The 144179-nt window shown below is 40.3% G+C and overlaps 2 protein-coding genes across 3 annotated transcripts; one reads left to right on the top strand and one right to left on the bottom strand.

Annotated features, from left to right (window-relative positions):
• The first annotated feature begins 22009 nt into the window (after window positions 1–22009).
• On the top strand, window positions 22010–22450 carry LOC149246299 (uncharacterized). The gene has a single exon (XM_089440489.1). It carries the CDS (start codon window positions 22010–22012, stop codon window positions 22448–22450), a length of 441 nt encoding a protein of 146 aa, XP_089296615.1.
• Window positions 22451–71894: 49444 nt separating this feature from the next.
• Window positions 71895–135575, bottom strand: LOC149246298 (uncharacterized). Of its 2 annotated transcripts, none has more exons than XM_089457858.1 (4): window positions 133974–135567; window positions 72986–73088; window positions 72529–72737; window positions 71895–72437 (listed from the first exon to the last, which is right to left on the bottom strand). In XM_089457858.1, the coding sequence occupies exons 1-4, from the start codon at window positions 135074–135076 to the stop codon at window positions 72176–72178; spliced, it is 1677 nt and encodes a 558-aa protein (XP_089313984.1). In that variant the 5' UTR covers window positions 135077–135567; the 3' UTR covers window positions 71895–72175. The 2 variants fall into 2 exon arrangements, with proteins under 2 accessions (XP_089313984.1, XP_089313985.1); XM_089457859.1 differs by having other exon boundaries at window positions 72209–72451; window positions 133974–135575.
• Window positions 135576–144179: the final 8604 nt, after the last annotated feature.

Below are 144179 nucleotides of genomic sequence, written 5' to 3'. Positions count from 1 at the left end.
GCTCAGTTCATCTCCTGATGACTGTTCACATTCCTAATTTAACTATTTACATAAATCGTGAGGATTAGGTGTCAAAAAATTCCATCTGGCACTTCGTTAATAAGCACTATACATCCTGCTCCTTCTCCTCCACCTCACCCTACAGTTGAACAACAGGCTGGCCCTTATGTTAGTGGTCTTGGTTACCTTCAACAACCTAACTCTCCTAATGTTGGGTACCCTCCACAAGGGGGGAAGTTGCCTCCATCATCCCCTCCTCCTTTAGCATGGGGGAAACCTATTGTTGTTATAACTCAAACTAGTGCTCATCCTTATCTAAATCCTCCATATCCTGGAATGGCTGCTAATGTTTGGCAACCTACTTTTCCCGTACAACCTGGTTCGATTGTGGATCCATTTTTTAATTCTCAACCTGTGTCATCCACATCTCAAATTCCTACTTATCAATATGTACCTCTACAAGCTCAAATTCATGTAAGCCAACCTTTATAGGTTGTAACTGTGACTCAATCTATTCTGTTGGTATCTAGTACCCCTCGGGTTCCACTTACACAACCTTTACAAGGTACCTTACAGTATCAACCACTTGGACAAGGTATTCCTCAAATTCCAATATGACAGATTGTTTATAGTATGGCATAGGCTCCACCGAAACCACCTTATGTTGGGACGATGCAAAATCCCAAGGGGCAACAATATCAACCTTATCAAGGTATTCCTCAAGTTCCCTATCAAGGCCAGCAAGTCCTAGCCTCACCAGCATTTGCAAGGTTATCCTAGAGCTGGACAACAAGGTTATGTGCATGATGTTTATCATAATTCTCCTTATTCTGGTGCCTAGGTTCCTCTTTATCATAAGGCTCCCTATAAAGGAAAACAGATACATGTTTCTCAAGTTATTCCCTCTTATCTAGGTTATCCACAACCAGATTTTAACAGGCAGTTTTTATTTGTGGCAACTCTCGAATGCCTGATTTCACTTGGTTCACCAATGACCATATTTCTCATTTGCCTTGGTGGCTGATTATTCCTACAAAAATACCTTCTGATATCCCAAAATTCAACGGGAATCCTAGAGAAAACCCATCGACGCATGTCATGACTTATCATTTGTGGTGTTCATCGAACTCCCTTAATGATGATTCAATTCGATTACGTATTTTCCAGCGCACTATTACCGCTACGACAGTTAAATGGTATATTGAATTACCGAAAACTATGTTTAACAATTTTAGTGCCTTGGCTATCACCTTCCTCACACATTTCTAGTTTCCCATCAAATACGAAACTGGAACGAAAATTCTGACCAATTTCAAATAATCTGATTCCACTCACATCTTTGATCATATTCATGAGTGGAGACGTCATCATCGATTGGTTAAGACATATGTTCCAGATCAATTGTTAGTGGAATGGTTTACTAAGACTCTGTTGGCCCCTATAACAAAAGATGTAGCCTGTTATCTCAAAATCAGACCCTAGAAGGCTGCTGAACAGGAAGACCTTAAGTAACTATTTCAAACCTACTTTAGGCTGAGGCTTATCCTCCCCAACCTGAGAGGGCTCTCTCAAACGATTAATGATTTTTGATTATGATTAAGATGGCTAACTCTTGTGAAACAAAGATAGAAAAATGAGAGTGGCGGAAACACAATTAGAAAGTATCCATTGGGCTTATGGAGTTAGATATGCTTTAGTATTAACAGTGAGGTTAGCTCTGCATAGAAGTCAAGGCATTCAAAATCCAACATATGTAGAACACACCAAACACATAGAAGGCCAGTACAGTTTACGAATATATGAAGGAAATTAGAGCACTGTTAGTGATTTCTAAGTAATCACATATTCATAGCACTGTAGATAATAGGAAAATACAACACAAGACATTCATCAAATTGAATTCTTTATGATTCTTGAGAGGCAAAGCCAATGCTGTATCACTAAAAACAGAGTCTTTTACATAAAGCCAAATATCAGAGCTTTTCTCAATAAATTTCCAACCCTTTGTACATTAGATCTTCTCCTATATATAGAGCTCTTTACATAACTGAGATTCCTCCCTCTAGGATGAAGAAAATTTGAATTCTACCTGACCTGACACCTATTGACACTTAAAACTAACTATTTAATGTAATTGACTGTTAACTGGCAGTTTTAGAGACCTAAAAAAATTAGGAGTGTAACTCCTCATTATGATTAAAACGGCCTTATCTAAGAATTAAACACTCCTTTTGACACCTATAACTACATGAATTTGAATTTTATGGCGCTCATAACCCTCCAGCTGGCCCTTGATGACTCATCCTTTTACTGTTCCTAGAAACCAGGAGACTGTTCCTTGCTCTGTTCTGGCTGAAAAATAGCTCTTGGAACAGAGCTCATATATTCCCATAAAAAATTTATTTGGAAAAACTGAAGGAGGCTTTTGTGAAACAATCCATTCTAAACAAAAAAATCTCTTGGTTTTTTTAAATAACTTTCCTACAGCCCAGAATGTGTCTTTGAAAAACAGGTGTAAAACAGGAGAAATATGCTTGTGAAAAACTGCACCTACAGCAGTTTCGTAGCGCAAGTTTGGTCCTTCATTTCTCCCAGATCATAATGGATTTGAAGAAAGTGGAAGAGGTTTTTGTACTTAAATATCTTAGGAATGAAAACCTCTTTCACTTTTCAGAGACGAGTTTTTAACTGCTCAAAAACTCTTCTAGAAGTTGACTGGTAAAAATAAGAAGACGGTTTGACTGATAAGTTGACTGATAAAGTTTGGAGTCCATAAATGTCTTTCCTCTACTTTTTTTTCCCTTGATGTATACTCACACTTTGTAAATGATCCTTTTCATAAACTCATTTTCAAAGAAAAAATTCACCTTTGTCTTTCAAAATTGGTCAACCGAGCCATAATATGCAGTTACAGCAGTTTCGTAGTGCGCTACGAAACTGCTATGTAATTACAAAAACCATAGTTTAAGGCAAAAACTTTGACTTTCTTGATCTTTCCTTTTCTTGAAATGACTTTTCAACTGTCATGAATTTGTTCAAAACTGAATAGATAGGCACCATTCTTCAATGTAAGCTTTAAAAGGTAATCTATCAAGATTTATGACTTAGCCTTACTTGCTGCATGATTTCTTTTAGCTAAGGATGTCCTTCATGTTGTTCTTCAACTGAACCTTGTCACACATTTTGCCTAGGCTGCAAAACAGATAGAAAGGCAAATCCAAAGGCACTGACTTGTTTAAGTTTGAATCAACGAACTCTAGCTTTAAGAATTCCTTGCAAGGAGTCATATCAAACTTGAAGTTTTTTTTTAAACCACCTCCTCTGTCCCCTTGGAATTTCAGTGACTGCAATTATAACCTCTGGAGAGATTGGTAATTCGAGAACTCCAACCTTCGAATTAAATCCTGTGAAATTGAAAACAAATTCTTTGGTGACTTGCATGTGACCTCATTGAAGTTTTTCACAGAATCTCCAATAGCCAACCTGTTTGAAAGCTTGTTCAATATTAGACACCTGCCTGACCTATGATCCTTCTTTTCTGTAGACATCTTAATGGAATTCCTGCAAGGTGAAAATTGAAAGAGCTTGCACCATCTTAATCTCGATCATTGCCTCGCTTGAAATGAAAAGGGAAGCTACTTCACTTGGACTTCAAAGAATTATGATTAAATGCCTGTCAATTTGCTTCTCATACATGAACCCATACATAATCATAACTGAAAATACTTGGCTCCTTTTTTGAAATTTGAAACTTGAGTGTACCAAGACACCTAACGAACCTAATTATGAGAATGAGCAGTGGAATGTGATAGGCAAGGTGTATGGACTGACAATTGATGATGTAAGATTAATGGATTCTGATAGATTTGACAGTTGAATGACATTTGACACGGATATGCACAAATCTCTGATTTCGTAGCGCAGCCAGTGAAAATTCTGGGTTTTGCGCTACGAAAACTCCTAGACTGGGTTTTGCGCTACGAAAACTCCTAGACAGCTTTGTAGCGCATGTAATTTTTGAAACAGCCTTAACACATGACACTTTGAATAAATGTGGGACCAATGGTGGGTAAAACAAGGTTGTTGACCATATTTAACAAAGGGAACATGACTCTATCCTATGTTTTAGACTCCTTAAATAAAACAATAGAAATGACTTGACCAACACTGACTTATAACTTTGAAACCATACAAGTTGTCTCAAAATTTTTCAGTGATAACAGTTTGAAGGAAGTTAGAGCATTATCAATGAATTCTAAGTAACATGTGTTCATACCACAGCAAGTGAGCAAAAGAAGAAATCCATGAGGAAATAAAACACATAAAACCTTCTCTGAATCCTGAGTAGTAAAGCCAAACTTTTGCATTAACATAAAACATACAGTGTTCTTCAATAACATAATATGCATTGTTTCTCTTGAAATTTCCAACATTGAGTACATTTCTCTCTCTCCTATATATAGATTTCATGTAGATTCCTTCCTCCAGCATGAGGGGAATTTGAATTCCTCCTTATTTGACACCTATTGACACTTAAACTAACTATTTAATACAAAAGATAGCTAACTAGGAGTCCTAGAGACCTAATACAACTAGGAGTGTAACTCCTTATTATGATTACAACAACCTTATCTAAAAATTTAAAGCATTATTTGACACCTATAACTCCATGAAGTCGAATTTGATGGTGCTCATAACCTTCCAGCTGGCCCTTGATGACTCATCCTTTTGTTGTTCCTAGAAACTAGGAGACTGTCCCTTGCTCTGTTCTCGCTGAAAAATAGGTCTTGGGAAAGAGCTCATAACTTCTCATAAAAAATGTATTTGGAAAACTGGAAGGAGGCTTTTGTGAACCAATCCGTGCTGAATAAAAACCTCTCTTGGTTTTTTTAAACACCTTTCCTACCGCCGAGAATGTGTCTTTGAAAAATAGGTGTAAAACAGAGAAATATGCTTGTGAAAAATTGCACCTACAGCAGTTTCGTAGCGCAAGTTTGGTCCTTCATTTCTCCCAGATCATAATTTATTTGAAGAAAGTGGAAGAGGCTTTTGTACTTAAATATCTTAGTAATGAAAACCTCTTTCACTTTTCAGAGACGAGTTTTTAACTACTCAGAAACTCTTCTAGAAGTTGACTGGTAAAAACAAGAAGATAGTTTGACTGATAAAGTTTGGAGTTCATAAACGTCTTTCCTCTGCTTGTTTTTCCCTTGTTGTATACTCACACTTTGTAAATTATCCTTTTCATAAACTCCTTTTCAAAAAAAAATTCACCTTTGTCTTTCAAAATTGTTGAACCGAGCCATAATATGCAGCTACAGTAGTTTCGTAGCGCGCTACGAAACTGCTGTGTAATTACAAAAACCACAGTTTAAGGCCAAAACTTTGACTTTCTTGATCTTTCCTTTTCTTGAAATGACTTTTCAACTGTCATGAATTTGTTCAAAACTGAATAGATAGGCACCATTCTTCAATGTAATCTTTAAAAGGTAATCTATCAAGATTTAGGACTTAGCCTTACTTGCTGCATGATTTCTTTTAGCTAAGGATGTCCTTCATGTTGTTCTTCAACTGAACCTTGTCACACATTTTGCCTAGGCTACAAAACAGATAGAAAGGAAAATCCAAAGGCACTGACTTGTTTAAGTTTGAATCAACGAACTCTAGCTTTAAGAATTCCTTGCAAGGAGTCTTATCAAACATGAAGTTTTTTTTTAAACCACCTCCTTTGTCCCCTTGGAATTTCAGCGACTACAAATATAACCTCTGGAGAGATTGGTAATTCGAGCACTCCAACCTTCGAATTAAATCCTGTGAAATTGAAAACAAATTCTTTGGTGACTTGCATGTGACCTCCTTGAAGTTTTTCACAGAATCTCCAATAGCCAACCTGTTTGAAAGCTTGTTCAATATTAGACACCTGCCTGACCTATGATCCTTATTTTCTGTAGACATCTTCATGGAATTCCTGCAAGATGAAAATTGAAAGAGCTTGCACCATCTTAATCTCGATCATTGCCTCGCTTGAAATGAAAAGGGAAGCTACTTCACTTGGACTTCAAAGAATTCTGATTAAATGCCTGTCAATTTGCTTCTCATACATGAACCCATACATAATCATAACTGAAAATACTTGGCTCCTTTTTTGAAATTTGAAACTTGAGCGTACCAAGACACCTAACGAACCTAATGATGAGAATGAGCAGTGGAATGTGATAGGCAAGGTGTATGGACTGACAATTGATGATGTAAGATTAACGGATTCTGATAGATTTGACAGTTGGATGACATTTGACACGGATCTGCACGAATCCCTGATTTCGTAGCGCAGCCAGTGCAATTTCTGGGTTTTGAGCTACGAAAACTCCTAGACTGGGTTTTGCGCTATGAAAACTCCTAGACAGTTTTGTAGCGCATGTAATTTTTGAAACAGCCTTAACACATGACACTTTGAATAAATGTGGGACCAATGGTGGGTAAAACAAGGTTGTTGACCATATTTAACAAAGGGAACAAGACTCTATCCTATGTTTTAGACTCCTTAAATAAAACAATAGAAATGACTTGACCAACACTGACTTACAACTTTGAAACCATACAAGTTGTCTCAAATTTTTTTGAAATATTTTCAGTGATAACATTTTGAAGGAAGTTAGAGCATTATCAATGAATTCTAAGTAACATTTGTTCATACCACTGCAAGCGAGCAAAATAAGAAATTCATGAGTAAATAAAACACATAAAACCCTCTCTGAATCCTGAGTAGTAAAGCCAAATTTCTGCATTAACATAAAACATACAGTGTTCTCCAATAACATAATATGCACTATTTCTCTTGAAATTTCCAACCTTGAGTACATTGCTCTCTCTCCTATATATAGAGTTCATGTAGATTCCTTCCTCCAGCATGAGGGGAATTCGAATTCCTCCTAATTTGACACCTATTGACACTTAAAATAACTATTTAATACAAAAGACAGCTAACTAGGAGTCCTAGAAACCTAATACAACTAGGAGTGTAACTCCTTATTATGATTACAAAAACCTTATCTAAAAATTTAAAGCATTATTTGACACCTATAACTCCATGAAGTCGAATTTGATGGTGCTCATAACCTTCTAGCTGGCCCTTGATGACTCATCCTTTTGTTGTTCCTAGAAACTAGGAGACTGTCCCTTGCTCTGTTCTAGCTGAAAAATAGGTCTTGGGACAGAACTCATAACTTCTCATAAAAAATGTATTTGGAAAAACTGAAGGAGCCTTTTGTGAACCAATCCGCACTGAACAAAAACCTCTCTTGGTTTTTTTAAAAACCTTTCCTACCACCCAGAATGTGTCTTTGAAAAACAGGTGTAAAACAGAGAAATATGCTTGTGAAAAACTGCACCTACAACAGTTTCGTAGCGCAAGTTTGGTCCTTCATTTCTCCGGGATCATAATGGATTTGAAGAAAGTGGAAGAGGCTTTTGTACTTATCTTAGGAATGAAAACCTCTTTCACTTTTCAGAGACTAGTTTTTAACTGCTCAGAAACTCTTCTAGAAGTTGACCGGTAAAAACAAGAAGACAGTTTGACTAATAAGTTGACTGATAAAGTTTGGAGTTCATAAATGTCTTTCCTCTACTTTTTTTGCCCTTACTGTATACTCACACTTTGTAAATTATCCTTTTCATAAACTCCTTTTCAAAAAAAAAATTCACCTTTGTCTTTCAAAATTGGTCAACCAAGCCATAATATGCAGCTACAGCAGTTTCGTAGCGCGCTACGAAACTGCTGTGTAATTACAAAAACCACAGTTTAAGGCCAAAAATTTGACTTTCTTGATTTTTCCTTTTCTTGAAATTACTTTTCAACTGTCATGAATTTGTTCAAAACTGAATAGATAGGCACCATTCTTCAATGTAAGCTTTAAAAGGTAATCTATCAAGATTTAGGACTTAGCCTTACTTGCTGCATGATTTCTTTTAGCTAAGGATGTCCTTCATGTTGTTCTTCAACTGAACCTTGTCACACATTTTTCCTAGGCTACGAAACAGATAGAAAGGCAAATCCAAAGGCACTTACTTGTTTAAGTTTGAATCAACGAACTCTAGCTTTAAGAATTCCTTGCAAGGAGTCATATCAAACTTGTAGTTTTTTTTTAAACCACCTCCTCTGTCCCCTTGGAATTTCAGTGACTGCAATTATAACCTCTGGAGAGATTGGTAATTCGAGCACTCCAACCTTCGAATTAAATCCTGTGAAATTGAAAACAAATTCTTTGGTGACTTGCATGTGACCTCCTTGAAGTTTTTCACTGAATCTCCAATAGCCAACCTGTTTGAAAGCTTGTTCAATATTAGACACCTGCCTGACCTATGATCCTTCTTTTTTGTAGACACCTTCATGGAATTCCTGCAAGATGAAAATTGAAAGAGTGTGCACCATCTTAATCTCGATCATTGCCTCGCTTGAAATGAAAAGGGAAGCTACTTCACTTGGACTTCAAAGAATTCTGATTAAATGCCTGTCAATTTGCTTCTCATACATGAACCCATACATAATCATAACTGAAAATACTTGGCTCCTTTTTTGAAATTTGAAACTTGAGCGTACCAAGACACCTAACGAACCTAATGATGAGAATGAGCAGTGGAATGTGATAGGAAAGGTGTATGGACTAATAATTGATGATGTAAGATTAACAGATTCTGATAGATTTGACAGTTGGATGACATTTGACACGGATCTGCACGAATCCCTGATTTCGTAGCGCAGCCAGTGAAAATTCTGGGTTTTGCGCTACAAAAACTCCTAGACTGGGTTTTGCGCTACGAAAACTCGTAGACAGTTTTGTAGCACATGTAATTTTTGAAACATCCTTAACACATGACACTTTGAATAAATGTGGGACCAATGGTGGGTAAAACAAGGTTGTTGACCATATTTAACAAAGGGAACAAGACTCTATCCTATGTTTTAAACTCCTTAAATAAAACAATAGAAATGACTTGACCAACACTGACTTACAACTTTGAAACCATACAAGTTGTGTCAAAATTTTTTGAAAATTTTTCAATGATAACAGTGGCTCCACTTGGGATAGTGTGCTCCTGTAGTACACTAAGAACTCGCAGGTCCAGTTCTTTATCCTCTTATGATAAATGGAAATTTTTTTGAAAATCATTCCCTTTAAGCTTCTTGGGCCTTCACCTCGGGCTTAAGCTTGATGATCACTGTAGGAGAAATAAATCTATATCTACTGAAAAATGCTTAGTCAACCTTGAGCTTATTTGCATTTTCCTACCTACCTACTAGCTGCAATTTCCACTTTAGGTCAAGCAACATGATATTTCCAATAAATCGAATCAATTATCTTTTTTGATATTGGAGGCTCTTGACTGCATTCAACCTCAAAATAACCATGGTAGTGAGATGACCAAATCAACTCATAATCTACCTGATCTTCATAATGCAAATGAAAATGAAAAACTGGTGTGCAAAGCTTGGCCATGTATTCATTTATAGGGTCAAAGAGGACATGGTTATTTTGATGATCATCATAACATTCTACATCTTCAGACAATTGATTCTCAGCCACACACGATTTCTTTGATATGTTATCCCACTGCTTTTCTGAATGATTCCCACAAACAATGTAATTTTCCTCCTTATTATGATCATTCATTGATGTAAGCTGCTGCAAGGAATCACAAAATTGAACAACCTTTTCCTCTGCCTGAGGGTTATAAAAAGTTTCTTCCAGTGTTTCTTCTTGGTGTTTGCAATCAATTTCATACTCTTTATGATCAAAAGACTGGCAAGTTTGCTGCATTTCTCCATCAATCTTAGAGGATGTAAGATGATTTTCATAGGTATACTCTTGCTGATCTTCATGTTGCATTTCGTGGGATGTTATTCTTTCTTCTTGGTGTTGAAATGTATTGTTATGAAGAGCCTCTAAAATTTCTTCATCCATAAATTCCTCATCGTCATAACAATCCTCCAAATATTGAATAAGACTCAAAGAATGTTTACAACAATTTTTGACCAGCAGTAAGGAAGGATGACATTCTTTATACATCTCATAGAATTCATCATGAAAGTTAGCAAGCGAATATATTGAACCATTTTCCAAGCTTTTATACCAAGACCATACTTTTCCTTCTAAAGTGGTCATAAACATCCTCATGAGATAATCTTCAGGGAACTAAACCTTAATACTGCGTACATGCATATGAAACCTAACCAAATGAAGAGCAGAATTGTCTTTCTTTTCATCTTTGAATATTGGAAGATCATCTAACCAATCAACCTTTGACATAGGATTTGGAAAACCAGGGATATGAGACCGATTCATAGGGGCATACCTGGCATTCATTCTCGCAATGGAACTCATTTTGAAACTTCATCAAGCTACTGATCTTCTAGTAGTGGAGTCACCTTCCAATTTGTTATTTGATGTGTGGAGTCACCAAGGTAGTTTTGCAGCCTCAAAAAGATGTCTGAGCTCTTGCTACCTTCAGAAGTTCAGCTTCTTGATTTCGGGAATGAATAGTCATCAGGCTCCCGGCAGACGCACCAAAAAGTTATCTCAAAATCAAACCCCGACAGGCTGCTGATCAGGTAGACCTTTTGTAACTATTTCAAACCAACTTTTGGTTGAGGCTTAGCCTCCCCAAGCTGAGAGGGCTCTCTCACAAGATTAAAGATTTGGATAATGAATAAGATGGCTAACTCTATGGATTGAAATCAAATGAAAATGTATAAATGGTTGAAATTCCAATCAACAAGCATCTATTGGGCTATGGAGTCAGAGTGTGTTTTAGTACAACAACATATCAGCTTACATAGAAGTCAGGGCATAAAGAGTTTTAATCTACTAGCAAAACAGAGACATGATATAGGAAACGCAGTCTATGAACACATGAAGGAAGTAGAGAATTATCAATGAATTCTAAATAACATGTGTTCATATCACTGCAAGTGAGAAAAAGAAGAAATCCATGAGGAAATAAAACACATAAAACCCTCTCTGAATCCTGAGTAGTAAAGCCAAACTTCTGCATTAACATGAAACATACAGTGTTCTCCAATAACATAATATGCATTGTTTCTCTTGAAATTTCCAACCTTGAGTACATTGATTTCTCTCTTATATATAGATTTCATGTAGATTCCTTCCTCCAGCATGAGGGGAATTCGAATTCTTCCTAATTTGACACCTATTGACACTTAAACTAACTATTTAATACAAAAGACAGCTAACTAGGAGTCCTAGAAACCTAATACAACTAGGAGTGTAACTCCTTATAATGATTACAACAACCTTATCTAAACATTTAAAGCATTCTTTGACACCTATAAATCCATGAATTCGAATTTGATGGTGCTCATAACCTTCCAGCTGGCCCTTGATGACTAATCCTTTTGTTGTTCCTAGAAACTAGGAGATTGTCCCTTGCTCTGTTCTAGCTGAAAAATAGGTCTTGGAACAGAGCTCATATCTTCCCATAAAAAATGTATTTGGAAAAACTAAAGGAGGCTTTTGTGAAAAAATCCATTGTAAACAAAAACCTCTCTTGTTTTTTTTAAACACCTTTCCTACCGCCCAGAATGTGTCTTTGAAAAACAGGTGTAAAACAGAGAAATATGCTTGTGAAAAACTGCACCTACAACAAGTTTGTAGCGCAAGTTTGGTCCTTCATTTCTCCCAGATCATAATGGATTTGAATAAAGTGGAAGAGGTTTTTGTACTTAAATATCTTAGGAATGAAAACCTCTTTCACTTTTCAAAGACGAGTTTTTAACTGCTCAGAAACTCTTCTAGAAGTTGACTGGTAAAAACAAGAAGACAGTTTGACTGATAAGTTGACTGATAAAGTTTGGATTTCATAAATGTCTTTCCTCTACTTGTTTTGCCCTTGTTGTATACTCACACTTTGTAAATGATCCTTTTCATAAACTCCTTTTCAAAAAAAAAATCACCTTTGTCTTTCAAAATTGGTCAACCGAACCATAATATGCAGCTACAACAGTTTCGTAGCACGGTGTAATTACAAAAACCAGAGTTTAAGGCCAAAACTTTGACTTTCTTGATCTTTCCTTTTCTTGAAATGACTTTTCAACTGTCATGAATTTGTTCAAAACTGAATAGATAGGCACCATTCTTCAATGTAAGCTTTAAAAGGTAATCTATCAAGATTTAGGACTTAGCCTTACTTGCTGCATGATTTCTTTTAGCTAAGGATGTCCTTCATGTTGTTCTTCAACTGAACCTTGTCACACATTTTTCCTAGGCTACGAAACAGATAGAAAGGCAAATCCAAAGGCACTGACTTGTTTAAGTTTGAATCAACAAACTCTAGCTTTAAGAATTCCTTGCAAGGAGTCATATCAAACTTGAAGCTTTTTTTTAAACCACCTCCTCTGTCCCCTTGGAATTTCAGTGACTGCAAATATAACCTCTGGAGAGATTGGTAATTCGAGCACTCCAACCTCCGAATTAAATCCTGTGAAATTGAAAACAAATTCTTTGGTGACTTGCATGTGACCTCCTTGAAGTTTTTCACAGAATCTCCAATATCCAACCTGTTTGAAAGCTTGTTCAATATTAGACACCTGCCTGACCTATGATCCTTCTTTTCTGTAGACATCTTCACAGAATTCCTGCAAGATGAAAATTGAAAGAGCTTGCACTATCTTAATCTCGATCATTGCCTCCCTTGAAATGAAAAGGGAAGCTACTTCACTTGGACTTCAAAGAATTCTGATTAAATGCCTGTCAATTTGCTTCTCATACATGAACCCATACATAATCATAACTGAAAATACTTGGCTCCTTTTTTGAAATTTGAAACTTGAGCGTACCAAGACACCTAACGAACCTAATGATGAGAATGAGCAGTGGAATGTGATAGGCAAGGTGTATGCACTGACAATTGATGATGTAAGATTAACAAATTCTGATAGATTTGACAGTTGGATGACATTTGACACGGATATGCACAAATCCCTAATTTCGTAGCGCAACCAGTGAAAATTCTGGGTTTTGCGCTACGAAAATTCCTACACTGGGTTTTGCGCTACAAAAACTCCTAGACAGTTTTGTAGCGCATGTAATTTTTGAAACAGCCTTAACATATGACACTTTGAATAAATGTGGGACCAATAGTGGGTAAAACAATGTTTTTGACCATATTTAACAAAGGGAACAAGACTCTATCCTATGTTTTAGACTCCTTAAATAAAACAATAGAAATGACTTTACCAACACTGACTTACAACTTTGAAACCATACAAGTCGTCTCAAAAAATTTTGAAATTTTTTCAGTGATAACATAGCCAAGGGTGGATTTGTAACAGAAGAGAAAGTAATTTCTCGTGCCTAGTACTTGGATCTCATTAATACTCAATCTGGCACGCTTTATGATAATATACCAAACGATCTATGACCTTCAAACATTGTTCCTCAAGCTCCTGGTAAAGAATCGCATGTTGCTGATGGCGTGATTGGTTCTGTCAGTTCGCAGTCGATGAGTAAACCATCCGGTACTACTCTTACCACAACTACCCAAATCCCTCCATCTAATCCTCCTATGTCTTCTACTTTTGAGATTAATGTTGTTCATTCTGATAAAGATAAATATCAACAGCAACCAAGAAGTAAGAAGAAAGGTAAAGGAAATAAGAAGAAAGATTCTCCTCCACAGGATAAACAAAACAATTAATCTTCTGTCGAGAAAAATAAACCTCATTACCCATATATCATTTGTAATGAGGAACACTTCACTCATGACTGTCCCCACCGGGTGGAAGTGAACCAAATTCTGAAATCCTCTACTTCACCCGTTGTATTGACAGATCCGTTTCTGAATCAGGAGACTCATTTGGTTGCTCAAGACCCTACTTTTTCTAACTCAGTTTTGATGCATTCTTCCACTAAATCAAAAATTGATATTATGGTGGCTACCTATAATAAAGAATATGGTAATGTGAATCCCTTGAACAATCAAGCTACTGATCAACCTACTAGTTTGGTTGCATCTCCATCGGATCCTTCTCCTCTTAAAATTCCTACAGAATTGACTATTAAACATCCAAAGGATGTTATCCATAAATATGCTTTCAACCCTCACACAAACACTCTCAGAATCACAACGTAGTTGAGGACTTGGCTCAGTATCCATCAACTATGTCTACTCTCGAGGTGTTGCAGAAATATCCTTCCCAGAAAAAGGATTTTCTTTCTGTGATTGGATGCATCAATTCTTCGAATTCCAACCTAGTTGTTTTCAATCATGAGAACTATACACCTAGAATTCCAACTCAATTAGCATTTGTGATCCAGGTTGTCATCTGCAGTAAGAACCTTCACCATTCTATTGTAGATGAGGGAGCCTCAACCTACATCATGTCCTTGTCTTGCTGGAAGGCCATTGGTTCTCCTGAATTGAGTTAGTCGCCCACCACCTTGAAAGATTTTAATGGAAGAACGTATAAACCTTGTGGAATTTTGAATTCCTTACAAGTAGAATTAGGAGGTAAATTTGTATACATAAAAGTCGAAGTTATCGACGGACCACTCAATTATAATATTCTATTGGGTCACACATGGGTTTACGCCATGGTTGTTATCCTTTCGACTTATTTACGGGTGATCGTCTTTCCTCATAAAGGTGACATAGTATCCATCGATCAACTCACGTTTTTTGCCTCTAATTCTCCAGTTACTGGAAGTGTCCCTCTCGTAGGGGAAACTCTACACCCATACCAACATGTCGGGGTTGGATTTCTTAAGGATTCCTCTCTCATGGGAACCTTTTCGCTTCCTCCTTCACTTCCTAACAACTCCTCTTTGGTTGCCTATATCAATATGATATCCTCTTCTACTATTCCAACTGATCCTTGGATAGTACCAGATGAAACTAACATTGATAGTTTTGGCAACCGTATGCCTCTTAGCCCCATCGAGCTTGATTATGAAGCCATTCATTTAGCTTGTGCGGCTCATTCTGATCTAGTCTCTTCGATCAATTGGGTCGATCACTCATTAGATTATGGCACATCTTCTGATCCTTTCTCTCACAAATTCCCTAGATGGAGGTCATGATGCTAGATGATGCACCATGGGACAATCATCACCATCACTTTTTCTTGTCAAATTCCACCAAGGATAATCCTAATGACCTTTATCAACCCAATATCGTTGAGCTCTCTACGAATTTTGTTTCCATTCATGAAGTCGATTCAGAGAAAAACCTATCGAATATTGAAGAGACTATCCCTCTCGATATCTCAATTAAACCTGACATTGTCGAGAATCTACATATCGGTGCGTCTTTCTCTCTAGATGAGATTAAGACTTACAAAGCTCTATTTCAAGAGTTTCGAGATGTCTTTTCCTAGTCTTATGAAGAAATGTCAGGGATCGATCCAAACATTGTGGTTCACAAAATAAAAACGTATCCCGATGCTAAACCAATCCAGTAATGCCTTCGTCTGGTCCATCCCAAGAAGGTTTCCACGATTAAATCTGAGGTTGAAAAACTTCTACACGTTGGTTTCATCTATCCAGTTCCTTTGATTGATTGGGTGTCAAATATTGTTCCTTTCATGAAGAAACAAGGAACAATTCGTGTATGTGTCGATTATCGAGACATAAATCATGCTTGTCCAAAGGATAATTATCCCACCCCATTCATCAACCATATTGTTGATGATTGTGTTGGTTGTGAGATCTATTCATTCATGGATGGATTTTCTGGCTATAATTATATCAACAATATCCTAGCGGATCAACCTAAGACTGCATTTATTTTTCCCTGGAGCACGTTTGCATATTGGAAAGTCCCTTTTGGGTTGAAGAATGTGTTAGAGTCGGTCTAGTAGCCCTCAACCAGAGATCAAAGCTCTTTGAATTTCATGATTAGGTGTCTCATCAGTGTGATCATGTTGCATTCCGTTAGGCATGCCATAACCCTAGTGGAGGAAGTTTGTGTCTTTTATTCCCCTCTTGTTTGGCACTGCTGGTTCAGGTTTGCTTAAGTAAATAAAATCTTCAAAGGGTCATTCATCTTGTTTTAACTTTTGAAGTCTTAGGTCTAGGGTTGGGTCAATTTTTGTCTTGAGAGGTCATAAAAGACCAGCAGGCCAGAGGGATCTCCTTCATTAAACATCATTTCAATAATTTTCACTATTGTACAGCTAAATTTTCACCTTGTTTTCAAAACTCTGTTTTTGAAAAACAAAGGTCTTTTTGTAAAAATTGTCAAAATTTCAAATTCTCCAAAGGGCGAAGCGCAGCCTTGGTCTCCTTTGCCAAAGCATCTTAGAAGCTATCCCTGCAAAAATTTTCAGAAGAAATCTTCATTTCAACCAATTTTTGTTAAAGAAAGGAAACCAAAAGTCAGAGCCAATTAATTCAAAAAAAAGTGTCAACACTCAAAAATTATAAAGTGGGTTTTGGGCAAATAAAAATCTAAAGGAAGCCTATAAAAGCACATCACTCTTCATTAGCAACTCATTTGCCTCTCACAAGCTAAGTGAATCCTTGCAAAGGCGATTTCAAGAGTCATTGAGCAAATTGGGCAGTTTCAGAGGCGCGCTACGCATCAGGGAGGGCGCGCTACGCGTCAGGGGCGCGCTACGCATCAGGGAGGGCGCGCTACGCATCAGGCTGCCTTTCTCAGAGCAAAATTGCTCGTGCGCTACGCGTCAGGGGCGCGCTACGCGTTGGGTGAGGCGCGCTACGCGTTGGGTTTTTCGCCCAACAAACTGTCAGCAAGCTACCAAATCCACTTTTCTCTCAAGCAAATTGCAGGTAGGCCTCTCCTCCATGGCTAGATTTGGTTTTGCAAGATGAATGACAAATTAATATGTTTAAATGCCATGAAAATGAGAAGTCAAAACCCTACATTGCTATGGAAGATTTAAAGTCTTAATGGTGCTAGGGTTTCAATTTTTTTTTGCTGTCCAAGGTTGCCCATTTGTGATCCCTCTTTTCCCTTATTTCCACCAACATTCTCCTTCAAATTTTCCCATAAAATTTCATAATTTTCCTCTCTAAAATCCCTAAAACTTACTAAATTCCCAAACCCCATTTCCACCTTAAAGTCCCATGCTTCCTTCCCTAAATTCCTTATTTTTGTTTATTGTCCCTAATTCCCTCATGTTCCCCTATCCCTAACAATTCCCTTGTATTTATGTCCCCTTGGTGACAGCATTTGAAAAGTCAAACAACAGTTAATTGGGTGCAAAGTCAGCATTACATTTCAGCCATCTTGCCTTCAAAGCCATGTCAGAAACCGAATCAGATTATCAGCAGAGTTATGACAGTGATTCAACACCGGAGGTAGAAGTGCCAAGGAGACATCACAAGGGTGGTAAGGGTGGTCGGCATGTCAGGGAGGAGCCCACTTTTCTGGCTCATTTGCAGGCTTGTCCACTTGCAATGACATGTTTTCAGTATCAATCATGCTTCGGATATTGTGAGAGGATCTCACAAATTCAACACCACAGAGAACTAGTCCGCTTGTTTGTCCTACATTTGCACAATGGTCATGTGAACCTTGCAGGAGTGGATTTCACCCTATCACCTGAAATTGTTGCTCAAGCCACCGGGATACCAAATGTTGGGGAGGAGTGGAACAAGCGACAGTAGCTAGACAGATTTCATTATCAACCATATATCAAACCCGGGTGCATGAGACACCTAACTGTTGTTTTTCCTTTCAGATTCCTAAGGGATGAGTATGCACCCTTGATGAGGCTCATTATGCGCTATTTCACTTGTGAGGGCAGATTTTCACGTTTATATTCGTACCATATCCGTTTGTTGATGCATTTCACCTGGGTACGAATGATGAACATTCCATTTTTCATGTGCCGAAATATAGAGAAGATGGTGCCCGTAGTGCAAAGGAAGAACCCCGCACAGCAACACAAAAGTATATATCATTATGCACTGATCGAGATCATAGTGATGCATCAGTTGGCACAGCAGGGTATTGCTTGGGAGGATTTCATTTCTCGCGACTTCTTCATGGTGCCACAACCACCTCCTGAGATTGTCCATGATGAGGGAGGGCCTTCACAGCAGTTTCACATTCCAGAGCCCGAGCATGTCAGCACTCCAGCATGTGTTACATATCAGAGAGGCCACAGGGCCTTATTTGCATCTGCACGGCGAGTATTATCTCCACACCAGGTGGAAGGGGTCTCACCTTCTTCATCAGCACAACGAGTGTTATCTCCACATCAGGTGGAAGGGGCCTCGCTTTCGACAGCAGCACAGGTACAGGAGAGGGGCAAGCAGCCCATGATTGATGAGGGGCCATCAGGTGATCCGGACATAGATATTATTGACCTTGATATCAGCTCTCCTAGCTTAGAGCTAAAGGAGATCATTCAGCAACAAAAGGTTGAAAATCTCTTTTTGCAGCATAAGTTGGAAATGGCAAATTGGACAATCAAATACTTAGAGCAGCGCAATAAGCAGTTAGAGGATAAACACACTCTTGATGAGTTGCGGAGGATCCGAGAAGACCGGAACTTGGCTCGCAAGAGACCAGGTGATTTGACACCTATTGAGCAAGGGTCTATGCTCATTCAGGTGAACACTCATTTAGAGAAGTTGATAGCCAAGGCAAACAGGGACAAAGATATGCTCCGCCACATGAAAAATCATTATTGGGCCCGCATGCATGTGTGCAAAGCGAAAATGAAGGTACTCAAAGCACGCTTGGCCAAGGCACTAAAACGGAGGAAAAGGCCCGATCCACTTCAGATTTTGGCTGAAGCTTCCTTGAAGGAGCATGGTGCTCAATGATACACCCTTAGCTCAAAATTCAGAAAATTTGGAGCAATTTTGGTCAATTTTGAATTTTTTTTGCTAAAAACAGGTTTTTGCCCTCAACGCGTAGCGCGCCGCGCGCTACCCTGAAGTTGGGGAGGTCCATTTCACAAAAACTCAGCATTTTTGGATTTTTCATGACAAATTACACTTGCTCAGCCACTGCCAAGACATTTCATTGAGGTTTGGGCCCTCAAAAGGTCAAAAAACAAGCAAAAAATGACCTTCTGCCACTTTTTGGACAAACAGGAAGCAATCTTTGGAGATTGCATTTTTGGAGGGGCAAATGGCCACCAAATTGAGAAATTCCACTTGGGCTGGAGAGTAGACATCCAGACCTTTCCAACAAGCCCACTTGTGCCTCATTTGGATGCCGGGAAGTGCCCAAAAAGTAGGCTCAAAGGCGCGCTACGCGTTGAGAAATGGCGCGCTACGCATTAGGACATTTTCTCTATTTTTCATCTTCAGCTCAGGAAAACGCAGCATTTGACCAGTTTTGACTTTTGGTGGGATTTTTCACCCCCCTTGATGTAATTAATGTAATTTTTATGTTGACATGACACTTATTTACCTATTCTAGAATATTCATTCATAAAATGGCAAAAATTTAATGAATGAATTGGTTTCCTAGCTTATAGAGGCAAGTTGTTTTGATTGCCTAGATTGTAGTGCTCAGTTTAGAATTGGTTGAAACAGCTCCTAGGATGATGAGCTCGACCCCTAGAGGCAAGGAAATGTGTTAGCTTGCCTATATTATGTACTTTCTTAGTCATTTTCATGGTTGGACTCTTGAGGGATAAGCTTAGACTGTATTACTCTTTGTATCTCTGCAATTTTGGCAAAGGAAAGACCAAGGTTTTGCAGCACTATTTGGGATTCCTGTGGTGATTTGTGTTGATGGTGTGTTTCTCTCATGTACTTGTAACTTTGTTATGTGTATCATTTTCCTACTCTTCTCTTCTGCAAATTAAGTAAATGAAGTGTTAAGGTAGAATTCATGGTTTCTATGCTCTGCCTTTAAGTTTGCTTAATATCTATGTTTTCATCTGTTTAAGGAGAACTCTCGATGGTTTCTTGCTCTCCTTAGCTCCTCACTGGTCATATCTATCCATTCACTTATTTCAAAGGCATCAAGACAATCTCCTACCTTGCCCCAAAAAGTCCTCTGCAAAAACTGTGTCTCATCCCCGCACCCAAAATTGCCGTGCTCAGTTTTCCAACAAAACCTTAAAAATTTAAAATCAAACTTTCCCTATCAGTTTACTAGCCTAAAATCAGTGTTCTTTATTGGTCATCTCAGCCCTTTGAAAACATTTTGCCGAGATAGACCCGGAGAGAGCCCTCTCCTATCCCCGTAGGGCTAGCTACGAGGCTAAGTGGTTTGATGTTGCCTTGGATTTTGTCTTTTTCAGCCTGAGGCCAAATTCAAGCGCTAACAGAATGATGGGGCTATGTTTCAGAGGGCGATGAATTACGCTTTCCATGATATCAAACACATCATGCAACCTTATTTGGATGATCTCCCTGCTCACTCAAAACATCGGGTTGATCACCCGATGCATCTTAGAGCCATTTTCTTACGATGTAGGCATTACAATATTCGACTAAACCCTCACAAATGTGTGTTTTGCGTTAGCTCTAGATGACTTATTAGTTTTGTGGTTTCCAAACACAAAATTCGTAATCAATCCTTTGAAAACTCAAGCGATCTGCGTCTTATTCCCTCCTTTAGCTCCAACGACTCCAAGGGAAGGCTAAATTTCTATAGAGGTTTGTCCCTAACTACACTAAGTTGACCAAAGGATTCACTTGACTGTTAAAGAAAGGGGTTCCCTTCCACTGGGACAATGTTGCTCAAACGATGTTTGATTCTTTGAAAGATGTACTGATTCGGGCATCTCTATTATATCCCCCAGATTACCAGCGCAATTATTTCTTGTATCTCGTCATTGTACTTACTACCATTGCAATGGTATTGGTCCAAGCAGACAGTGTAGGGACTGAACATCCCATTTACTACTTGACTCAGAATCTCAATGATACAAAAGTCAAGTAAACTCACGTTGAAAAGTTAGCTTTAGTGGTTGTTGAAGCTTTCCAAAGATTCTACCATTATATATTGCTTCAGAAAACTACGGTCATTTCAAATTGTAACCCTATGACAGACATTGTTTCACGTCAATTGCTAGGGGGAAAATACTCCAAATGGATCATCATCCTGCAGGAGTTTGACCTAGAATTCATCAAATCCAAGACAAAGAAATCCTTAGTTTTCGATGTACTGATATGCGACCTTCCTACTGGTGGTTCTAAATCCACGTTTGAAAATTCAATCCCAAATGAGTCGTTGTTTCTGATTTTTTCATCTGAACCTTGGTATGGAGACATCCTTGTATATCTCTAGACCCAGAATTTTCGGTCTAATACCTCTTGCTCCAAGTAGCGACGTATTCGATATCAAGCCAAAGATTATATAATCATTGGCGACACCCTCTATCGTCATGGTATTGATACGGTTTTCCGAAGGTGCCTCACCCATGAGGAGGCTGAGAAATTCCTTAATGAATTCCACTCGGGGGCATGTGGCGGTCATTTATCTGGTTATGCTACCGCACAGAAGATCCTACGTGTTGGTTACTTTTGGCCTACCATTTTTCGCGATTGTATTCTCGTTGTCCAAAAGTGTCATTCATGCCAAATTTTTTATCGTAAGACCCATGCTCCACCCACACCTATGCATCATGTTGTCGTTGTAGGTCCTTTTGCGAAATGGGGTATTGATTTCATGACATGTAACCCTCACTCGGTAGGGGGCATGGCTATATCATTATAGTGGTTGATTACTTTACCAAATGGGTTGAGGCAATGCCTACATTTAACAATACCAGTGAAACAACTACATATTTCTTTTTCAACCATGTCATTGCACAGTTTGGTGTTCCACAAGCCATAGTTATGGATCACGGAAAGCATTTCCAGAATCATATGATGACTGAACTGACTGCCAAGCTGGGACTTTCCCATGAAAGTTCCACTCCCTACTATCCATAGGCAAATGGACAAGTTGAGGTTATCAATAAGGTTCTTAAAAAATTCTTCAACGTATGATAGGGGTCCATAAATCGGACTAGAATTTGCTTCTTCTTTTTTCCTTGTGGACATATCGAACCTTCGTTATGACTGCTACCGAATTTACACTGTTTCAGTTGGTTTATGGTCTGGAAGTTATCCTTCCAATAGAATGTGAGATTCTATCATTGAAATTGGCTATAGAACTTCTTCCTGCCACTTTTGCAAAAGAGGAACGTCTTTTACATCTAACATGCTTAGATGAGACACGATGTGATGTCACTTTAGCTAATGAAGCTCATAAAAGATGTATCAAGGTGCAGTATGACAAGAGTGTCAAGCCTCGTGTCTTCTCAGAAGGATACCTTGTTCTGCTTTATGATCAAGAGTCTGATAAATTAGGATCAAGAAATTTTGAGCCAATGTGGCTAGGTCCATATGTCCTCAAACGTGTTCTTGCAAAAGGGCTGTATGAGCTAGTAGATTTTGATGGAGTTCCTCTGGCGCAACCTAGAAATGGATTGTACCTTAAAAACTACTATGCTTGATTTTGCGTAGTACACTGTGTACATGTTGTATATAGGTGTGTTGAGTGTGTTTGCAATGTGTCCCTTCATAATTTCCTTCAGTTTCTGTTAATCTCATTTACATTTGGTTTGCAGATGTCAACATCCTTGGAACCATTTGTTGGTTATGTTGATGGTGCTAATCGTAGTACTCAGAACCTATCTTCTACAGCATGGGCCATATTCGCTCTAGATGGCAAGTTAGTGAGTCTACAAGGTATTTGTCTCGGTCGCTCTACCAATAACATCGTTGAGTATATTGTGGTGATCGAACTAGTATCTGATGCTATTTCACATGGTATCTGTTGGATACCTATACTAATAGGTTTCATATTTCATGATTGGCCAAGGAAAGTCCAAATATGCTCTGCTTTGGTATTACAAAGATCCCATATTTCCTGGAGAACAAGAGGTGTGTAATCTGTTTCAAATATTGAAGACCTTTATTTAAATTTTGTGGATGATTCAACAGTTTAAGCTGGATCATGCCATGTTTCAATTTTGAGTTATAGAATAGAGAAAGAAGTCTGTCCAAACTGTTTAATCTTGGCAGACAAGTAGTTTAGGTAGAGAAGCAAAGGTTCCCAACAGCTTAATCTGGGACCTTGGAAGAGATAAGGGTAGAAGTAGATAGAAAAGAATAAAGAAAAAGCCAAAGAAAAGAAAAGGCAAGTGAGGGTTTGCAAGCCTAAATGCACCCTCCAATGGAGAAACAAAAAAAAAATGCTAGGAAAATAGCTGGGTAAGCAGTTGTGGTTGCAGAAAAGTTATTTTCACCATTACACATATGTCAAGAGGTGTTTTGCCAAGGCAAAAATCTGTCAATGGACAAAGTGGTTAAATCCATCAAATTACAGCAAGGAGCATAACTAACCTCCCTCTTCCCCTCTATTCCATTACTAACACTCCCTTTCTTTAGCTGAGATTTATGAAGAGAGATCATGGTTTTATGATGGTTCTTGTTCTTTTAGAAGCCACATTCCTTGTCTAAGATCTTTTCATTTTGATCTACTCTCAAAACTAAATCAATTTCAGATAAACTCAGTAAAATCCCCTTCATTTGCTCCCTGCATTCATATTAACCTCTAATTTTACTACATAGCTCCCTTATCTTACCCCTTCCCCTAATAATACTAACACTATGGTGTATAAAGCCCTAAATCTTATAAATACTCCCTCCCCTTGGCATTATAGCCATACGTTCTTCAGAAGGGACCAAAATGACCTCTGGTCACTTTGGTGAACCTGTCCCACCCCACTCCCCCTTGCTACAAACCAACTCGCTCCTCAAACTACCCTTTGCATTGAATAAACCCTTATAAAACCTCTTATGCCTTTAAATCCTTTGCGAAAGTTACCAAAGTCAAAAACCCGCCTCTGGCGCATTTCCAAAGGTTAGCGCATTATTTGTTAAATGGAAAACATTCAAAAAACCAATGAAAAACCCATAAACCCAAAGTTTCCGCCGCGCATATAACCTAAGCAAGTTGCCGCTCCGCCCACCGTCGGATCAAGTCTCTGAGATCCGACGATCCACAGCGATATCGGAGCTGCCCCTGTAGCCGTCCTTTACCGCCCGAGAAGGTGACGTTGCGTCACGTCAGGGCCTCTCCACGCGTCAGACGTTAAGGACTCTCGGAGCCGGGTCTGACAGTTCTGAGACCGTACCTAAACCGCCCCGAGAGACCGTAGCGGCTAGCCCTAACCGTAACCGCTACGGTCCTAACCGCCAACTGTTTTCCGCCAACGCATCGCCACGTCACGTTCGCTTGTACTCGCCCCTGCTATTCGTCCACCTGGCCGCTGACATGGCTGCCACCTCATCGCCCCCTTGGACCAATAGTCTACCGCCACGTCACCCGATGACGTCAGCTGACGTCACCTCACCTTGACCCGCCAATGACGTCATGCTGACGTCATCACTAAAAAGCGCCAAAATGGTAAAAAAGTCCATATTAACCCAAAAAAGCCGTGTTTTTCTCACTTTTCACTCCTGTCGCCACTGTTCTCTCTGCATGACCGTTTACGTTCAAATTTCCGCCAACCTGCTGAGTTAACCCGGGCGACCTCCTCAGCAGCAACCGTGCACGCCTGCGCAACCTCTGTTCGTCAATTAACAGGTATTTACCGTTGTTCTGCCCTCCATACGACTGTTATTGAAATTTAAGTTGCTCAGAAGGCTAAGGACACCTTACAAACTATATTTGCACCGCCCATTTCCCTCTGCACGTCCACAATTGTAACTGTGAAGTCTAAAAACACCAGCCAAGCCATAATACCTGTAATTTCACTCAAAAACAGCGTTCACTGCGTATTCCCGGCAAATTCCTTGTTGACCTCAAATCACCCGCTGAAAGAGGGCATAGTGACACCCACAGTAGCCTTGACTCCTAGTATAAGCAGTATTTCAATTGCTGCTGTATAAACTCCTCCTCTGATACTTAAATTTCAAGACTATTCTTACAAAAAGCACTTCTGTTCTGTGCTGGTGCTTTTACAAGCCACTTTATTACAATTGTTGAACTTCAAAGAATCATGGAGACTCCTATTGCTCTAAATATCAAGCCCCTCAATGCTCCTCACCAGGAATTAGCATGGAAAGCTCTGGGAGACATGGATTACCAAATGCTGGACTGGTTCCCTATGGGAACCAAATACAATATCCAGATGATGAATGAGTTAAAAGCCCAGCACCTGAGTGGGGCAGATATCTTGGGAATTTGGGACTCAAATTTGCCCATCTACAACCTTCCCCAAGTAAATCCTATGCCAGAACTGATCTACAGCTGCCAGGAATGCTATGACCCAAACCAAAGAGCTGTCATCAGCCCCACAGGCTCAATCCTGTTCCAGATTACCCCAGAGAGTATAAATGGAATGCTGCACTTCCAAACTGCCAAGCAATTGACCCCCATCTTTATGCAGAATTTGATAAACAAAGGGACCAAGCTGTCAAATGACCAAATCATTAAAATCAATCAGTTGTTTGTAAGACCAGGCTCTGAAACAGTCAGAACCCCTCCTATTGGGTATCACTACTTGAATGATTTGGGCAGGATGTTAGTGGATTTAATCAGTTATGTCCTAGGATTCAGGGGGATGGAGGACGTGGATGATAGCCTAATGGCAATGCTGTCTATATTCTCTCCTGGTAAGCCCCCAGCTGTACATTATGACTATGCAACCTACATTGCAGATAAAATCCATGAGCAGTTTATGAACTTGAAGAGGGAAAGACTATTCAGGTATACTTCATATATATACCATCTATTCTTGTTCTATCAGCCAGCCACCTTCTCTTTTCCTTTGAAGCAACTCAATGCCCAGGGAAATCCAAGATCAGTTGTGTTCTGGACTTCTGTTTTTCATCATACCTCTGTATCACCTTACACATACACTGAGTTTATTGACTTATTCATTTATCCAGTCATGACAGTATTGCATGGTACTCCTCCTCCTAGACTAACTGATGACATGAGAAGAATTCTCCATTTGAATAAGTCCTACAGCATTGGTAATTGGTACTTCTACCAAAACCACACAGTCATCAGGATATATGGCTGTGAGTTGACCCCTTTTAGGTTGCCAAGGTATGTCCCCATGAGGCTTTTTGCCTTGGAATATTTCAGACAGTTTGGGAACTCAGACTACCTGCATTTTCAGAGCAAGAACAAGAAGTCACAGCTAAAGGTGAGGAGCCAGCTGGGTCCTTTCCTATATAACAGAAAAGAGGAAGGGTGGAAGGAGGCAGACAGTATCCTGGAGGGCCTCAGACTGCAAACCAGCTTTGAATGGATACCCTATGACCCCAATCATTCTATCTCCCTCAGGAGGATTAGATACAAATTGGGTAGCTATGCACACAAGAGACAACCCGAGATTGAACAGTATGCCAATGCATCAAATTGGGAAGAGGGTACCCTAGAGGAGGAAATTACTAATGAAGAGTTACTTGAGAGAGAGGCTAGAAATATGCAAAAGGAAGCTGACTTGGAAACTTGTGGACAGGTGCCCCTCTCCTACAAAAAGCAACTTGGAGCAGCTGCTGCATCATCAACAGCACAGCAGCAAACTGCCGAGAAAGCACCACAGACAGCAAGCAAGGATAAAGGGAAGCAGGTGGAACAGCCACCTCCATTGACAGAAGAACAAGTGGATACATTGCTACAGCAGCAAGAAGAGATGGAGCAGCAGGAACTCGGGCAGCAACAGGAAGAGGAACAATTTAGTGAACAGCAGCCCTTGCAGCAAGAAAAAGTGATTAATGCTCCAAGCTCCACTGAGCAACAGGCTCAGACAATAGTGCCTCCTAGGGCAGAAACTACTGTTGATACCTCAGTCCTCCAAACCCCACAAAAGGAGGACTTAACCAGGAAAAGGGATAGAGAGACTCCCCTGACTTCATCCATCAATCGGGGAGAGAAAAGACAAAGACTAAATGACTCTCAAGAGGATGACATAGCAGTGAGGCAAGCAATGGGCATGGGCCCACCCAGTGGAGAAGTTTCAGCCAGTTCATTTCAGCATGAACATGATAGAGCCGTGGGAGGAGAGGTCAGCTCCTCCAGCCAGCATAGAGAAGGACAGTCAAGCATCAAACAGCAATTTATTGACATTAAGAGGAGGAGTGATCCTATTAAAGTACAACTGTACAATCATTTGCTGAACCTGGCTCCTACCAATCAGCAAAGACTCATGTCTGCCTTTGATGTAAGTGAAGGCAAGATGATCATGAGTCACTTCATGCCCACAACGCTGCATCCTCAATCTACCTCGGATTACCTAAGAATCAACATGGAGGTTCTGGCCAAAGACATACACCCTATGGATAAGATTGAATTACATAAACAAACTGGTGAAATGGTGTATGCCTCCTTGGCAGATGAAACGTTGGAGAACTACAAATTGAAGAGCAGCCTTGATAACACAGCATCTCAGCTGGAATTGGAGAGAGCATCATCACAAGCCAAGGACAACAGGATCAAGTCCTTGGAAGAGGTAATTATAGAAATAGGACATGATCCTAAAGATGTTAAGGGTATCCAAGAACTCTTGAAGCTAAGGGATGCAGACTTGGCGGCCTTAAGAAAGAAAATCAAGCTTCCAGCTACCATCCATCCTCAAACAGATGAAGTTGCCCAACAAAGGCAGGAAAAGGATGCTACAGACCTACTGATATCCCTGTACAAGGAGCTGGTTCGGACTCAAGACAAGCTAGGACAATCAGAAGCTGCAAAGGCAGCATTACAGACAGCTATGAAACAAAAAGAAGAGGGCCAACCCTCCCAGCCTCCTCCTGTGATAATCAACCTTGAGGAAGTCCAGCCAACGACTACTCCTCCTCCTCAACAGACAGGGCCTACAGCACCATCTACAGCAACAACTACACCAACAACAGAGCCAACTCCTACTCTGGATATGCAGAAGCTGCAAGCTGAGATCCAAGTTCTTGAATCCCAAATGAAAGAGCTTGATGAAGTCAAAAGATCTTTGACCAAGGTGAATGAAAAATTTGACAAAAGCAAGCAGAATGAGGCAGCAAAGGAAAGAGAGGTGAAAGCTCTAAAAAAGAGAATAGCTGAACTAGAAAAAGAGCTTGCACTAGAAAAAGTAACAGCAGAAATGAAAGCAGTCCTCTGGGGCAACATTGGTCGATCCATCACCAATCAGTGGCAGTATATTGAGACTATGGATGAGCAAATAGCACTCATCACGAAGGCAAACAGGGAGGTACAGAGAGCAAGAGCAAGCCTTGGCCACATGCCAGATGCTGCCAGCAGAATGATCAATATTTTGAATAACAAAACCAGCTCTCAACTAGCCACCATGGGAATTACTAACAGGACTGAAACAATTTCAGTAGTTAAAAGAGTCTTGACACTAAGAAGCCTAATCGGAACGCTGGAGAGAAGAACACAGGATATGCAGACCGAGATCAACAAATTCCTGGACAGATTTGTGGCATTACAAAACAGAGGCCTCCCCAGCATATTAAGCAGTGTAGGAAGGCTGCTTACTCTGGAAAATTACATCAAAAGGGTTGATGCGCAGGCTGCAGCACAAATAGCAAAACAACCCAGTACCTCAGCTGAAACAGGGCCAGCAACAGGGCAGAATTTGTATGATAGGGTGGATAACCTGTTCTTTATTATGAATGAAATTGATCACCTGTTTGATACCCCACCAAATTTCTTTAAGTATACAGAGGCAGATGAAACTTTGGGGGCAATCATAAGACACCAATTGCCCACACAGGAAGAGTGGAGGAATCTGACACAGGTAATCTTATCAGGCCCGAACCCGTAGGGTTGGTTTTTTCTCCAGTTTATGGGCAGTCATGCACAGGCAGAATTTTGATAGATAAAATCTACAAGAAAGAGACAGATGCTGAGCCAACTCGGCAGAGCTATTTACTCACCACAGCAGCAGTCACAATCACAGGTGACAAACCCAGAATACAGCGTACAAGCCATAAAGTCGGGTTCCCCAGCATTTAATCAAAGTATCTCAACCGACTCAGCAGATCCCAAAGGCCAAAATATCTTCTGACAGAACATTAAGACGCCTTTATCTTGTATTCAATGCGGTAATAAATTTCTGATAATAATATCTCAAAAGTTGGTGAGAATATTAAAGTCTGAGATAACTTAGAACTCAGATATTTTGTAAACAATCGCAAGTATATATTCACCCCTCGCAGAAGCTGAAGGGGTTGTTGTTATTTTCCTTTTAGAAGTCTCACTTGCTGTAAGATTCTGAGAGAAGTAATACAAAGGGAGAATGGAATTTCCAAAAGCTTGGTGTATGTGATGCGTTGTGATGAATGGTGAATGTTGCAGGATTCCAGAGTGTTTCATAAAACAATAAGTTTTCTTAAATCTCTGTATTACATGTTTTCGAGTCTTTTGTTCTCTTTTGTTGTTTAAATGTTTTACACTTAATAGCAAAGTAGAAGAATAGTTACAGGATTTAATCACTGATTACCCTGAACTCAATCTGAGCTATTATCCATGTTTTCTTCAGATACAGTGAATGAAGTGTAATTCTTAATTGCTGCACTTTAAAACTATATCTTTTACAGTGATAGACATCCCCAGGGATTCAAGTTTTGCTCCTGAGGCATCTATCTGTTTCTCATACCTAGTTTGGTGGAAATACTCGAATACTTTAGTGAAAATTCTTAATTGCTTTCACTGGTTTTTTCACCTGTTTGTGTTATAAATCAAAATTTGTTCTATGAAGTATCCAAATGGCCCTGCAAACTTCACCAGTTCACCTCAAGGTTTCTAGACACCTACAGCCATAGACTCCATTGCCCAATGATACTTGACTCTCTGAATACTACATCACTAAGACCTAAAAGAAACTCTTCAACCAAAGCATAAACAAAACCTGTGCATAATAGCTAGCCTAAAACCCTATCATAAACAGTTACAAATCATAAAGAGAGAGCCCTCTCTGATCACAGTTTGGCTAGAAACAGTGATCCAAAGATTGGTTAGTGGTTACCCCGGCCGTATTCCCTTGGGAGTCATAGGGAACAACCTGGGTGTTAACATAATTGGCGACTCCACTGGGGAATCCTAAAATTTTTCAATTACTATCTATCTCCCAAAGCTGCCATCAAGCCTGAAATTAGCCAAGAGGCCTTAGAACTGTTTCTCTAACACAGGGACAGCTTGAAGGAAGAGCTAGTTAGGGAATCTTAATCCTAGCTTTGGAAAATATATAGCCATTCCAAAATTTTCATCCAGTCCTTGAATATATAAACCTTGTATACAAGTTCTAAAGGAATAATTAGAAGCTGGCTCCCAAAAGAAACCCAAGGCACACTAGGGCAAACCCTGACCCTAATCAACCCATCATTGTTGATAACCCAAATATCATTCCAAAGAACATAAGGAGACAGCAAAAGCAGGAGAAGCCTGCTGATTCAGATATAAGTTCACACCAACCTATCCTCATTCCAACTCCTTGCAAAGTCCTTTTCCGTTCCACACCTAGTTCCCCTAGTTCATCATCAACACCTCAAAGCCCTCCTCTCCCATCTTCACCATCTGCACATACTCTTTTAACCAGCCCCCCGCTTGTTACCCATCCTATTAACCCTGTTACACCTGTAATCCCAGCTGTCCCATTTGTTCCTATTAACCCCATAAACCCCATAAACATGGCTAACAGATATGCACCTCTGCAGATACCAGCCAATGCTCCAGCTCTACCCCAAGACTACCAAACCAAAATCTCATTTTTTGACTCCCATGGCCCTTTGACAGCTGTCCAGCATGCTAAGAAGATGCAAGACCACTTTGAGACCTATGAAATAGATGATGACAGTGTCAGGATGAGAATTTTTGTTCAAAGCTTAACTGGGGATGTCAGAACTTGGTTTAGATCCCTGAATGCAAATTCCATTGCAACCCCTGAGGTCCTGTACCAAGAGTTTACCAACAGATGGGAGAAAAAGAAAGATCCACTCCACATACTCGGTGAATATAACACTATTAAAAGAGGTCCCCAAGAAACAGTTTTGGAATATTGTGCTAGGTTTAACAATGTATATAATGCTATCCCCCAGAACTTAAGGCCCCCTCCTGATTTGGCCCTGTATAACTTCCCTGACGGTTTTGACTCTGATATGGCCTATCAGCTGAAAGAAAGAGATCCTCCAACCCTTGCAGAAGCTCAAAGAGTTGCAGTCACTGTAGAGGCTAACCTAATTGCCAAGAGAAACAGGGCAAAGCTAGAAAAGAAGGCTGGCTTCAGAGAAGAGCCCTCGGGTTTTGATCAAAAGCTGGATGCAATACTAAACAGCATGAAGAGATTGGGTGAAAGAGTGGAATCAGTTGAAAGAAAATCATCATGGGAGACATCACAAAGCAACCCTCCTAGAAACCCAAATTTTAGGAGAAATCAGAACCCAAACATAGGAAAAACAAGTGCTGACCAAGACATTAGACCCCCTTTTCAAGAAAACTATGCAGAAACCTCCACAGCCAATCAGCTCAATGAAGATCCCGAAATTAACTTAATGGGTCTGGATGGTAAAAGCCATGTTTTCTTAACACAAGAAGACCATGAGGAGGATGAAAGCAAAACATTCCAAACTAAATCAGGAGAATCCTTTGACTTTAAACAAGGATATGATACTGCTGTCTATGAAGTCCATAAACAATACAAACTAAGGAGTAGGACTGTAAATGTAAATCAGCCTGAAAAGGCAAAGGAGAAACAACAGTCCAAAGAAACCATGGTCACAGAACCTAATCACAACACAAACGTGCCTACAAAAGAAGTAGTGGTTGAGGAGGTTACTGAACTACTGTCCCCACTACAACAACCCACGGCAACCTCGTCCTCCCACCCAAATCCGAACATTACCCCTCAAGACATGAGTATGAGGGGCAGGTTTCGAAATCAAGATGAAATCCAACAAGAAGATTTAGGGAACAAAGAAAAGACTGCTATCCGTGACTCTAAAACCCAAGTTGACAAACCTTTTGACCTAGGTACAGAGATTGGCAAGTTAAAGATAGCAATCCCCCTCTCAGAGCTAGCCAAGCATGACATATACAAGCAGCAGATAAAGAACTCCCTTCAACTCACTAATAGCAAAGATGATGTAAATGTGCTAGATGACACTCCAGAATTACTGTTTGGCCCAGAGGTAGATGGAAAAACAGTAGTCACAGGGGTTTTACCTTTTTATATCAGCTTGCATGTTCATGATAAAATACTGCACAATGCAATGTTTGACTCAGGTGCCTCTCACAACCTTATGCCAAAAGCAGTCATGGAAAGACTGAACTTGGATATAACAAGACCATACAAAGACCTGTTTTCTTTTGATTCCAGCCAAGTCAAATGTTTAGGCCTAATAAAAGATTTGTGTGTGTCTCTGGTTCAATATCCCAACAAGACTATTCTAATGGATGTTGTAGTTGCTGATATCCCACCCAAATATGGGATGCTGTTATCAAGATCATGGGGAGCCAAGCTCCAAGGATCCCTGCAATTAGACATGTCATATGCAACTATTTCTGTCTTTGGGCAACCAAAAAGACTTTATAGGGAAACACTCATGAAGTATATGGTCAGCAGTGAAGAAAAGCCCCAAAATTTTCCAATATATGCTGTCCATTCGGACATAGACTCCTTCATCCTTTTCAATGATAGCGCAGACCTTTCAAACAATGAGATTAGGACCGAAACACTCATACAAGAACAAAACATTGATCAGACAAGTAGCACCTGCCAAACATCAATCAGCCCAACAATACACATTAACCCTCCTCTAGTTGTTAAAGATTGTCAAACAAGTGATAAAGCTGTCCTAGAAAACAAATGGGGGAAGAAACCCCAACTCCTGCTCACATTGCCATCTCATGAACAGAACTTTAAATCTTCTGTCCAGCAAGATATCCTGTGGGTCCTAGAATTTGATGGGTCAGTCAACAAGTTAGGGGCAGGAGCTGGAGTGTGGATATATAACAAAGAGAAAGGCTATGCAGAAGGCAGGGCTTACAGATTGAATTTTAGGTGCACTAACAACATGGCAGAATATGAAGCTCTCTTGCTGGGCCTAAAGCTAGCAAAATCACTACAAGCTCCTAAACTCTCCATTATGGGAGACTCTGATCTAGTAATTCAACAAGTGAAAGGACATTTTGTCACCAATGACAAAAGATTGAGGTCCTACAGATCTGCTGTAATTGAAATATTAGAAACCTTCTCTGAGTTTGTTATCACAAAAATTTCAAGGGGCCACAATCTCCATGCACACAGCTTGGCAACGTTTGCCAGCACCTTCAAATTCCCATTAGAACCCAATAATTGTTTCACAGCCGAGGTCAAATACAGACCCTCTATTCCGAATAATGTCAAAGAATGGCAAGTATTTGAGGATGACATGCAAATAAACAATTTCTTGACCTTGCAACAAGAGTTCATAGGACTAAATATTGATCTTGAGGAAGCAAGTCCATCACAAATACAGTTTCAACAGTCTGCTCACCCAATGTCACCTAGAACAGCAAAACAATTACTGAGTCCAACCATTTTCGACAATGAAAACATTCAGCAAATTCACCAAATTGACTGTGAAGAGGTGAGCAACGCTGAAGATGAAATCATACAACTCAAAGACAATTTCCTTCCAGCAGGCCTTACCCCACTAGAGGACATTTTTGACTCAAATGATGTCCCCAGGAAACCAAAGATGCAGCCATTAGATGCAGCAATTGAAGAATGCAACATTGGTACCACTGACAAGCCTAAAATAATAAAACTATCTGCTGCTTTGCCCCCTGATCAAAAACCCAAGTATATTGACCTCTTTAAAGAGTTTCAAGATGTTTTTGCTTGGGGTTATGAGGATCTAAAGTCCTATGATACCTCTGTTATCCAGCACACCATTCCCCTCAAGCCTAATCAAAAACCATTCAAACAGAAATTGAGAAGAATCAATCCTGTGCTCCTTCCTTCCATTGAAAAAGAATTACAGAAAATGTTCAAAGCTGGTATCATAGCACCAATCAGATTCTCTGAATGGATTTCAAATTTGGTCCCTACAAGAAAGAAAACTGGTGAGATTAGACTTTGTGTAGACTTAAGGAATTTGAATCAAGTATCACTCAAAGATAACTACCCTCTACCCAAAATGGATCATATTCTTCAAAGAGTAGTAGGGGCTTCAAGGATATCATTGCTTGATGGATTCTCAGGCTTTAACCAAATCCTAGTACACCCTGATGATCAAGACAAAACTGCATTTACAACCCCATGGGGAACTTTCAAGTATGTGAAAATGCCCTTTGGATTGAAAAATGCAGGGGCAACATTTCAAAGAGCAATGGATATTGCTTTCGCTAAGGAAATTCATGATTTCCTTGTCATTTATTTGGATGACCTCACACCTTTTTCAAAATCTGACCACGAACACTTGAAACATTTGAGACAGATTTTCATAACATGCAGGAAATATGGCATTTCCTTAAACCCCAAGAAGTCATTATTTGGCTTGGAAGAAGGGAAACTCTTAGGACACATTATTTCAAAAGATGGCATAAGAATTGATCCAGATAGGATACAAGCTATCCTACAAATGCCTCATCCAAGGAATGTCAAGGAATTGCAAGGATTCTTAGGGAAAATCAACTTTTTAAGAAGGTTTATCCCGAATTTAGCAGAATTAATCAGATTACTAAACAATATGCTAAAGAAAGATTCAAAGGTCAAATGGACTGTTGAAGCAAAACAAGCCTTTGAAAGCATAAAATTGGCCTTGACTCAAACCCCAGTGTTAACTAATCCACAGTTTGACAGAGACTTTATCATTTTCTCCTTTGCCTCCCAACATACTATTGCTGCTGTTTTATTACAGAAAGATGACCACGGGAGTGAGAAACCTATTGCCTTTTTCAGCAGAGCTCTTAGAGATGCCCCCCTAAAGTACCAAATTATGGAGAAACAAGCCTATGCTTTGATCAAAGCTATTAAAGACTTTAGGATTTACATCCTTTACTCTCATGTTGTGGCTTATGTACCAAGTCCTATTGTCAAAGACATTCTCACCCAAGAAAACTTAGAGGGCAGAAGAGGAAAATGGATTGCCAATATACTAGAATTTGACATTGAAATAAAACCTACAAAGCTGATAAAAGGGCAAGGTTTAGCCAAATTAATGACAGAAGCAAATTTCCAAGCCTTAGATATCAATCAACTGGACAGTGAAACAGAGCTGGCGACTCCAAAGATCAATGTAGCCTTTGAACAATCTCCTTGGTACTCTGATATCTGTTATGTGTTACAAAACCTGTGTGCTCCCCCAGGACTGTCCAGAACTAAGTGTAGGTTCCTAAAAATGAAAACATCTAGATTTTGTGTGATGGATGGAAATTTACTTTGGAAAAACCATGAAGGTATCTTGCTGCACTGTCTAATAGAGAATGAAACTAACAAAATCATGCAAGATTTCCATGCTGGAGATTGCGGTGGACATTTGTACTGGAAGTCCACTGTGGACAAGATATTGAGGGCTGGGTACTACTGGCCCATTATGTTCTCTGAGGTTAAGAAATTTACAGCCTCATGCCACAAATGCCAACTGTTTGAAGGCAAAAGACAGTTGCTGCCACTTCCTTTGAAGCCCATTGCAACAGAGAGACCTTTTCAACAATGGGGCTTGGATTTCATTGGGGAAATTCATCCCTCATCTTCAGGGCAACACAGATGGATTCTGACAGCAACAGATTACTTCACCAAGTGGATTGAAGCCGCCCCATGCAGACAAGCAAATGATTCAGTAATCATTCAGTTTTTGGAAAACAATATACTGGCTAGATTTGGCTGTCCAGACAAGATAATAACAGACAATGCTGCTGCTTTCAGATCCAAGAAAATGGTGAACTTCTGCCATAAATTTCACATTACTTTGGGCCATTCTACAGCTTACTATCCTCAAGGAAATGGCCTTGCTGAATCATCAAACAAAAGTTTGATAAATATCATAAAGAAAGTGCTGGAAGAGAACAAAAAGAACTGGCATAAGAAACTAGTAAATGCTTTATGGGCAGACAGACTAACAACTAAAAGATCAATTGGGACCAGCCCATATGAGTTAGTCTATGGATTAGAGGCCAGATTTCCGTCATCACTAGGAGTGCCGGTTATGAAACTTCTGCAAGAAAGCCAAGCAGAGCCAAATGACATGCAAAGAAGGATTAACCAGATAATTTGTTTACAACAGACCAGAGAACAAGTTTTCAGCAGAGTACAGATACTACAAGAGAAACTGAAAAAGGCCTTTGATAGAAGAACCAAAGCAGAAGATTTCAATATAGGGGACAAAGTTTTAAAGTGGGATGCAAGAAGAGAAGAGAAAGGGAAACATGGAAAGTTTGACTCTTTATGGAAAGGACCATTTGCTGTCCAAGCAGTGCAAGGTAATAACACCTACTTCCTCAAAAGTTTGACTGAAACTGACTTGGATGAAGGTCCTGTCAATGGCAGGATGCTGAAGCACTACTTTGACTGTTCACTATGAGTGGAATCCAAGGATTCATTGTATATATGCAGATGTACATATTGTTTTCTGTTTTAGATTGTAAAAAGCAGTTTTTCCCAAGTGATTCACCAAGCAGTAAGAGCCAAATAGAATCAGAGGTTCTCCAAGAAAAAAGCACACAATTTTGACACATTTATGCAGCAGATTTCAAAGATTAAGATGGGCAGTCAAGGAACAAGGCAATCTGACCTGCTGTTCTTGGTCTTTCAAAAGAAAAACCATCCCCATGTGGAGCCACTGTTGGATACCTATACTAATAGGTTTCATATTTCATGATTGGCCAAGGAAAGTCCAAATATGCTCTGCTTTGGTATTACAAAGATCCCATATTTCCTAGAGAACAAGAGGTGTGTAATCTGTTTCAAATATTGAAGACCTTTATTTAAATTTTGTGGATGATTCAACAGTTTAAGCTGGATCATGCCATGTTTCAATTTTGAGTTATAGAATAGAGAAAGAAGTCTGTCCAAACTGTTTAATCTTGGCAGACAAGTAGTTTAGGTAGAGAAGCAAAGGTTCCCAACAGCTTAATCTGGGACCTTGGAAGAGATAAGGGTAGAAGTAGATAGAAAAGAATAAAGAAAAAGCCAAAGAAAAGAAAAGGCAAGTGAGGGTTTGCAAGCCTAAATGCACCCTCCAATGGAGAAACAAAAAAAAAATGCTAGGAAAATAGCTGGGTAAGCAGTTGTGGTTGCAGAAAAGGTATTTTCACCATTACACATATGTCAAGAGGTGTTTTGCCAAGGCAAAAATCTGTCAATGGACAAAGTGGTTAAATCCATCAAATTACAGCAAGGAGCATAACTAACCTCCCTCTTCCCCTCTATTCCATTACTAACACTCCCTTTCTTTAGCTGAGATTTATGAAGAGAGATCATGGTTTTATGATGGTTCTTGTTCTTTTAGAAGCCACATTCCTTGTCTAAGATCTTTTCATTTTGATCTACTCTCAAAACTAAATCAATTTCAGATAAACTCAGTAAAATCCCCTTCATTTGCTCCCTGCATTCATATTAACCTCTAATTTTACTACATAGCTCCCTTATCTTACCCCTTCCCCTAATAATACTAACACTATGGTGTATAAAGCCCTAAATCTTATAAATACTCCCTCCCCTTGGCATTATAGCCATACGTTCTTCAGAAGGGACCAAAATGACCTCTGGTCACTTTGGTGAACCTGTCCCACCCCACTCCCCCTTGCTACAAACCAACTCGCTCCTCAAACTACCCTTTGCATTGAATAAACCCTTATAAAACCTCTTATGCCTTTAAATCCTTTGCGAAAGTTACCAAAGTCAAAAACCCGCCTCTGGCGCATTTCCAAAGGTTAGCGCATTATTTGTTAAATGGAAAACATTCAAAAAACCAATGAAAAACCCATAAACCCAAAGTTTCCGCCGCGCATATAACCTAAGCAAGTTGCCGCTCCGCCCACCGTCGGATCAAGTCTCTGAGATCCGACGATCCACAGCGATATCGGAGCTGCCCCTGTAGCCGTCCTTTACCGCCCGAGAAGGTGACGTTGCGTCACGTCAGGGCCTCTCCACGCGTCAGACGTTAAGGACTCTCGGAGCCGGGTCTGACAGTTCTGAGACCGTACCTAAACCGCCCCGAGAGACCGTAGCGGCTAGCCCTAACCGTAACCGCTACGGTCCTAACCGCCAACTGTTTTCCGCCAACGCATCGCCACGTCACGTTCGCTTGTACTCGCCCCTGCTATTCGTCCACCTGGCCGCTGACATGGCTGCCACCTCATCGCCCCCTTGGACCAATAGTCTACCGCCACGTCACCCGATGACGTCAGCTGACGTCACCTCACCTTGACCCGCCAATGACGTCATGCTGACGTCATCACTAAAAAGCGCCAAAATGGTAAAAAAGTCCATATTAACCCAAAAAAGCCGTGTTTTTCTCACTTTTCACTCCTGTCGCCACTGTTCTCTCTGCATGACCGTTTACGTTCAAATTTCCGCCAACCTGCTGAGTTAACCCGGGCGACCTCCTCAGCAGCAACCGTGCACGCCTGCGCAACCTCTGTTCGTCAATTAACAGGTATTTACCGTTGTTCTGCCCTCCATACGACTGTTATTGAAATTTAAGTTGCTCAGAAGGCTAAGGACACCTTACAAACTATATTTGCACCGCCCATTTCCCTCTGCACGTCCACAATTGTAACTGTGAAGTCTAAAAACACCAGCCAAGCCATAATACCTGTAATTTCACTCAAAAACAGCGTTCACTGCGTATTCCCGGCAAATTCCTTGTTGACCTCAAATCACCCGCTGAAAGAGGGCATAGTGACACCCACAGTAGCCTTGACTCCTAGTATAAGCAGTATTTCAATTGCTGCTGTATAAACTCCTCCTCTGATACTTAAATTTCAAGACTATTCTTACAAAAAGCACTTCTGTTCTGTGCTGGTGCTTTTACAAGCCACTTTATTACAATTGTTGAACTTCAAAGAATCATGGAGACTCCTATTGCTCTAAATATCAAGCCCCTCAATGCTCCTCACCAGGAATTAGCATGGAAAGCTCTGGGAGACATGGATTACCAAATGCTGGACTGGTTCCCTATGGGAACCAAATACAATATCCAGATGATGAATGAGTTAAAAGCCCAGCACCTGAGTGGGGCAGATATCTTGGGAATTTGGGACTCAAATTTGCCCATCTACAACCTTCCCCAAGTAAATCCTATGCCAGAACTGATCTACAGCTGCCAGGAATGCTATGACCCAAACCAAAGAGCTGTCATCAGCCCCACAGGCTCAATCCTGTTCCAGATTACCCCAGAGAGTATAAATGGAATGCTGCACTTCCAAACTGCCAAGCAATTGACCCCCATCTTTATGCAGAATTTGATAAACAAAGGGACCAAGCTGTCAAATGACCAAATCATTAAAATCAATCAGTTGTTTGTAAGACCAGGCTCTGAAACAGTCAGAACCCCTCCTATTGGGTATCACTACTTGAATGATTTGGGCAGGATGTTAGTGGATTTAATCAGTTATGTCCTAGGATTCAGGGGGATGGAGGACGTGGATGATAGCCTAATGGCAATGCTGTCTATATTCTCTCCTGGTAAGCCCCCAGCTGTACATTATGACTATGCAACCTACATTGCAGATAAAATCCATGAGCAGTTTATGAACTTGAAGAGGGAAAGACTATTCAGGTATACTTCATATATATACCATCTATTCTTGTTCTATCAGCCAGCCACCTTCTCTTTTCCTTTGAAGCAACTCAATGCCCAGGGAAATCCAAGATCAGTTGTGTTCTGGACTTCTGTTTTTCATCATACCTCTGTATCACCTTACACATACACTGAGTTTATTGACTTATTCATTTATCCAGTCATGACAGTATTGCATGGTACTCCTCCTCCTAGACTAACTGATGACATGAGAAGAATTCTCCATTTGAATAAGTCCTACAGCATTGGTAATTGGTACTTCTACCAAAACCACACAGTCATCAGGATATATGGCTGTGAGTTGACCCCTTTTAGGTTGCCAAGGTATGTCCCCATGAGGCTTTTTGCCTTGGAATATTTCAGACAGTTTGGGAACTCAGACTACCTGCATTTTCAGAGCAAGAACAAGAAGTCACAGCTAAAGGTGAGGAGCCAGCTGGGTCCTTTCCTATATAACAGAAAAGAGGAAGGGTGGAAGGAGGCAGACAGTATCCTGGAGGGCCTCAGACTGCAAACCAGCTTTGAATGGATACCCTATGACCCCAATCATTCTATCTCCCTCAGGAGGATTAGATACAAATTGGGTAGCTATGCACACAAGAGACAACCCGAGATTGAACAGTATGCCAATGCATCAAATTGGGAAGAGGGTACCCTAGAGGAGGAAATTACTAATGAAGAGTTACTTGAGAGAGAGGCTAGAAATATGCAAAAGGAAGCTGACTTGGAAACTTGTGGACAGGTGCCCCTCTCCTACAAAAAGCAACTTGGAGCAGCTGCTGCATCATCAACAGCACAGCAGCAAACTGCCGAGAAAGCACCACAGACAGCAAGCAAGGATAAAGGGAAGCAGGTGGAACAGCCACCTCCATTGACAGAAGAACAAGTGGATACATTGCTACAGCAGCAAGAAGAGATGGAGCAGCAGGAACTCGGGCAGCAACAGGAAGAGGAACAATTTAGTGAACAGCAGCCCTTGCAGCAAGAAAAAGTGATTAATGCTCCAAGCTCCACTGAGCAACAGGCTCAGACAATAGTGCCTCCTAGGGCAGAAACTACTGTTGATACCTCAGTCCTCCAAACCCCACAAAAGGAGGACTTAACCAGGAAAAGGGATAGAGAGACTCCCCTGACTTCATCCATCAATCGGGGAGAGAAAAGACAAAGACTAAATGACTCTCAAGAGGATGACATAGCAGTGAGGCAAGCAATGGGCATGGGCCCACCCAGTGGAGAAGTTTCAGCCAGTTCATTTCAGCATGAACATGATAGAGCCGTGGGAGGAGAGGTCAGCTCCTCCAGCCAGCATAGAGAAGGACAGTCAAGCATCAAACAGCAATTTATTGACATTAAGAGGAGGAGTGATCCTATTAAAGTACAGCTGTACAATCATTTGCTGAACCTGGCTCCTACCAATCAGCAAAGACTCATGTCTGCCTTTGATGTAAGTGAAGGCAAGATGATCATGAGTCACTTCATGCCCACAACGCTGCATCCTCAATCTACCTCGGATTACCTAAGAATCAACATGGAGGTTCTGGCCAAAGACATACACCCTATGGATAAGATTGAATTACATAAACAAACTGGTGAAATGGTGTATGCCTCCTTGGCAGATGAAACGTTGGAGAACTACAAATTGAAGAGCAGCCTTGATAACACAGCATCTCAGCTGGAATTGGAGAGAGCATCATCACAAGCCAAGGACAACAGGATCAAGTCCTTGGAAGAGGTAATTATAGAAATAGGACATGATCCTAAAGATGTTAAGGGTATCCAAGAACTCTTGAAGCTAAGGGATGCAGACTTGGCGGCCTTAAGAAAGAAAATCAAGCTTCCAGCTACCATCCATCCTCAAACAGATGAAGTTGCCCAGCAAAGGCAGGAAAAGGATGCTACAGACCTACTGATATCCCTGTACAAGGAGCTGGTTCGGACTTAAGACAAGCTAGGACAATCAGAAGCTGCAAAGGCAGCATTACAGACAGCTATGAAACAAAAAGAAGAGGGCCAACCCTCCCAGCCTCCTCCTGTGATAATCAACCTTGAGGAAGTCCAGCCAACGACTACTCCTCCTCCTCAACAGACAGGGCCTACAGCACCATCTACAGCAACAACTACACCAACAACAGAGCCAACTCCTACTCTGGATATGCAGAAGCTGCAAGCTGAGATCCAAGTTCTTGAATCCCAAATGAAAGAGCTTGATGAAGTCAAAAGATCTTTGACCAAGGTGAATGAAAAATTTGACAAAAGCAAGCAGAATGAGGCAGCAAAGGAAAGAGAGGTGAAAGCTCTAAAAAAGAGAATAGCTGAACTAGAAAAAGAGCTTGCACTAGAAAAAGTAACAGCAGAAATGAAAGCAGTCCTCTGGGGCAACATTGGTCGATCCATCACCAATCAGTGGCAGTATATTGAGACTATGGATGAGCAAATAGCACTCATCACGAAGGCAAACAGGGAGGTACAGAGAGCAAGAGCAAGCCTTGGCCACATGCCAGATGCTGCCAGCAGAATGATCAATATTTTGAATAACAAAACCAGCTCTCAACTAGCCACCATGGGAATTACTAACAGGACTGAAACAATTTCAGTAGTTAAAAGAGTCTTGACACTAAGAAGCCTAATCGGAACGCTGGAGAGAAGAACACAGGATATGCAGACCGAGATCAACAAATTCCTGGACAGATTTGTGGCATTACAAAACAGAGGCCTCCCCAGCATATTAAGCAGTGTAGGAAGGCTGCTTACTCTGGAAAATTACATCAAAAGGGTTGATGCACAGGCTGCAGCACAAATAGCAAAACAACCCAGTACCTCAGCTGAAACAGGGCCAGCAACAGGGCAGAATTTGTATGATAGGGTGGATAACCTGTTCTTTATTATGAATGAAATTGATCACCTGTTTGATACCCCACCAAATTTCTTTAAGTATACAGAGGCAGATGAAACTTTGGGGGCAATCATAAGACACCAATTGCCCACACAGGAAGAGTGGAGGAATCTGACACAGGTAATCTTATCAGGCCCGAACCCGTAGGGTTGGTTTTTTCTCCAGTTTATGGGCAGTCATGCACAGGCAGAATTTTGATAGATAAAATCTACAAGAAAGAGACAGATGCTGAGCCAACTCGGCAGAGCTATTTACTCACCACAGCAGCAGTCACAATCACAGGTGACAAACCCAGAATACAGCGTACAAGCCATAAAGTCGGGTTCCCCAGCATTTAATCAAAGTATCTCAACCGACTCAGCAGATCCCAAAGGCCAAAATATCTTCTGACAGAACATTAAGACGCCTTTATCTTGTATTCAATGCGGTAATAAATTTCTGATAATAATATCTCAAAAGTTGGTGAGAATATTAAAGTCTGAGATAACTTAGAACTCAGATATTTTGTAAACAATCGCAAGTATATATTCACCCCTCGCAGAAGCTGAAGGGGTTGTTGTTATTTTCCTTTTAGAAGTCTCACTTGCTGTAAGATTCTGAGAGAAGTAATACAAAGGGAGAATGGAATTTCCAAAAGCTTGGTGTATGTGATGCGTTGTGATGAATGGTGAATGTTGCAGGATTCCAGAGTGTTTCATAAAACAATAAGTTTTCTTAAATCTCTGTATTACATGTTTTCGAGTCTTTTGTTCTCTTTTGTTGTTTAAATGTTTTACACTTAATAGCAAAGTAGAAGAATAGTTACAGGATTTAATCACTGATTACCCTGAACTCAATCTGAGCTATTATCCATGTTTTCTTCAGATACAGTGAATGAAGTGTAATTCTTAATTGCTGCACTTTAAAACTATATCTTTTACAGTGATAGACATCCCCAGGGATTCAAGTTTTGCTCCTGAGGCATCTATCTGTTTCTCATACCTAGTTTGGTGGAAATACTCGAATACTTTAGTGAAAATTCTTAATTGCTTTCACTGGTTTTTTCACCTGTTTGTGTTATAAATCAAAATTTGTTCTATGAAGTATCCAAATGGCCCTGCAAACTTCACCAGTTCACCTCAAGGTTTCTAGACACCTACAGCCATAGACTCCATTGCCCAATGATACTTGACTCTCTGAATACTACATCACTAAGACCTAAAAGAAACTCTTCAACCAAAGCATAAACAAAACCTGTGCATAATAGCTAGCCTAAAACCCTATCATAAACAGTTACAAATCATAAAGAGAGAGCCCTCTCTGATCACAGTTTGGCTAGAAACAGTGATCCAAAGATTGGTTAGTGGTTACCCCGGCCGTATTCCCTTGGGAGTCATAGGGAACAACCTGGGTGTTAACAGTATCCATCGTATGGTCATCAGATTGGACTCACAATTTTTAGTACTACATTTGAATAATGTCTACTCAGTTAGAAGTTCAACTATGTTTCACTTGTTCTCAAGGGTCACCTTCTAGAAAGACACTTTGATTACATCCAATATCAATATATTTCTAGAAATCTAAACGCATTGAAAGATAAATTGGCTAATCATGTTTTAGATAGACATTTCTGACACATGTAAATAATTTCAATACACATCATATCAGTTGAAAGTAATAGTAGAAACGTAGGAAGCACTGAAGATAGTTAGATATAAATGTTTGGTTTTACAAAATTTGTTCCCGAGACACACATGGCCACATGACCTATCATATCCAAAAATATACATGCAAATATGGCAGTATGCCTCATAGTAGACTAATCATAGTTCTCATGATAACATGCCATTGCACGAGATATTTTGTGCAGTCACTAACCGATATGCCATGGCACTCCAATAGTATGTCGTTGTAATCACATAGGAAGTTGGTTGATCGTGGTCTCATCTATGCCATGTGTCAACCCCTCCATATGACGCTCTACCTCTGCGAGGGTCTTTGCTATGTTAAGATCTTGTAGTACTTCTCGTCCTACTGCAACAAGCTATACTGGTGCTAGTGCTGGTTGTGGGTCTGCTGCTCATTGGAGATATGAGACACCCACAGGTCGAATGGGTCCAATATCTACATGTACAAATCAATAATTTAGTCTCAGAAACATCAAAAACAAACAACAAAAAATTGTAAAACTTCAAAATCAAAAATTGGTCAAAATATCTTACCTATAGCACCCCATTGTTCTCCCTCAAGAAGCGCGAGCTCTGGGTCTCTGCGGAAATCCACCCCTGTGTATGGATAATCATCCACCATGATAAACTGCATGCGTGGCCATCTGAAGAAAACCGGTGTGAAGTTCATGGACGATGGACCTGCATGGCGGGACATGAGATCTATCCACCTCCTCATCTGTGGAACTCTAGTATCAATGAGCTCGAGTGAGATATGTTGAGGTCGTAGAAATGGAATCCTCTCTAAAGGAAACAAGACCAAGGTTTATCCATAGCCAAAGTTCTTTAGTATCCCATCTTTTGCTTTAGTCAATTGTTCTTTCATGTTGTCCAAGACTGCCTCGCTCCAGTTGAAGACGGTTGGCTCTATACATTCTAGAGCATACTACATGTATGACCTATTGGCCACATGTAGTGTAGAGCTACTTGCCAATCTGGTGATAATGAATGGGATCGTTCGTAGAGGCAACTGGACCACATATTTTATGTTTATTTTCCCATCTTTGTTCGGTTGGGCTTGAGGTCTGCAATGAGTGGCAACATAATCCTTGATTTTTTCTCCTCCCCTTCTCGTGCCAGCGAAAGAGACAGGGGCACCTCAGATAGACCAGTCAAGAAATATATGTCTTATACCTTTATGTCGAGAAGATGTGCTCCTAGCCTGAATGTTTTCGCTTGAATATCCCATGCACGTACAAGATATTCAAGTAATTTCATATGTTGTCTCATCCCAGGAAGCTAGAGAATTTTAGCAATCCACAATTTCTTAGTGTCTGGATGGTAGTAGGATCATTTGATGCATTAATATCTTGTTCTTCATGTTCTCTTTCCCACCATATCAGAGACATTTTGTAGCAATGAAGTTTTGAAACAAAACAAAGGGACTCATTGGGATCAATTTCATGCAAAAAACTTGACAAATTTTGAGAGAAACTAGTGGGCCAAATTTGGGTTTTTCACCCAACGCACCCCCATAAGGGAGGACAGTGCATTGTAGCGCCTCCTCTAGTGTTAAATCTCCATGATCAACGCACCTTTTGACCTTCTAGAGGTGCGTTGAACCAAGGGTGCAATATTTGTGTCCTAGGGCCTCAAAAAACCCAAAAAATGTGCATGAAACTGCAAAATGTTACCATGACAAGAAATAGAAAGGTCTTAGCTCATACCTGGAAGTGAAGATGCCTAAAATGATCCTCCGGATTGACCACAATCAATTGCAGAAGATCAAGGGTAAAAAGCACTCAGAGCTCCAATGTCAAATGGTAAATGTGAAATGGTAAAAATGAATTGTCATTTTAGATATTTATGGTCATTTCTCCATTATTTTATTCATATTTAATGTTTTGACCTTGTTACAGTTCAATTTTATCATGAAACAGGTATTTTTAATCCATTTGATGGTGTTTTGAGCAGGTTGACAGTTGTTTAATGGATTTTGTCGTGTTTTGAATGGAATAAGATCATTTTGACCAAGAGTAAACTTTTATCACTTTTTCGAGCTCTATAGAATTATGAAAAAGGAACCCCTTTCAGACTCCCAAAATAAGAAAATATTGACGAGCACTTGTCTTTTCAAACTCGTTAGAGTAAATGAAAAGACCTCTACTCAGTATAAGTTTAACCCTTTTCCAAACTGAGATGGACTACTTATGAAAAAGGAATACCTTAGTTGAACATGGCTAAGAGGTTCTCTTAAGTATTGTTTTATGCCTTTTTGGACTCAAGAGACTATCTACAAAAATGAACATTTGGAGTTTTATTTTTCGTATCTTTTTCAAACTCTCTAAACATGAAAAATATGTCGATTTTTCACCTTCGTTGCACTAGTTAAAACATCAAACAATGATAGACTCGTCGAAAATGACAAGACTGAACCACTCATTCTCTAGGTTCGTTAAATATTCTCAAAGAGATTCATCCTAAGGATGAACTTACAAATCAAGCATATGTTATCCTCCTCAAGCTTGTAAAAAATAAAGAGGTACTGACCAATAATGGTTTGGGAAATTAGGAAAACGAGATACTCCATTTGTTAATGGAAGCGAGTCGCTCTTGAACACGACACTCTTCCACTTCATCTCCATGGCCGTTGGGTTGGGAAATCTACATGTTTTTTGGTTTATCATACCTTTTCAAAGCCTCCATTTTGGTTTTGGATCAATGTTTCCGAATTCATTTCAGTGTCATCATTGTGTTCAAGAGAAGTCATTCAGTCAATATCTTCCACAATACTCTTAATCCTTCACACATGTATGCCTTTCCTAATCCAGTTCTGTATCAGCATCATTTTGATCATTCTGTCTCAAATCATCATACCCATTTCGTGTCGTTGATGGGGGATACATCAAGGCCCTCCTGCGATGGGTCGCTTCATGTCAACATCAACTCATTATCCAAGAAGTTGACTTAGAAACACTACTTTGGTACCTTGGTGCTTGCATACATCAATGGAAAGTTTCCTCGCTCTCGGCGACAGGTTTACATCATTGGCCTTCGACCAAAATATTTTGTGTGGTGTTTGACATCAACTCATTCATTCACACCATACGGATTGTACTAGAGTACCTTGAGAGCCATTAACATCATCGGTGGTTTCTCTCGCATCTGTTAACGACTTACATCATTGGCCGGTAATCAGATGGTGTCTACCATTTTTTACTTCAGCTCATTAATTCACATGGTTAGACTCACACATTGGTTGGTTGTGTGAACGAAATAGAAGACCCCGGATCTAGTTTCATCCATTCAGGCCGTGATTTCAAGATTAATACAAGATCACAATATATGATGGCTATGATCATACAGACAATCATCCAGTCATGGGTCCACCATCATTCATCTATGGACATGTCTTTTGGTCATTGTACATGTAATGTTAGTTTATGTGTTGAGCATGGGTATGCCTCCCTCAGAAAATATATCATGATGTAAATGTATTGTAACAGATGATGATCTCACCGATTTTTCTTGATCCTAACTTGTTACAAGATAAAACAATGCAGTCATCAGTTTCAATTTCTGACTTTGCACTTTAGGGGGCAATTTGTTATAGGTTGTTTTGTCACATCTGGTCAATAGGCCTTAAAACGGGACCAATTCACATCCTTTCACATATTTTCATGATCCCTACACAAAGCCCTAAGCACAACTCTCCTAAATCCCTGAGTTTCTGCTCTTGACTATTGAGTTTCCAAGCTTTTTGGGCCCAGCGCACCCTAACCCTTTAGGAACCAACGTTGATTGCTAGGTTGACCCTCTCTAGACCTGAAATGATCACTAGTAGGTTGCTCAGCCTTGGGGGTGCGTTGATTCTAGAAATTCGGGAAAAAAAAATAAAAAGAATCCTAAAGTTTCCTCTTCCAGAAGCTTCATGGGGTTGTTTCAACCATTTAACTTAGATAAGAGTCCTGAATCCTATCCTATCCTACCTTGAAGTTTTCACCTCTTATCCCTTGAGTTCATCTTTCCATCTCAAGTGCATCTCAAGCCTAGATTGGTGAATGGATAAGAATTCATGAACTACCTCCCTCATCTATATATTCACTGAGCCATTAATGGGCAAGGGGTTGGCTTTTGGAGATTGATTCTACCCTCATGTTGTTGCTTTGAGAATCATTATTTCATGCATTAGGGTGACATAGAGGCATACTTTGGGCAAGGAAAGGACAAGTCAACTTGGGGAGCTCTTCTACAAGATCAACTCCTATTTTTTGTTGTAATTCTCTTCTCTCCATTTACAAAGAGTAGGTTGTTTTCCTATATATGATGTTATGATTTCATGTATCTCAATACCATGTTGATCTATTGAATGAAGTGATTGGATTATGCTACATATATATCGTAGACCTCTAGCTTGTCTTGTTTGATTGTGCAAGTTCTAATTATAGCAATCGGAGCTAGGATTGGAGCATACAGGCCGAGGAAGGAGCGAAGCTTGCGACACATTCCAGGGAGGCCTCATCCCATCATTCAATTACTTTAAGGAAGAAATTGTGCAGATTGCTTTCTATTTTTCTAGGTCAGTCCACCAGGTCTAGGGAAGACACATTTTCCTGCAGTCGTAGATTTTGCATAACAAGTCTCTTATCCATAGGAGAAGAAAAATATATAGCAGCAGCAACTTGTTGTAGCCAGGGCCTCTAGATGAAACAAACATTGTGGGATCTTTAGGTAAAGTTTGATGAGCCCATTCTCATGTTCTTTGACAACACCCCATTCTCATGTTCTCCGACAACATCAACACCATTAGCATCTCCAAGAATCTTGTTATGCATTCAAAAACAAAACGCATTCCTATCAAGTATCACTTTTTTCGAGAGCAGGTTGCAGAGAGGAACATCAAAGTGGAATATATTGGGACAAGAGAAAAAATAAATGACATCTTCACCAAACCATTACCGCATGCGATGTTTGAGTATCTTCAACAAAAAATTGGGATTCTTCCAAGTTCACATTGAACTTCTCTTTAATTAGCCAAGCAAACAGGGGGAGCACAGGTAGGTTATAGGTCCACAACAACAGGCAGATTGTCAGGGGGGAGTCACCCTTTGCCATTAATGTCAAAGGGGGGAGTCACCCTTTGCCATTAATGTTAAAGGGGGGAGAAAAAGTAGGTTAAGAAGATCAAAGGCATGGAGTCAGAGGGAGCAATGATTGTAGGGGGAGTATGTGTATTTATCAATGCCAAAGGGGGAGATTGTTGATATATGGTTGTCATGGATGTCAACCTTGTTAGTTTGTGGTAGCATCGGAAGTTCTCTAGCCTTGAAAATTGGTGGAGAGACTAATGCACATGAGTTCTAAAGAACCCACAAACCGTTTCGTGAAATTCTACCCGGATTGTATTTTACTAAAATAATTAATATTTTTAATGGGTTCCTAAGTCTAAACTTAGGGAAATTAAAATATTAATGGGTATTAATCAAAATATGGGTGAAAATGATCTAGAAGGCGGATCAAGTCATGTTTTAATATTAGCAGGGGATTAGAAACTTAATCTCGGTTGTTGAAGTCTCAACAGGAAAAGTATAAGAAGGAGGCTTGGGGTTCATTTAGAAACACACAGAGAGACTGAGGAAATCGATTTTCTGATGTGAGAAATTCTCAGGAGGGAAATCGATTTGGGAGATCTTACAGCTGAGGGGCAGGGATAGTTTGGGAAAACTGATAGAGAGGCATAGAGAAGCTTGTGGAGGCAGAGCAGTATCCAGGAGAGCAGACGTTGGGCCAGTCTGGGCCCACGCAGCCTTGACGCAGAGCTAGAAGGGCCAGTGCAGAGGAGAAAGCTTCCTTCCACACAGAGAGACGAAACTACCAGGAACTGTCGGAACAATCATGAAATTTGATGCAATGGGCAGAAGAGTTGGTGCAGAGCTGATGCAGAGCCTTAGAGAGCTCCACGCAGTTACTGCGAAGGGCCAGCGCAGTTGTAGCCGGGTCCAGCCAGTTTTGTTGCCAGATTAGCTGGAATCTGTCGAGTGAAGTGAGGTAAAACTCACTCAGGTTTTTTCTGCCATTGTATTTCTTTGTCACTGTGTTGTTGGAATGGAAACCAACATTTGTATTCAGAACTACTGCTTAATAATAGACAACCCCCAAATTTGTTGCACTGGTTTTCCCGCATTGGGTTTTTCCGGTGACGTTTAGTCCAAAAATAAGTGTGTCCTTTGTGTGATTGTCTCATTTATTTTTCAGTACTTGATCTGTATATTGGTGTAGGTTGCGATGTATTTGCAATAGTATTTTCTGAATACTTCTTAAAATAACTTGTTAAATGAAGAACACAAGTAGGTAATGAAAATCAATTTACTACAGTAGGATTTCTGATTTGTTAGATTCAGAAATTTTCACAAGGTATCTTGTTCTTTGCTTAGTTTCCTTGTTTCATGAAAATCAAATTTATGTAGTGTAGGCTATAAAAGTAATTTGCTTTAGTATTCAGAAGAATAACTTAATGAGTAATTAAAATCAAGTAGGTGAAGTAGATTCAGATATGTTGCAGTAGGGTTCCTTGAGAATTAGAAATTTTCAGATGGTATCAGAGCATTGATTTTGAAATAAAAAGAGTAGATCCAGCACTGATCAAAGAGGGAAATAGCTACACTTGGCAGCAATTCGAATCCCCTTGAAGGGATTGCGTTATCCTTTCCAAGAAGCAGATATTTTGAGGAAATCTCTTTCTGAGAGAGTCAACAAAGAGGTACGATTTCTGAATCATGAGCTTGCAGAGGCAGAGGGAGTGACGCAGAGCCTCAACGCAGTTTCTATCGGGGTAGAAATATGTCAGAAAAGATAGAAGACACATAGAAGGGGAATTTTCTCCTCTGATAACTTTTTACCAAAAAGTTTGAATTTCTCACTTGTTGGGCAGTTCAACAGTGCTAAGCAATTACCAGAGGAGTCAGTTCGACAGTTGGGTGAGATGGAATTGCATGGGCTCAGAGATCAAGACAAGTTGGAAGGGGCTTCCAACTATGTCATATGGAAGACCAGAATCTTAGTTGTTCTGGAAGAATACGATCTTGAAGCCTACGTCAAAAGTGTTGTAGTTGTTCCTGCTGACAATGATCAAAGGAAGAAGTACAAGGCCGAGCAGGGGAAGGCGAAGAGGCTCATTCTCGATGGAGTTCAAGATCATGTGGACTCACACTTGCACTGCTAGGATACAACCCAAGAGATCTAGGAATCTTTGTCTTCACTATATGAAGGCTCTTCCGAACAGTGGAAGATGTACCTAGAACAGAAGTTGCAGCAGACTTTGATGCAGAAGTGAGAATGGGTTAACTCCTATCTTCAACGTCTTCAAGATACCAGAGACCAGCTTACTGCAGTGGGGTTCACTCCTTAGTCAACTGCAATGGTGAGGATAGCCTTGAATGGAGTCTCAGATGAATGGCAAATCTTCGTCCAAAGCATATTGGGCAGGGAAAGACTACCTTCATGGGAGGAGATGTGGGCAGCTCTTCAACAGGAGAAATTAAGGAGGGACCTAGTTAAGGTCAACCTCAATGGAAATGGTGAGAGTGGCACGAAGACCGAGGAGGAGGAGGAGAACGCAACTCTAGCATCAAAGGGATAGCAGAAGCATAAGTGGAAGAAGGACATTTTGAAGGTGAAATGTTTCAGATGTGGCGAGATAGGCCACTTTGTATCCCAATGTCCTTTGAAGCAAAAGGATAAGGATGAGAAACATGATCCTAAGTCTGCTCCAACAAATATTGACAAACATGGGTTTTCCATGAGTACCCACGCATCTCCAGGAGGGAGATGGAGCAATATTGAGTTGTAGTCAAGAGGACTACATGTCGGCAGGATCCTTGAGGAGTCCACATCTTGGATCAATTCCTTGCTACGGGAGCCCAAGATTCAGCAGTAGCGAGATGGACTTAGTGTCACATGATGCAGTGGATTGTTTGGAGGACAAATGCAGTAGCTGGAGACCAGATACTAATCAGCGCAGAGCAAGGTTGGAAGTAGTGCAGAAGTCAGCAGCAACACAGAAGATTCAAAGGGTTAGAGACTAGTAGTAGTCATATTCCAACATTCATGGTATTATGTTGACCACAGTTAAATTCAGTTAATTTTGGATGTTTTTCAGTTGCTTCTCTCAGCAACTGAGTTGCAGTACGAATGCAGTGTTAGCAGTGGCAATGCTAGCAACATAGCAGATGCAACATTTTAAAAGGAGTTGTAATACAAATGCAATAGTGGCAGTGGCAGTGTCATGGGCAACAGTACATTAGCAACAACAACATAGTGTTGGTGGTGGCAGCAGTGCAGAAAGGAGGTGCTTCAGAGACAGAGCATCATGCAGGTGGACATTGTTGCTAGAGCACTTTCCTTGCTAAGAGGGAGTGTTAGTTTTTGGTAGGATCGGAAGTGCTCAAACCTTGAAAATTGGTGGAGAGGCTAAGGCACATGAGTTCTAAAGAACCAAGAAACTGTTTGGTGAAATTCCACCCAGATTGTATTTTATTAAAATAATTAATATTTTTAATGGGGTTCCTAAGTCTAAACTTGGGGAAATTAAAATATTAATGGGCATTAATTAAAATATGTGTGAGAATGATCTAGAAGGCAGATCAAGTCATGTTTTAATCTTAGCCGTTGATTAGAGACTTAATTTCGGTCGTTGAAGTCTCAACAGGAAAAGTATAAGAAGGAGGCTTGGGGTTCATTTAGAAACACACAGAGAGATTGAGGAAATCGATTTTCTGAGGTGAGAAGTTCTAAGGAGGGAAATTGATTGGGGAGGTCTTGCAGTTGAGGAGCAATGATAGTTTGAGAATACTGACAGAGAGGCGAAGAGAAGCTTGTGGAGGCAGCACAGTAGCCAGGAGAGCGGACGTTGGGCCAATCTAGGCCCACGCAGCCTTGATGCATAGCTAGAAGGGCCAACGCAAAGGGAGAAAGTTGCCTTCCATGCAGAGAGTTGGAACTGCTGGAACTATCGGGAAAGCTGATGCAGTGGGCAAAAGAGCTGACGCAGAGCCTCAGAGAGATCCACGCAGTTACTGCGAAGGGGCAGCGCAGTTGTAGCCAAGGCCAGCCAGTTTTGTTGTCGGATCGACTAGAATCTGCCGAGTGAAGTGAGGTAAAACTCACTCAGTTTTTCCTCCATTGTATTTCTCTATCACTGGTTTGCCGGGAGGGCACCCAAAATTTGTATTCATAACTACTGCTTAATAATAGAAAACCCTAAAACTTGTTGCACTAGTTTTACCGCATTGGGTTTTTTCGAGGACATCTAGTTCAAAAATAAGTGTGCCCTCTGTGTGATTGTCTCATTTATTTTTCAGTAATTGATACCGATATTGGTGTAGGCTCCAGTATATTTTCATTAATATTTTCTGAATACTTCTGAAAATAACTTGTTAAATGATCCAGGTGGCTCCAGAGACACACACAGGACAAAGGGCTTATGAAAGCTCGAAAATCAAAGTGATCAGAATGATTTCGAACCAGGACCAGAGAGTAGATCTTGTCATCCTAATCGCGGTGGTGCAAACGGTTCGTCAATCCGAGCTCGTATGAGGGAGAATGAGGCAATCAAAGTTGGGTTGTGGGTCAGGTCTAAGTGTCCTACAATTTGACCGACCCTGGGGCATGAAACTTAGCTCCCGAAAGCAAGTGAAACTGTGGCCTCTTTAATTTTTCTAATAACCCTTATTTAGACAAAAAAAAAAACAAAAAACAAAACAAAAACAAAACAAAAAAACCCTATTATTAAAAATCCAAAAAAAATAATAATTATGAGGTGGCGGGCCACCACCCCTGCCACCCCCCAACCAAAATACCAAATTATATTTAGCCGATGGGCCGTGACCCCCGTCGGCCCCCAAACCCAACCGCAATTATAACAAAAAAATGTTTAATTAAATAGTTCGGTGGCCATGACCTCGCCGGACTCCCAATCCTCAACTGCCCAACGTTAAAATATACATATATATATGGGGTGGGCACGGGCCACCTTCGGTGGACCTGGCCCACCCCCCCCAACCTTAAACATGTGAAATGTATGGAGTGCGAGGCCGGCAGGGATTGAACCCACCCGGCCCACGTGGGTCGGCCCCCAACGGGCAGCCTCATGTAATGTGTCACCACCAAAACAGTACCAACATACCAACCACAAATAAATGTGCCCTCCATGCACACAACCAATTAATAAAACGAACCTCATATAATGCGCCATAAAACATTAATGCACACCCCAAACTTAACAAATAAAAAAAATTACGCAGATTTTGGGGAGGCAGGATTTGATCCCCCGACCTCCCCATAACCAATTTCCTTATTTACCAACCTACCAAACGACTTATCTTGGTTAATCTGCCCAAAATATATATATATATAATTTTATTTCCCCAGTGCGTTAGGGGCAGATGGAGGAACCAGGAGCAAGCACGGAAAACGAGGCAGAGTTAATTTTTTAATTAATTTTTATCTAGGTGGAACCATGATTGAGCAAAATTCCTAGGAAGAGGAAATTTTTCCAGTGTCCAAATTGGACAGATTTTATGTCGATCTTACACCTCTCGCCGACACGAATTGGATGGCGTAGTCAGTTTCTTGATCTGAGCAGCCGATTTGCAGAGGAATGGGATGAGGGAATCTTTGAGGAATCTAGGGGGAATCTAAAAGATTCTTTGAGCCCCAAATTCTCACTTTCTCATAATTCAGAAATCTGACAGTCGATTTTGCACTATTCGATGCCACAAATCTGATGCTAGGTTTGGATTTTCAATTTTCTCATTTCATTTTTCGACCACTTTTCTAAGTGGAGTGCAAGTGTCAGCATTCATGTGCGAGCAGCGATTTCCCTGAGATTCAACGCCGTGAAATCGATGGTATGAACAACTTCAGCAACTTGGCACCCTTTTCTTCAGATGGCCCCTAGATGTGAGGTATATGCAGTGTGTTCATGTACTTCTTTTGCTATGCATTGTGTTGCACAGATCCTTGTCTGATGTTTGATGTGGGATCTTGTTTCTTACTTGTTTTCATGATTCCTGGTTGATGTGATGCAGAATCATTTGTGGGATGTACTTGTTGTCGTGACTCATCATATTTTATTTGAGATCCCTTTGTTGTATGTTGATGGGATACTCATGTTGTTGCCATGTATGTTTGGATTGAGATCCCTTTTATGCCATGTTGGTGGGATGATCATCATGTATGAGTTTTGTGTCATACTGATAGGATTCTTTTGACTGAGAGTTCTTGTAGTGGAACATCTCTTGGAGCCACTCCTGCGTGAGGGCATTTTCTTTGTATGATAGTGACATCACCTCTTATGTACATCATCACTATTGATAGCACTTAATGTAGCGGCCTACACCATCTTGACACCGGGGCCCGGAGATGTAGTCCCTCCTAGACGAACTCCGTTATTAACAGCTTATGTTTTCATGTGTTGATGAATGTCATGTTCCTCTTCTTTGCAACATGCAGATGTATTCATTTATGTTCTCTTAAAAATGAAACTTAACACATCACGAAAGTAAAAGGTCTTGGAAGGGTCCTTTGTCACACCCGGACCTGGATCAAGTGGTATCGAAGCAGTCTTTGCGTTGATGTGAATTGCAGCATGAACAATGGAACGTGCAGCAACAGATGATGAAAAACGATGTACGAGACCATGCTCAACATTTCCAAAAGGGTACAGATAATGTATGAAACTCAACAGAAAGAGACAGAGGAAAAGGATCAATTGCAGCTTCAGTTGCAAGCCACAGAAGAGGCCATGGCAGAACTGAAGCAAAACAAACATAATATTCAAACAGAAAACGCTGCAATGAAGATGCGTCTACATGAAAAGAAAGAGAAAAAACAAAGTTTGCTACGATAGCTGCAAGCAAAGGACGAGGCCTTGGAAAAGCTGCAGCGTGACCCATGTGAGGTAAAATGTAGTTCTCTGAATTCATTTATGTGTCATGATGATGATTTCGCTGTTTTTGAAAATCATACCACAGGGATTGGCTCCAAACTGTTGAAGAGAATGGGGTATGAAGGAAAAAGCTTGGGCATTAATGGCCAAGGTATTTTCAACCCCATCAAAGTAGAAGAATTACCCCGTCATGCAGGACTTGGGTATGTCAAGAAAGAAGTTGGGGAATGTGCCAAAACAGCTAGCGAACCACCAACAACAAGTGATGAGAAGCCCTCATCAGTTCTTTCTAAATCGACAAAGGAGGTAAAAGACGTTGATTTACTTTCAGTTTCGTTGGCACATAGCATGATTTCTGTTGGAGATGTGGAAATCCCAATTACAGGGACAAACATGAGGTTCCTTTCTAGGACGAGGCGCGAGGAGGAAAAAGAACTTGGTGTTAATAATGATCCGAATTGGATCCATGAAAATTTCGAAGTTCTATCACTGTATCAAATCATGACAGACTTCAAAAACTTGTGAACAATGAGCTAGCAGGAAGACCTATGGACAGTGGCAGTTTGTAGCCAGCAAGGAACAACGAGGACCTCGGTCAAGCACGCTGACCGAGGCCCATGGAGACCGCGCAGGACGCAAACTAGTAGTTAGGAAGTCTGGATAAAAAAACGGAGATCGTTTCAGATGCGCGATTAGTGCTAAGGGCAAAACCCCTCAAAATGGAAAGGCCCCGATTGCTCGGTCACAAGGGAATCCATAAAACCATGGGAAAAGCGCTAAAGCGAAAGGCGGGTCCTGTGGTCCAAAACCAGTGGAATATTGGAGGCGTTTTGGGCGGTAAGTGGAATTGTCAGAAGACCCAGTGATGCCATATAGCGAACGACGCATGTCTGGCGGATGAGAGAGAAAATCGCCTCTCATCGCAGGCTAACGTCTGAGAAATTCAACCATGCGATAAGAGCGAACACTGTAGGATCTGGGGGCTCCAGATCTAACGGCGAAGATTGCACCTGATGGAAAACCAGATTTGACGGGAGAAATAAGCTTCGTCACATAAAGTTTGAAGTCTAATTGCACTGCTGAGTTGGCGGATGAATCATTACACAGAGTAACTGAAATACCGAACTGTCTGAGGAAGATCTAGCACAGTGCGTGAAAGGACAAGTGGCCACTTCCCTGTGAGACATTACACAGTGGCGATGACGCAGAGGCAGGGAATTCCAAGCGAACAACAGCAGGCGATCCGAAGAGGCAGAAGAGGAAGCGAACAGTCAAGGACGTATGGGCTTTAAGCCATGAACGAACAGAGAAAAAAAGTGTGCATGGTAAGAAGAAGGAGACAGTGAGACAGAAGCGGAGAGCCGAGCTTACCTACAGAGCTAAGGCGGCATCGAGCAGACAGAAGGCTTGAGAGGTTCAAGCAATCCCTGTGAGGATATCTGTCGGGAACTGAGTACCAAATTGGACTCGTCCCATTAAGACCAGTTGAGGTCGAGACTTGGTAAGGGGGAGTCTGTGCACTCTAGTGGCTTGGGGAATCCAAGAACCACCCTACTAAGCACCCTCTGTTTCAGGAGACTCAAATTGAGCTCCTTATTATAAAAACTCTGCTTAAAGACACAATAAAAGAAGGCCACCACTGAAAGCTAGACCGGAGATGTACTCCTTATTAATTTGTTGTGTTCTTGTATTTGCTTACTGTGTTTCTCTTACTATTTTCTAGTGTCTGTGTATTTTGCAATCTTATCGATCCGTTGCCTAAGATAACATAGACAGACACCAGCACATGAGTCTGTAATACCTTCATTAATTAATTAATTAATTGAGATCACTCACGAGTGATTTTCAGATCAAGAGGTATTAGAGATCTAGGTTGTTAAGGTTAGACAAGCTTGTGTTGGATTTAGCTGTTGAATGCTAACTAGATCAAAGCTCAAATTAGGAGAAGGAGAGTTGGTCGAAACTAATGCTGAAATTGGGAGAGTCTATCCTCGAAAGACAATGTCAGAGGAAGGTTCTGTGGGGCCAGACCCTCAATTCATAGATAGTTTCGTAGCCATAAGGTCCATGGTAGAGGAAATGTATAAGGACTTAAGAAAACATAAAGACGAAGATTCATCAGGCTCCAAACAAGACAAAGAAGAAGATGAGTCTCTCCTCCATGACCACTCAAAAGGCAAAGGGAAAGAAGAATGATTTCTCACACCTCCTAATAGCCCTGAACATAATAGGAAGGCATCTTTGATAAAACTAGATGTTAAATTTGATTTGCCTATATATGATGGAGAGTTGAATGCAGAAAAGTTGGACAATTGGATTAGACAAATTGATGTTTATTGCAGAGTGTGGAGTATTGATTCAGATAAGAGCAAGATTCAGCGGGCAAGCCTACGCCTTGGAGGCACTGCCTTGGTTTGGTGGGAAGGCAGGACCCAAGCTGACACGAAGAGACATGGTAATACCATTTATGTCTGGAGTGAATTTGTTTCTGCAATCAAAAAGCAGTTCTATCCATTGGCGTACATGCAGCAAGCCATGATGAGCAGGCAAACTCTTCGACAGTTGAAAGGGAAAAGTGTACAAGGTTACACCCAAGAATTTAGGAAGAGAGCATTGATTCTAGGAATCTCATTAGACTTACCTGAGACTCTGTTGAAGTACATTGGTGGTCTACAGAGCTACATGGGGCAGACTATCCTCATGTTTAATCCCACTAGTATAGATGAGGTATCTGTTTAAGCTACTCATCTAGAAGCTAGAGGAAAGAATGGAAGTCCAGAAGTTGGGGGATCATCCCAACCCACTGCAAGAAAGAATAAGGAGAAAAGAAAATAGAAATGGAAAGCAAGGAAGGCTAACACTGCACAGAAGAGCAAGTCTTCATGCACTCACTGTAAGAAGGATGGGCATGATGATGAGCATTGTTGGATTCTGCATCTGGAGCTGAGACCTAAGAAGTTCGAGGGCAAGAAAAAGAAGACTGTTGCAGCTATTCAGAAAGATTTAGGGTCCGACTCAGGAGATGAAACAACTATTGCAGCCACAGGTATAAAAGGTAAGAATTCTGAAGCATCTACTAGTAATTTTGCACAATCTACTATTGATGAAGAAAATGAGAGAAAAAGACATGAGCTTTTCCATATTCGAGTTATTTCCAAACATCAAAATATTGATACTTTGTTTGATAGTGACTCACAAGTAAATTTAATTTCTGAAGCAATTGTAAAGCAGTTGGGATTAGTGACTACACCTCACAAGAAACCATACCCATTAGGATGGTTAAATGATAAAACACAACTACAAGTGACTAGACAATGCAAACTCAAGTTTTTTTTGGGTCAGCATTTGTAAATGAGATTGAATTAGACATAATTCCTTTGGATAAATGTGGAATTGTTTTAGGAAGCCCTTACTTGTCTGATAGAAAAGCTATTTTCTATAGAGCTGAGAACAAGTATCTACTGGTTAAAGATGGAATCGAATACTTTGTAAGAGCTCACAAGCTCCAAAATAATTATGCTCTCATAAACTCAGGGCAGATGAAATGAATGATAAATTCATGCAAACAATTCTCACTGATGGTTGTAAAGGAAAAGAAACCTGATAAAACCAATGTATTTGAGCGATGTAATGCTAAACAGCAAGCTGATTTAGGAAAGGTTGTTTCAAAGTATGATATATTGTTTCAAGAACCTAAAGCTCTGCCACCCAAAAAGGAAATAGTGCATGATATTATTTTGCAGCAAGATTCTCCATTGCCTAACATTGAAATGTACAAGTTATCCGCTTTAGAGAATGCTGAAATCAAGAAGCAGGTGCAGGAGTTGCTCAAGAAAGGGTTCATCAGACCTAGCACATCACCATGTGGGTCACCAATCGTTTTGGTGAGAAAGAAAGATGGCTCATGGAAAATGTGCATTGATTATCGAGCACTGAATAAGATAACAATAAAAAATTATTATCTCCTTCCTCGCATAGATGATCTTTTAGATCAATTGAAAGAAGCTTTTTATTTTTCCAAGTTAGACTTGCATAGTGGATACCACCAGGTCAGAGTTGCAGAACAAAATGCATGGAAGACTGCTTTCAAGACAAAGCAGGGATTGTATGAGTGGCTGGTTATGCCTTTTGGCTTAACTAATACTCATGCTACTTTCATGAAACTAATGAATGATGTACTCAGACCTTTTCTTGATGATTTTGTTATTGTGTATCTGGATGACATTCTGATATTTAGCAAAACATGGGAATAACATTTAAATCATGTTAAGCAGACACGAGATGTTTTGAAAAGAGAAAAACTTTATGTTAAACTCTCAAAATGTGAATTTGGCAAAACATCTCTGAATTATTTTGAACACATAGTAGGGGGTGGTGAATTCAAGATAGATCCCTCTAAGGTGGTAGTCATTGTAAACTGGCCTAAACCCAAATCTGCTACAGAAGTTAGGAGCTTCTTAGGAGCAGCGCAATATTGGAGAAAGCTCATTTCTAACTTTTCCTTAATTGCAGATCCCTTACATGCTTTAACAGGATTGAACAAGGTGTTTTAGTGGGGAGGCAAACAGCAGAAAGCCTTCGACACCTTGAAAGAAAAGATTAATACAACACCTGTACTAGCACTGCCTGATCTTCAAAGACCATTTGAGATCCAAACGGATGCCAGTGACTATGCCATGGGAGCAATGTTGACACAGCACGGTAAACCCATATGTTATCATTCTGAGACATTTAATTCTGCAGTAGTTAAATATCCTACATATGATAAAGAATTGTATGCATTATTACAGAGTATGAAAAAGTGGAAACATTACTTAATGGGCAAAGAAACAGTAATACATACTGATCATCAACCACTTCAATATCTACACTCCCAAACTAAGTTGCAACAATCAAGACACTATAGGTGGATGGGTTTTCTACAACAGTTTCATTTAGTCATAAGATATAAAAAGGGCATACACAATAAAATCGCAGATATGTTATCTAGACCCATTATAAATGCATCTACTATACTTAAGCATAATTCTGTGTTACATGAGAGCTACGTTGAATAATATGCTCAAGATATAGATTTTAAAGATGTATATGCAACTTTAAGTCAAGGCAAACAAATAGAAGAATTGGATTATCATGTAAAGGACCGACTCCCATATCATTGTGGGAAGCTATGTATTCCACAAACTGAAAGAGTAAAGATAATTTGAGAAGCACACACTTCTCTAATATCAGGTCACTTTGGGGTAAGTAAAACAGTTGCACAGCTGCAAAGATTTTGTTATTGGCCAAAAATAAATGAGACAGTTTCTAGATATGTAAGAGGGTGTACTATGTGTGCTAAAAGCAAGCCCAACAATAGAAAACTAGGCTTGTACACTCCATTACCAGTTCTTTCTCACCCTTGGGAAAGTGTTTCCATGGATTTTGTTGGAGGATTGCCTAAATTTATGAAAGGTCATGATTATTTGTATGTTGTTGTGGATAGGTTCAGCAAAATATGTATTTTGATACCTTGTAATAAACAGATTACAACTGAACAAACTGCAAAAATGTTCTTTCAACATGTATGGGTTTATTTTGGATTATCCACTTCCATTGTATCTGATCGAGACACCCGATTTGTGGGAAAGTTTTGGTCAAGTCTGTGGGAACTGATGGACACCAAACTGAAGAAAAGCACAGCTTTTCATCCACAAACCGATGGCCAGACCAAAGTAGTCAACAGGACAGTGATCCAATTGCTCAGAGGATATTGCAGCAAGCATCCTAAGCTTTGGGATGAACATTTGTGTTATGTGCAGCATGCTTACAACATAGCAAAACATTCTTCTACACAGAGATCTCCTTTTGAGCCCTGTTTTGGTTTCACACCAAGGTCTCCTTTGGATTTTGTCTTTGGTAAAGACACCACAGTTGAGGGACACAATGATGTGGACAGGGAAACTAGGTTCATTGAACAAATCCAAGAGATCCACCAGGCAATACTGGAACAGCTGGAAAAAAGCCAAGCCAAATACAAGGCAAGGCATGACAAGCATCGGATGGAGCATAGTTTCCAAGTTGGTGACCAAGTCTAGCTGTATATCAGCAAGGACAGGATGCAAGGTGAAGGTAAAAAGCTAAAGCCTATCAGGTATGGACCTTTCAAGATACTTGAGAAAATTGGTGAGAATGCTTTTCACCTTGATCTACCAGCTTACATGCACATCTACTCAGTCGTAAATGCAAATTGCTTGAAACTATTTGAACCTTCACTAATTGAGGATCCCGAAGAGCAGAGTCAATTGCCTTCTATTGATGACCTGTTACCTGAATATCTTAATGAATTGTAGGAAGAAACAGTTCTGGACAGGAAGGTGAGGACGACGCGCAGGGGAGATGTTGAGTACCTCAGAATTGGGCTCAAGGATTCAAAGCCGAGTAGTGCAAAGTGGATAGAGATTGGACAAGTGACACAATTGTACCCTCACTTAGTCGATGCTTGAAAACCAACTTTTGGTGGTCCAAAAGCTTTTTCAATGGGAAGGCCATGATCCGAATTGGATCCATGAAAATTTCAAAGTTCTATGACTGTATCAAATCATGACAGACTTCAAAAACTTGTGAACAATGAGCTATCAGGAAGACCTTTGGACAGTGGCAGTTTGTAGCCAACAAGGAACGACGAAGACCTCGATCAAAGCGCGTTGACTGAGGCCCATGGAGACCGCGCAGGACACAAACTAGCAGTTAGGAAGTCTGGATCAGAAAACGGAGGTCGTTTATAATCGCACATCACTGGGCAAAACCCATCGAAATGGAAAGGCCCCGAGCGCTCGGTCACAAGGGAAGCCAGAAAACCGTGGGAAAAGCGCTAAAGCGAAAGGTGGGTCCCGCGCTCCAAAACTGGCGGAATATCGAAGGCGTTTTGGGTGGTAAGCGAAATTGTTAGGAGACCCAGCGATGCCATACAGCGAATGACACGTGTCTGGCGGATGAAAGAGAAAACCGCCTCTCATCGGGGGCTAACGTCCAAGCAAGTCAACCGTGCAATAAGAGCGAACACCGTAGGATCTAGGGGCTCCAGATCTAACAGCAGAGATTGTGCCTAATGGAAAACTGGATTTGACGAGAGAAATAAGCTTCGGCACATAAAGTTTGAAGTCCAATTGGACCGCTAAGTTCGCCGATGAATCATTACACAGAGTAACTGAAATATCGAACCATTTGAGGAAGAGTTGGCGCAGTTCATGAAAGGACAAGTGGACACTTCCTTGTGAGACGTTACACAGTGGCGATGACGCAGAGGCAGGGAATTCCAAGCAAACAGTAGCAGGCGATCCGAAGAGGCGGAAGAGGAAGCGAACAGTCAAGGACGTATTGGCTTTAAGCCATGAACGAACAGAGAACAAAAGCGAGCACGGTAAGAAGAAGGAGACAGTGAGACAGAAGCAGACGCAGAGAGCCGAGCTGACTTGCAAAGCTAAGGCAGCATCGAGCAGACAGAAGGCTTGAGAGGTTCAAGCAATCCCTGTGAGGATATCTGTCGGGAACTGAGTACCAAATTGGACTCGTCCCATCAAGACCAGTTGAGGTCGAGACTTGGTAAGGGGGAGTTTGTGCACTCTAGTGGCTTGGGGAATCCAAGAACCACCCTACTAAGCACCATCTGTTTCAGGAGACTCAGATTGAGCTCCTTATTGTAAAAACTCTGCTTAAAGACACAATAAAAGAAGGCCACCATTGAACGCTGGATCGGAGACGTAGCGCAGGAGGATTGGGTGAACTCCTTATTAATTTGTTGTGTTCTTGTATTTGTTACTGTGTTTCTCTTACTGTTTTCCACTGTCTGTGTATTTTGCAATCTTATCAATCCGTTGCCTAAGATAACATAGACACACACCAGCACATGAGTCTGTAATACCTTCATTCATTAATTAATTAACTAAGATCACTCACGAGTGATTTTCAGATCAAATAACCAAGGCATAACTCCACCATTGGAGGTTGTGCAGAGACCTCAATTTGCAAGCTTGAAATACACCGAGGGAGAATGCTCGAAGGTGTCAGATTCTTCCGATACATCGTCGAAATCGTCAAGGAAAGAGAATGATGGGAAAACATCTCCATCATCCCATGGCAGTTTCCATTATAGGGAAAGAGCTGAGGCAAGCTCTCATCACCATACTTACACCAGAGGCAGCAAGGAAAGGTATAACTAGTTTCGATATTCGAATGTTCATTTTGATTGTAATCATGTTTTTAATGATGAGCATAAAACATGGCATCGAAAAACATGTACCTTTTGTGGATTACATAACCATACATTTTCTAAGTGTTGGAAAAGAATGGCAGCACAAAAAAGGAGGAGGCATGAACGACCCTCTCAACAGCAGGTAAAGAAACATGTTAAGAAGATCTAGAGGAAGAAAATGTATTGCAGTCAATGCAACAGAAGTGGCCATCAAAGAACCACTTGTTGGAGGCTCCATCCAGAGCAACACCTTAAAGACAAAGCGTTGGTGCATGAACTAGATGAAACGATTGTTCAACAAGTAAAACCACCACTAGGAGGCGACCCATTCACAGCGATAAGTGAAAAATGGTTTCTAGATATGTTAGCTTGTCATGGTCGTGCTTTTGTAAATCCTTTGTTGCATTTTAAAATGTAAAAGTGATGATGTGTTTTCCATCACTTGTTCAGCAACAATGATGTCTGGTCTTATTTTGTGATGCATGATAAAATGTGAAAGTGATTTCGTGTCAAAGAAACGATAGTGTTTGGCCTTATCTTGTAAATCATGTGTTGCAGTGATGATGTGTTTTCCATCACTTGTCGAAGCAACAATGATATGTTTGCCTTGTTGTCGTAGCTGGGGTAATGTGTCCATCTTGATGTAAACATGACCACCGAGTATGTGTTATAAACTTGTGGCAAGCATGGGATGCTTGGGTCATTAATTGGTCATGAAAGTCAAGCATGTAATTTGCAAAACAATGTCCTACAGGTTGCAGAGGTTGCAGGTGTCAGATCATCGCTTAAGGCTCTGAAGAACAAAGATGAAGGAGATGGAAGCGAGATCTTTCAAGATGCTTGTGATGCAGACAAGGTACAGAGAACTTGCAGATCATTTTTCATGCTTTTGGAGGACCAAAATCTCCTCAGTGGGGAGGATTGATCTAGGTGGCTCCAGAGACACACATGGAACAAAGAGAGCTTATGAAAGCTCAAAAATCAAAGTGATCAAAATGATTTCGAACCAGGACCAGAGCGTAGATCTCGTCGTCTTGATCACGGTGGTGCGAATAGTTCGTCAATCCGAGCTCGTATGAAGGAGAATGAGCCAATCAAAGTTAGGTTGTGGGCCAAGTTCAAGTGTCCTACAATTTTATTGACCCTGGGGCATGAAACTTAGCTCCCAAAAGCGGGCAAAATTGTGGCCTCTTTAATTTGTCTAATAACCCTTATGTTAGACAAATTTAAAAAAAAAATACCCTACTATTCAAAATCCAAAAAAAATAATAATTATGAGGTGGCGGGCCACCACCCCCGCCACCCACCCAACCAAAATACCAAATTATATTTGGATGGCCCATCAGCGCCCAAACCCAACTGCAATTATAACAAAAAAATGTTTTATTAAATAATCCAGCATCCATGACCCCTTCGGACTCCCAATCTTCAATCGCCCAACGTTAAAATATACATATATATATGGGGTGGGCATGGCCACCACGGGCCACCTCCGATGGACGCGGCCCACACCCCCCCAACCTTAACCAAGTGCAGTGTATGGAGTGCGAGACTGGCGGAGATCGAACTCGCCTGGCCCACGTGGGCTAGCCCCCACCGGGCGACCTCATGTAATGCGCCACCACCAAAACGGTACGAACATACTAGCCACAAATAAATGCACCCTTTGTGCATACAACCAATTAATAAAATGAACCTCATATAACGCGCCATCAAACATTAATGCACACCCCAAAATTAACCAATAAAAAGTTTACACAGATTTTGTGGAGGCGGGATTTGATCCCCCGACCTCCCCATAACCAATTTCCTTATTTACCAACCTGCGAAACAACTTATCTTGGTTAATCCGCCTGAAAATATATATAAACTTTCATTTCACCAGTGCAATGGGCATAGATGGAGGAACCAAGAGCAGGCATGGAAAACAAGGCAGAGTTAATTTTTTAATTAATTTTTATGCAAGTGGAACCATGACTGAGCAAAATTTCCAGGAAGGTGCAATTTTTGCAGTGTCCAAATTGAACAAATTTTATGTCAATCTTACACCTCTCGGCAACACGAACCGGATGGTGCAGTCAGTTTCCTGATCTGAGCAGCCAATTTGCAGAGGACCCGGAGGAGGGGATATTTGAGGAATCTAGGGGGAATCTAAAAGATTCCTTGAGCCCCAGATTCTCACTTTCTCAAAATTCAGAAATTTGACAATCGATTTTGAATTATTCGACGCCACAAATCTGATGCTAAGTTAATATTTTCGATTTGCTCATTTCATTTTTCGGCCACTTTTCTAAGTGGAGTGCAAGTGTCAGCATTCATGTGCGAGCATCGATTTCCATGAGATTCAACGTTGTGAGATCGATGGTATGAACAGCTTCAGCAGCTTGGCACCCTTTTCTTCAGATGGCCCCTGGATGTGAGGTATATGCAGTGTGTTCATGTACTTCTTTTGTTATGCATTGTGCTGCACAGATTCATGTTTGATGTTTGATGTGGGATCTTGTTTCTTACTTGTTTTCATGATTCCCGCTTGATGTAATGCGGAATCATTTGTGGGATGTACTCGTTGTCATGACTCGTCATGTTTTATATGAGATCCCTTTGTTGTATGTTGATGAGATATTTATGTTGTCGCCATGTATGTTTGCATTGAAATCCCTTTTATGCCATGTTGGTGAGATGATCATCATGCATGAGTTTTGTGTCATACTAATAGGAGTCTTTTGACTGAGAGTTCCTATAGCAGAACATTTCTTGGAGCCACTCCTGCGTGAAGGCATTTTCCTTGTATGATAGCGACATCACCTATTATGTACATCATCACTATTGACAACACTTAATGTAGCGGCCTACACCATCTTGACACCGGGGCCCGGAGACATAGTCCCTCATGGATGAACTCCGTCATCAACGGCTTATGTTTTCATGTGTTGATGAATGTCATGTTCCTCTTCTTTACAGCATGCAGATGTATTCATTTATGTTCTCTTAAAAATGCAACTTAACACATCACGAAAGTAAAAGGTCTTAGAAGGGTCCTTTGTTACACCCAAACCTGGATCATTAAATGAAGAACACAAGTAGGTAATGCAAATCAGTTTATTGCAGTAGGATTTCTGATTTGTTAGATTCATTAATTTTCACATGGTATCTTGTTCTTTGCTCATTTTCCTTGTTTCATGCAAATCAAATTTAAGTAGTGTAGGCTGCAGAAGTAATTTGCTTCAATATTCAAAAGAATAACTTGATGAGTAATTAAAATCAACTAGATGAAGTAGATTCAAATTTTTTGTAGTAGGGGTTCCTTGAGGTTTAGGAATTTTCACAAACACAAGCAACACCTGGAGATTCCATGTCTTGTGTCGACCAAAATAACATGACAATTCATGAAGTTTCGTGTCCAGATCGTCCTTGTTAGATTCTCCTCATTTAGTTGTTTCTAGTGGTATGTGGCACGCCTCCAGAGGCCTCACGGTTTTGAGATATCCTCGCTTGAAGTTGATGCCCCCAATGTGTGGGGAAAACCCCAAAAGATTAATATTGTGGCATCTTATTATTTGGTTAGCATCACGAAGTCAAAAAGAAGGCTTACTATAATATTCTGACCTAGGGAGTCATGAGGTTTTGACTCAAATTTTTTAAAATTAAAGCCTCCCTCCAAAAAGGATAGTAGCCTCATCCTTGGCTCTCAAAATTAAACTACATTTAACTTCAAATGAGGATTAGCTTCCTAATATCCCTCCAAAATTTGAAATTCAAATTGAGACACGCTCCAAATTAGAATTTTGTTGCCTTCTTGTAGCCCCTCCATAATTTATAAATAAGCACTCCATCTATCCTCATAGATATGCACTTAAAATGACAAATTATTAGTGAATGAGCTTTGAATTTCTACTCAGCCCTTGTGGAGAAATAAACAGATCAGGTGTAAGGGATTTTGGGTCTTATTTTATTTTTGGTTTTGGGGTTCTTTTGGGAAATCTATTGCAAGGTTCTACGCTAAGTACTTCTCAAAGTTTTGACCCTCATTTAGGGCATAATTTTGTGCTCCTCATCAATAAAAATTGTTGAGTTTATGGCATAGACTTTGGTATCGTTGGATAAAATCTTATTGCAAGCTTTGTCCTAATACAACGAAGATCTCTGAGGCATGAACCTTGTTTAGATCAAGGCTTAAAATCCCTATTCCTGCGGCCATCGAGGGTGTAGCATTAAGCAGCTTGAAATCAAGGTCTCTGAAGTTGAAGAGTTCGATCTAATGGAGTAATTGTTATCTCTCTGAGCCAAGACGCATTGAAGTTTTTTTGAGATGGTGATCTCCGCATCTTTTGAATCTTATTGAAACAAGATAAGATCTAATTGACCTGCGGACCTGTTGTATTAAAATAATTTGAATATCAAAATGCAATTATGAAATGTGGTGACCTAAGCATAAAGGTGAAGTGTGATGTTTTGAGCATAAAAGTTTGCAGACCTGTGTGTACAGTGCCAATTTCTCACAATAACCATATCGGCATAAGTCTCATGACTATAGTAACAGGGTTATTCTAGTGCAAAGAATTTCCAGTGATAAGGCTACTCCAGGACATGACATTGTTTTGAATATTTATATATACATATACCCTTGGTTCAGTACCTGCCAAAAGAAAAGCCGACCTGAGCAAATTCTCTATAAAATGTTGGCTTCATCATCATTGTTGCAACAGTTAGAAAGGGTGATTTGTAGCAACATCAAGGTACGTTTTGCAACTTGTAATTCTTGTAACCACAGTGGATTAGTCTTGGTTGAAGATCTCATTTATGAACCCTAAAGATTGGAGCCATGTATGAGTAACATTTTTGTAGCAGCCCATAGTCACTGTATTGTATTATTCCAAAGAAAACAGTAAGAATTTTGGGTCTTCTTGTAATCCACAAGTCAGAAGTAGATTGAAGTTTGGGCTTGTACAAACCCTTATGATTGTTGGCTCAGTTTGGAAGTGAGGATTCACTGTCAGCAAGTTGAAGTTGTTGATCTTTGTTATCATAGCTTTGTAGCAAGGATTCTCTATCATTTTCGCATATCATTGCACAATAATAAGGGATTCCTTCAATCACATCACTGCAGAGTTTACAGTGTCCAACATCTTCAATTCATGTAGGACATCCAACAATAGAGCCTTCATCATTATAGCTAAGATATGTCCTTCATCATATTTGCAAGAATAGAGCAATAAAGGTCTGAGTTTTGTCACCTTCATCATCTTACAGCTATTCTCATAATTGCTCCACATAAAGGTACACTTTGTTCATTTGCAACAGTTTGGCAGAAAGGGTAACTTGGTCTATGTAGAAGGTTGATTGTAAGGGTTGTCAGTGTTAATCATTGTAAGTGGGCCATTATACCTGGTACAGGAGTCCACATAAAATTGCAAAAGTTGATTTATTGTAAGTGGACCATTGTCCTTAGTACGAGAGTCCACACTAGTTTATTAAATTCATCATTTCAAGGCAGTTGGGTGGTGCTAAGCAAGTGGTTGGAGTCACCTCCAGGTTGTGCCCTGAAAACACTTCAAGGTGGTAGGGTGGTGCTAGGGTGAGTTGGAGCTTGCTAGGGTGTTGGAGAATCTTTCTAGTTAACTGTTGATAAAACCAAGGCGTTGGAGCGTCTTTCCAGTGGGAGCTGGAAAATTGAACGATTTTCGAGAATACTAGGGAATTCGGGCTTCCCTTTTAGTTGGCGATGCAACATTTTTAATGTACTAAAAAAATTTATTAGAAAAGCGTTCGATGGTTTTGTCTCGGAAGGGATTTTCCACCTAAAAAATATTGTGTCCAATGTCTATTGCTCCTTTATGCTTTTAAATTGATGCTAAAGATTAATTAATGCTCTGAAAAAAAAAAATTATACGTTACTAATTGCTATGAAACATTGATTCACCTTCAAGGGGTAAACCTTCTTTAAAGTATAGAACTTCAAGAAACAATTGCACCTCAACCAATGCATAATAGATTCGAAGTTAAAATAAATTTACACTTATTTATAAAAAAAAAAAAAAAAAAAAAAATCATAAATGCTTTTTTCACTATTTGAATTCATGTTGGAGACAAAATTTCTGGAAAAAACTATGTAGAAATTGCAGTGTCCTACAATGTCTTTTAAATATAATTGAGATTCTTACTCTAGGCTTTCATTATTGACACGATTTTCGTGAGTTGAGACATTTATTAGAAGCTTTGGATACATAATTCCTAATGGGGGATCTGTAGAGGATCCGAAAATTTTACCAAAAGCATGATTCAATTTAATTCCCTGTCGTGAAGTGGGCTTAATGATCGTGATGTATATGAATAAGAAATTTGGAATGCCTTATGTATCTACAACTCCCATACTCCTATGGGAGTTGTGGATATGTCCAAGTGCATCGGACATATAAAGAAATTGTTTGATACCTCAGAAGCTCCTATTTTATCAAAGGGTTGATTATGAATCATGTATCAATGGACAAACTCGAATTGTTTCCCAAAATTTTACAGGGAAAGAAACAATCGTTTTTGGTGATGCAACTCATGCTACCTCAATCACTAAAATACTTGCTAGAGAGATGGGAATTTGTGTGAGTTATATAGGTACTTATTGTAAACATTATATAGAATGGTTCAAAGAACAAATTAAAGATTTGTGTGATGAGATAATCATCACAGATGATCATGCTGAAGTAGGAGGTACTATCACTCACGTGGAACCCTCTAAACCCTTTGCAATATTTGGTACTCAAATGGAACATCATATTGGTAAATGTCTTGAGATTCCCTGTGGAGTTATTTCCACCAGCAGATGTCCAAAAAAATTCCTTGGGATATTGACCCTTCCTAGTTTATGAAGGTACTAATCAAAGAGTTGATCCAATTTATAACTCATTCACTATGAGTACTGGGAGGATCATCTTCTAGAGATTTTTTGTGGTCATGATATGAAGAAAATAATGACTAAACCATTATCCATGGATATGAGTTCAATTTGGGATTCTGAAAGTCGACAAAAGTTGAATAAAATCCCCCGTTTTGTTAGGGACGAAGTAGAGAGAAATACAGACAAATTTGCACAACAAAAAGGGCATTTTGAACGTTACTTTTGAGGTAATGCACTCAACTAAAGAAACATTGAGTACAACAGCTGATCAATATCAATTAATTGATTACATTGTATTCTATACAAAAAGAGTGGCTCAAATTCAATACCTATTCCTATCATATCGATTGAGTTAAGGACTTCATATGATCAAGATTCCAGATCAGAGAAATTGTGTCTCCAACATAAATGCTTTTATTATAATCTTTTAATAATTAATAAGCTTTTTAATTTCACAAATAGTTTATGAGAACCTGTCCACTGGACCTAATTTTTGCCTCGACTCTGCACTTTTCCTTGTAATTTTTTTCAAAGAATATAACATGCACATTATGATAGTCCCAATATTCTGTAATCTATTATAATATGGTTTGGAGTAAAATTAAACCAAATGCCCACTTGATCAACTGAGTAAACGCCCCAGAATAGTAGCATACAGCAATTGAGCGAATTCCATTATAATCAAAACGAAAGCTTTAGCGCTAGATGCTACCTTCAAAAAAATTATGTGAAGAGGAGCCCTTCAAAAGAATATAGCATAACATCCTGCGTTTATCCGAGGACAAAAGATATGCCGGCGTGAGGTTGTAATGGTCTTGGAGAGGACCACTTTAATGGGAGAGGATGTGGTTGCACTCTTCAAGAAAACTGTGCAATTGCTTAGAATAAATGTCAGGAAAACTTCGGAAGTGATCTACATGTGGTGATGACTTCAGGTTACAGGCTTTGACCTTCTTCCCTGCCTTCTTTTGCTCCTCTATGAAGGACTCAACTGACTCTGCCGGAATTATCCTATCTGCAGTGCTGTATATGTATAACTGTGGACAAGGAGGCTGATTCTTGTAGAGTACGGAAGTAACTTCAGACAACCTCCTGCACGTGCAAAACTTCAACATTGATATGATCATACAAACATAAAATTCTCGCATTAAAAAACGTGAATAAATCCAATAAAAAAACTTACTGATTTACACGAGGTAACTTAAACACAATGGAGAATAATTTCTCTAGTACTGCTATAAGAGCTGCTTCAGCATTTAGGGGCTGAATCTGTTCCGTTGGCTTTTCATTTGTATAATTCTTCTCTGAATTTTCTTGACCACCTTCATATGTAGGGTGTGTTAGGCGACTTCTTTTGTTTAATAATGCAGTTGAGAATCCTAATGCCCAAACCTAAATATCATTCCAAGTACTCATAAGTTCTCTGAACAGCAAAAAAACAGAACAAACAGTTCATGCTAAATTTGATCTCATGCCTTACAGTTAACGGTATTTTGATATATTTCATAAAAATCTATAACTTAACTGATCACTAAATTCTTAATTCATCATTTCTAGTGTTCCCTTGTAACAGTTTTTAGTGATCATTCAGAATTATAAATGAATTCACTTTGCAAATAGCATTGTCATATGCTGGCAACCTTAGGATTTGGTTTTGGCTCCGGAGCTGAATCAACAATACAACCTTTGATCTTGTTATATAAATCACCCATCTTTATAAAGTTCTCCAGCATAACACCATACCTGTCTTTCCAACAACAGCACCAAATTAGCTAGAGATTATCATGGAACTTTAGGGTTGCAAGGACAGAAAATTCTTACTCTTGTAACAAAATAGACCAGTGCATTAAGATATTAGCTATAATTGAACTTGGTCGTGCAGACAACTTACTAAACTTTTCCCTCATACAATAGATTGAAATGCATGCTAGACAAGAGGAACCCACCAATGCTAGACAACATTCCAAAATTGTTAATTTTAGATAACAATGGTATGTTCTATGCTTAAGAGCAATTTTACTTCAACTTTCTTATTAGCCCAATATCAATATCCAATTGAATAATCACATCAACATGATAGTAAAATGCAGATAGAACATAAACAATAATAGTAGAAGACAAGAGGACACAAGATATGGCACCAGCCAGGGATAAACCCCAATGTGGGGAAACCTTTGATCAATTCTTCTTATCATTCTTCAAAAGTTCAACAGAGAGAGAGAGAGTATACAATATACAATTTTCACTTGCTCAATCAAAGTGAAATCTGACCAGTCAAACAGCAGTAACAGAAAGCCCTAACCAGAAAGTCAACACTGTTCAACAGGGCAGATTTTGACCTCCAAAACAGTTTGGTCAAACTCGGTCAACTCGGCCTCCAACAGCTAGTCAAATCAGCCCAAAAACAGTCCGAAAAAGTCCAGCTAAATCTGGTCAACAAAAATCAATGCAGCAGCAAGCCCTTCTCCAGTCAACGCTAGTCAAACAGTGGTCAAACAGCCTCAGTTTTTGTGCCATAACTGCAGCCTACCCAAGCAGAGATCCTCCACACAAAACCGCAGTCAAAACAGGTCAACGCAAGTCAAAACAGCCTCCTGCAATTTCGGTCAACACTGGAACAGAAAACCCTTCTCTTCTTCGCATGTGTGGAGAGCTGCCTCTGAATTTCATACCCAATCAACGAAGGAGAGAGAAGAATGAGTGTGAGTTGAGATGCCAAAATGAGGAGCAGGCTCCTTGTATTTATATGCAATGTTGAGGATGAATAGACATCACTGTTGGGCTTCTGAGCCTACATTAGTTTTTTGGCCGACCTTGACAATTTGCCATAATCAAAATAAATTCATAATTCCATTTGTACATGTCAGAATGGGATGATCTTTAGATCAATCCTACACCTATCGGAGAGAGGAATCCAATAAAAATATCAACTGCATCATGTGAACTGTTTAAGGTGAAGTTTGGCCATAGTTGCCAAATTTAACAAAAGTAAAATTATTTATTCTCATGATCCAAAATGGATCACTATACGATTTGTCATTTGATACTTTCTACGGAGGAAAATCACAGCCATGGCCTTGTTAGGCCCATTTTGGGGGCTGATCTTGATTTGGGGTCTTGAAACTTCTAGACCTTGTTTCTGGCATAAATAGTCATTTTTGGGATCAAAACTTTGATAATGAAGTTGCCAAAGCCTTGACATTGTTCTACTCATCGATCACTTTCTAACTTTCCAAAGCACACCTCAATCAGAGTCCATATAAGGGAGCCATGCCTTTGGTAATTTCACCTATGCTTTGATCACCGTAGTACCTACTACCAAGCAAATGCCTCAATGCTCAGTACTCAAACATGCAGACCTAGTCATGTGTGGACTTTCTAGAGAATCCAACACCCTGACCCTAATCAAGTGTTGGGGCATATAAAAATCCTAACCCTAACCCCAGAAAACTATCAAAGCATGTTAAAAATTGAACCACAAGGAAAGACAGATTTTTGAGATCCACTTTTCTCTCCAAGAAAAAATAATAAAATAATCATCCTCCACAAGGAAAACAATATAAGGGTCTCGTCCTAACTAACACTAGAGAAGGTTTCAAGTTTCAACAATAATAAACTAATGAGTTAGTTACATACAATCTCCCAAAATAGCCAATGAGCTAACAACCTCCTCAACTAATTTCTCGAAAAGAGCCCAAACTGGTTATCAATCCATTGTTTAAGCAGCATTAGAAGTATCTCAGGGCCAGACGTCTTTCTTCAATATGACCTTTGTCTTTGATAACAAACTTCCCCACAAAATGGAATGCTACCTTGGAGGTGACCTTTAGACCTTGTCCATTGTATTTTCATAATGTTGTACGTTCACCAATGAATGGTTGTTATGTTGGCTGTCATGCTTCTTCATGATGATTAAAACCTCAAAATCTGGTATGTTAGCTTTGAAAGTTGGATGTTCTCCTTGAAAGGCACCTTACATTAAACTTCATCAATGTTGGGCATCCTTCTAAAGTTAACAGATCCCTCAAGTAATGGAACACCTCACTTGATTCATGGCTCATTTGACCATATCTATAACCAACTTCCGTAAGTGTTGGCTCTTTTGGAATACATGCTTGAAACCTCCTAACGCGTTGGGCATTCTTCAAGGTGGATAACCTCCTTAACGTGATGGGTACACTTCAAGGTGGATAACCAACTCCTTAAAAAGTGGATTTTGAATATATATATATATATATATATATATATGCCCCAAGATGTGGATCTCATAGATCAATATGAAAGGGATTGGAAATGGTGGTTAGTGGTTATAACTGGTTCCTCAATCCATAGTGCTTCCTGTATCTTTGTTTCAAACTGAGCTCTCCAAGTCGAAAACTTTCCCTTCATTTGCTCCCAAAAATAATCATTAATTGATGCATCTGCAATGCAAATAAGGCAACAGTGATGGTTGTAGATTCATCCACAAAGCTGATTACATGTGAAGCGTGCTACCACCCTGAAACACAGAACAAGTCAAAGCATGTTGTGTGAAATGTGGTGGTTTTCCCTCCAAATGACATTTTATGTCAAATTAGTCAGCTTATTCAGATCTCCTCGAGCTCTATTACTGATTGCTACTATCACAGTTCGCTTGTTTAATAGCTTATTTATAATTCCAAAAAGGGCCACCACTGTGGATACATCAACTACCTGAATCTCATCACATCAGAGAATAGTTTCTCATACGTCCAATATTAAGAAGTTATCTGCTACAATAGAGAAAATATTTTCCAGAGGTAGCTCTCTTGTGGAGCAAGCCATTCCATCATAATTCCTTCAACTGGAAGATTTGCAATCAAACCAAAGAGTCTTGCCTGTGATGATTTTTTATCAATTTGGCATTTCCAGAATCTATGCATCCAATGATGCACATCAAGCATGGCTTCTTGTGCTAACAATTTTCCAACCCTCTAACATTATAGGACCTAAGTGTGTGCTACAGGGGTTGGGCACCTTTTCACTGGAAACACTACAACTGGATTTGTAGCTACAACAACACCTGAATCAATCCTTATTCCTCCAATACTGGAAATAATCTCCTTGCATATGGTTGAATGTAATAGTTTGCTATATTTCTAACTGAAAATTATTATAAATATAGATACAAGGACTATTACTGGAACAGCCTTATTCCTCCAATACTGGAAATAATCTCCTTGCATATGGTTGAATGTAATAGTTTGCTATATTTCTAACTGAAAATTATTATAGATACAAGGACTATTACTGGAACAGCCTTATTCCTCCAATGCTGGAAATAATCTCCTTGCATATGGTTGAATGTAATAGTTTGCTATATTTCTAACTGAAAATTATTATAGATACAAGGACTAATACTGGAACAGTTTCTCAGAAGGTAAGTTAAGCAGTGTTGCACTTATCGTGATATTATCGGAATTATCACGATAATATTGCCAAAACCAACCTTGGCGATAATATCGGCCGTAATTATCGCGATAATTTCGAAATTATCACCCTCTCTGTCAATTTCAACTTATTAACAATTTTTTTCTTTTGACCCTACTTTTTTAAAAGTGAGTGAGGGGATTGAGCTGTGAGGATACTCTGACTATTTCCATCAAGCAAACAAGAGGAAATCTATAGTTTTCATTTCCCGTCATTCATCTCATGAGATACATAACCTAGTAGTTAATGGTAATATTAAATTCTTAACGTATCCTTTTACTTAAATTTTTAACATTAACATTAACTGACTTGGGATGTTTGAGAGTGGTTCTGACACCTAATTGGATTTCTCATGGAGAAAGTAGAATTTTAGACCCCACTCAATATCCAGCAGACTTGACAGTTTTTAGGATTTCAGGATTGGCGGGATTGCAACGTTTCTACTACATTTTGTGATGTATGAGGATATGGAAGTAACATTTAATCAAGATCACCAAGCCCTATATGTACCTCGATGTTGGTGGCATTGACTGTTGAGCTCCTCCATGACCTCTTCACTCAATTATTCATGACCCTAGTAAAAATGTACACTTCACTCAAGCAAAATCATTGATTAGAATGTTAAGTTTTTTCTATCTTATTTTAATGCTCAGAGGGAGATCTTGATAAGGAGGATCCCAATATAGGCAATAATTTCGACGTTGTGTAGCTATTTGTTGTAGCATGATTCTCTTTAGATTTCAAAGGTCATTTAGAGCATCTCTATTGATCTTTTTTGATTCAGAGATGGCCTGCACTCAATGATATTTTAGTTATATGCACGCTTGCTATATACATGACAAATTTTGTATATTTCTGTATAATAATTTGGATTCATATGGATGCACATGAATTATATGTTCTTTTCAAAATTTGAACACTTTATGTATTTTTTCATCGACCAATCTTTTGGTCCAGTTGAAGATGTTGTGACCATTTTCCATCAAGCAAACAAGGAGAAATCCATTGTTTTCATTGCCATGATTCATCTCGTGAGATACATTTATTTTTGTTTTGATATGATTTTGTATCACTCTATTAGATCTTATGACTTAGGACAAATATCATATTTCAATATCGATGTTTGATATATCACTTGACATCTTATATATTGATTTTATTTTCATATTTATGTAGTGATGTGTTTATTTGATGTTGATGTTGTTTTAGAAGTTAAAACATTGAGAAAAAATTATTATTTTGTTTTTTTTTAAGTTTCCCAATAATTTCAAATATTTTCCTTGATATTGCCAATAATTTAAATTTTGGACCCCGGCGATAAATTGTCAATAACGATAAATGTAGCACTGAAGTTAGGACACAAACTCACCCTATCCCCTGAGTTGACCTTTATCCTCAGAATCACCCACAGCAGCACAAGATATCGGCACCCAAATATATCTTTTTCCATGGGAAAATTCAGAATCTATCCTTCAATTTATATTTATATCCTCAAAAATACCAGGGCTGACCCAAAATTATAAGCATAACAATCAGGGGGGCTCCTAAAATTACAAACATAAAAGTAATAAGACCGCCCTTAGTACTTGGTCTATTATGTCAGCTGCAACATGAAGAGTATCAACATATGGGCCATCAATCACATAATCCACCAAATCAATGTGAAAAAACCCATGCAACATCATGTTGAAACGAAAGGATCCATAAACTAGATGTACTCTCTCCAGGAAAAAAAAAAATGGAAACTTTGCATCTCTAGTCATCAGCATCGGTGTAAGTTGCCCCTGAAAATTTATCATGTGATATATGTTAGGATATTCCGACACATAGGAAATAGTTAAGTACAACTTGGTCTAGTATAGAGTTAGGTATAGAGTTAGGTAAAGTGTGTTTCTTTACCTTGTACATTTTGTAACTTACAATCCAACGGTCACAATATGTAGTAATCCGACGGTTCATTCTCTCCTCGGTATTACCGACACTTGATCCGTGGCTTGACACCCGATTGGCCCATGATTTCTATTTAAAACGCATGGAGGGTCATTTGTAGGGTAATCCGTGCATGAGAGAAGCATATGTAAATTTTCATTCTTTTATTAATAAATTGCCTGAAGTGGCCGCGTTGGCTCAGGCCGTGGACTGTTTCCCTCTTTGAGGGTTTTAACCACGTCAAAAATACTGGTGTATTGATCTGCGATCTGGTTGTGAGCGGTGTCCTTTGGTGTTCTGTTTGAGGAACTTACCCTGTAAATTCCTACATGGTATCAGAGCCATTTGAGGGCCGCGTCCGTTGGTGATCCAAATCTGAAGCCGGTAGAACTGCATCCGACTTCCGTTTCCTAGATCTACTATTTCTGACTGCTTTCGGGCCGAGAGGACTGCTCTGTTGTGTTGGAAGCATCTGTTCCAGTGAGGAACCCCTTTCGTTTCAGGCGAAAAGGTTTCTGGTAGCCCTAGCTGCGTCATTTTTAAGATCTGGAGGTATACAGTGTTTATTTGCAGTTTACAGTTATCTTCTCTCTGTTTATTTCGGTTTCGGTCTATTTAGCCTTTTTTTATTACCGGATCTATACCTTTCATTTCTGCGTATGCTCTTTGCCCTGCGACTCTGTGCGATCTGGGCAAATCAGAAACATAAATGAAGGATTTTTCTCATGTGTATGCTCTTTTCCCTGCGCCTAAGTGTGATCTCGGAAAATCAGAAACATTGAGAAAAATATTTAGTTTCCGGCCAAAGCTAACTTTGAGCCGCAAGGTTCATTTTTGAAAATATTTAGTTTTTCGGCTAAAGCTAACTTCGAGCCGTAAAGTTCGTTTTCTTTGCATGTCCGTGTTGGGTTTTGTGTTTTTTGTTTTGTAGGGAAAAAGAGCTTTCTCAAAGCAAGCACGCAACCCAAAGCACCCCCCCCCTCTCTCTCTCTCGAATTTTTTGTATAGCTCAATTGGTTCAAAGCTATTTTAAGAGAGTAGAGGTCTTGGGTTCAAGTCTCCATTTTGTGGGGGCGGACTTTTTCATTTCCGCACATTCCTGCACTTCGTCGGCAACTTCATCAACTTTTTTTCAAAAAGCCATAACTTCTTCATCCGGAAGCCGTTTTCAGAGCCGTTTTTTTTAAACCAGCCTAATTTTTCGAGATCTATCCATTGGAACACTTAGTTTCAGCATCTTTAGCTTCAGTTTCCATTGAAATGGAAAGTCAATACCAAGTTACCCTTAACAGCGCCAACTACTTCCAATGGTTGTCCTACATTGAGGATTTACTTAAAAGTAAAGGTCTCTACAGAATAGCCTCAGGCCAAGAAAAGAAACCGAAGGATGAAGATAAGGCTGCTAAATGGGAAAATAGGTAAGATCAAGCACGTGGATTGATAGGGATGTCTATTTCTCCAGATCTTAGATTCCATATTGCAGAACTTGATACTCCTGATGAAGCAATGAAACAAATCAATAAAGTTTTTGGGATTAAAAATGAACTTAGAGCCCATCAACTTGAAAATGAGTTGCTTACATTGGACCCTAATAATTTTTCTTGCATTGAAGATTTCTTGTCCAAGTTCAAGACTCTTAGATATCTCTTGGAAGGTGTTAAAGTTAAGAAAGAAGATAGTAACTTTATCTATTCCATTCTTACTAAGTTGGGACCAGCCTACTCTGTGTTTGTTTCCACCTTCCATTCTACAAGAGAAGCCTTCATTTCTCAAGGAACAGACTACAAGTCCCCTTCCTTTGACTCTTTTTGTGATTCTTTAATAAGAGAACAAGAAAAACTCTTACACCTTGGTCTTCTTAATCTTGGAAACTCTTCCAAGAAAGCGTTAGCCGCCCAGCAGCAACCAAATTCAAAGAATCCTAAGAAGTCATATCCTAAAAAGAATGGTCCTAAACCAAACAAGGGTCCTAAGCAATCTCGGCCTCACAATGAAAAATCATTTCAACAAAATGATAAGACAAATAAAAACAAATGGAAGAAGACTGATAGACATTGCAACTTTTGTAATCGAGATGGCCACTTAGAATCCAAATGCTTTAAGAAGATGGAAGCCTTGGAAGCAGCGATGAAGAAACATAACATCCATTTGGAGCATTCTTCACCTTCAACTTCATCTTCAGGAATGGCACTTTCTGCATGTTGTTGTCAATCATCTCGGTCTGGTTATGCATTAAATGTATCTTCTTCTTCTCATTCTCATGAGTGGCTCATTGATTCTGGAGCTTCTTATCACATGGCCAAAAACAAAGCCATGTTTTCTTCTTTAAATGATTGTAACACCAAAAATATATATGTTGGTGATGATAGATCTCTTAGTGTTGTATGGACTGGAACTGTTCATCTAGACAATGGTCAGTTTAATGATGTATTATGTGTTCCAACCTTATCCTGCAACCTTCTATCTGTATATCAGATAACTCATTCAGGTGAAGGTAAAATCGTTGAATTTTCACCTCATGATGTTGTAATCAAGGACTTAAGAGATCCTAAAAAGATTTTGGCTACTGGCATTGCTGATGATTCTACAAGGTTGTATAAGTTTCACAACTTTGGGTCATCAAATCTTCCCTCAGTATTTGTTGCTCATAACGATGAAGTGAGCAAACTTTGGCATGAGCGATTTGGTCACTTAAACTATCGCTCCCTTCAGCATCTATGTAAAGAAAATATGGTGACAGGTCTTCCTATGGTATCTTGCAGAGATGGTGTTTGTTCCGGATGTGTACTCGGAAAACATCATCGGGACAGTTTTGAAAAACGTGCCTCTTGGCACGCCTCAGCCCCTTTACAGCTTGTGCATAGTGATTTATGTGGTCCACTTCCTGTTGTTTCATTCTCTGGCTGCAAGTATTTCTTAACTTTAATTGATGATTTCTCCAGACGCACTTGGGTATACTTCTTAAAACTCAAGAGTGAAGTATTTAACACATTTTTGGCCTTCAAAGCCTTTGTTGAAAAACAATCTGAACATCAAATTCTTAAGCTAAGATCTGATAATGGCAGAGAATATGTTAAAAACACATTCATCAACTTTTGCACTGAGAATGGAATTCAAATGCAACATATTGTTCCATATACTCCACAACAAAATGGTGTAGTTGAAAGGAAGAATCGCACCTTAAAGGAAATGGCTAATTGTATGCTACAATCTAAAGGACTCGGTCTTAGTTTTTGGGCAGAAGCAATTAACTGTGCAAATTACATAATAAATCGCACTCCTACTAAGGCTTTAAAGAATATCACTCCAGAAGAAGCATGGAGCTCAATCAAACCAGATGTTAGTCACTTTCGTGTTTTTGGAAGTGAAGCGTGGGCCCATATTCCAGATGAAAAGCATAAAGCTTTAGAACCAAAGAGTGAAAAATGTACTTTTGTTGGATATTCTGAAGATGTCAAAGGCTATAGACTTATTCCATTTAAGTCCAAAAATGTTATCATTAGAAGAGATGTAAAATTTGATGAAAATATATCGGCCTGCGAGCCTAGTCCGGCGAATGTGCCACCTCTCCCTATCTCTTCTACTTTTGAAAACATTTCTTCTTCAGATGATGATAATGAGGATGACAATCCTCCCCCACCTTCTCAGGATCCTCCTTCAGCTCCTCAGCTTCCAAAATGGGTCCGTGCTACTCGGGATGCAGCAGGTGATCTTGCCGGTGATCCTACAGATCAGCGACGTACACGTTCTCAGTTCGAGAGAGCCTCTTCTTTACTGGCTCAAGCTCCAGTAAATTATGATCCTGACACCTTTGCAAAAGCTTCAGGCCATCCAGATTGGGAAGCAGCTATGAATGAAGAATATCATTCATTATTGGCAAATGATACATGGGATCTTGTTCCTCTACCAAAGGGACGAAAACTTGTTAGATGCAAATGGGTTTACAGAACCAAGTATGGACCAGATGGGAAAGTTGATAAACATAAAGCTCGTCTTGTTGCTAAAGGTTTTTCACAGGTTGAAGGCATTGACTACACTGAAACCTTCTCCCCTGTTGCCAAAATGAACTCTATCCGCCTTGTTCTTTCCCTTGCTGCCTCGTTCAAATGGGAAGTCCATCAGATGGATGTTAAATCTGCCTTCTTGCATGGGGACTTGCATGAAGAAATCTACATGGAACAACCTATTGACTTTATACAAACAGACTCCAACCTTGTATGTCGACTTAAGAAATCCCTTTATGGTCTCAAACAAGCTCCTCGAGCTTGGTATGCCAAAATGGATAACTTTCTTTTAGAATCTGGCTTTTCTAGGTGTCATTCTGACAATACTGTCTACACCAAGAAAGTGGGCAAGTCTCTTATCATTCTTGTTCTTTATGTTGATGATCTTATCCTGACTGGTAGTGATCCCAACCTTATCAACCATGTGAAGTCTAGCCTTAAAAGGAAGTTTGAAATGACAGACTTAGGACACTTACATTATTTTCTCGGTCTTCAAGTCTTGCAATCCAAGGAAGGTATTTCCCTTTCTCAGTCCAAGTATGCCTGTGATATTCTACGCCACTTTCACATGGAAGACTGTAAGCCAACCCCTTCTCCCTTTCAGTCTGGAGTCAAACTTTCAGTCCCTTGTACTTCTCCTGAAGTTGATGCTACCTTATACCGTCAACTTGTAGGAAAACTTTTGTATCTAACCCATACTCGTCCTGACCTTTCCTTTGTTGTTGGCCTTGTTGCTCGGTTCATGCAAAACCCCCGTGAAAGTCATTGGAAAGCAGCTAAAAGAATACTTCGTTATGTTTGAGGTACAGTTCAGTTTGGGATTCATTACAGTGCCAAAGCATCTCCTCTATTGGTTGGTTTCACTGATTCCGATTGGGCTGGTGACCCTGATGATCGGAAGTCTACTGCCAGTTATGTGTTCACTCTTGGTTCAGGACCTATTACATGGGCTTGCAAGAAACAAGGTGCCATTTCTCTTTCATCAGCAGAAGCAGAGTATCGTGGTGCCGTAGAAGCTAGTAAGGAAGCCTTGTGGCTTCGTCAGATCCTGTCAGAGTTTGGCTGTCAGCAGCAGCATCCGACTACACTTTGGTGTGATAATCAAAGTGCCATTCAGCTATGCAAAGATCCAGTCCAACATCAGCGCAGCAAACACATTGAACTGCACATGCACTTCATCATAAATCTCATTCACGACCATGTTCTTGAAGTGCAATATTGTTCAACAGATGATCAAGTTGCAGACATCTTTACAAAGGCTCTCACAGAGGCGAAGTTCACTAAACTTCGATTTATGGTTGGAGTTCAGGAAGTTGTCACTAAGGGGGGATAGGCTCTAGTGCCTCCTTCCTTCTCCTATTGTGTCATATTTGTAAATCCTTCAATCCTATCCCAAGTTGTTCTTAAGGGGGGATGTTAGGATATTCCGACACATAGGAAATAGTTAAGTACAACTTGATCTAGTATAGAGTTAGGTAAAGTGTGTTTCTTTACCTTGCACATTTTATAACTTACAATCCGACGGTCACGATATGTAGTGATCCGACGGTTCATTCTCTCCTCGGTATTACCGACACTTGATCCGTGGCTTGACACCCGATTGGTCCATGATTTCTATTTAAAGTGCATGGAGGGTCATTTGTAGGGTAATCCGTGCATGAGAGAAGCATAAACCACATCAAAAATACTGGTGTATTGATCTGCGATCTGGTTGTGAGCGATGTCCTTTGGTGTTCTGTCTGAGGAACTTACCCTGTAAATTCCTACAATATAAATTACACATTTACCTCTCATGCAATATGAGGGTTAACAGTTGGCTCCGACTTGGGGACATGTGATCTTTGAAAACGAGAACATGAGAACCCCAAAATCTCCGATGTACCTAATGAAAAGACTCTCCAAGCAAATGAAATACAACCATGTGGTGGAAAAGATCCACATCACACCCGTAAACACCAAATACAAGTGTCCATATAGTTTATTACATCAAATTTGGCTTTACAAGGAAGAAAAGGCAAAAGCCAACAATGCCAAATGAACATAAACTGAAATCTAATGCTCATGCTAAAGAGTTTTTTTTTTTTTTTTTTTTTTTTTTTTTTTTTCTGAATTTGACTAATTCTATTATCGTACAAAACAAATATACAAAATAGAGTACAACCGGCAAGGCTTAAGAAGATTTGCCTGTCAGCCCTGGCCTTGCCCAATTAGCAGCTCCAAAATTGAAAGGATTCAAAATTGGGCATGTTGCCGACACTGTTACATAACATAGATGGACTGAACATAGATGGACATAACACATCATGAACAACAAGACACCAGGGCCGTAGGATGACCCGGACAGAGACACAAAGACAACTGGACAATGACAATTGACACTTGGACAGTTACATGTGACACATGGACATTGTAGCCGACACGTAGACATAAATAAGGCCGCCCCTTAGCCGAATTACATTCCAAAGACCCATCAAAACCAGAGATTACCAGGGCGAGATTAATCTTCATCAGAGGTCTGGAGCTCCTCAGCAATGCGGCACCCGAAACGGAGCGGATCTTCTGAGTCCGAGAGATGGATGACCTTATTCGGGCTACCCTTTCTAGCTGGTTTGCTCGGGCCAGCCAGTGAAGCATCAACGCGCGCAGAGGGGCCTGCCTCCAAGTCAAGATTGATGGCGGGGCATTCCAGATTCATTCCTTGTGCACGCCGCGGCTCCATCCAACCCGGTCCAGGATTGCGCTCAGGCGGCGACCAGCCAGTTTCTGCTCCGACCGGGAGGCAGGCAATTGGAGAGTCTTCTCGGCTCATGCGCTGCCCTTCTGTCAGCGGCTCGACCTCCATGCTCGGATTAACACCAGGCTCAACAGTGATAGACACAACCAACGTAGAGTTGGCTTGGGGGCAGGGGAGATGATATCTGAGCATGGGGAGCTCCCTCTGCCTCTCTTCAGCAATTGGGCTACTGTCACGATGCCCCCCTTCCTCATCGTTGCTGTCCTGAAACCACTGAGGCCGCGAGGTAACCTCAACAGAAGAAGAAGGGGAATAATAATCATCCTGCGGTGGAGCTCTGCCCTGAATTCCACCTCTCCGGCTGCCCATCCGTGGCCTTCCTCGCAGCATTGTAAATCCAATGGACTGTGCTTCAACAATGGCTACAGCGACCCCCGACGTCAGTATCCAACAGCAGTACCCAGACCCGACACCCGCAATAGGAATCCAAGAACTAACCTTGGCCACGAGAACCAGAACTCCCAAAACCAACTTTGGCAACAAGAAACAGCCCCAAGAAACAACTCCGGCAGCAAGAACCAGTACCCAGAACCAACCCCGGCAATAGGAATTTGCTTCAGGAGCCAACCCCAGCAACAAGAACCAGTGCCAACTCCCGAAATCGAAACCAGTCACGCAGCTCCAGCTCCACGAACACACATCAGTCCCGCAATTGCAGCTCCAAGGGCTAACATCCCTCAGTTCTGCAGTCGCATTGCTGTCTGAGCGGAGCAGAGCCTTTTTACAGATCACGCATACCTCTCTCGCCATTTTCCGCGGTTTAAACGCCATCGTCTCCCCAACGCTCAACTGCTTCCCTCGAGCCGAGTAGACAGGCATTAATGCCGTCTGCTCGTCGCCTTCATATGTTTTATTGCCATCCTGCGTATGGTACCGCCATTCACCTTGGGCGCGCCACCTGCCCACGTGATGGCGCGTGCCATTCCTTCTTCCCTCATGCACCCGCATCCGGGATGATGGAATCCTCCTTCGCCAGAGTGAGGCAGTCATTGTTGAGCTTGTCATCATTTGAGTTATCCAGTGAACCTGCAAAGTAGGATGTGCATTGAGAGGCACCTTGGTTGGCTAATCTATCAGCCACCTTGTTCGCTGTTCTTCGAACATGCTTGAACTCTATACTTTGGGGAGATTGTAGTTTCTTCTCCATGGATTCTAGCCTGCTTAATAGTCTCCAACTCGTGGCCACCTTGACCGCTGGCGTGCCTGCTTGGATTCTTTGGGCAGCATTAATAAGGATTAGAGAGTCACCTTCTATTTCCAAAGGAAAGTAGTTTTGCTGTTCTGCAATGCATAAGCCTCTCCATAAGCCTTCTAATTCGGCTACATTGTTAGTATCCTTTCCCAACGAGCCATAGAATATCTGGATTATTTCCCCTGTGTGGTTTCGGAAGAGTCCGCCATAACCTGCGAGCCCTGGATTTCCTTTGGCCGCCCCATCAAAATTTAACTTGTAGGTAGCATCTGCAGGAGGGGACCAACTGGAAGGAGAGGTGCTGCTGATAGGTGGTCTGGTGCCTTCTTTCTGAATTATTGAGAGGTTTAAGTTCCAAGCCTTCAGGATCCTGCATTCTAAAGGGGATTCTGGCATATCCTTGTCTGTCCATGATTTGAGGGCCAGAGTTTCTTGTAACTGTTTGCTGAGGATTAACCATAAGGTTTCATTGGGCCTGGAAGAGTTGTTGAAGATTCTGTGGTTTCTTTCTTTCCAAAGATTCCAATATATGAATCCTGGTAAGAGTCTCCACAGGTAGTTGAGAAGCGGACTCTTGAATGGGGAGGGAGCCCAATTCCTTAAGTTTTCAGCTATGTCCTCCGTCCTGTCTTCTGATCTCATGTTGCAGCTTTCTGCTTTCCTCCATAATTGTTTTGCTAGCGGGCAGGTTTCCATGAGATGTCCTATTGTCTCAGAATCAATGTTGCAGTTCGGGCATCTTGATGGTCCCACGAATCCACGCTTGATCAGGTTGTCCCATGTGAGTATTCTTCTTTTACTGAGCAGCCATAAGAAAGTGGATATTTTGGGCCAAATTCCTGGTTGCCAGATCTTATCCCAAATCGGGTCCTTGTTGGGTTGGTTTCCATGGTATCTGAGCTGATGGGCTTCTTGAGTAGTAAATACTCCTTTGTGTTTATGGCCCCATCTGAGGCGATCCTGTAGAGCGGAGTATCGGATTTTCCTAAATGATAATTCTTTTTCTATGTCCTCATATGTCTCGCCTTGCCAATTGTTTTGCCAGAGACTGGCTTTCTTCCAGGTTCTAAAGTCGGTACTCGCAGAATGTAGCCAAAATTGATTGACTTGAGTGAGTTGTGCTTGCTGCATCTGCTTTTGCCAGAGAGGCTTGTGAAAGACTGTGGCAAGCTTGGGGAGCTGCTGCCACGAATCCTCCCAAAATCGGGCAGTGGTACCGGAGTGAATCTCCCAAAAACTATGTTCTTGAATGAATTTACTGTGGGGTTTGGCTGCGTTCCAAATAGCAGATCCCTGAGTAGTGGAGTTGATTCTGATTAGATCGTTCCATTGGCTGCCTGGTGCATATTTGGCCTGCCATAGCTTGGCCCATGGTGCGTTTGGCTTTGTGATCCAGTTCCACCACATGCGAGCTCCCATATTATCATTGCTCTGTAAAGGGTCTCGAAGTCCCAGGCCTCCATCGGACTTGGGCTTGCAGACATCCAGCCATTTCACTAGCGCCCATTTTCTGTTGAGGCCAGAAGAACCCCAGAGGAAGTTTCGCTGGAGATTGCGGATAGTTTTGAGGACCCATTTAGGAGCGGCCAGTAGTGAAAAAAGATACAATGGCATGGCTTGGAGTACCGATTTAATCAGGACAAGCCTGCTGGCAATATTAAGAGCTCGGAAGGTCCAGAGGGAGAGTTTAGCTTCAAGCTTATCTAAGAGAATCTGCCAGGATGAATGTTTGATAGCCGCAGCAGCTAGGGGGGCCCCTAGGTAGGTCGAAGGGAGTTTAGAAATGGTAAACTGCAGAATTCTAGCTATGTTCCTTTGAGTGGTAGGGGGTGTATTGAAGAAATATAGCTGCGATTTCGAAGAGTTGACAGAGGTTCCAGAAGCTTTTGAAAAAATAGAGAGCAGAGATTTGAAGACGGAGGCTTCTTGCGAGGATGGGTGGCCAAAGAGCATGGTGTCGTCAACAAATTGTTGGTGGGATTGAGGAGGGAGGCCATGAACGGAGATTCCTTTGAGCATTTGAGAAGCTACTGCTGCCTTCAGCAATCTGCCTAGCCCTTCTGCCATGAGTACAAAGAGGAATGGCGATAAGGGGTCCCCTTGTCTTATGCCCCTTGAAGGTCTAAAAGGATGAGAAGGAGAACCATTTAACAGTACAGAAAAGCTTGGAGAGGAGATCAAATTATAGACCCATCTTGTCCAAGTATGACTGAAGCCAAAAGCAATAAGAACTTTTTGTATATAGTTCCAACTGAGCTTGTCAAAAGCTTTGGATAAATCTAGTTTGAGAAGCATACCTGGCTTTTTGAGTATCTTGAGGGAATGAATCACTTCATTTGATAAGATGATCCCGTCCATGATCTGCCTTCCTTCAACATAACCGGTTTGCTCCGGTGAAATGAGCAAGGGTAGAAGAGGCTTGAGCCGGTTGGCGATGACCTTAGAGATAAGCTTGTATATGACATTGCATAGAGCAATGGGCCGGAAGCTTTCAGGCTTGCTTGGTTCGGCACATTTGGGAACTAGTGCAATGAAGGTAGTGTTGAGGGCTGGAAGAATCCAGTGCGTGCTTCTTGATTCTTCCACCAGCTCCCAAACCTCTTCTTTGATTAATTCCCAGAACTCGTGGTAGAAATTGGCAGTAAAGCCGTCCGGCCCCGGGGCTTTGCCATCCTTGAGCTGGTTCATAGCTTCTTCAATTTCCTTCATGGAGGTTGGCTGTAGTAGTTTGTTGTTGTGCTCATCAGTAATGATTCTGGGAATATGCTGTGTGATGGCTCTGATTTCGGCGTCCCTGTTCCCTTCCGGTTCTTTAAGAATGTCCTGAAAGTGATGCGTTAATTCCTTTTCCATGTCTTCATGAGTTTCAACTCTCTCTCCCTGTTGATTGTTGATGAATGCAATATTATTGTGCATGCGCCTCTGAATAGCTGTTCTATGAAAAAATTTCGTGTTCTTTTCGCCCTCCTTTAGCCAACTGATTCGGGATTTCTGCCTCCAGAGTATTTCTTCTTGCTTTCTCCTTTCTTCTAACCTATGCCAGAGGATTTGCTCTTGTTGTGACTGCTCCTCTGTGCGGCCGGCTTTAATGATATCTTGCTGTAGTGTCTCCATTTGTTTTTCCAACCTTTGTCGATCCTCCTGAATGTTGCCAAATTGAGTTTTGTTCCAATTTTTAAGAACCTGCTTAAGGTTTTTCAACTTTTGCTGAAATTGAAACATTTTGGCTCCTTCTGGCGGCTTGTAGGCTTTCCAGGCCTCCTCTACGATCTGCCTGAATTTAACATTTGTGAACCAATAAGCTTCGAAGCGGAAGGGTCTGTTGCTTCTTGTACCAGGCCGAGACCAGTGGAGCATTATGGGCCAATGGTCCGATCCTCCGTGGGGCAGAATTGAAGCATTGAAATCTCCTCCTAGATGGATTGCGTTGTCGGAAAGGAGGAACCTGTCAAGCCTAGAGGCGATGTGATTGACTCCACTGCGCTTGTTGGTCCAAGTAAAAATCCCGTTGGTGGTTGGAATATCCATCAAGCGATTGTCCTGAATAAAATCTCTAAGTCCTTTGCTATCATTTTCTAATCTTGTTCTTCCCCCTGTTTTCTCCTCAAGCGATTGAATAATGTTGAAGTCGCCTCCACTGATCCAGAGCGGGAACTGTCTGTTTTCATTCAGACCGGACAGCGTGTTTAACAGATCCATTTTGTGCTGATTACTTTGCGGAAAGTAAACATTGGTCAGATGCCCGTGTATATTTGTTCCTATGAGGTGAAAGGAAGCTTGTATGAGAAATTGAGTGGCATGGAAGTCGTAAAGATTGAGGGTCTGTGGATTCCATAATATTGCTAATCCACCCGAGGCTCCTGAAGCTCCTACTGACATTAGGCTACTACCAGCCCAAATCTTGTTCCTTGCCTTGTCCATGGCTATTGTGCTATTTTTAGTTTCTTGAAGAAAAACTATAGAAGGTTTTTCTTGCTGTATCAAGTTCTTGATCATCCTAATTTTTGAGGGGCTGTTGAGTCCTCTCACATTCCATGAGATGAGCTTCATGGTAAATGAGATGAAGGTTTGAAGAACTTAGTCAGCTTAGGGAATCTCCCTGATTCCATAAGCATTTCCCCTACTGCTATGGTCCTTTGCAGGTCCGTTTTGCGCCCTCGCCTCTTGGTTTCTTTGAGACTCTTTTTTGCATCCCATGGACTTCCTCCTTGTATGCCTAGATGTTTATTGTGTTGTACCTTGGCTAGTACTCCTTCCAGTCTCTCTATTTGCCAAGGAGGTATATTATTGTATTCCTTTTGCTTGCAGGCCGTTTCAAGTTTTAAGATGTCTATTCCTTCAAGGATTATGTTCTCCGGATCCTGTTCCATACTGCTGGGGGCGTTTTGTTCCTCCTCTTCTGTGGCGTTTTGTAAGCTTAGTGCTATTGCTGCGTCCATGTCCATGTCTGAAGCTAGTTGCTTGGGATCCACCTTAGATTTCCCCTTACCGACTGAAGGATCACTGGGGTCGCTGACAGCCTTAGGATGAGCTTCATAGGGAGAATGGGGAGGTTGCTCAGAGTTGGGTTTAACCGAAGGCTTGGGAGCATGGGGGACAAGGGATGATGATGGCTGAGAGTTAGGGTTCAGAGGCTCTTCGCTGGGAGTCTCTTGATCGGCTAGGGGTGAGAACTTATTCCTGACGTTTAATCTGGTAGGGATCTCAGGGGTTGCCTGATTCTTCTTGGAGTGCCGGCGGCGGTTTGGGATTATTGTGAAGCCTTCTGAGTCCATCTGAGCTTCTGCTGTATATGTTTTGGATTGCTGATTAAGAGGGCAGTCCCTAAACAGGTGTCCATGAGCATGGCACTTACGGCAACGAAAAGGAATATGTTCATAATCTAAAGTTTGTTCCCATTCAAAATCTTCATGAAAGAGACTTACCGATTCTGCTAGAGTCTTGGCAAGATGCATTTTTACGCAGATTCTGGCATAGGAAGTGTATTTGCGCTTCTTAGTTTCCTCAGCAACTTTGATGAAGGTTCCCAATCTATTTCCAATGTCTGCTAGCGTTTCTTCCTTCCAATATTCCACTGGGAGTCCGTACATTCTGATCCACACCGGAGCCCAGCTGAAATCTTCTTTATTTGGGTCAAATCGTGGCTTCCATTCTGTGAGGTATAGTCCAGATGAATTGAAAAAGTAAGGACCTCCTTCAAATACCTTGGTTTTGTCCTCCAGGCAGTTGAATATGGCTGTGAAGAAACCCTTTGGGCCTAGTTGCAGCGTTACTTGTCCCTTTGGTTTCCATTTGGATTCGATCCAGCCATTTAGGGCTTTTTCTGTTGGCCAGAAGCCCAAGAATTTGCCTATCATCGCATGGTCCTGCATGTACTGTATTTCCTCATTGATTCGGTGACTAGGCAGTTCTATCCTTATGCGCTCTGTCGACTTGGGAATGCATGTAGTCGAGGTCGCCTTTGGCTGTGACGAAGAGGCATTTTGGTGCTGTTCCGTTTCAGAGTCTGTGGCTGCAGTCTCCTCTGCAGGAATCTCCTTATCGCTGGCTTTATGTCCTTCGTGCCCTTTGTCGCTGTGATTGTCAGGAGGCGTCGGCGGCATACAGTTTGTTTTCCCACTGGCTGCGGAGTCATTCGAAGGAGGGGGGGCAGAGCCCGCCCCTCCTGCAGGCGTTGCCATGGCAGCCTTCAGCCAAGGATTGACGGCTTGACGTGCGTTGTCAGGGTCGAGCAGGTAGGGTTCAGAGATGGCTGCTGGTACCAATACATTCGTAGGGTTGCAGAGCGCCGTTTGTAACAAATATCACAAATGTTATTTGTTTTCTCATGCTAAAGAGTTTACTCCTCCTACTCTACTCTATTTAGCGTGAAAATGAAAATATTTGATGTAATCATACAACCACTGGAGCCATGTGTTTATCTCATCAATATCATAGGATCTCCCTTTGTGTTTGGTCATTAGCCAAAACAAAGATATACTCATCACCCAGTGAACTTGACCCGGAATACGTAGGAAAGTATGGCTACCATAAGAAAGTACATCATCAGCATGACAGCCAATACAAAAATTTGAGAAATGATAACATGCCCAGCACATGCCAAGTCAATCCGTTGCTAAAGGGGGCTTGAATAAGGTCTGAATAGTGCATGTGGCAGCTCATCATCATATGTTTGTCAACAATCTCACTTGTTACCACTAAGATTCGCAGGCTTGACAAGGTCGGGCCAAGATGCAAAATGGTAAGCACACAGAAGATGCGCCCACTATCACCTCAGCACACTCTCCTCTCACTTTTGGCCAACTCCTAGAATGCCATGGGGGGTATTCCAAATTGCACAAGCTTCAACAAAAGTCTTAGGATGACGAATGCCTACAAACACTCAACTGTTGAAGGTTAGAAGTTAAAGAGAACTAATATATCTGATCTGATATATGTTATTTTACTGCAGAAAACGCAGACCAGTGAAGAAAATACTCAATTTATAAATGAAATAACTTTAAGAAAAACACCCAAATTGAATATGAAGGCCCTTACCAATGTTGGTATTGAAACCTTGAATTCACCTTTGGTTTGGGGCTGGGAATGATGATTTACCTTGCTGTTATACACCCACAAACTTGCAATTCTGCAGAAGTCTACAGAATCCAACAACCAACAAGCAAAATCCCACTTGGGGTTCTCCCACAAGCCTAAATTGCTATGGGAACTTACGACTATGAATTGGAGATGTTAGTACAATGAAATATAAACAAAATGGGCTACTAGTACTCCAAAATAGTCAGTATTCAAAAAGTTATTCAAATCTGGAAATTGTTACTCTGTTTTGGGGGTCCTATCCCCAAGGGATGAAAAATGAAAGTGTCACAATAAAGATGAAATCTGTTGCAATTGTTAGGAAAGTTGAAAACACTTCCAAAGGTGAGTAATATTCAATTAAAATATTTTTAAAATGTTACCCAGGTTAGAATCCATCTTTCACAAATCCCATGGCATGGGATTTCACCAATCCTTGAGGTATAAACACATATTGCTAAAATCACCTTCAAAACCTTCAGATATGTGTTAGATCAGCTTTAAATGAAAGGAAAGGGAAAGCCAATAGCCTTCTTAGACATTCAATGTGGCACATTTTCCAAGAAAATGAATCTAGAATCAAAATGTAATCTGCCAAACCTTATCTAGACATTAAAGTGAAGAAATTCACTAATTTACTTTTTATTTTTTATGGTTAGATTTTTCTATTTTTCTATTTTTTATGCATTTTTTCTATTTTGGGGTTTTTTTAATAATAAAAATAAAAAACAATTGCAGAATTTTTGAAAAAGAGATGGTCGGATGTTGGAATAAGGATCGTTCCTTATGTACACTAGGGCTATGTGGTCAAATTGATGCCCCTCTTAAGTTGGTTGATCAATGCTTGTGGATTAGGGCAAATGGTGGAACCTAAAATTTTAGTAACCTCAAGCCTAATCAAAACAAGTTATGAAACCAGCCCTACTGGAAGGGATTCCACTTAGGGAAAAACCTTCAACCAATAGATCAATTATGATGCAAAATAAATTGAAAATGTTGATGAAAAGCACAAGGGCATAGGCCAACAAGGAAAAACAAGAGAGATGTGAGTAAAAACCTTAGACATCCCTCTCTAAGTGACAAATATGCCCTTCAAATAGGCTGATTTAAATAGCCTTTGTAGTAGTCTTTAGTTATCCACAAATTGCCTTAGAAAAATATTTGAAATCAATCAAGAAAGAGAAACTTCAAGATGAACACCAAAGCTTGCATGAAAATATTTCACATTATGGCAAATGATCTGAATAATTTACAACGATTTGCAAAGGAGAGAGAGCTTTCTATTCATAGATGAGGCTCTAAACAACTTTCCTCCTTTTCCTCCCCAAAAAATAGGTGACTTGTCATTCACAATATGCTTGGAGATTAAGTCAAACTATAATTTTTTTCATTACATTGCCTCAAACCCTCAAATGAGGTAAGATGTCTCATCAATTAGAGGTTCGATTTGACAAAAGGAGGGCTGAATTGGCCTAAAGGTACAACATTCCATCAAATAATGGCTTGACTTTGCTTGAAAAAATATTCTGCGAGCTTGGAAACTCAAATGTTCCACTTTGCTTGAATGAGGGCTTGGACTTGTACAACAACTAGCATAATGGGGACGACTTCCCTTTGCTTGGTCCAAAGATGCTTCAAATCATACCTTAAGGCTTCTTCTTGCTTGATTTTGCCTTGAAATGACCTTTGGATTGCTTGGAGACCTCAACGACCTTTCTCTTTTGCCTCAACGGTCCTCCAAAATGACCTTTACATGCTCTAACAGCTAGAAAGGGTGGATGACACTCCTTGTGTTGGTCCATTTGCTTGCTTTTTGTGTGATTTAAGGCTTGAACTTGTTTGAATATGAGTTGTCCTTGGTCCATGATGTGTCCTTGACTTGCTTTGACATTTTGCTTGCTCAACACATGCATCACAACTTCCCCAACAGAGAAGTCAGTACCTCTAGAAGGTACTTGGAGTTGGAAAAAGGCACTTTCAAGAGGAAAGTTGGAGTACTTTGACTTGTAGTTGATTTCTCTTGATTTGGACGCTGCAACGGACCCTTTCACTGCCTTGGAGGATGTGGAATGTTGCCTTGGGGAGCGCAATGTGAAAATTCCTCAACCGGAATCCCTACTGTAACAAATTGATGTTACTTGTCCTACTTGATTAAATCATGCACGTTATTTACTGTGTTCTACGGTAAATATCGAAGCAAATACATTTGCAGCCTTCACTTAATTTACATATATGCGGAAACAAAATACTCAGCAAGAAAGAAAAAGACAACACATAGGACACAGTTATTTTTGGACAAATAGTTCCTGGAAAAACCCAATGCGAGAAAACCAGTGCAGCAGCTCTGAGGTTTTATTATTATGCAAGAGAAATTCTGAGTACAATTCTAGGATGCTCAACTAGCAATCTGATACAAAGAGAATATTGAACAAAAGACTGGTGAAATGATCTCACCCTGTCACTAGAGAATCAGTGACTAATCCTGCTGCTCTGGAGGTTCTGTGTCACCCTCTGCGTGGCCTCTGTGCAAAACTACGTCACCCTGAACAGTTGTTGTGTCACCCCTCCTGGGTTTTACGCTGCCTCTCCTTTGGATCTTCTACTAGCTAAGAAATCGACTTTCTGCCTCCCAAACTCACACCCTGGCTTCTGGCAACTGAACTTCGACTTCCCTCAGCAGAAACTCAGCTTCCCCTTAAGGACTGCATTGCCTCTGCGTCAGCACTGCATAGGCCAGCGTCAGCCTTCCTCGGGACGTCTTTTTGTTCTCTCTCTGCTTGGTACTCTCTGGAAATTCCTTCTCTTGGATTCTCACTGCCCCTCTATTACAGGATCTCCTCAATCGATTTTCCTCCTGAAAACTTCTCACTTCCGAAAATCGATTTTCTCAATCTCTTTGTGTGTTTTCCAAATGACCCTCAAGCCCCTTCTTATATCTTCCTGTTGGACAACCAACGGCCTAGTTTAAAAAATAATCAAAGGCTTAGATCGTTTTGGCTTGATCCATGGCTTTTCTAGAAGTTTCACCCTTGATTAGATTAATACCCATTAATATTTTAATTTTCATAAGTTTAGACTTAGAAACCCCATTAAAAATATTAATTATTTTAATAAAATCACTTATGGGTGGAATTTCCCAAAACACTTTCTGGATTATTTGGAATACCTATGCCCAAGCCTCCCTGCAAAATTTGAGGCTTAGAGCACATCCGATTGCTTCCCCAAATCAACACGCAAATGCATCGTGAACTTTGAGACTGCCACAAATAATGATGGCCATGGCCAAAGAGCGTGCACATACATAGGGATAAAATGGAAAATGAGGAGAAAAGTACAATAAGTTCTCGCATAAATCATGGGTCCTAGTAGATCTATCTCCATGATGTCAACATGCCACCCCGAGACATAAGAATGTCCATCAAGGCAAGGAATTACCACCCACCAAGAGGATGTTAGTAGCACCATGAAAACAAAGTTAAAAAGACCGGCCATCACCATCCACCATCAAGGATTTAGGAGACACTTTTACAAAACACACTCGCATGGTATTACAAGGCTATCACTTGCACACATTTGGGATTACACATGGCGTGGTAAAAAGTTCTAGAGTGCCATTGCTAGAAGAGGGACATGAAAGTACGGCTATAATAAGAAACTACATCATAAGCATGATAACCAATACAAAAATTTGAGAAATGACATGCCAAGTCAATCCCGTGCTAAAGGGGACTTGAATAAGGTCTGAAAAGTGAATGTGGCAGCCCACCATCAATTTGTTTATCAACAATTTCACCCACAACATAAGGATGGAAACAATCTGCCTAAATATACTTCGCCTGCTACCCAAAATATGCAATAATTCCTTCATACTTGTCCCTTTCCTAAAGAGGAACCCAATGCTTAAGGAATGCCTTGGAAAAACTTGCAAGTGATAATATTTATTTTCTATCAAGATTTTTGTGCCAATCAAACACTTCATCTTCAATAAAATCCAAAGAGGTCATGAACAATTTTATTTTGACATCCTTGTGAACATTGTGTTTTGAAAGAGCATCAATGAAGGATGCAAAATGCAACATAGGTGAGTCTTTTTGTCCAAGGAATTTTGGTATTCCTTCTCTTCAATCACCATAATCATCATAAAAATAATTTGGATACCTCAGGATGCTCGAGAAGTCCAAAGGACCAAGCAAATCCTCTAATAACCATTCCCTAGCAACAATGCCAAAATGTTGCCACATAAATCAGCACATAAGATTAAAGTCCTAAGATAGGGCACTAGCCTTGTTGAAATAGGAGTTTGGCCACCACAACCTCACCAAATCTACTATGCACTTTAAACAAAGGATGGACTTAAGTCAAGGGGTGTTGAAATATGTAGCTAGGTTCGGTCTTTATAATGACATATGTAATCATGATTTGATGTAATGAGAAAAATAGATTTGTTATTGTTGATCTTGAGGCATGGGTTTCATGCTCAAGAAAATTATTTTTAGGTCAAGCTCCCATTAAGAATTCTTAGGATTTGTTATTGAGTCATCAAGTCATTAGAGTCATTGTCATGTATGAGAGACCCGTTTTTGGCAAATCACATATTGTATAAGAAATTTTATTTGAGTCAAAAGGAGTAAAGGAACCCTCCAAGACCATGTCTAAAACTCAAGCATCAAGTCAGCTTACCAAAAATTGACAAGTCGGCCCACAAGCAATGACATGAAGGTTATATATAGAAAGCTCGACTTCATTTATGAGGCATCATTTCAGTTTGTTTTTATATAGCACAGAAGCTCGCGAAAACCAAGCGAAGAAAAAAACAAAAGATTGGAAGGACCATATTTTGGGTTATTCGTCCCACTCGTACAAGTATGGTTAGGGCTACCTCCTGTGGCAGCGAAAGTCAAAGTACAGTCATCTCAGGAAGCCGAGAAAGTAAAATGTCATGGATCAATAGAGTCAAGTTATTATAGAAGGAAGATCACTCACAACGGAGAAGGGATTTCTTGTAAGTATGTTATATTCAATCCATACATGAAGAACTTCAGAAGATCACAAGTAGACCGAAATAGAAAACCTGTGACAAGTGCCGAAAATTGAAGAAGAACCGAAGTCTGATGTGGTGCATTCAATTTTACCACTGTTGACTTTATGCAAGAAGTGCTAATTGAAAGAAGTGTTGTGACGTGGTCTTGGAGGGGTCAACTGGTCAAGGGTCTAGGTCTTGGAATTCATCAATTGAAGATTCTATAAAAAGAAGCATTCTTGCGGGTTTTCCTCCCAAATTGGAGAGGTTTTGGCCCTAGCCGATCGCCTATATCTTGTGTCCTCTTGTCTCATTGTCCTTTATGTTTTGGTAATTGTTTGATGAAAAGAACACAATAATAATCAAGATGAAGTGATCTGGATTTAAATAGGAACGCAACAAATTACAGAGATAACCATAAATACAGAGACACAGCAGAAATAATACTTCATTTCATTGATGTAAAATACTGAAATATGCTTACAAACAGAAATGGAAATAAACTAGCTCGGGCGATGGTAACTTATCTCTTAGGAGAAATGTGGCAGCTACATGCCTCTAAACTGTCTTACAATGAGGCTCGAAGGCCTATTTCTGTTGAGAAACAATGGAAAACCCTAAACATTCAAAACCCTTACCCTAGGAGATGAAGCGCCAAACTATGGGCCCCGTTTTGGGTAAATTGGTACATCAATTTCCCGAGGTCGTAACTTTGGCATACGATCTATGTTTGACACGCACAATACCTCGTTAGAAAGATCTATCCGAGGACTACAACTTTGGAAAGAGAAACATCAATCCATAGACCCATGTTGCTCCCAGTTTTCCCAAAAAAACGCCGTTTAGGGCCTCAAAACAACTCCGGAAGTTCAGAACCCAAAAAACTGCCAAAAATAGTAAATTGTGCTACAAATAAGAAAATTGAAAAACTGAAAAAAACAATGGTGGGGACCAATATCCACCTGGATCATTCCTCCCCCCTTAGAAAGCAATGGTCCCCATTACGTTGAGTTCCTCCATGAGATGAGGAAACTTCTGTTGAACTTGGTCCTTGGTGAGCCACTTGCCCTGGTGAAGGAGTTGGTCTGCTTTGACAACTCGATAAAATTGGATCTTCTGCTGGCAAGCGTGGTTGATCTGCGTGTCCATGATCCGATCAGTTGTTGCTTGTTCCATGCAATCTGGATTTAACTCTGTTGGTGTGAGTTGTTCTGCAATGTCGGATGTGTCTAGTAATGGTGCAAAGAATGGCCGAAGGCGGTCCATGTTGAACATTGGGTGTAGGCCAAGGAATGGGAGAATGTTGAGCTCAAATGCATTGTCTCCCACAGCCTTGGTAATGGTGTAAGGACAATATCGAAGTGGTATGAGTTTCCGATAGGCTCCGGTAAGGCGTTCCTTTTGCAAATGCAACCAGACTTCGTCGCCCACCTAAAACTTGTGTGGCACCCAATGTTGATCATGTCTCTGCTTGTACTTGGCATCTGATTTCTCCAGAATGTCGTGGACCTGTTGGCGAATATGTTGGATGTGCTCGATGAAGTTGTTTTCCCTGCTGGCGAATATGTTGGATGTGCTCAATGAAGTTGTTTTCCTTATCTGTTTCGGACTGGACATGAGCTGAATCTACCTAAGTAACTGCAAATAGCATGGCCACATCAATGGGACATAGTGGCTGGAATCCCAAGCCCACCTGAAAAGGGTTGTGGAGAGTCGAGCTGTGGAGAGCCTGGTTATAGCTGTGCTGAACATAAGGGAGGCTCTCATCCCATGTGCGTGGATGCTTTGAGTTGTACATGCGCAGCATGTGTACAATCATCCTGTTGACAACCTCTATCTGGCCATCAGTTTGGGGATGGAAAGCTATGGACTTAGTGAGTTTGGTGTCCAGTATCGACCAAAGATTGGACCAAAATGAACTGAGGAACCTGTTGTCCCGATCTGATATGATAGAATGTGGGATCCCAAAGTGTACCCACACTCGTTCAAAGAAGAGTTTAGCAGTGGCTTCTGCTATGATATTCTTCTTGTAGGCCGCCATAATGGCCATATTTGAGAACCTGTAGACAACCACAAAAACACAGTCGTTTCCATGCTTAGTAGAAGTAAGGCCCGACATGTAATCCATGGAGATGGACTCCTAAGGTCAACTAGGGGTAGGCAGCGAAGTATAGAGGCCTTGCTTCTTGATGGTCGGTTTGGAAATGGTGCACGCAGTGCAGGATCTGATGTACTTTCCGACATCCTGTTGAAGATTTGGCCAATAGAAATACTTCTGCAGTACTGCCACTGTTTTCTCGACCCCGAAATGCCCAACAGCCCGACTGTAGTGTGCTTCCCAAATCATCTTGGCACGCTCGCTTGAAGGTACACAAAGGTGACCCAGATGGCATAACAGGGCATCCTAGAGGTGAAAATCTGGAACATGCTGACCCTCCAAGAGTGTCTGATATGTGTGGCCGAATTCTGGGTCGCTTTTGTAGAGAAGTGGTCAATCAAAAGTCTCGTGCCCACAAGAGTTGAGCACGGTGGTTAACGCCATGATCGATGGTCGACTGAGGCAATCTGCAATATTATTGGTGCTTCCCTTCTCATACTTGATATTCAAATGGAACTGTTGCAGGTATGTGGACCACTTCTGATGGCGATCATTCTGCAACTTCCCTTGTGTCTGTATGAACTGTAGGGGCTGGTGGTCTCTGTGGATGATTGTTTCCTTCCCCAAAATGTAATGTTTCCATTGTCGGCAGGCCTGCACAATGGAATACATCTCTTTTTCATAAATGGGATACTTCCGGACTGTGTCTAAAAGTGTCTCGTTGTGATATGCCACTAGATGCCCGTGTTGAGTAAGAACTGCCCCAATAGCATAGTCAGAGGCATATGTCTCTGTTAGGCCCCTATACTACTAGTGTAACCCCTTCTTGTTATTAGTACAACCCACTTATTATATTGATGTACCCACATAGTGCCCATATTGTTACTATTGTGCCCCATAGAAACCCGCTATTGTTATTATTGTGCCCTTACATTATTATTGTTATGTCGGCTCTGATTATGTTATGACCCCTTAGACTCCTATATATAGAAAGGAGGTCTTTTCATTTGTATCATCCAAGAATTGTTCATTTATGTAATGTAAAAGAGGTTGCCCCCTCAAAGAGGCTGAATTCTAAGGCGTTGATCTATCTTTTCTATCTTTTTCTTGAGCTAGTTTCGTAACATTTGGTATCAGAGCTTTGGATTCTAGGGTTTCGCTGCTCCAAATAGGTCATCGTGGCATTTCGCTATAATGTTTTTTTTGCGACGTTTCAGAAGCTAAAAAAAAAAACCCATTTGAGAAGAAATCGCGCTGAACCTCAGTTCCGAATTTCAGAGCTTTTCACGCTATATTTGCGGAGATATGATCTGAGGAAGTTGGTCTTTTTGCAGACTCCTGATTTACATTCCAAACAGGTGACCTGGGGAAAATCGTCATAACTTTCTCTCTGAGCATCAGATTGAAATTTCGTAAGAAGGTACAGAAAGAGGACGGACTGTAGTTTCTTGTATATATTTTTCAGTGCCAAAGGTCGAAACAGTGACACGTGGCACTTCATACAAGTTCGCTCTTCTGGAAAGGTCTATAATCAGGTCATCTTGGAGATTGTGCATAGCTCTTTCTTGGAGAATCCAATTTGGATCATACTAGTGGCATTGGAAAGAGGACGCTGAGGGCTACTACAGGTCACAATTTCAGAACCTAAAAATCTGAAAGTACAGAGTTACAGTCGTTTCAAAATTGAGCTCCTAAAATCAAGAAAAAGCAAGATGAGGAAGTTTGATGGCAAGGATCCAGTAAATTGGATACTTCAGATGGAGCAATATTTTGATCTACATTGTGTACCATTGTTACAAAAGGTATGTATTGCATCTTCATATTTAGAACCGGATCAATTTTTATGGTATGAAAGGCTTTGTTCTCGTAAACAACTTGTTACGTGGTCAATTTTCACAGAGGAAATGATAGCACATTATGAGGATACAAAGAGCAACACCTTCTTTAGAGCAACACCACAACAATTGAAAAGAGTAAAAGGGCTTTGTGACATAGTGGAAAGTAAAATTATGGAAACCAGGAAGCATACCCCTCACAACTATAAAGATGGAAGTGTTGTTTCTCCTAGCCTTCCACAACCTACAAGGGTTACACCACAACAATTGGAAGAAAAAAGAGAAAAAGGGCTTTGTTACAATTGTGATAGCAAATGCACTAAAGGTCATAAGTGTGCTGAGAAGAAATTATTTTACATAGAATATGAAGAGGAGGAAGAAAAGGATCAAGAAACATCAAAAGAAGAGGATATACGCCAGGACCCCACCCCAGAGAAAGAAGAAATGAATCAGACCATATCTTGTAAAGCATTGGCAAGAATTACCACTCCTCAAACTCTCAAGATAGAAAGACATATCAAGAAGAAAAAGGTGCAAGAAGTGAAAGATCACATCGAGAAAGAAAAAATGAATCCAACCATATCTTGTAATTCATTGGTTGAAATTACCACTCCTCAAACTATCAAGATAGAAGGACATATCAAGAAGAAAAATGTTCAAGAAGTGAAAGATCACATTGAGCATCAAGAAATGAATCCGGCCATATCTTGTAAAGGATTGGAAGAAATTACCACTCCTCAAACTCTAGAGATAGAAGGGCATATCAAGAAGAAAAAGGTTCAAGCAGTGAAAGATCACATCGAGCATCAACAACAAGTTCTCCAACTTCTAAAGGATAACGCCACTTTGGTGCAAAATCAAACGAAACAAAAGGTAGATCAACATCGTAGTGAAAAATGTTTTGATGTAGGTGATAAGGTATTTTTACTGCTACATCTCAAGCAAGCTATTTATGAGAAGGAAATGTTGGCAATACTACATGCACTTAAAAAATGGCGACCTTACCGAATGGGAAGACTCTTCAAGGATGAGGATGTGAAAGCATTGTTTTGTGCTATTTCTATTATCCAACCAGATTGGATAAACAAAGCAAGGGATGAATGGAAGAAGGACGAAGAAGTATGGCCACTTATTCAAAAGTTGCAAATATCGCAATTCAAATAATATTCCCAGAAATTGAAGAGGAAGGAAAAATCATATTGGAACCTGGAGCAGTCACAGAAACAAGAACCCAACAGCTACGAAATCGATCAATTTCAGAGTATCTCATCAAGTGGAAGAACTTACCCACAGAAGATTCCACATAGGAGGACAAGAATTTTATACAGAAGCATCAAGAACTACTCAAGCGTTGAGGACAACGCTTTTTGAAGGAGAGGGGCATGTTAGGCCCCTATACTACTAGTGTAACCCCTTCTTGTTATTAGTACAACCCACTTATTATATTGATGTACCCAAGTAGTGCCCATATTGTTACTATTATGCCCCATAGAAGCCCACTATTGTTATTATTGTGCCCTTACATTATTATTGTTATGTCGGCTTTGATTATGTTATGACCCCTTAGACTCCTATATATAGAAAGGAGGTCTTTTCAATTGTATTATCCAAGAATTGTTCATTTATGTAATGTAAAGGAGGTTTCCCCTTCGAAGAGGCTGAATTCTAAGGCATTGATCTATCTTTTTCTTGAGCTGGTTTCATAACAGTCTAGATGTCAAATGGTTGTTGCAAGTCTGGTAATGCGAACATTGGTGCCGAGCAGAGGCGATGTTTCAACTCTGTGAATGCCTTCTGTTGAGATTCATACGAAAAGAATTTTGCTTTCGCTCCTCCCTTGGTGACTTAACTCAAGGGCCAAGTGATATGAGAAAATCCCAACATGAACCTACGGTAGAAGTTGGCAAGACCCAGAAAGATGCGGAGCTCTGTCAGAGTGGTTGGAGATGGCCAATCCCGAATGCCTTGGATCTTGGTTGGATTCACATGCACCCCCTGTTCATTAATAATGTATCCCAGATACTGAACTTGGGTCATGCCAAAAGTGCATTTCTCCAAATTGGCACATAACTTGTGTTGCCGCAGTGTTTGGAGAACCTGTCGAATGCGGTGGAAGTGATCTTCCCAACTCTGGCTGAAGATAAGATGTCATCCAAGTATACCACTACAAATGAGTTGGTGAATGGCCACAAGATGTCATCCATTAGCCTGATGAAGGTTGCAGGAGCATTCATCAACCCAAAAGGCATAACCAACCATTCGAAAAGGCCCTCCTTGGCTTTGAAGGCAGTCTTCCACACATCGGAGGGTTTGATTGGTACCTAGTGAAATCCTGACTTCAAATCGATCTTGTTGAAATATCTTGCCCCCTTCAGTTGGTCCAAAAGGTCATCAATCCATGGGATTGGGTACCTATTCCAGACAGTGATCTTGTTCAGTGCCCGATAGTCAATACAGAGTCTCCAAGTCCCATCCTTCTTTTGTACCAACACGATCGGGCTCCCACAGGGCGATGAACTCGGTCAGATGTGAACTTTCTGCAGCAACTCCTGAATTTGCCTCTTGATTTCATCGTTCTCCATAACAGAGCACCGATAGATTGGTCCATTAGGCAGCGGCGCACCTGTGGTTAGATCGATGGAGTGCATGACCTAACAGTGCAAAGGAACCCCTGCGGGGGAGGTGAAGATGTCCTCATACTCCTCCACGACCTTGTCCATCTGTAGTTGTCGTGCGGAGGGGCCCTGTCTAGAGGTCATGGCCATCGTCTTCTTCTTTCCTTGAGGGTGTATCATCAGGAAAACAAATTTCCCGGTTTTGGAAATGAGCTTACTGCATTGTTTTGCAATAACCAAAGAGATGGCAATAGGCAGTGCTACCTCCGCTTTCCTGTACAACTTATTTCCCAAAGTAACAATAACAGCACAAGGCCTTGACTCATATACAGCATGTCGCTTCCATAAGTATCGTTGGCCTAATAATACATCACAAACATCAAGGGGAGCAACGTCACACAATACCTCATCCGAGAAGGGCTTGATGTTGTATGGAAAGCGACACTACTGGCTCACGTGAATATCCCGTCCTTAGTGAAGCCACCCGATGGTGTACGGTTGTGGATGTGTTGTGGTCGATAAGCCCAGCCACTTCACGACCTCTGCCAAAATGAGGTTCTTTTGGCTCCCGCTGTCAATAATGAACTGTAGCGGGGAGTCCTTTACCCACATCTAGGAGTGGAAGACGCGCTCCTCCTCCTCTGGATCTTCAAGTTCCTCCTTCTAGATCTTCGTGGTGGCAACGGTGGTGTTGGGCTCTGCACCGATAATCTGCTTCCCTTTTTCATTCCCCTTTATCGGAATCTGACTCAGAGTCTGAACATGCATCTGATTCTGAATACTTTGGCTCAGCCACCAGTGACTGCTTGGCCCAACACTCACTTGTGTTGTGAGTGGAGCTCTTATGGAACTCACACCACTTTCCTGTGTCCTTCGGCTTCGCGGTGTTGTTCTTTGCTTGCGGCTTTGGCAGGTTGTCCTGGGCCACCTCGCCTTAGCTTTGTCCTTTGTTCAGTGGTTTGGGGGCGCCTTTCCCTTGCTTCAGATTTGCAGATCCAAAGTCTCGCTTCTTTTGTTTAAACTTCTGCTCAATCTTGACAGTGTATCGGTACGTCGTGCCGAGCGAGGAGATGTCCAGGAACTCCATCTCGTCCTGGATGTACCTGTGTAGCAACCACGGTATTTGAGTACCAAATGCAGCTCAGAATCCTTGATACCCAACTTTGTGCGAAGGGTATGAAAAATATTAGTAAACTTTGGCACGTCTTGGTCCCTTCCTTACCGCAGCGTGGTCCACTTTATGTATTTATCCTCATAGCTTTTGACAGGGTAGTACTGCTCCTTGATGGCATTCCAGAATGAATTCCAAGTGGGTGCGGCTGAAAAAAGTGAGGTCGTACTTTCATCCTTTTGCTCGCAGTAGGTTTCCCACCAGTCCTTGATGTGAGAGGCGGCTTTGAGAAGAGTGAAAGTAATCTTTTCCCCGCCGGAAAAATCATGAACAAAAAAATACCCTTCTAACAGATTTAAGCATTTATCTACAGCGTCTACATCTATCTGACCCTCAAATATGGGAATGTCAAAGTTAACTTGTACCTTAAAGGGTGTGGCACTTCCAGAGTAGCTGTTGGAAGTAGATGTGTTGCCCCTGGGTAACGCTAAAGGATCTGGGCAAAGTTGTCCATCATCACATTCCTTTGTTGCTCGAGGGCCTCTTCAAGCAAGGTTTTGATAGGATCTCCTGCCCCCTCGTCTTTCTTTTTATCCGCCATGGGAGGCCGTCGGGAATTGCGAGGCTGGTCTTGCAAAGGTTCGACCAGTTCAAGCCATAACTCCTTATATCCCAACCTCATTGGGGACATGCAAAGAAAAACAGAGAAAGAGCAGACCGCTCTGATACCACTGATCCAGATTTAAAAAGGAACGCAACAAATTACAGAGATAACTATAAATACAGAGATACAACAGAAATAATACTTCATTTCATTAATGTAAAATACTGATATATGCTTACAAACAGAAATGGAAATAAACTAGCTCGGGCGATGGTAGCTTATCTCTGAGGAGAGATGTGGCGGTTACATGCCTCTAAATTGTCTTCCAATGAGGCTTGAAGGCCTATTTATTGCTGAAAAACAATAGAAAACCATAAACATCCAAAATCCTAACCCTAGGAGATGAAGCGCCAAACTATGGGCCCCGTTTTGGGTAAATTGGCACATCAACTTCCCAAGGTCGTTACTTTGGCATACGATCTCCGTTTGACGCGCACAATACCTCGTTAGAAATATCTATCCGAGGACTACAACTTTGGGAAAGATCTATCAGTTTTCCCAAAAAAAAAGTCGTTTAGGGCCTCAAAACGGCTCCGGAAGTTCAAGACCTGAAAAAATGCCAAAAGTAGTAAATTGTGCTACAGATAAGGAAACTGAAAAACTACAAGAAATAATGGTGGGGGTCCAAGTGGAATTGGTGGGTGGCCACCAATATCCACCTAGATCATGAAGAATAATCTAACTAAGAGAAGTAAAGAGTAATCACAAGCAATTATCATTAAAGAGAAATTACTCATCTTGCAACCCCTAGATTTCTCAACATGGTATCAGAGTTAAGGTGACAAATCAAGGAAGGGCAGCTCACTAAAGGACACTTCAAAGGACGAAGTACTAGAAAATCATCAAGACCTAAAGAAAGGCATCAAAATGGAGTATCAAGAGAAGACATCAAAATAAACATTGAATCTTCTAAGAATACTTAAGGGCTTAATCTGATGTAATAAACGAAGGTTTAAGGCACATAATATATATCTGATCCAGCGAAGTTTTGGTTGGAGGCAATTCACATTTCTGGGATAGCTAAGATATATCTTCTGAGGCAACAAAAATATACATTCTGAGGCAGCGTATTTGTGTCTCCTAAGGCAACGAAAATGTATCTTCTGTAGCAACAAATATATGGTCTGTTGAGAAATCCATGTTAGTAGAATTAGGTTTAGATTTCTCTTTCTTGATAATTACTTGTGAATTATGTTGGCTTTTGTTACTTATTTGTTATATTATCTTTCATCAAGCAATTACCAAATTATGTGTGCATGAAGATCACAAAAACACAAGACACAAGATGTAGGCACTCTACTAGGGCAAAACCCCTATCTAGGGGAAAATCAAGTCAAAAATATCTTCCTTCAATAGTTTTTTTTTTGGTAGACTCTTCAACCTAGACACAGGCCTCCTCCACACCAAGTCAGCCTTTCCTTCTTCGATCCAACCTTCGACCTAGCAGCAGCAACACTTCAACCCCAGTGACTTCAACTTGGTAGCAACAGGGAATAACTGGTAGCAGCAGTAGCTTCAACTTTGACAAAGAGACTTCGGTCTTCTAAAGTAGCCCACACGAGACAGAGAGAGAGAGAGACATCCCAAAACTTCGATTTTGTCCTTCCCTTGCTTCTTGACCAATTTCGCACTCCTTTTAGCCTCCTTCTTCAACTTCGCACTTTTCCCAACTCTTTCTTGGATATCGAACTTGTGAGAGAGAGTGTGTCCAAATGAATTCGATCTACTCCAATATATAGGCTTTTGGTGAGGTTGAATTGCTCAATTGAGGCCGACTTGGTGTGGAGGTTACATAATTCATCTTTGACTCAAAAATAATTATTTTTACATCGTTCAAAAGCCCAAGAAGGGTCTCATAAAATATACAATGACTCTAATGACTCAATATTAATCCTAGGAGTCCACAATGGGGACTTTGACTAATAAAATGATGACCCAAGCATGAAACCCATGCTTTAATAAGTCATTGTAACAATAATAAAAATTATTTTGATAAATACATTTATGAAGACCGAACCTAGTTACATTTTCAACACTCCCTCTTAACTAGGGAGGTATTCATAACAAGTACAAGGAAGATCTCAAACTATATGAACTATGAAGAGTTTAGGCACCACAATGCCATGGACTAGATTCCTGACCAGGGCAATCTATCCAAGGTCTCTCAATAGTTTAGGCACCACAATGCCATGGACTAGATTCCTGACCAGGGCAATCTATCCGAGTGGGACTAAGATGGACTAAAGCTTTCAGCCTCTCTAGGTACCATCAAGCTTACTTGCTAACCATCAACCCAGGGATCTAGGTGTGTATCCAAGATTAGAGCTCTATGACCAACGCCACCATCACTACTTCGAGAACTAGACATCAACACATAGTGTCGGCTAGATGTCCTCCCAGGCAATGTGTCTCAAACACAAAGCCTCAACAAATCTCTTCCAAACTTTTATCATCATCAACAAAATCAACAATATCAACTAAACCAAGCATGCTTCTAAGATATTCAAAATTCTTATTAGGAAGAGACATTATCAGTATATCAGCTACCTGATCGTCTGTCAGGACATACTGTAGCTTCACAATCCCATCCTACATGAAGTTCCTAATGTCGTGGAACTTATTGTTGATATGGTTCGTCCTAGCATGAAACATGGGATCTCCAGACATCTTGATGCAACTTTGATTATCACAGTTTATCAAAATAGGATCCAAAGGCTTCTCGAACAAATCTGTCAGAAGGTTCCTCAACCATATAGCCTCCTTTCCTACTTCACATGCAGCCACGTACTCTGCTTCAGCACTACTCAAAGCAATGGGATCTTTCTTTCTACTCATCCATGAGATCATGGCAAATCCCAAACTAAAGCATCCACCAGTAGTGCTTCTTCCATCGGTCTCACTGCCACCCCAATCAGAATCTGTGAAGCCAATCAACTTGACTTCCTTGCTATTGTACTTTAGGCAGTGATGTATCGTGCCACGAAGATATCTCAATATATGCTTGGCAACTATCCAGTGATCATGACGAGGCTCCAACTGAAACTGACTAAGAATATTCATAGCAAAGCATATATCCGGCCTAGTATTTACCAGATACATCAGAGAACCCACCAACTGATGATAGGAGGTAGGATCCACGAGACTTGAGTTAGAGCTCCTCAACTTCTTGAGATTGGTGATCATAGGAGTAGTCATGGGCTTGGAATCCATCATCCCAAATTTCTGCAACAACTTGATGATATACTTTCCTTGCCCCAAATATATCTCCCCAGGATTTTGCCATACTTCCAGACCTAGGTAATAGTGCATCAGTCTTAGATCCTTCATCTCAAATTTAGATACCAACATCATCTTGCATTCTTGTATTCTTCTCTCCACACTTGTAATGAATAGATCATCCACATATAATAGAATAATGACTAGCTCATTTTTCACAACCTTGATGTAGAGATTTGGATCAACAGAACTCTTCACGAACCCAATTCTTAGAAGGTATGCATTCATTCTTGCATACTATGCCCTAGGAGCTTGCTTCAAACCATATAGGGCCTTCTTGAGTTTATAGACATGAGTATCTTTGCCATTTACTTCAATGCCTTCAGGTTGCTCAATGTATACTTCCTCATCAATGGTCCTATTCAGAAATGTTGTTTTCACGTCCATTTGATGGATATTCCATCCCATTGTAGCAGCGAATGAAACCAAAGATATAATGTTAGTATAGTTTGCAGTGGGTGCAAAGGTTTCTTCATAATCTATGCCTTCCTTTCGAGAGAAACCCCTTGCAACAAATATGGATTTGTATTTGACTATACTTTCATCAACAACGTGTTTGATCTTGTAAATCCATTTTGAGGTAACAACCGATTTGTCACTAGGTCTAGGAACGATTTCCCAAACCCCATTCTTCGTGATGGATTGATATTCTTCCTGCATAGCTTTCTTCCATACTTCTTGATGAGTAGCTTCTTCAAATGTAGATGGTTTGGCTTCAATTAGTCTTGTCATATATGCAGTTTATCCAGAATATCTCTTCAGCCTTTTGCTTTCTGTAAAGGTTCCTTTCGCAGCTCCATGTCCTTCAACATCTTCAAGAGTAGCTTTTAACCAATTTGGCCTCTTCCTTGTGTTCGGTATGATCACAAGTTGAATAGGCTCACTTGGTCCTTCTTCTTCTTCTTGAATTGTAGATGTATTGTCGAGTTGTACTTCTTCTTCTTCAAATATAGGTAGATCTTTGTCATCGGAATCAGTAAGAATGTCCTTGGATCTTTTGTAGGCTAGATTTTCATCAAATATAACATCACTGCTTACTTCAATGCGTCTCCCTTCCTTGATGTAGATTCTATATGCCTTTGAGGAGAGACTATAGCCAACGAAGATCCCTTTCATGATTGTAGAATCTAACTTCTTTCATTTTTCCTTTGGAATGTGGATATAGGCAGGACTCCCAAAGATTCGAAGATGGTCCACACTTGGCTTCTTCCCTATGAATGCTTCCTTAGGTGTCATATTTTCAAGAACTCTATGAGGACTTCTATTTTGAATACATACGGTCGTCATTGCTGCTTCTCCCCATAGAAATTTCGGTAAGTCTTTATCAACGAGCATTGTTCGTACACCTTCAATTCTCCTATTCTTTCTTTCGGCCACTCCATTTTGTTCGGGATAGTAGGGAACAATAAGCTCCCTCTTAATTCCTGCTTCTTTACAATATGCAATCAATTCTTTAGAAGTGTATTCCCACCATTGTCGGATCTCAAAGTCTTTATTTTTCTTTCAATTAGGGTTTCCACTTCACATCTAAACTCCTTGAATTTCTCAAATACTTCATCTTCTTTCTTGAGAAGGTAGAGCCAAGTCTTTCTAGAGTGATCATCAATAAATGTTACATAGTAAAGGTGACCTCCAAGTGATTTGCCAGACATGGGCATGTTACCCACCACTTCGTGGGTGATATCCCAAGAGAAATCTTTCTCCATGATGAACCTCAACCTGCAACCACCAACCCCTTGCAACCTCCTACTAGTTCGTTGTGTCATTTCTCCGCCACCTGAGCCAGCCATGTGGTCCCTCACCCACCTGTATTGATTGTATGTTTGAAGGTGGGTGAGTATTGGGTTTACTTATCATGGATACTTCTGGGTATGGATTGATGAGGGGATTTGGCAGAAAGGGTGGGCTTAGTTTGTACTCTTGTCCCCTTGATCTCTTTTGGATGTTACGCTTGGATCTTAGTCCTATGGGATCTCCTTTATTGACCATTTAGTTCTAGGGTGGTACTACTTGGGAAACCCCGACTTTGGGTACGTGGTTCCGCTCCTTTATCTGCATATATTACTCCCTTTCCACTCACTATACCCCATTCATCATTTCTCCCACCTGTGTCCACATTTCCATTCTGGGTCCACATAGGGCCAGCCTCCCTATCCCCTTGCCCCCAACCTTGGGTCGGGCTTGGAATGATGCCTCGTAGATTGAAGCAGTTAAAAGAAAAAAAAAAAGCATAATTGGCCACATTTAACAGGAAATTGTACCACAAAATGCAAAAGATGGTCGAGACAAAATAATTAGCACGTGGGCAAAAGCCAATACATGAGCTCTACACCAATCCATGGTCATCACCCTGGTTCCATAGGCCCTAGATGAGCCTCCTTTATCATTCAGGAACCCATTATTGTCCCAAACCCTGGAGGGCAATGACCCACCTTGCCTTAAAAGGGGTAATCACTACTATATCTTACACATCATGCTCTTGCCTTTGAGCCCCCAGCAATTAATTAAAGAAAATTCATAAAAGGAAAAGGACATATAAATAAGGGTGGAAAAATCAAGGTCGAGGCACCTCATATACCACGATTGCTCCCTCCTACACATTGCATACCCAGGTGTTGGCTGCCCCTTATCTAGCTACCCCTGTGCCCCAATATGTGGCCTAGGATTGCCCCTCTCATTCACTACTCCATTCCACGTATTTATCACTCGCTACCCCCATTAGAGGGATGTACCCTGGACATACTATCCCTTTTAAGGGCTAAAACCACCTAATAAGGTACTTGGTTAGCCCCCTTTGGAGCTTGGAGACACTAGCACATGCCAAAGGCCACTACGGAAGGGCATGCCATTATGAAGTGCCCACTTTGTTATCCATGGTTTGTAAACTCTTTTACCCGATTATTTTAATGACTGATTGTACTGGAAGCCTAGGGGACGCAATGGATATGCAGGATTACAGGTGGTTTTCATTTGGGTGTGGTCTCCTGTAACCCCCAGAGGTCTAAATTGGCACAAATAGGGTGTGCATAGAGATCCATTGGCCTCCACAGCATAGACAGTACCCCACGATCTTCACCGATGCTCAGAGACTACTAGCGATCCACTTTTTGATAATGGTGATATGCTTGGTACATTATGCCCAGCAGGCCCCCACAAGAGCCCCACACTCTTGGCACATGTCCCAGGACTTGTACGACGTCATGGAAACATTCATTCCACCACTCAAACTCTTCCAGAGGATCTACAAGCATTTTCAATTCATATGGAGACCCATGGGATCATTTATGTGCCCTCATACCCACTGGGTGCACCACAGGTCTACTACTTGGAGAACAAGGGGCCACCCCCTCATCCATCATATTCCGAGGAATTTATTCCTCACTATGGTACTTCAGGACATTATTAGGCCTTTGGAGGGCCCCACGACATGTACATATTATTATTTGGCCCCTTGTGTGGCTTATTTTTCCACTTGTGAGCTAGTTTGGCGGGCTTGTCACCAATAGGGGTTTATTTGCAAATTATTTTCTCATTAGGGGCTAATGTAGGCCCATAGGCTAATTAGAACTCCTTACGAGGCTATATATTGATGTTAGATACATTCATTTGGATCATCACTTGACCTGGGATCTCTCTAATCATAGAGAACTTCACATTTTTTCTTTAGAGGATATTTTTTGGAGATGGATGAATTTTGACATATGGATTTGGGCTATTTTCTTGTCTTGCAAACGAAATGCTAGTTGGATATATTCTATAACGTTGCAAGTAAATTTTGACGTTGTTATTCTTGTTGCTGCATACTGCTAAAATTAGGGCTAGTTGTTGCATGATTGAAATGTGGAATTAAGCATGTTTTTAGCTAATTTAATGTATGGGCCAATGTTATATGAATGAAATTTCCTAGAGATTATTTGTCTCGATAAGCTTGCATCATTTGCTTTGAAGTATAAATGCATGAAAGTCACTTTTCTTTTCTTTCTCTCAACATTGGATGAAGTTGACTTTCTAGGACTCCTTGATCAAGAAACCAAGTTCTTACTCATAATCATCCTTGACTCCATATCCCCAAGGGAATTAGGCACTAATCCCTCAAAAAGGGTGATCATTTTAACCCTCTTTTTACCCTTTTTCCCCTTTTTCCCTAGGTCTAGCCCCATTAGATCACGTAGGGCATCAATTCCCCACGAATTGACCCAAGGAAAAAGTTCAATCTCCTACAAACTACTGCGCTAGTGGGTCCTCTCCCTCTCCTCCAAATTTGAGGCAATTCTAACAATGGAATCTCCGGGAATCCCAAGCCCTACTTCTAGGATCGAATTTTGACTAGGCATCCCCAAGGCTAGACCTCAACAGGATCAATTCAACCGTTTGAAGTAAACATTCTTGTTCGGTCCTTTCCTTTCACCTTGTCCAGGATAGGAACATCATTGGTTGCGACATTCCAACCCTGAACCTGGACTGGGTCCACTTGGCCCCATGTGGTCCCACTTCTCAGTGCTCACTAAAGATTATTTGTGAAGGACCATTTGGGAAACTTGGGATTATAGGTATTGAGAACTTCATCTATAAGCCTAATCCTTCTTCCTCAACCCTCCAATCCTCACCCCTTACCCCTGGAGGACCAAGTCCCGCAAGTTCCATTCTTCACTCCATCCTTGGGAAAGGGTTTCCAGGGTCACTTTCCACCTATCCATTGACATATACTTTACAAGTGATCCCTACAATACCGAGATTCCTCCCATTGATGCAAGTCCATAAAGAGCAAGGAGACTTAGTTGTGGTGACAGTGGGCTAAGCATCCATCGTTGCCCTTAACCTAACAGTTGCCCTCTTAGGAACCCCTTTTAGGTCCCTTCCTGGTTTGAGTGGTAACATTTCTGGCGTCATTGCCAGGGATACGAAACGTGTGTTTTGTTCCCCATGTGACATATTGACATATCATTATTGGCAACTCCATTGGAAGAATGGCGTCCTAGTTCTTTATTGAACCTTAAGGTCAATGCTTGTAGGGTGAAGAAAGCATTTTTCTAGTCATATTTAATTTCACCTTGGCGACTCCTACATATGTTTCATGTATACCTCAAATAGGTTGTCATTCTTTGATAAATTTCCCGCTTTGGACATTGCCAGCATCCCTGGGCATCTGAATCATGTCGCAGGAAGGATGGTAAGTGGGGTGCCCGTGTTTCATGGTGATCCACTCTCCACAATTGATCGCGTAGAAAGTCTTAATGCACATACTTCAAGAGAGAAGGTTGTTCACCAAGATGTCCTCATGTTATTGTTCATGGGATCTCTCGGTGGTCACAACTCATGGTTGCATGATCATGAACCTAGGAGCATCTCATCTATTGAAGAATTCGTTGATGGCTTCCTTAGATATTTTCAAGTACACCCTGCATTAAGCACCCAAGAGGAAGCTTTCATCGAGCATCATCAAAACATTGAGAATCTAGGTAATGAGCAAAAAGACAAATCCTCCTTGGGTCTACATGATGAAAATGATAATTTTGAGGACACGTGTGCTGGGAAGGGTGAGTTTATGGAAAGCGAAATTGAGACCAACCTTATCTTTCTCAAGCATATTAATCCCGATGAATCCTCCTTTGAAAATATTGAAAAAGATGACCCCATTGGCCCCTTGGAAGATGACAATGAAGATTATTTCCACATTGAAAAGGAGAAATGGGAAATTGTTGGTCCTCAATTTGATTGTGCTCCCATTTACAACACTGATAAGGAGGTTGAGGATGAGATTGATCTTCTTTTCCCCTCAGGCACTATTTATGATGACATACCCATTGATACCCTTGGGAAGGAGAATCTCAATTTTCCTAAAGAGGGGCAGTTGGAAGTGATTAATTTTCCTTTAGGAGAGACCCAATCTTTGATGCTAAGGAAATTGATAAGGCTCCCACTTCTCCTGAATATGGTTCTATGTTCAAATCACTTGAGCCTATAGATTATGATTTTGGGAAAGCAAGACCCATTGAATACAATACTTTATTCTCCCTTTTTCCTATTGGTCATCATCGTGGGTCTTCATCAAGTGATTCCTACTGAAATTTCTAAGTCTAACAGTTAGAAACCCTCCATGTACTTTCTGATTTATTCCTTCCTACTTGTTCTGATTAATTAACAAGTCATTTACCATGTAAATACTGAAAATAAACACAAGTACATGCTCAACACATTACAGATCATCAATTGAAGGAAACAGAAACAAGCACACAAATGACACCATTATTTTTGGACTAATGTCCCCAGAAAAACCCAATGCGGGAAAACCGGTGCAGCTATCTGACGGTTTGATTTATTAAGCAGTTTCAAAATACAATCTGAATGCCAAATCCGGCTCACCCAACAAAGAAAAATCTTGGCAGTTCTGGCTTCTGCCCTCTGCATCAGCTTTCCCGGTTGTTCCGGCAGTTCCTGACAGTTCCGACTGTTCCCGACAGTTCCGACTTCCCTCTGCGTCAACTTTCCCGGCAGTTTCGGCTTTTGCCCTCTGCGTCAACTTTCCCGGCATTTCCAGCTTCTGCCCTCTGCGTCAACGTTCTCGACTGTTCCCGCAGTTCCGATTGTTCCCGGCAGTTCCGGCTTTTGCCCTCTGTGTCAGCTTTCCCGGTTGTTCCAACAATTCCGACAGTTCCGACTTCTGCCCTCTGCGTAAGCTTTCCCAGCTGTTCTGACAGTTCTGCCTTCTGCCCTTTGCGTCATCTTTCCCGACTGCTGCATTGATCCTCCCAGCACTATCTCTGCCTCTCTGCTTCTGTATTCACTGCCTTTCAAACGACTCCTGATCACTCTCTCAACTTTCTCAGCAAACCCAGCCCCAAAAAGTCGAAATCTTCATCTCTTGGTGTGTTCTCCAAGTGACCCTCAAGCCTCCTCTTATACTTTTCTCGTTGACAAATCAACAGTCAAGATTAAGTCCCTAATCAATGACTAAGATTAGATCTGGCTTGATCCATGACTTTTAGACCATTCTAACACAGTTTTATATTAATTCACATTAATATTTTAATTTCCCTAAGTTTAGACTTAGGGACTTCATTAAAAATATTAATTATTTTAATATCTCCCAAACTATTTAGAATCTGCCCAAACCCTTTCTGGGTATTGTAGATCTCATGTGTCTTAGCCTCTCCACCAATTTCCGTGGCTAGAGCACATCCGATGCTACCCCAAATCAACAATTCCCTCACCCCTGGTCATATAATCTCAAGTAACTGTGAGCCCTTTCCCCCTCCCGAGTGTAGTGTCAAGGAAAATCCCATCATTGATTACACTATTCCTCCTTGGACACACCCTCAGGGTTTTGATCACTCCATAGTCTCCCCTCTCCAATGTAACATCATGTGCAACCTACTTCTCCGTCTTGTTAGCCTCCCTTTCCTACTAATCATAAGTCGATGAAGGCCATAAGCCATGATGTAAATAATAAGGGCAGTGGTGGAAGTGATATGCCAGAGGTTGCCATCCATCAAAATTTTATGAGCTTGGTTGTCGACATCCCTATATTTTAGTTGCAAGAGAAGATCTCATGGACTAGATTACATCCTTTTCTTACCTCTTCTCGCATAATCATTCATATGTTGGCATCATATTTTCCCACCTCCTGCCCGCAGCATCCTCCATGTGTTTGGGTTTTCATTCGCTTTGGGATTCGCTGCATGAGTTATCATATAAGCAGGCATATTTATATTGACTTGATGATATGTTGGTTGCACTAGCTTTATGATTACACTTAATAATAACTCCGTCATATGCATGTTAGTGTAGGATGCATTGCATGATGACTTTTGCATTAAAACTAACCGCATATGATGTTTCTCATGATAAATTAGATTGCATTTAAACAAACAAACAAAAAGAGAAAAATTGCATATTTTATTTCTTGTTGGTTTATGGGCTAATATTAAGCATGGGTGATCATAAGACACCGTGACAAACATGTTGCCCTGTGGCTGTGATCTTTGACGTGCAGATAACAAGTCTATGGTGACCAAGAGATTGTTGGAGTTCTCATGACCTCCCATTCGAGCGGCCTTGTCCACTTCGAGAGAGATCACGTCCCAGTTGGAGCCAAATGTTACCCACCACTACGTGGGTGATATCCCCAAGAGAAATCTTTCTCCATGATGAACCTCAATCGTCAATCAGCAGCCCCTTGCAGCCTCCTACTAGCTCGTTATGCCATTTCTCTGTCACTTGAGCCAGCCATGTGATCCCTCACCCACCTGTATTGATCATATGTTTGAAGGTGTATGTTTAAAGGTGGGCCTCCCGAATCTAAAGGTATGTCTTGTCATTTGGTAATTGAGTATTGTGTTTACTTATCATGGATACTTCTGGGTATGGATTGATGGGGGGATTTGGCAGAAAGGGTGGGCTTAGTTTGTGATCTTGTCCCGTTGATCTCTTTTGGATGTTACCCTTGGATCTTTTAGTCCCATGGGATCTCCTTTATTGACCATTTGGTTCTAGGGTGGTACTAGTTGGGAAACCCCGACTTTGGATACACAGTCCCGCTCCTTCATCCGCATATATTACTCCCTTTCCACTCACTATAACCCATTCATCATTTCTCCCACCTAGGTCCATATTTCATTCTGGGTCCACATAGGGCCAGCCTCCCTATCCCCTTGCCCCCACCTTGGGACAAGCCTGGAATGATGCCTCGGAGGTTGATGCAGTTAAAAGAAAAAGAAAAAAGCATAATTGACCACATTTAACAGGAAATTGTACAACAAAATACAAAAGATGGTCGGCACAAAATAATTAGCACATGGGCAAAAGCCAATACATGAGCTCTACCCCAATCCATGGTCATCACCCTGGTTCTTGTTACCACTCAAACCAACAAGGGATCTAAAAGGGGTTCCTAAGAGGGCAACTACTAGGTTAAAGGCAACGGTGGAGGCTTAGCCCACTGTCACCACAACTAATTCTCCCTGCTCTTTACTGACTTTCACCAATGGGAGGAGTTTCAGTAGTGTAGGGATCACTTGTGAAGTATATGTCAATGGATAGGTGGAAAGTGACCCTGGAAACTCTTTCCCAAGGATGGAATGAAGAATGGACCTTGCTTTCTCTTGAAGCAAGGAAATTGGTCCTCCAGGGGTAGGGGGTGAGGATTGGAGGATTGAGGGAGAAGGAATAGGCTTATATACGAAGTTCTCAATCCCTATAATCCTTGGGAAACTTGGATTCCCAAATGGTCCTTGACAACTAATCTTTATTGAGGAGTGGGACCACACAGGGCCAAGTGGACCCAGTCCAGGTTCGGGGTTGGAATGTAGCAACCAATGATGTTCCTATCCTAGACAAGGTGAAAGGAAAGAAACAAACAAGAATATTTACTTCAAAAGGTTGAATTGATCCTGTTGAGGTCTAGCCTTGGGGATGCCTACGCAAAATTCGATCCTAGAGCTAGGGCTTGGGATTCCTAGAGATTCTTGTTAGAATTGCCTCAAATTTGAAGGAGAGGAAGGGGACCCACCAATGCAGTAGCATGTAGGAGATCGAAAAATTTCCTTGGGTCAATTCTGGTAAATTGATTCCCTAGATGACCCAAAGGGACTAGACCTAGGGAAAAAGGGGAAAAGGGTAAAAAGAAGGTTAAAATGATCACCCTTTTTTAGGGATAAGTGCCTAATTCACTTAGGGATATGGAGTCAAGGATGATGATGAGTAAGAACTTTGTTTCTTGATCAAGGAGGCCCGGAAAGTCAGCTTCATCCAATGTTGAGAGAAAGAAAAGAAAATAGACCTTCAAGCATTTATACTTCAAAGCAAATGATGCAAGCTTATCGAGACAAATAATCTCTAGGACATTTCATTCATATAACATTTGTCCATGCATTAAATTAGCTAAAACATGCTTAATTCTACATTTCAATTATGCAGCAACTATCCCTAATTTTAGTAGTATGCAGCAACAAGAATAACGACGTCAAAATTTACTTACAATGTTATAGAATATATCCAACCAACATTTCATTTGCAAGATAAAGCTCCAAGACAAGAAAAAAAGTCCAAATCCATAAGTCAAAATTCATCTGTCTCCAAAAAATATCATCCAAGGAAAAAATGTGAAGTTCTCTATGATTAGAGAGATCCCAAGTCAAGTGATTATCCAAATGAATGTATCTAACATCAATATATAGCCTCCTAAGGAGTTTGAATTAGCATATGGGCCTACATTAGACCCTAATGATAAAATAATGTGCAAATAAAACCCCTATTGGTGACAAGCCCACCAAACTAGCTCACAAGTGGAAAAATAAGCCTCACAATGGGTCAAATAATAATATGTACATGTTGTGGGGCCCTCCAAAGGCCTAATAATGTCCTGAAGTTCCATACTGAGAAACAAATTCTTGAGAATATGAGGAACAAGGGGGTGGTTGCTTGATCTCCAAGTAGTAGACCTGTGGTGCTCCCAGTGGGTTTGAGACCACATATATGACCCCATGGGTCTCCATATGAATTGGAGATGCCTATAGATCTTCTTCAAGGGTCCGAGTGGTGGAATGAATGATGTCATGACTTGTCCTTCTTGGGCTTCATTTATCAAGAAATAAATTTATTTTAATGTAAAATAAGTATTTTAGGTCTCCTCCACCAAGTCAGCCTCAAGAAGGACAAGTCGGCCTTATCAAGGGAATTCGACCTCATAGATTCACTATATAAAGGCAGCGACTCGACCTCATTTGGAGCACATCAACAAGAAGTTCAATCTACAATTGTTGGAGATAGAAAAAGGGTATGAAATTCAAGGAAGAGAGAGGAAACCCTAGTGAAGGAGAAGGAAGTCTTTATCAAGCATAAGAAGTCGATTTTTTTTCTCTCCTTGCCTCACACATGCGAAGTTGTTGGGTTGTTGGAAGGGCCGAAATCGCAGTACTGTAGCTAGGTTGAAATTCTGGAGTTGCTGGGGGCCGAAATTATGGGTTGTTGTTGGGTTGTAGCTACAGGACAAGAAGAGACTATTGAAGGTTGTTGAATCATATTGGAAGGTTGACTTGGTCGAGGAGGAAGGTCTTTTGGTCAGGTTTAAGGTCTTGGTCTATCTCAATTTGAGTAGTGGAAAAGTTTGACTGTGTTTTCCCCTAGAGAGGGGTTTTAGCCCTAGCTGAGTGCCTACATATGGTATCGTTGATCTTCATGTTTTTTGATTTGATAATTGCTTGGTGAAAAGAAGATAAAAGAAGCACATAAAGAAGATAATACGAATACAAGAATAACAAAATAATTATCAACATAAGAAAATCTTTCTACCTTTCTGATTTTTTAACATGCTATCAGAGCTAAGGTAAAAAAGGAAAAGGCAACTTGAAGGTCAATTGAAAGAAGAGTTAAGGAGGAAGGATCAAAAGAAGGTCATTAAGGATATAAGAAGAGAAGCCTTCTATCTATAAAGACTATGACAACCTCAATGAAGACAAAAAACAAGCCAAAAGGAGCCTCCAACTATAGGGCATGGAAGAAGAGGATAGACCTTATTCTTGCTAAGCATAAAGTTTTGGTTCTTCTTCAAGGAAAAGTTAAGAAACTTATAGATGATGCAAAAAATGAGAAGTTCAGGGAAACCGACATCTTGGCCATGAATCTAATAGTAGATGGAGTAAAGGACAATCTAATCCCATACATATCCAATATAGATTCTGCTCAAGAAATGTATGAAGCCCTCTCCAAATTGTTCACCATCAAGAATATTGGTCAGATAGCTAGTCTCAAGAATGAACTAAGAACAATTAAGATGACGAAAGATGATATTGTTTCATCATATTTTATGAGGATCTCTAGGAAATTGTACCAAAGAAAGAACTCGTGATTGTTGCACTACTAGGCCTACCAAAACCTTGGAGCTCCTTTGCATCAGGGATCGGCAGATGGAAAGATACTCCAACCTTTGAACAAATGTGGAATGCATGCAGTCAAGAAGAAGTCAGCATCTCATTAGTAAGTAACAAGAAGGAGGATGAAGAAGACAACACTTCAAATGCCTACTTCGCCCATCACAAGAAGAAGGGAACATTCAAGAAGTTCAAAGGACCAAAGAAGAAGATTGATATGTCAAAGATTGAGTGCTACAATTGTCATAAGATGGGACATTACAAAAGTCAATGTCCTGAGAATCCAAGGAATAAGAAGAGAGAAAGAGAACATGCAAATGTTGCCAATGGAGCCCCACCGAAAAAAATAAATAAATAAATAAATAATAAACAACAACAAAATTGTAGAATCTGAAGTCAAAGACTACTATAAAATCTTCTTTCTCGTATCCTTCTAAATCTACTATTCTAAGTTTTGTAATGTTTTATGTTTTGATTTTTAGGATTCATAGATCTAATATGTCTTGTTAGAAATTCTTGAAGTTGTTTTGATAAGTTGTAGGTGATTAAGAGTGAGCCTTCACCATTTTACGAAAAGATAAGTATATTGTTCTTTGTTTCATCTTTCATGTTTGGGTTTCTCCTCACATTGAGATTTGTTTGTATTATATATTAACAACCTTTCCCTTATATTTTCCTTGGTTAGGAGAGCTTGAAGAATGCACAAAGGTTATGGAGGAGACTTCAAAGGAAAGACTTGAATCATGAAAGAAGTCTTGTTGCAAAGAAAGCCCTTTAAGGACTAAAGTCCTACAAGGTTTGTTAAAGAACAACTCAAGGTATGTCTTAGATTACAAGTTTTGTTACAAGGTTCTCTTCATACAAAAAGTATGATCATTCTTCTTTTGAAATTTGTTTCACATTACTAATATATTTATGTCTAGGGTTTTGAATCACAAAGATTCTTATTAGGGTAATTAATCATTACATTGAATCTACCCTCGTTATACTATCATTTTATCATTCCTGTGAAACCCTAACTCTTAGGGTTCACTGTAAAACCCTAGCCTCTTGTTGCTAAGAGTATGTCAATGTTAATAATGAAACCCTAGCCTCTTGTTGCTAAGAGTATGTCAATGTTAATAATGAAACCCTAGTCTGCTTAGGGATTGTTGATGAAGTCTAGAAATCCTATTCTTTTGAAGTTTAGGGTTTTGATAATGTTACGATAAAAACTATAGTCCTTTAGGGTTTGTTGTTAATGTCTAAATGAAACCACAGATCTTTAAGGTTTGGTAAATTAGGGTTTATAAGCAAAACCCTTGTAATAGCTATAGTAAGATCCTAGGAATGAAACCCTAGGTATATATTTGTCTGTTTGATCGAACCCTACCCTGAATTGTTCGATGTATTGATCTTGGGTTTACCTCGTAGATATTGTTGTGAAATGCTAATGCATGATTATGAAATCCTAGATATGTATATGCAAGTATGCTCACTTAACTGTTGATACTCATGTTTTAGTTTGTGAAATCTAGGGTCTGTAACAAAAACCCTAGTAGAGATTGATATTCTAGGACATGATGATATTGTTTTCGATATGATTTAGCTTTGATGATAAAAATCTAAGGTTTGCAACAAACCCTAGTAGAGTTTGTCACGTAATTCTAAAAGCAAATTGTTGAAACATTAGATATATAGTACTATGATTGGATTGTTATTTTGAATCTAAGGATTTGTGTCTCAAAGATGAAGTCTAGGGTCTATGACAAAACCCTAGTAAGAAGTTGAAGTCTAGTATGTAAAAGGATGTAACCTTTGTTGATTATGAACCTAACTAGGTTTAGGAATTTGGTGTCTAACGTTTAAATGTTTTGATGCTTCCACTGTAATGACATGACTTTGATATAGTTAACTTCATGCTTCTATATATTTGCATTTGGTTGTACTTGCTATTAAAGTTTTGCAGGTACATGATCTTCAAGATGTTCAAAATGTTCATAATGATGAACATGATGAAGGAAGCTATAAGAATGATGATAACCAAAGTTGGCCTTGATTCCATAAGAAAGAAATGAAGCCTTGAAAGGATGAAGTTACTTCAATATTATAAAAGAAGGAAGGTGTTGATCTCCCTAAGTTAAGAGAGAGCTTGGATAGAAGAAAAGGTATATCTCCCCAGTTGAGAAGGAGGGCATATTATGATAGTCATAATGAATACCTTGAAGAAAAAATGAAACTACAGATGGATGTTCATGAAAAAGACTTGAGAAGTATTGAGGTTGTATTTGGTGCTATTGAAGAAATGAAAGAAGAAAGCTTCCGACAAGTTGTATTTGGATAACTTGATTAAGGACCACAAAGGTTTGTGTTTACTTATATACATATTTAAAGGTTTATTACTGATTGGGGTTGTGATTGTGCAGGATCACTCTGTAAAAAGGTTGAAAATTTGAAGCATGCTTGGATTAGTGGATATATATATATATATATATATATATATATGATTAGGAGAGATGAAGCATCTTGTAGCAACAACATGCTTGGGTGGACATATGGCCGACCTATGTGTTGATGTCTAGATCCCGAAATAGGGAGGGTGTTGTTAGTCATGGAGCTCTAACCTTGGATATGAACCTAGATCCTTGGGTTGGTGTTAGAGCTTAAAAGCCTGATGGTACCTAAAGTGGCTAAAGCTTGAGTACACCTAAGTCCCACCCGATTAGAGTACCTTGGTCAAGTATCTAATATGTAGCACTGCGTGTGTCGTGACTCTTCATAGAGTATATCACTTTGAGATCTTGTATGTACCTCTGTATATATGTAATTATGAATACCTTCCTAGTTAAAGGGGAGTGTTGAAAAATGTAACTAGTGTCAGTTTTCATAATTGTATTTGAGTCATTGTGTAATGTATTTGTCAAAAGAAAGAAAAAGAAATTTTATTATAAAAGAAACTGACTTATTAAAGCATGGGTTTCATCATTCATGCTTGGGTCAATGTTTTTAGGTCAAGGCCTACATTGTAGGCTTCTAGGGTTTATGTCAAGAGTCCTTGTCTTTGTCAATATGTAAAAGACCCTTCTTAAGCTTCATCTATCAAGAAAGAAATTTATTTTAATGTAAAATAGGTTTAGGTCTCCTCCACCAAGTCGGCCTCAAGAAGGACAAGTCGGCCTCAAGAAGGACAAGTCGGCCTCATCAAGGGAATTCGACCAAACCGATTCACTATATAAAGGCAGCAACTCGACCTCATTTGGAGCACATCAATGACAAGTTCGATCTGCAGTTGCTGGAGACAGAAAAAGGGTGTGAAATTCAAGGAAGAGGAAGGAAACCCTAGCGATAGAGAAGGAAGTCTTTTTCAAGCATAAGAAGTCAAATTTTTTTATCTCCTTGTCTCACACGTGGAAAAGTGTTGGGTTGCTAGAAGGGCCAAAATTGCAGTACTGTAGTTGGGTCGAAATTCTGGAGTAGCTAGGCCGAAATTTTGTAGTTGCTGGGGGCCAAAATTATGGGTTGTTGTTCGGTTGTAGCTATTGGACAAGAAGAGACTGCGGAAGGTTGCTAAATCATATTGGAAGGTTAACTTGGTGGAGGAGGAAGGTCTTTTAGTTAGGTCTAAGGTCTTCGTCTATCTCAATTTGATTAGCGGAAGAGTTTGACTGGGTTTTTCCCTAGAGAGGGGTTTTGGCCCTGGTTGAGTGCCTACATTTGGTGTCGTTGATCTTGATGTTTTTTGATTTGATGATTGCTTGATGAAAAGAAGATAAAAGAAGAGCATGAAGAAGATAATAAGAATACAAGTATAACACAAGTAGTTATCAACATAAGAAAATATTTCTGCCTTTATGATTTTCTAACAAGCTTGGCAATGAACTCCTCGAAACCTTAAGCTTCTACACTTCATACAAATTGTTTATGTTGTTGTTGCTTACCCTTCCCCTTCCTCTAAGGACATTAAGAAGCATAACAACCATGCTTGTTGTAATTGAAGTACTTGATATGGCTCAAATCCTTCTTATGTTGGTTAGGAAACCCTGAGTCTTCCTTCTTCTTTTGACCCTTCCCATGTCTTGCTTTATTTTCCCCTTTCCTCACCTTCCCAATGAGGGCTAGGTCTAGTATATCCTCACTATCTCCAATCTCATCTCCTCCTCGACAAAGGCATCCAACAAACCTTCAAATGAAGGTAGATAATCACAAGCACATATACACAGTACAAAATGATGACAAAATGGACCAAAGGCATTCAAATAGATCCAAACTAGCTCACTCTCTACTATCTTGTCACCAATTATGGCTCACTGATCTCTCAACATGATCTTCATGAGAATCTGAGATAGATAGCTATTGTATTAGTCTTGCACATATGGGTATTCGTTAGCTTGTTCTTAAAGAGCATGTTCCTAAACGTGATTTCACTCTAGCAATGTTGTAGGAACCATCCCCCCACTCCTCACTGGACCTTGAAACCACACACTGTGTAGAATTGCAGTCGAAGAGTCCCTAAAACTACACTTCCAAAAAACAAAACCACGCTTTGGGCTAATTTGTGCAGTTCCTAGACATTTGGAACCTTCGCATGCCAAACCATGCTCCCACGTGCCAAATTGTGCTCCCTTCATGCTTCCTAGATGCTCCCTAGGTACCCCTCAGATGCTCCCTAGGTACCCCTCGGATGCTCCCTAGACACTTCCTAAATGCTCCCTAGATGTAATGTTAAATTCTTAAAGTAAAAGGATGACATCATTTTATTTAAATTTTTAACATTACCATTAATTATTTCCATATGTTTAAGAGTGGTTCCAACCTCATCGAACTTCATATGGATAAAACAGAATTTAATATCCCATTCAAAATTCAACAAACTTAACTATTTTCAAGATTTCAGTATCAATGGGATTGCGGCATTTCATTAGATTCTATCACATATGAGTGTATGTGATTGGCATGTAATCAAGAGCCCCAAGCCCTATATGTACCCCAGTGTTGGTGGTGTTACCCACCACCTGTGGGTGACACCCATAGGAGAAATTTTTCTCCTAGATGGTCCTCATCCAACAACGCGCAACCCCTTGCAGCCACCAGATAGCTCAATGTGCCACCATCTTCGCAACTTGAGCTAGCCATTATGTTTCCTCACTCGTTCGTTATGATCATATGTTTGAAGGTGGGCCTTCCAACCCCGAAGGTATGGCTTTCATTATGTAGTTGGGTATTTTTGCTTACTTATCATGGACACTTTTGGACATGGATTAGTGGGGGGATTTGGTGGAAATAATGGGCTTGGTTTGTACTCTTGTCCCCTTGTCCAATTTGGTGGTTAACCTTGTATCCTAGTCCCGTGGGATCTCCTTTATTGGCTACTAGCTTTAGGAATGCCACTACATGGGAAATCCTAATTTTGGTTGCGTGGTCCCACTTCCCGATACCACATACATCACTCCCCTCCGCTCATTATAACCCCTTTTCACATATTTCCCATCTGGGTCAACATTTGTCCATTGGGTCCACAAGGAGTTAGCCTTCCCCTCCCCTTGGCCACTCTCTTTTAAACAAGAAATGTACCATAAAATGCAAAAAGATGGCTAGGACATACAAATTTAGAACGTGGGCAAAAACCAAGCATGAGCTCTACCCCCATCATTATGGCCATCACCCTGGTTCCTAGGACCCCTATATTGGCCCCCTGCATCATTACGGAACCCATGATTGTCCCAACCCGTGTTGGGCGACGAACTGCCCAACCTTAAAGGGGTATTCGTTGCTATATCATTCACATCATGCTCTCATCCCATGGAGCCCTGAGCAGTTTTTAAAGAAAAATCAATAAAAGGCAAAGGGCATATGAAGAAGGGTGGAAAAACAAAGGTCAGGGTGACTCATGTACCATGATTTCTCCCTCCTACATTCATACACCCAAGTGTGGGCTTCCCTTATCTTAGCTACCCTTGTACTATGGCATGTGGCTTGGAGCCTTCCCTGATGCCCCACTCCATTCCATCATTATATCACATGACACCTGCCACTTGATGGATGTACCATGGACCTGTCACTCCCTTAGAGGTTGAAACCACTTAATAGGGTCCTTGATTAACCTCCTTCTTGAACTTGGAGACACCTGTACACTCTAAAGCCCATTATGGAAGGGCATGCCACTATGAAGTGTCCACTTGGTTCCATGGTTTGTAAGCTCATTTACTCAATTACACTGATGATTTGTTGTACTAGAAGGTGAGGAGACACATTGGATCTTATACAGGATTGCATGTGGGTCTTCATCTTGGGGTTTGGTCTCGCTATACAAGGTCCAAGCCCTCTCGAGAGTCATATTGGCATTTGTAAGGTGTGCATTGAGAGCCATGGGCCTCCTATAGCAAAGAGCAGGTAGCCACACCATGGGATCCACCGGTACCATCCATTGCTTGCTCATGTTCCACCTATTTGATGATGATGATGCACCTAGACCACCTTGCCCAGCTGGCTACACACTTCGCAGTTGACCCAGGGCCCAGATGGGGTTGTGTCTCACCATGGGAGACAAAGGGAGGACTTTCGTCATCGTTCTAGCGCTTACAGATGGGATACAGGCTTGATAGATCTACTTGGAGACCCATGAGGATGTTCTTGTGCCCCCACATCCACTTGAGAGCACCACAGGTCATTTGCTTGGAGATAAAGGGGCTAACCCCTTTATCACTATATGTGGAGCCCTTCCACTCATTTTGGCACATGTTGGACTCCAATAGGCCTTCCAATGGCTCTCCTAGCTATTTATCTATCATTTCGTCCCTCTTGAGAGGCTTATCTTTCATGTTATGGCGCTATCTTTGTGGGCTTGTCACCAAGGAATGTTGTTTTGCACATTATTTTATTATTAGGGGTATTATTAGGCCTAATAAAGCAAATCGAACCCTTAAGGATCATATATATTGATCAGAGGATCATTCTATTCCTCATCATCACTTCAATTTGTATCTCTCTCTCTTGATAATTTCGCTATACCTATTAAAGGGCGAATTGGAGAATCATTGATGCATTTTGATGTTTGGATATCTTTTCTTGGTCTTCGAGCTTCGATTTTGTCTCTATTTGAAGGTTGGATATACTCACTATACTTGTAAGTGTTATTTCATGCTTATCTTTATCTCTTGTATACATGATTGATGTATGGAATTTTCGCTCATGAAATCTGAAATTCTGCCCTAATGTAATGTGAATTTGTCAAAATTGGATCTTGTGAGGATATTGCATATGTTACATGTTTAAGTATAGTGAATGAATGTTCCTATGGGTACATTATCTCCATAATTACCTTGAGAAGTCATCAAATTGTTGCAATAAGAAGTATAAATTCTTGTGGTAACCTAGTAGCTACCTCTAGGGCCATGCGAAGTTGTCATAAGACTCCTTGATTGGGTAAAAAAGCACTCCAAAAATTGAAAGCACATTGACTCCATTCTCCCAATAGGCTAGGCATTGATCTTATCCTTGGTGATCACCTTAACGAATATCTCTTTCACCTCTTTTTCTCCTTTCTAAGCCCTAACCCTAGAGGTCTCCTAGGGCATCAAGCGAAATCCACTATAGGCATCCATTCTAAGAGCGAGTTGGGCTACAACTGCGTTGGGTTTTCTCTAGGCCCTCACAAATTTTGAAGGATTTTTCATGGCTAGATTTTGAAATATCTCAAGCCCTAGTTCCAATTTCGTTCTTGTCCCTTGGTTAGTGGCTTCATCAAGGGTCATTGCATCACAAATCAAGCAAAATCCAATTTCATTGATCCTTTTCTCCTCCCTTGTTTGGTCTAGATCTTTTGTTTAAAGTTTCACCCAAAACCCTAGACCTTGCTTGGGTCCACTTGGGCTTCTTTGTGGTCCCAAACCTTCACCATTCATTATTTCACAAAGGCCACTTAGAAACCCTCTTCTCTTAGGAATCTTAGGTCTAGGGCATTTCCTATCAAGCAATATCTATAATCCCTAGGTCTAGGCCTCCTTTGAGCCTTTCTTGGAGAGCCCCACACCTTGTTTCCAAAGTAAGCAAACCCATAACTTGAGTCTCTCCTGTGAATGGACTCTTGAAATCACTATCTATCCCATCATTGGCTTACCATTCATAGTGATTTCCTCATACCGAGACTCCTCCCATCGGTGAAAGTCCATAAAGAGCAGGGGACATCGACTGAGGTGACAATGGGTCCTTGTCCCATTGTTGCCACTTGGTCTAGTAGTTGCCCCTTTGGAACCCCTCCTAAGACCCCTGCTAGATTGAGCAGTGACATGTGGTGTTGATTGTTGAACTCCTTTGTCATGGCCTTAGCAAAAATGTACCCTTCATTCAAATCAAAACCATGATCAGGCATGTTAAGTTAAGTTTTTTTTACCATATTTTAAGGCTTGGATTAGGCAGTGCAATCAAAATTGGGCATTGTTGACTGATGTTCCTAGAGAATCGAGGTAGGGACAAAGGCTAAACAGGAGGAGAAGAATGAAGGATAATATTAGTCATGAGGATGCTGATATATGAGATAGTGAAACATTGTTTGTCAAGGAGTGGTGAAACATGCATGGCAGTGCTACACTACAAATACAACATTTGGCAACATGAGTTATTTCACAATCGGTGAACACTTCTTCTATAGAAGTGTTTAGCAACTAGATCGGTTTATTGTTTTGGACCTTTTGGCCTTCATATTTTGATAGTTGCCAAATAACCTATTTCATTGCATAAGTTAATGGTCTACCTTCTATTATATGACTTTAAAATTTGTATGTTTGTTTGTAATTGATAGAATCTAGATTCTAGATGGTTGATGCTCAAATAGTTAATCATTAATGTACTATGGATGCCATTCATATCTTGATTTATGTACAAATATGCATGCTTTTATATATTTTGCAACTAATTTGGCATTCTGGATGTTTTTTTTTAAATGTAAACGCAATTCATACATACATACATATATACATATATGTGTGTGTGTGTATATAATAGACACTTCAGGGACACTTCACTTCTCAAAATTCACCTGCTTCAACCCTGCTTGTGCAACATTACACTCCTTGGCTGTCTTTTCCTCTACAATATGAGGGATTATTTGATCGTTCACTGAATCCAAAACAATTCATTTTACTTTGAACAATTTCCTGATGTGCTCAGTCAAATCCTTCAAATACGTGGGAAGTACTACATCTTTTTCCACAAGATACACAGCTCAATCTCTTCCAAGAGATTCTGTAGCCTTCACTTCCATGGAACAAAATTGGAAGCACCATAAACAAGTGACAGTGTCTGACATTATCACTTGTCGTGATTGCAACTCTTCAAACAAACAAAAAACAAATCAGCAACTAAAATCAAACACAACCTTCCAATCTCTGGAAGATCCTTGGCATCTCACCCCTCAACCCTTCTTAAGTCCAGATCTGTGTCGTTATTGAAGCTCAGGCATCCCACCCTTGAAAATCTCCGAACAACTCCTTACAAGTTGTTGTCCCATCCATACAGGGCTTTCTAGAATGTTTCAACAAATGTACTCTTATAACATGTTGAAATTTCTCAAAGCATGGTAAGCAGATTCTGCACTTCAAAGAATAAGTAAACCTAGATAGCTTAAACTGAAACCTATCAAAACTGCAATCTCTGAATACTAGAATACACAAACACATGCTGTTGAAACACTAGCAGAAAATATAAGGAAAAACAAAGCTCTCAAATCTGCATTACTGTTTTATTAAATCCGGAAAACAGTAAACTGTAATGCTGTAGCTAGAAAGCATAAACTCACTAACAAATGCAGTGGTGTGCCCTTCATCTCTTCTATATAATAACAGAAAAAGGAAGATACAATGTATCTGGAATCATACATGAAGTGCCCCTAATTGAAAAAGCCAACCCCAACTCTAATCCATTCAACCAGTGGCCTCCTACATAAATAGTGGTGCCAGAGATAGCGTGTGCCCTGGAGAATGACTGTGGCATGCATCATGCACACTACCCCTTGGGATCTTAGTCCTCACTCAGCTCCTCATGCAAGCAACCTAACTATCTTGGGATCTGCACCCTTGTCTAATGTTAGATATTGCATGCAGAAGAGAAACTCTTGCTAATTGAAAGTTAAATCTGAACAGCAGTTCTAGTTCTGGAAATACTGTAACGTTGGCACAAGCATGCTGGAGGCATGGATGTGCCCTCTCCATCCCTCCCCTATATAACTGCTGTGAGCCTCCTTTGTTCCACTAGTGCTGAGCCCTCCTACCCCTGTCCTCTCTCTCATGCCATGCATAGGAACCCAGAACAGTCCAGCTGGAGCATCACTACTGCTGGAGAGTCCTAGCTGAACAATCAAAGGTAAAACAGTTTAACACATTGTCAAAGAGTAAAAGTGGTCAATCAACAAAGGCAAGCCTCGAAGTCCATTCTCATAAACTGCACCTGTATTAATCAACAACTCGAGTGACTATTGTTCGGATCTCATGCTTAGAGACCATGGTCAATTTCTAGGGTAGTTATTGTTTGGACTCTTGGAGTTCATGCCTGGACTCTCTATAATGTACTTTATTGTCTGTGCAACTATTAATGCCTTAGAAATGTAAATAATATCTTGACATGTTGCACATGCACTTAATGGTGCTTTGAGATCCACTGTATCAAACGAACTTTCATTGAAAATTACTTGCAATTAATTAGAAAAAAAATCTCCAAATTAAAAGTTACATACAACATAATATTTAGGGTCATAACTGCCAAGATACGAACATAGCATCTTAATGCATAGCTTTTTCACACAAATGCTCTTCTTTGGTTTTAATCATTCAAAAAATAATAATACAATTATTTTTCAATATTCATTCCTATATTACCCAAGGACACATCCACTGCTTTTCGTAGAGTTCTAAGGACTTAGGAACACTGTGAAACATCCCTAATTGCAACTGAAGAAATCTTGAAGTACTAGAACTGTATGTTTTTGTTTGTTTTTTTTTTAAAGGAGAATCAGTGGACCTGCCACCTGTCACTGAGGAGACCTAGGATTGATTCAGTGGGACTGCCACTATACTCCTGAGCCGCCTACAAGCCTCACTAGACAGGTAAACCAAGTTTTGAACCTAGGCGGGCCCTATATTAGTTGGCAAATGCCTTTCGGTGCAGGACATCCACTGTTCGGCCTAGCCCAATGGACTTACTGGAAAGTGTATGTTAATGTACACTGGATGATCACGTTAAAATGTATGTGAATGTACACTGGATGATCAAGTTAAAGTGTACGTTAATGTACACTGGATGATCAAGTTACGTCCCAGATGTACCGGGGACATCTAAGCACCCCCAGGGACCAATGCCATTTAAACTTTTCATTTACTTGAAAGATAATAATTGCCCAACACCAATATCTAATAATATAATTTAAAATTCAACTTCATGAATTTTATTGTTTTACATATGTAAAATTTGATTTTTATATTCTTTTAAATTATTTTTTATTATAAAAATTCTAGCACTTATTTGTCCTTTTCCCATCTTCTGAAAATTGGCGTATCCCAGTAAATTGGATTATCCCCAGAAGTACTAGAAAAAAGGTCTCCCAATCCCCTAAATCCCCGGATGTTGGGGTAACATAGTTTTTTCTTAAAGCAATCTATTCATATTAGTCATTTCCCAATCCCCTAAATCCCCGGATATTGGGGTAACATAGTTTTTTCTTAAGGCAATCTATTCATATTAGTCATTTCCCAATCCCCTAAATCCCCGGATATTGGGGTAACATAGTTTTTTCTTAAGGCAATCTACTCATATTAGTCATTTCAGAAAACTGAATAATAAGTTGTACCATTCCAATTTGACAGGAAAGTGAAAAAGATTATCAGAGCTTCAATCCAAAATAAACGGTGATATCTTCAAATAATGAAAGCCTCAATAATTCAAGAATGGTTTTATTATACTGCGAGGTAGAGCAGCCTTATTTCCTAAGCAGATGCATCACCATGGCAGATGTAAGATCTACGCACAATGTTTGAGGAAAAACAAACGTGTGACCTTATTGGGACCTCCCGATAATAGTTTCCACCGTAACCTTGTGGCCTAATCAACAGTTTTAATCATTAAACTTTAACAAAGCAGAAGCAACGACTAAATTCATTGGCAACATTAAGATAAACTCTCCTTTTTTTGTTTGTCCTGACAGAAGGAAACAAATTATCGAATAGACACTTACGAGAGCCAGCCTGCATTGCTGAATGTGTGAAACAAAAGACTTCTTTCTCTGCCATCATTCTCCTTTCCAGATAGCCAACAAGCCAGTTCCTGTGCTAATATCTCTATGCGGTGCTCCACTATTTCACCCGGTTTGAAGCTCAGGAGCTCCTCCATGGGGACAACAAAGGTCACGGCATGAATACCTCTAGCCCTGTACCAATCTACATACTTCTTCAAATGCTTTTGTTTGGCACCAAGCCATCCAAGTAAAACAACAGTTACAACAGGATTCCTGTCCGAAACAGAACTTTTGTTCTCGTCGCCATTCCCATCCGGGGAATGCCATATATGGAAGTTTTTGCTCTGTGTAGTATAAGGAGACGGGGAAAACGTATGAGATGATGCCGAAGAAAATAACGAGGGTGAAATTAAAGACGAGAATATGGAAGAAAAAGGGGTTAATTTTGAGGATGGAAAGTAATTAGGGCTTCCTAAATGAAAACAGTTGAATGCTGGTGATCTAAGGTGTGGTAAACTATTTCTTCTGGCCCAAACATCAGAGGATCCTTGAAGATTCTTTAACCCTCGACATTGGCGTCGGCACGTTGAGTACAAGCAAGGATTTGAAATATTTAGTTGGGTTCTTGTCATACTATGAGAAAAATCATTAGGAGGCAATTTTAAACATGAAGAAGACGAATAAAGCCAAAAGTAACTAGTGTCAGCATTAAGAACACTTCTTTTGGTATCCGAGGCGGGCCTTGCAATTTGGGTTTTTGGGTTCTTAAGGTAAAGAAGAGGGGTCTTGCGGAAAAGTTCTGATGAATAATGAAAACCCAATTTCAAATACACGGGATACAGAGTGCATTTCGCATTAACTGGATCAGTAAACAGCGAAACAGAAGCAGCCTTGTTTGTATAAATGCTCGACATAGTTTTCAGTGGGGAATCAAGATCAACAGATGTAAACGAATCATTCAAAGGAGGAATGGAGAAGCAGGGATGAGTATTCATCAGTAGAAATGGCTCAGCCTTGAAATGCAAATCCTGATTTGAATCCAGAGGAAGTGCTGCCGACCCTATTGCTGTCCCTGCTGCGAATATAGTGGATTTATGTAACATTCCATTCACTTCTTCCCATTCAATGAAGCTACTTCTTCAATATACACCAGGGGATTTGACATGAGGATCAATGTTAGCCTTGTGAGATCGAATGCGATGTCTCAGGTGCTTTTGGAAGGACACGAACCCAATAGAACCCCTGCAATTCGACGGTTCAAAATATGGATCTGTAAGGCAGGCTCGAGGGGTAATTTTGGGATTCTGAGGTGGAAATTTACCGTTATTTCATAGGAAAGTTAAATATGTATTTCAGTGCCAATCTGACGAGGATATCGAGGTTGGATGCAGAATTTTATGGCTCACTGTATCTGCATGCAGTTTGAGAAATATTATATGAATGGTCAACAAGCTGGGAATGATTAAGACGCTACATCGGGGAACCATGAAAACGGGAAATTAGGTTGAATCTGGTGGACATATGATTTGTATTTAAATATATCGGGGTTGTGGTAGGTGGGGAAGCCCATCCTCCTCATCAGCTTACGTTCGATTGTGATTGTATTTTCATGTCATTTGTTGTCAGGGCTTCAGCGCTGAAATGTTCATTAGAAATTTTCAAGCAGATATATTAATAATTTAGTCAAATATAGGAGTAGGCAATTCCTCTGCCGGGTTAGATTACTCGTTAATTATATTTTGGAATCAAAATTACAGGCACTGCACACATAAAATAAGATATTTTATATATAATTATTTTATTTACATTTAATTAAAATTTTAAAAGAATATTAGTATTGTTTAAATTGTATAATTTAAGAGTAACAAGGGTTAAAAGAATATCAATATATCAATATTGTTTAAATTGTAGTAACAAGAGTTCTAAAGGAATTTTTTTTAGGTATTCCATAATGTAATTTTAATGATTAAAACTTTAATTTGACTAAAATTTATAAAGTTGGATTTCAATGATGATGGTTTTAAAAATCAAATTATATAATTTATCTTATCTTATATTTTTTTTGAAAGGTTGGGATTTGTCACTCTCTAAAGTTTGTTTTTTTCTTGACATTATGTAGAGCTATTGTTTGAGTTTTGTGTTTATCAGAAATGTTGCATATTAAAGAAGCATAGCTCATCCATGGTGAAAATAACTTTAAATATTAATTGATTCAAGTATTTATAATAGAAATCAAAGATTGTGATGTTCAAGGATTTAGTATCTGTAGACAAAAGTAATCTAAAATTAAACCAAAAATCTCTTATAGATGCATATGAGTTGTAGACAAAAGTAATCTAAAATTAAACCAAAAATCTCTTATAGATGCATCTGAGTTGATCATGAAGGAGAGATTGGAGGTATGGCCTCCCTTCCTAAATAATAACAACCTCGTATCAAGTGCTTGCAATAGAGTCATATAAGATCATTGCAAGTCTAAGTTTGCCAGAGATAGCAAAACTCAAACAAAAGACTATTCATATTGTTTTAAGGGATAGTGGAAATGCCCATCACATTTGCATCAACTATAAGAAGTCAAAAGTTGACTACTCTATATGGCAATCACATAGCCACATCATATTGTACAATGAAGAAAAGGGTTTTTGCCTCATGTCCTTCTATGGCAATGCCTTTTAGTGCTTTTAGTTAATCATAAATCAAGGTTTTAAATATTTAGGTCCTCTAAAGTCTAAACAAGTAATGGGGGAAGTGGAGGGTTATGCTATGAAGATGTCAAAGACTTAAAAGGATGTGCATCGAGTGTTTGCCAAAATGTCTAATGCCACAAACCTACTGTCATTTTATGAATCTCCATGGTCATTCTAAAAATTTAATAATTGTTGGATTCATACATCAAACTTGTACAATGGATCTTTCCAACCTCAATAAAGCAATATGAGGTTTATCTATGCTTCATATGTTTCTTTATTGTTCAGTGTTCAAACATTGTTGATTATCAGAAAGTTTTTTATGAGGATCATTGGTTTTGGGGAGAAGCGAGTCTTTTTGTTACCCCATGGTTCTTATATTTTAACCCCACCTCTTTATATATTACCAAAATGTTTATTTGGTTCCACCTACCAAATTTGCCTCTATATTTCTATCATTTGTCAGTTTTTTAAGATATTGGGAGTACCTAAGGATGACAAGTTTTTAAAATCAAAATTGGGAAAGATTTTTATTTATCGAAAAAGTTTATAGTAGAGTAAAATAGCACTAATGCATCAAAGTTGATTCCTCCAAAATTGGATAAACATGATAGATCCAACCCAAAATACAAGCTTACAGTTGTCTACTAATAAAAAATTCCCACTATCTACTACTAATGTATAGATAACTCTAAAGAACGTAGATTAGTTAAAAGATATTATAATTGGTAGCTTCATCTGATCCATGGTCAAGTAACATCATTATTGGTCCATGGTGGGCCTTTTAATTTCCTTTCTAGTTGTTCAGAAAGACAACCAAAAGTCTATACATGTAATTGCCAATCTAATATTTGTATGGAACTTGCAAACTATCATGTATTCTTTGTGTTAATACAATATGAAGTCGTAGTAATCTAAATGAGTGTTACATGACAAGATATTGGGATTCTTTCACAAGTCACTACGGGGACTTTTTTTGCAATCGTGTCCACACTTTGCAGGAATGTAAAGAGCACACTTGCAAAAACGTAAATGTCACACATGCAAGAAAGTAAATATTACACTTGCAAGAAATAAATGACACTTGTAGAAAATAAATCATGAAGGCATCTAAGGTGACTTGTTCCAGTGTTAAAATGATCTCAGTTGTTGTAACAAAATTGCAATTGTATGTGCAATATGATGCAATAACCCACAAACCATCAGACCACACATTTTTCATAAAGGAAATAAGGTTATAAATCAAGTGTCGTAAACAAAGGCCAATAAAAAATAGAGTAATCATAATTCTTGAAAACAAAGTATTCTAGTGTCAACAATATGAATTATCATAGTTGTAATAGTAAAACTATGTTACAGAGTTACAACGATATGAATTATAAAAGTTGTAATAAGATGAAATATTAGAGTTACAGTAATTGAAATTTAGAGTTGTAGCAATATGAACTATCAAAGTTACAATAATCAAACTTTAGATTTGCAGCAAAGGAAATATTAGAGCTATAATTATTGAAATTCAGAATTGCAATAAAGGAAACATCAAAGTTACAACTAAGCACTAACTAAAGAATTACTAGAAATAAAAGAAATATATAAAATGTACTACAACTACTTTATAAAGTATAGATAGTGTATGGCTAAAGAGAGGGCCCTACCTCCTTGGACGAGGTGTTGGTTTATGAAAGAAGTAAGGTACCAAATACTCAGCGCACCATTGATTGAAATGGAATGAAAAGGAACTTTATATTGTAGGACATCATAAATACAATAAAGAACTTAGTTTTGATTATAATCAACCAATTAGCTAGCTAACTACCTAGCTCGAGGTGAGCACGAGATTTTATACATAATGTTCTTTATCTAAATTAATCAAATTAGTTGATGGACAACCATGAAAAATAGGTTGTTCCATCTATTACATCATCTTTCCAAAAGATAGTAAAAATCGAGCACATGTTGACTTAATCAGTTGTATGACAAATGGTGGTTGAGTCATTCATTCCTTTCTAAGCATCTATTTGCCTTTGTCATTTACCTGCATGAGGAGATTGCTTGTTTGACTTCCTAGCCAATCCATAGATGATAATTGTTCAATTAATTGATGCACTGATAAAATTGGCATGGAGTTACAATGCCCTTTCTTAGAGTTGCAACAATGGTCTTGAGTGAGTTGCATCAGCAACCAAGTGGTGTGAGTTACAACAATGATGAGAGTTGCAAAAAGCAAGGTTTGAAGTAAGCAAGAGGTGAGAGTTGCAATAATGAAGAGTTGAGAGTCACAACAATGGGGAGTTGAGAGTTGCAATAATAGTGGCACCAACCTAGAGTTGTATCACGAGTGGTAGCAACTATACTCAAGTAGGGAGTTGCAACAACTCACACTCAGAAGTTTTTGTAACTATTGGGAGAGTTGAAACACCTTGTCTTAGAAGATACCTATGCATTCTTGTTCTTGTATACTGTTGTTAGAAAAAAGGTAATAATCTCCTAAAAATGCATAAAAATAAGTATTGAAATGGCATATTAAGGGGTTAGTTATACCTTGACCAAAAATACATCATTGTGTATTGAAAAAGGTGTTAGAATGAGATGGAATTTGGAAAAAAAAAATGCAAAAAGGTATTAGACAGGTGCTAAAAAGATGTCAATTTGAGCACCTGTCATCTCCCCCCCGCCAAATTCATTCCCTGTACCTATGCAATGAAACAAATAGTTTAATTTTGAGTAGGAAAATCTCCCCTAGAGGTTGTTGTGTTGAAAATACAACAAGATGATGGAGCTTAGTGAAAAGAAGTCGCCTTCACTAAGTGGGCCCGCAGGCTATTTTTGGCGCAAAGTCTATTTTTAGACTATGTCTATTTTTAGACATATGGATCATGGTCTATGAGTTGCAGGATGCTATTTATGGATGATTGGTCATGTTGGTAAAAATAGATGGACTTCTATTTTTAGACATATGGGCAGAGTCTATTTTTAGACTGCCAGTGTAAAAATAGAACAGTCGAATATTATTAGCTATTAATAATATTTGGACTATAAACATTATCTTATCCTCTTGCAGCACTTCAATTCGAGCTACAGATGTGGCACATGCAACTGCCAGAAGGAAATACACTTTTCTTATGGGTTAGTTGAGCTATTGCATGATGAACTTCAGTTAGAACTCAAGTGATTGAGTTTGGTGGAGTTGATTGAGGAGTTGATGGAGTTGTGTTCAGTTTGACTTAGTTGAACTAGTTGTATTTAGTCTAACTGTCAAATACACTACTGATGAGTGATGTGAATTAATTATTAATTAATTCACTAATTATTAACTCATAAATCAACTAAAGAATACATCAGTTAACTCAGTGCATGGACAGTTCAGTGGAGACAAGTGTTAGAGGTGGGTGAAAGGGTGAGACTACTATCAGTTGTGACTATCGTTGTGCATGAGATTTGCACAATCATTGATTGAGATTGCCAATGAGGATTGCACAGTACAGGCCAATGGGAAAATGAGCTTGGATCAGATCTACTCTCAACTTGGATTGCGTAGTAGAGGCAGGTAAACAGTGGAGGAGATTTGAACCTGTGACTTGTTCAGATCTGAGCTAGTTTGTGTGTAGCAGGTGGAGATAGTACTGAGTACTTGTGAGTATTGTACTATGTATTGTTACATGTTCTCTATCATTATAATATACAGATAGTTGGGGGTTTTCAGTTGTATGCTTTCCCCATTACATACTGTGTTGATATGTGTGATTGATGTTTCAATGTGCGCATGCGATTGTTTCTTTAATTCTGCAAATTGATGATCAACAATAGAGGAGGTTATGTATTATGCATGCATTCCGCAAATAGTGTATAATTAGGATAATCTCTGTGAATAAATGTTATATTATTCAAAATTTCTACATGGTATCAGAGCGAAGTTGATCATCAGATCTATTATTCAGAAAGTGATTACATTTTATTTCTTCAGGCAGAGTCTGTAATCAGGCCAGGTAGCCTCTGGATTCATCCTTCTTTTGGAAGGTGAGATATCCGGTAAATGCCCATACATTCAATCTCTGTACGAGAAATACTTTGTTCTCACGAATTTTAGATCAGAAGCGGTTGAGTTTTGAGCTGGTGGAATTCGAATTTGTAGCAGTGTTTTATTGGTGTCGAAGTTGAAATGTCTTTCAACGGATTGCGATTAGATGAAAATGGGTTGAAGGAGTTCATAGAGGCTAAGGTCCCAAAGCCTACTGATGTTGCTCACGTTGAGGCTTGGCAAAAGAAGACAACAAAGTGTCAAAGGATTCTATTGGAGGGCGTGAAGGATCACATTGTATCTAGCCTGCATGGAAAGGCTTCTCCATACTTGATGTGGAAAGCGTTGACAGATTTCTTTCAAAGCAAGAGCAACCAGAGGAAGTTGGCGCTCAAGGATAAACTCAGAAACATTAAGTGTGAGAAAGGCGACAGTATACCCAAGTATCTCACGAAGTTCACCCAATGCCGGGATGAGCTGGGAAGTGTGGGGGTGACTGTCGATGATGAGGACTTGGTGAGCTTGGCTCTCCTTGGTCTTCCGAAGAGTTGGCATTCCTATCAGGACTCTGTCAATGGTCGAGAGAAATTGCCAGGATGGGAGAGACTTTGGTCTGATCTTGTGCAAGAGGAGATCAGGTAGAACACCAGGGACGGATCTTCATCAAAGGCATCTGATGAAGAAAATTGCGTTTTGGCTGCCAAAGCAAAGAAGGGGAAGAACAAGAAATCTTCTCATTCCGGTGCAAAAGGCAAGAAGCAGGACATGTCCAAGGTGAAGTGCTTTCACTGTCACCAGCACGGACATTATGCCACAAATTATCCGCAGAAGAAGAAAAATAAGCAAGCTGCTGGATCTGCAGCGGGAGAGGCCTTAGCCTTGCAGTTTGAGCTAGATTTTTCGTTGATCACATGCTTGGTATCAAGTGTGATGGGATTGGTATGGTTCTTGGACAGTGGTGCATCTTTTCACATGACAGGAGATCGAAATTTGTTTTTTGATCTGGATGAGAAAGATCTTGGAGTGCACATCGAGATGGGCGATGATGGTAGATACAGTGCGACCGGTATCAGTACAATTTCCTTTTAGAGGGAGTCTCGTAAACCCTTCATATTGAAGGAAGTGATGCATGTTCCAGGATTGAAGAAGAATCTTATCTCTGTGGCGATGTTAGAAGACAAGGGATATGATGTTGTCTTCAGGGAGGGAAAGGCTTTCCTGCGTAGTAAGACAACTACAAAAACCTGGAATATAGGGGTTCGAGTCAAGAACCTTTATCAATTGCATGTAGATGGCTGCACAGCAATGGCATGCAAGGTAGAAGGATTGGTGAGCCGGGATGATGGCGAGCTGTGGCACCGGAGATTGGGCCACCTTCACCATGGAACCTTGAAGATACTGCATCAGATTTCTACCGGGCTTCCTAAAGGCACTCTTGCGCAGTCAGATCAGTGCAAGGGGTGTACTTTGGGAAAATTTGTGAAAGCCACCTTTCACGAGAAGGATAGTCGCGCCACAACGATCCTTGAGATAATTCACAAAGACGTGTGTGGACCTTTCTCAGTAGCTTCGACAACAAAGCACACGTACTATGTGATCTTTGTTGATGATTTCTCTCAAAAGTGTTGGATCTTCTTCATGCAAAAGAAGAGTGAGACATACTCAAAGTTCTGTGAGTTCAAAGCACTGGTCAAGAAGGAATCGGGGAAGAAGGTGAAGGCTCTTAGGAGCGACAATGGTGGTGAATTCATCTCTGGCAAGTTCAAGGACTTCTGCAGCGCAGAAGGGATTCGAAGAGAGCTCATAGCTCCCCATAACCCACAACAGAACGGGGTTGTTGAGCAGAAGAACAGAACGATCGTGGGTGATGCACATGCGATGTTGCATGATCAGGGCCTACCCCTTCACTTGTGGGCGGAGGCATGCAATACTGCAGTATATGTGCAGAACTGTTGTCCTCACAAGATACTTGGCATGAGTACACCCGAGGAGGCTTATTCTGGTAAGAGGCCTGATATTTCCCATTTGAGGATTTTTGGTTCTCCTGTTTACATGCATGTGACGAAGGATGCTAGGAAGAATCTGGAGCCAACCGCAGAGGTTGGGATATTTGTGGGGTACACTGATATGCCCCACAACTATCGTGTGTATTTGCCAAACAATCGCAAGACTATTGTGCGACGGGATATCAAATTTCAAGAGGAGAAAGCCATGAAGTGTTCGCTTGAGAGGGAGCCACACTTGCATGTAGATGAGGAGCTATTAGTTCCTAAGGATGAGCTTAAGGATGTGGATCAGCCACAAGATGAAGTTCATGGAGTGGAAGAGACCACTCATGCAGCGCCAACCATCAGAGGGTGAAAGCGCACTACAGAAGCTGAGCGACTGGCTCAAGATGCAGAGAAGGTTGTAGGACCACCTACAACACAGCGCAGACAGAGACAATCACCTGATCGGTACACTGGATACATGGCTCTTGTGAGCAAATGTGTCGTGACTGAGCCATCCTCTTTCGAGGAAGCTGTGGAGCATGGGTAGATGCCATGGTGGAAGAGTATGATTCGATTGTCAGAGACAGTGCATGGGAGATTGTCCCAAGACCGAAGGGGAAATTAGTGGTGGGTTCGAGATGGATCTACAAATTGAAGTAGGCAGCTGACGGGATTGGAAATTTGGCAGCGTAGTGATGGACTATTTGTCTCTCGAGGGTAAGTATGCCCGGGAGATATTGGAGAAGTTCAACATGCATGGCTGCAAGCCTGTTGATACTCCTCTTCCTGGAGGTTGGAGGAAGGAGGATGCTACTTCAGTGGAGGTAGTGGATGCCATTGTTTATCGACAGTTGGTGGGGTCGCTTATGTATCTGGTCAATACATGACCCGATATATAACCATCTTTCACAAGCTATGGTTAAGCCAACCAAGCTCTTCTGGAAGGCAGGCAAGCATGTATTGCATTATCTCAGAGGCACATCGGGATATGGATTGTGGTACAGACAGGAGGATGAGGTGAAGCTATGTGGCTTCACGGATGCAGATTGGGCAAGGAGCCCAACGGACAGAAAGAGCACATCTGGAGGTATCTTCAGTATCGGGTCGATGGTAGTTTCTTGGTACAGCAGGAAGCAGAGATCCGTGGAACTCAGTTCAGCAGAGGCAGAGTATATGGCAGCAAGTTTGGCTACATGCGAGGCTATATAGATGAGGAAGATCGTGGTCGGGTTGTTCGGATCACACTTGGAGCCTATTGTGATTTATTGTGATAACCAGATTTGCATTAAACTCTTGGCTAATCCAGTATTTCATGATAGATCCAAGCACATCGACATCAGGTACCATCGTATCAGAGATTGTGTGCAGCGGAGAATCATGTTACTTTCATACATTCCTACGGAGGATCAGGATGCTGATATCTTGACGAAGGCACTCACCAGGAGCACATTCGAATACCACAGAGGCAGGATAGGGGTTGCAGATAATCCATATCTTGTTGAGAGGGAGT

Source organism: Pinus tabuliformis, chromosome 7, assembly GCF_031772625.1.
Source record: "Pinus tabuliformis cultivar Carrire ecotype Pingquan chromosome 7, CPIR1, whole genome shotgun sequence".
NCBI classification, from domain to species: Eukaryota; Viridiplantae; Streptophyta; class Pinopsida; order Pinales; family Pinaceae; genus Pinus; species Pinus tabuliformis.
The sequence above is the reverse complement of the archived record's forward strand: the minus strand, read 5'-3'. Positions and strand labels throughout refer to the sequence as shown.

Bases quoted from the DNA above. Each gene is read 5' to 3' on its own strand.
- LOC149246299 (XM_089440489.1), top strand. From the start codon at position 22,010: ATGACTGCTACCGAATTTACACTGTTTCAGTTGGTTTATGGTCTGGAA.
- LOC149246298 (XM_089457858.1), bottom strand. From the start codon at position 135,076: ATGTTACATAAATCCACTATATTCGCAGCAGGGACAGCAATAGGGTCG. The intron at 73,089-133,973 runs GTAAGTGTCTAT...TTGGAAAGACAG, and splicing joins AGCAATGCAGGCTGGCTCTC to GTATGGTGTTATGCTGGAGA. The intron at 72,738-72,985 runs GTTGCCAGCATA...AATGATATTTAG, and splicing joins AGCCAAAACCAAATCCTAAG to GTTTGGGCATTAGGATTCTC.